The 144,179-nt window shown below is 37.3% G+C and overlaps 1 protein-coding gene across 1 annotated transcript; it reads right to left on the reverse strand.

Annotated features, from left to right (window-relative positions):
- Positions 1 to 3,014: 3,014 nt before the first annotated feature.
- Positions 3,015 to 87,213, reverse strand: ctdsp1 (CTD (carboxy-terminal domain, RNA polymerase II, polypeptide A) small phosphatase 1). The gene is made up of 7 exons (XM_028807563.2): positions 86,913 to 87,213; positions 16,132 to 16,283; positions 15,229 to 15,330; positions 13,525 to 13,581; positions 10,101 to 10,193; positions 8,857 to 9,042; positions 3,015 to 6,035 (listed from the first exon to the last, which is right to left on the reverse strand). The coding sequence occupies exons 1-7, from the start codon at positions 86,986 to 86,988 to the stop codon at positions 5,907 to 5,909; spliced, it is 795 nt and encodes a 264-aa protein (XP_028663396.1). The 5' UTR covers positions 86,989 to 87,213; the 3' UTR covers positions 3,015 to 5,906.
- Positions 87,214 to 144,179: the final 56,966 nt, after the last annotated feature.

Here is a 144,179-nt window from a genome sequence, read left to right on the forward strand (position 1 = left end):
GCCTTCAAGATGGATCATACAGTAGTGTACACAGTCAAGTCTGTAAGTATTTGGACACCGACACACTTTTCACAATTTTGGCTCTGTATGCAACCACAATAGATTTAAAATAAAGGAATCATTATGTGATTGAAGTGTAGACTTTCAGGTTTAATTTAAGGGGTTTACCAAAAATATATGAGCCGTTTAGGAATGACAGCCGTTTGTTTTTATACCTGATCTCCCTATTTTCAGGGGCTTAAAAGTATTTGGACAAACTAACAATCGTGAATATAATGATCACATTTGTTATTTGTTTGAAAACCCTTTACAGTCAATGACCATGGCCATCTGCAAGTGCTGGGTTTCCACCTTTGTGATACATTGCCAGGCCTCTACTGCAGCTGTCTTCAGGTGCTGCTTGTTCGTTGGACTTTCTGCCATCAGTTTTGTCTTCAGTAAGTGAAATGCATGTCCAGTTGGGTTGAGGTCATTTGATTGACTTGGCCTTTGAAGAATTTTCCAACACTTTGTGTTGAAAAGCACTTGGTTTGCTGTCACAGTATGTTTTGGCTCATTTTCCATCTGTACTGTGAACCGTTGTCTCATCAGGTTTTGCAGAATTTATCTGAATCTGAACAGACAGTAGAACACCCTATGCACTTCAGAAATCATCCTACTACTTCTGCCAGCAGTCATATCATCAATAAACACTAGTTTACTGACTTCCATTCGCAGCCGTGCATAATCATGTCATAAAACTGCCTCCACCATTTTCACAGTTGGTGTGGTATTCATCAGATCATGAGCCATTTCTTTTCTTCTCCTGCTCTTCTCTTTTCTTGTTCCAAAGAAAATTCTTCCAGAACTAGATAGGCTTTTAAAAAATGTTTTCTGGTAATCTGCCATACTTAATGCTTGAGGTTTACCAGTAGACTGCACTTTGTGGTAAACCCTCTGTCTTTACTTTTGAAGCTTTATCTTGATTGTAGACTTTGGCAGTGATAGTTCTACCTCCCAGAGATTGTTTTTGGTTTGGCTAAATGTTGTGAACTGGTTTTTCTTCACCAAGGAAAGAATTCTGCAAACATCCAGCACAGCCATCTTCCAGGATTATCCAGGCTTTCTGGAATTGTCGAGTTCACCAGTGCATTCCTTCTTTTAAGGAATGTACCAAATGGTTGATATGATCACTCCTTGGGTTTCTTCTATTTCTTGGATAGGTCTATTTTTTTCTCTGCCTAATGGACTGTTTTTACATACATGGATGGCTCTTTGGACCTCATATTGAGGGGTCAGTGTCAGCTTTCAAATGCAAATTCCAGACTTTTTACCTGCTTAATAGTTAATGAAATAATGAGGGGACACCTTCCACATGGCTATGGAGCAGCTTGCCAGTCAATTGTCCAAATACTTTTGAGCCTGTGAAAATAGGGGGACAAATACATATTCAATTTGAACAACCATGTACAATGTATCATATTAACCAGATCTGTACCACCACAAAAGAAGGAGCATTTACTCTGGATCAGAAGTGTTTTGCATCTTGAATAAATGCAGATCCGAATTTGTCTCCATGTAGTCTGAATGTGCTTCCACCTCTTATGTGAGTTTCAAGGTATAAGCTAACAGTATAAACACAGTAAAACAGGTCCACTTGGGTTGTAATTCCCTAAAACCTAGGTGTCCCTCACACTTTCAGCCCCTGACTCTCATTTCCTTTACATTCCACCATTATGTTTGTTTCTTCTTCCTCCTCCAATTATCAAAAGAACAGTAAGTAGGAATGCTTGCTAAACTAATAACTGCAGGTCAAGAATGATCCTAAATTTAATAGGTGCCTTAATGCCACCCCTCCCTAACCAATCAGCCATTGCTCCAGGTCTAAAGCAAGCAGTTTGTAGGTGCAATATTATCTTCCTTTTTTTTTTTTTTTTTATACATATAGCAAAGAGCCCAAAGGTGACTCATGAACTGAGCAGCAGATGACCTTAAATGCATACTTTTAAGGACAGTTGTCTGCATAATATAAAAGAACAAATATCAGCTTTTAACCATATTTTTCATTAAAGAAAGTCTGATGTGGCTCCCACGACTTTTTCCATATTTACAACATTGAATACAGTACATAATATGAAATTTACCATATATGCACGATGCATTCATTTATCATATTTTAGTTTACATTTTTAATTCATTTGCATTTATAATATTTATTTTTTTTTAACCAAAGCTTTGAAATATTTGGAATTACACATTTTGGGCTAAATTTGAGAAATTTATTAATAAATCAATTCACTTGTAACTACTTAAATTTTGCATTAATTCCTTTTCTTGTGATTTAAGATGTTAAAAATTAGTACAGGAGTAAAAACCCCACACCTTCTGTTAGACAGCTGGGTGGTCTTGGGGTTAGCACCCCAATTCATAAACTTCCAAGGTCAAAACTTTGGAAAAATTTTTTTTTAAAAATTGTCAAACATATACTCTAAATAACACGGTAACGTAATAAAGTCATAAAATGCTTCTTTGTTAAGAGTTTAGATGGTGTGACCACTCTTTTTAAAAACCTTTGAACTTTAAAAGCTTCTCAAGCATTGGACTGAACTCAAAATTTACAAACGTTTTGCTTTCAAAAGCTTAAAATTTGCATGTCCAATTTTGTGAGCCATTGAGAGTTAGGCTGGCTGTTAAAAAATGTGAACTTTAAAAGCACAAAGCTGAATGGTTGTAATTCACCCAAAACCTTATCAGGTGATAAGATCGAGGAGTGCAGCTCATACAGCAAATTTCACAAGAATCAGTCTATTCGTTCTCAAGTTACGATGTCACCAAATGTTTACCACAGACATGCAAACATGCAGACATCTGGACTCATGAGTTTCCAAAATTACTCAAAACATGTTCTAGGGCTATCAAAACATTTTTCCCCAGTGAAAAACAAAATTCACTCTTTGTTTCATTAAAAGTAATACTTTCTTCATATATGAAATATGGAGTAAGTAAATAATATGAACACAGTGATAAAGTCGAAGTTGTACATTAATGAATAAAATTTCTTAATTATGGAATTACACACTGAATACAATTATAAGGAAACATTATCACAACATACTTACAAGAGTTTAATTTAAACTCAGTGTTCCCAAATCACAAGTATAATAACCCATATATTAATGCCAATTTTGTCTGAATTCAAAAGTGAAAATACCAAAAATATAACTGCATTTAAATAAACAATTATTAAATACAGTAAATATCAGGACCATAAATACAATGTCAAAGAATGTACAAGCAAATTTCAATTTGAACAACCATGTACAATGGAAGCTCTTAAACTAAACTGGACAGACTGTAGTATTAATAGGTTTATACTGTATATCAACTGATGAAGAAGCGGAATATGAGAAACTGCATCTTTACTAGAATGTTCAGTAAAAATCTCTCTCACATTATCAAGGAAAGGTTCAGTTTAATCAATTAGGTCCACAAAAGTTAAACAGCTTAGTCACTCATAACAAAACACGATGGCATCTGTTATAAAACTTAAAAAAAAAAATTCCATAATTGACAAATTTAGAAAAATAAAAAGTTTGTGCAAACAGACATTTGAGGTAAAACACTTTTCACAGAAATCACTTGATCCAAACCTTAAAATCTGAACTTTAAGAAAATAAAACGGAATTAGCTTAAACTGGATATACCAGAATTTTCCTCAACAATACTGTTATTCAGAGACTATCCCTGGAACTTTCCAATTGTTTTTATTGAGAGACTGTACCCTGCCAATTAGGGAAACAGGCAACAAGAACCAAACTGGAATTCCAGTGAAAACTGAGCTTTAATTTACTGTCCAGCGTATAAATATGACATTTGTTATGATTAAGGTAACAGAAGACCTTAACTTTTCCACAGTATGTTGTGGCAAACATATTTCAAAAGTATGCATTTTTCTACATAAGTCTAAAGTAAACATGTGATGCCAATATCCATCCATCCATTTTCTAACCCGCTGAATCCGAACACAGGGTCACGGGAGTCTGCTGGAGCCAATCCCAGCCAACACAGGGCACAAGGCAGGAACCAATCCCAGGCAGGGTGCCAACCCACCGCAGGACACACACATACACACCAACACACCAAGCACACACTAGGGCCAATTTAGAATCGCCAATCTCATTAAATAATAATGGTTTAATAAATGACACAATTCGAGCCTATACAAATTGAATTTGAAGCAAATGGGTAAAAAGACTGCTTTAACAATATATGTGTCTATATGTTTAGTTACAGAGCGTTCCTTTGTACAAGATTCCTCTGCTATAACAATTAAAAAATGTAAGTGAAAAAACAGATTTTGATTGTTCTGGAAGGAAAAGGGCAAGTTAAATTCACATAGCAAGTCTGTAGCAAATCTCAGCACTAAAGATTTATTTTTATACATCTCCAATAAAATTAAAAGGAAAAAAAAATCCAGTGAAGGTAGATACCAAATACTTTTTTCTTAATCCAATGAGCACACATCTTTCTTCGCCATAATTTCTCTAACGAGTAATGAGTAAATGTGATAAGTCAGACGCAGCCATTGAAGACTAGAACAGAACAGATTTTCTCTATTTCCACTCGCTCAACAGCCAACAACAAAAAAAAAAAGCAAAAAAAAAACACATTTTTAATTTAACTTACCTTTTCTATTTTCAGAATTAAATTCTTACTTTTTACAGTGTAAATTTTTGACCCCAGCATAAACCATGAAAAACAGAGCAAAATTTACAAAGGCACTGCTTAGATGAAAACGTTTAAACTCAACAAATAAAAAAATCAAGTGTAAAATGAACATTTGCTTTTGCTGCCATATGCAGACTTTAAAAATATCCCTATATGTCTTATTGGCACTTACAGGGCTCCTTTGTGAACAGTTCAGTAATGGCTGCCAGACTTTCTGTTTATCACCCTCAACAGACAAGATTTCTTGTGAAAGGGTGAAACTGAGGCACAGTATAGAAACCACACACTTAATACATAGGATTTCCATCTTCTTGGTCGGTGGTCATTTTTGGACCCTTTTATAACTTGAGGCATCAAATTTAGAATGATACTGTGGAGGTGATACAGCCAAAAAAAGGAATTTAAAAGATCACCTAAAAAGAGGTTAAGGCAAATCGGTGAATCAGTATCAAAAACAATATGGAAATACTCCTGGTTCTAATACTTAACATATTAGGCTGCCAACAAATGTTATTTTCTCTTTGTAAAGGAACAATACAAGTTCAGCATAGTGGATTATTTATTCCACTATAAGCAATTACAGTCTAAACACTGTGTAAAGGAGTTTAGTCTAACGTTTCCAACTATAAAGTAGAATATCCTGTTCTGTTAATTTGTTGATTTGTTTCTAACTTTCCAACTACAGTTATTTTTTGCATAGTTTCCACATTGTAAGAAAGGAACGCTTGGCAAGGTCAAAACTATATAATAGTATTCTTGCAAACCAAGCCTCAATGCCTGCACAATAAAAATTTTACCTACAGAAACCATTGATCAATGGTTGCATTCCATAAACAAAGTTAGAGCTGTCCATATAAAAATTAATTTAGAAGATCACCAAGGTTATATTGTTCCTTTAATAGAATGAACCAACAACCCTCAACTTTCTTAAAAAAATAAAAAAAGATTAACACAGAAAAAAATAACACAAATTCAAGTGTTAAAAAAGTTCTGTACATCTGTCCATGAAGTGCTTGCTTCAGTATTCTACCCCCTTTTTCCAACTTTCATCCAATCTTCTTCCTTCTGACTTCCTTCCACCACTCTATCTTCCATGGAATTCAGGGTAGATTATGGAAAAGGCAGTTTTGACTCCTCACACTTATAGGAGTGACATTTAAAAATACCAGCCCATCCCTTTAGTTAAAAGTTCATATTTGCTAGCTTATAGTCCTTTGCTGTTTGAGTATTGTGTAGACATCGTCCACTTTACTGAGTTTCTCAAAGAAGGGGAGAAGGTCTAGCAGCTCTGTGTCAGACATATCATCAAACCAGGAGGCTACAGGCACCTTAAAAAAAAAAAAAAAAGAAAAGTTAAATAGGCAGAGAAGGTACAGTAAAATTCACCTCACCTAATTTAATTTTCAGCTTCATACTGGTTAAGTCCATGGTGGTAGCAGGCTAAACAGAGCAGACCAGAATTCAGCTTCTGTAAAAAAGTTGCCAGTCCCTCTGTGCCAAACCCTTCTCCCAATGAGCTACGGCAGTTACGCTTCATATGGCAGGCCCTAAAAGGGCTTCATCAGTAGTTAAAAAAAAAAAAAAAACCAATCGGCTCCTCTCGATCCAGAACAGCAGAGAATATATTGTGAAATTGTCTAAGTCCATCAGACTCTTCAGCTTATCATAAATGACCCATACTACACTGCTAACTCCATTCTCACTTCTCATTTTTTCTAGTTACTGAAGCTTGTTACCACAACTGAGACTGGGTGTGCACTGTGAAAATTAAATGAAAAGCTTTGTCCTGAACTTTAAAACCAACAGAACTACAAGAGCTTCACAAACATTTCAGTTAATCTCATAACCCTCCCAACCCCGACCAAAAATACACACATATTCTTACTTCTGTATAAAACCCCAAACTAGGTAAACCATTTATTTGTGGAAAACTTAAGTCAAAAGAGGCAAAGGGAACAAAACTATCTAGAAGTCTGTTCTAGACTGATGAAATGGTTTGCTGTTAAACAGCAATAATCAGCACTGCATCACATAAATCTGTGTTTCGGCTATTTACCACCTTCCAATGTTTCAGTGAACTGTCTTGGTAAATAGGAGAGCCTGCTGTACCACTTTCATTACCCAAGTTCTCAAATCAAGAAACAATATCTGTCACAATTCAATTATTCAGGATAGATCCTATCAGGATTATCAGGTCCTAAAAAATGTATTGCCCAAGGACAATGTAAAATAGCAAATTTCCACCCAAAAAATAACCAGAAAGCTGGGGGTAGTATCAAAGTGAGAGGGGTAGGTACATACCATCAAAGCCTGGGCTGGGGGGTGTCCCCTCTAAGATATGGAATGGGAGTTGGATGGGACCCCACAGATTTTACAATAGTAAAAAACATATACAAGTGCAAATAGCAGTGGAAGGGGTGACAGATGGTTGAAAAATAGCCCAAAACAATGAGTTGTTTTTAAGAAAGAACAGATATAGCCACAATTGAGGTATGGTCCTAATGAGACAGTTGCACTATCAGGTCTACTGTATTTTATCCTTGATTTTAAACCTTCTACTGTATTTATTAAAAAGCGTAACATAAGCAGCTTGACTGAAGTAAATGCATAACCTTGATGTTCTATTGTATTGTTTACAAAGCATGCCCTAGTGGTTACCATACATTTTATATATTCAATTGACACTTTACTAGTTGATTCTGCTTCTTAATAAAAATAACAAGTTCCTAGAAACAGCTAATCATGTGGCTACAACTCAATATACAGTATATAGAATGCAGTCTTTGTCAGCAGGTTTAGTTGTCAATCGACCAAACAGTAGAATGGGCTAAATGTGTGACCTATGTGACAATGCTATTATTGTTTCTAGAAATTGTGGTTTTATGATCTCAGAAACAGCTGTTCTCCTGGTGTTTTCATGCACTACAGTATCCTGACTTTACAGAGAATGATGCAATAAATAAAACATCCAGTTAAGAGACAGTTCTGAGTTACTTGTTAATGAGTGAGGGCAAAAGAGAACTGCCAGGTTCCTTCAAGCTACTAGAGAAACTATATATACATTGCAGAAATTACAGTTTTGTAACGGTGGTTTGCAAAAGACTACACATGCACATACACACATATACTGTATATTTTATATTAAATAAATACAAGAAAAACACATATACACACACAGTACCAGTGTCTGCTGGTTCTGGATTATTTGCCTGAATAAAGGAATGAGAAGAGTGACTCAACAGGATGGTCAAAGTTTTTAATAATGCAAGTTGTCTTTTTAAAAAGCCATGCACTATTCACGTTGTGAACAAGACCCAACTGTATGATGGTAATATTTTGTGGCAACTTTACTACCCTCTGCAGTGCTTTGTGGTCCTGTTGTGAGCATATATAATCTTCGGAAGATATGTGGCCAGGTGCAGAGGGTGGCATTAAATCCCAAGTCTTGGAGCTTGGTGATCAGCTTGAATAATACCACGTTAAATGGTGAGCTGTAATCTATAAACAGTTCTCTGGCATAACAGTTTCAATTATCTAGCTATGCTAGGATGGTATGAATAGCAAGGAATATGGTATCCTTTGTCTACTGATTTTGACATGTAAACTGGAATTGGTCCAATATTCCATTTAACATGTCCAAGCACCAGCCTCTCAAAGCTTTCCATCTGTGTGTTGCACCAGTCTGTAGTTAATGAGACAGTACACATTTTTTCCCCCCAGTCTGGACTTCTCAACACACCTAGAATGAAGCACAAAATGGACTGGAAAGGCAGCCTGTTCTTTTTACAATATTTAAACACGAGATATATTAAGTAAGCACTGTAGACAATTTCAAACAGATGTTTAAAACACTGGCTTTTTTATATCATAATTACTATTACTGCTCGTTTAAAAATGTCAAGACTAATACTGAAGTTCTTAATGTTTTTTCCTCTAAATTTGAAATACGGTGTAATCTTTACTAAAATAATCTATCCCTTATTTTAAGAACTGGCCTCTGTCCTAAAAAAATATGGTTACAGATTTCCAGGTAAGCATCAAAAAATACAATTAAGTAATAAATTAGTTAAAGGGGAAAAACAACAAGATACTACAAAAATACAACAGACTGTTTGAAAAAAGACATTTAAAACTGATATGATTACATACAGCATTATCTGGATGGAAAATATAGGATGCAGGAGAGTTGTCAATAATGATGATCTTGTTCAAGTCACGGCCAAGTCGACTCAGGTCTTTGACATAGTTGCCTCGATGAAAAACACAAGATTCCCTGAACAATCTGCAGTGGAATGCACCCCATTTATCCAATAAATCAGCAACAGGATCAGCATACTGGAAAGAGAAAAAAAGTTTGAAATGGTTTCTGATACCACAATATATTGTTATAATTCATTGCCTATAGCATATCTGAAGTTTAACGTTCAAACTTCATTTATTTTTCAACTCTGAAAGGTACTTTACACAGAACTATTTTTTTTTACTGATTTATGAATAGAATCAGTGTGGATGTTCTCTCTTAATATATGTATGCACAACGTTATCAAAGAAAAAAATCCTTTTCCCTATAATATTAAGCAAGCAATGCTATGATATTCTTAACTTGAAGTTTTGTGTAATTACATGTTTCTTATACATTTAAAGACAAGTGAAGATGACATTAATAATACTCACAACCTAACTCTAAATTCACAAACTCCAGTAGTCCCAAATCTTCTTCTTTCGGTTGCTCCCATTAGGGGTTACCACAACAGATAATCTTTTCCATATGTTCCTGTCCTCTGTATTTTGCTTTTTTACACCCTTCACCTGCAAGTCTTTTCTCACCATATCCATAAACCTTCTCTTAAGGCCTTCCTCTTTTCCTCTTCCCTGGCAGCCCTATCCTTAGCATCCTTTTCCCAATATACTCAGCATCTCTCCTCTGCACATGTCCAAACCAAAGCAATCTCACCTGTCTGGCTTTGTCTCAAAACTGTCCAACTTAAGTTGACCCTCTAATGTACTCATTTCTAATCCTCTCCATCCTTGTCACAACCAATACAAATCTTAACATCTTTAACTCTGCCACCTCCAGCTCTGTCTCCTGTTTTTTGGTCAGTGCCACAATCTCCAACTTATATAACATAGCTGGTCTCACTACCGTTCTGTAAACCTTCCCTTTCACTTTTGCTGTTACCCGTCTGTCACAAATTACACTAGACACTCTTCTCCACCCATTCCACCCTGTCTGTACTCTCTTCTTCATCTCTCTTCCACAATCCCCATTACTCTGTACTGTTTGATCCCAAGTATTTAAACTCATCCAACTTCACCAACTCTACTCCGTGCATCCTCACCATTTCACTGACCTCCCTCTCATAAAAAAAATGCATACATAATATCATGCTTACCTTTGCTAAACTAGCAGTGAAGAGCACACATTCAAAAAGTTCCCCCATGCGTTTTAGAAATTCATCAACATGTGGCCGCTTTAATACATAAACCTGTATTAAAAAGTACAAGCGAGAGAAAGTCAATGAAATATTCATATATGTATAAACATACGTATACTGTATGTGTGTGGATGTGTTGTATGGACTGTTAGCAACTGATACCTTAAATAATAAAGAGGATATTACATACATAAATGTGTACATAGCAAGGTTAATATCATAAATAAAACAAAGATGAGAAATAATAATAAAACAACACTTCATAAACTGAAACAGTGGGAGGAAACCAGTGCACCCGGAGGAAACCCATGCATACATCGGAAGAACTCTGCCAACTCCATGCAGGGAGGATCCAGGACACGTACTCTGGCCTCCTTATTGCGAGGCAGGAGCACTACCACTGCATCACCGTGCTGCCCTTATAAAAGTAGTCATTAGGGAAATCATAAGAAGTCTAAAGAAACTCAGGGGTGTTTATTATTGTTTATCTACTGCAAATGGTTTCTCCAGGGGACACAGTAGAACAGAGATTTTGAATAAATGTCTATTTTTTAAAATATCAAAATGTAAGCTTTCAAAACACCACTACAAAAAACAACAGAAAAGAACATTCCTCTTTTTAAAATTTACACATGAATGAAATCCCATTTACATACATCAATTTCTTTCCATTAGAAAAAATGCTGTTATTGGCCTACCTCCTGAACCAAGTCCTCCAGAACAGGCTTAATTTCATTGGAACAGCCTATCCTGGATTACTTGAAACAGGCAGTAGCCTTTAGTTAGAGTATATTTTCTAAAGTCTCTGTAAGCAATGATTCAAAAATAATAATAAAAAAAATATGTTACTAAATGAGCAGTAGATGAGATTTGTTATAGCTATAGTTAAGTACTTAAGCCATTTAAGACTACAAAGCATCACCGTGGATTATGACATCTATTATGTATATAGAGAAATGCAGCAGATATTTTCTTATTAATTAAATACCCAGTGTATTAACAATCATATCATCTAAGACAAGAGTGTAAAGCAAGGTCTCATTATTTGCCAATGGCAATTACCAATCAATTCCATTTCACATTTTCCTAAATATTTAATGATTTGATAGTTTATCTTCAGGTGTTCTGGAAAAAAAACACATTGCGTAGCATTCACAGCTTGCTTTTTCTCATTATTAACAGTTTAAGTCCAGTCAATTACCCAATTTACAGCACAGGAGTATTGCATAACACATTTTTAAATTTTTAAAAATATGATTTTTTTTTTTTTAGAAGATTGTCCATTATGAGTAATACAGGCTTCAGAAGAGAGAGGAGCAGAACGCTCTGATTACAGCAAGATGCTGCACCTACCACACGACAAACCACCCAGATTAAGTGCAGCCATGTAACAGGTGACACCTCTGCACCACACTTCAGATATAACTAGGAAATACGACAAATGTTCAAGAGTGAAGATTTTTATTTTGGAAGTCTGGAATTACATGTAGATGCCCACTCCCAACGATATCTGACTTAGGACTCATAAACACGACCTATATTGGATTTAGGCTTGAAAATGAATGGGTGGATGGATGCAACATTTTCAACAGCATCAGCTTTGAGCTACATTCTGAATAGTTATGATTAATAATATTTTCTAATGTTATAGTCATATAGATCCTTACTATCAGTGGGTTTTCTTACAAAAAAAATTGAGGCAAAAAAAATTAAGGAATATCAAAAAAGAAGTTACTCTAGTAAAAACAAGGTATTTAAATAAATGGCTTTTCAACAGCCAGCATTAAACAACTACAAATAACTAAAAAATGAATGTTAAACTTATGGTAACTAAAAAAGTTACCTTTATTAAAACATTTTCAAAACTTATTTTGACTTGAAGTTATGTAAAAGTTTACCATAGACAGTACTGAGGTACACTACCATATTCATTCACACAACTAACTATTCTGCTTATTTTGTTCACAGTACTACTACATACTAGTCATCATTAAAAGAATACTACATACAAAAAAAAAATACGTATTTATGTTACTTACCCCAAATAGTTTATAGTGACAGCTGAGAAAAATTTTTAATGTCATGTTTTTGTGGACGGCAGACATAACTTTTCTGATATAAGAGTAGCAAATGGGTACCAATGCTAGTCAACAGAAAATAATGCATATCAAAAAAGACCATGAAAAAAATGTTATTTGTGACATGTTTTTGAATTGAAGACAGGACTCTTGACCAAATGAATGAGGATGAAAGGCAGGTCTACAATTCAAAGCACTATCCCATTTGGAGAAACAACCTGTTTGTACATTTTTTTAAATTTTAACAATAATTTGGCAAAAATCACATTGCTTTGACAGGTTCGGAGCATATGACAAGATGACTTCATATGTGGATTAAGCAATGTGAGACTTTTTAAAGGATTTTTAAAAATATTTTCTCAGCCATCACTAGAAAGTATATGGGAAATGTAACATATTAAAAAATTATATAAAATTTCTGGGTTGAACATTTCTTTAAGATAAAGTCTTCCGCAATTACTTATATTAAATAAGTTTGTTTAAAATAAAACATTCAAATAAATCAGATAAACTTAACAGCTTTGCAAAATGTATACAGTACTACATCTTTTAACTTGATAAATGAAGATGGTTTAGAAGCTCTTTTTTTCCTCACAACATTAACAGAATAATATGTGGAACAATCTCATGTTTTCTATTGGGGATGGTTAACAACAACAAATCATAAAATATCAATTATAAATAAATAATCCGTAAGCCACCAGCTTCTGGGAAGAGACTCAGAACATAAACAGTCTGGATAAGAAGAGACTGTACAGCCATGACAATTCTTCCTTTCCTAATTATCTTATTGTGATCTGAACATTGACATGGTGTTACTTTATACTACACCACTCAACAACTTGCTCCAAGTATTCACAGTACTTTGTAAAGAAATAACCACAGACTGTGTTAACAAAACTACTTAAATTATTTTATTATATATATATATATATATATATATATATATATATATATATATATATATATATATATATATTATATATATATAAAAATAAATAAATAAATTGTTTTATATACATATAAAAGTCTTTCCAAGTGTTCTAGTGACAAATCATAGCACTGATTTTAATTTTTTATGGAAAAATCCCAATTTTCCTGATTTTTTTTTGACATAAATCTCCCAATTCTTAAAATAAATCAACTTTTTAATATAAAAAAACAAACAAACAGCAGCAAGACTTCTTTAGTAGTTTCATGCCCATGTATATATCCCAGTACTTAACAAAACTGGTAACATTACAAATATGAAAATTGTTTTTAAGTGAAGTATAATTGTAAAATATATGTATATTGGTATTTACCTGATGAACAATTCCATCAATTTCAACTGGAATGATGAAATCAGCATTGTTTACTGGCTAAATAAGCAAATACAAACAATATTAGTTAATTTAATTATCAAGAAATATTAACTGTAGTTTATATAATAATAATAATAATAAATTTTATTTATATTGCACTTTATATTATAGTAACATCTGTAATCTTATTTTTACTTGGTATGATGAAATCAATTTTGGCCATGACATTGGTTAATAATATAATGGCAATTCCTACACAACATTAAATTTAAATTAACCAATTCAACATTCAGGATTTGTGCTACATAATGCAAATACTTCAATAACTCCCAAGTTTTATTGTATGAAACAAGGAAGCTGTTTTGCCATTACAAAAAACTTTAGAAACATCTTAAAAATCACACCTAGCTTCTCTTTATTATTACTAATAATCCTCATCTAAGTCAGAAAGAATTACATGCATCAGTTAAACACATTTGCTCCATCACAACAAATATATCACATGAAATATAATGATCAGAAATCACAATTTTTTAACAACAGAATCCAAAGTTAAACGAATACAGTATTAAAGCTATTACTAAGCTACAGTACAGGTAACTCTTTAAAATATATTCTGTGCTGATGCTTTATGAAGTTTCATTACAAATTGTGACATTATTAATTGTCCTCAGGAAAAGAGAGCTGCTATTGCATGCATCTACTTAAATTCTAAACATGTGCTGACATACATAGATACAGAATTATAGATGGAAGTCTGGGGCACATCTACCTAGTGAGGAAGTACTGTATACATGTTTGAGTTTATAAAAGGTGTTTTTTTTTCTCCCACTGCAAGAACTTTGTTTTCAGGAGCCAGAGATCCTGTATGGTGTAGGCCCTGGGACACTTGTAATCCCTAGCCATTTTTGTGCATTGTGTTTCCACCATACAAAAGGAAATGTAACCTTTATTCAAAATATGTGACAGGCAGAGAAGAGTGATGTGGTGCGAAGTACGGTATATTTGGGAGATCAAAGAGGAGCCCCAGGACTTACTGTTTCGATGTGTGTAATGCTGAATACTAGGGAAGCAGCTATGGAGAGGGACGTGGTGCGGCGTAATTAGGAGTTCACAGTGGGGACCACCAAACCATATTGTTTTTAATTGTTTGGGACTTCAGGGAGGAGATTATTGCTTTGATACAGTGTATGGCATGGTGCACCAGGGAGGTGGTTTTGAAGTGTAGCACTATATCTTCACCAATAAATAACAGATTTGTAATATGGTGCCAATGCTTGTGGTCAACCAATTGGCACAATTCATTGGCTAAGCCAAACCCTACGATAAATCCTGGCTGATTAAAACGTACTGTACATACCCTGTAGTAAAAGCTTTATATATATTTGCAAATGGCCCAAATTCCTGCGGTCAGAAAGTGCTTATAGATAAACTTAACAAATATGCTCTGTTGCATTTTTTTCAAAATTTACCGTTTCCCTGTTTATCATGTAGAGTGGCTCAACCATGCTCTGTGTCATCAGTATCAGGCAGGCATAGACTGCTTAAATCCTTAATATATACCCTATTCCAAATATTTAAATACTAGACACTATGCCAGTTAACAGCAGGGAACCTTTTTGCAGTGAGGCAAGAATACAATTTAATTGTACATGGTACATTTAGAAATAATAGTAATAATAGGAAAGAAAAAACACAACTAACCTTAAAAGAGCTGTGGACTAATGTTTCATCTAGATCAATGACAACACAGATCTTGCCTGCATCTTTGGCTTTTACTTGTGGAAGAAGGGGCCTCAATGGAGTCTACAAATAAAAAAAATGTCAAAATTAAACAAAATCACACATACATATATACTAAACTTACAGTAAGTGCATTTTTGAACGTGTTGATGCAACCCATAATATTTTATATTTAAGTATATTTAAGTAGGTAAGCAAGTAATTAAAGTGGCAAAAAAGCTGGATCAGATATGTTAGGAACATTCATAAAGTAAAAAGAAATTACATTCACAACAAAGTGTAAAAGAAAAATTCTATTTATTCAGTTATATACACATTTTCATTCTCAAATAAGCATGTGCAGCAATAAACACTGCATGTTCCTAGTTAGATGTCAACCTTTGTATTTAATATCCATGATCATTTTTATTCTATTTTCATACAATTTCTGTTTTGTCTTTTGTCAAAATACAGTAGATTTTTCTAACCACAAGAGGACAGAGAGAAAACAATTAAAACTTGGTAACATTAGGCCCAAAATTTAGGATACTTTTCTAAATAAATAAAAAAAAACTACTGCTGCTCACACAGATGCAACAAAAAATGAAAAATCATAAACTGGAAAACATTACACAATCACACATGGCAAATACCCTGTACATCAACAAGCTATTGGTAAAGGAACTTCAAAAACAATTTTATTCTCTGAGCGCAAAATGGGCTTATACGTAAAATATGCTACAGGTAATACTTAATGTTGAAGGGTAGAATAGTAAACAATGAAAGATATTATAATAGTCAAGTGCCCAATTACAAAACTGATAAATCAATTTTTAAATCTATATGTGAAGACTCAAAAATTTAATTAATGAAATGTGTACTTACTTTAGCTACAGTTCCATTTTCTTCTATCACAGGGGAAGCATTATTCTTGCTGGGCACTGCCTCTGGTTCTTCCTGACAGAAACAGCAGAACAGACTGGACCAAATGCTTCGGTTCCTAGGCTTTGTTCTTGAAGTAGTAGTAGTCCGTGCACCTGTTAGTGAAGCCATATTTATTCTGTGTAGTACAATTAACAGCATACACTAGGCAATCTTTCATAAAGCAAGAAAGTTTCTTTAAAGTGCAGGCAAAATACCAATTCAGTTTCAAAATTAAACCGTGCCATCCATCATTTTCATCAAGGAGAGAGGACAGGTAAGAATTCGTGTTCACAAAAAATAAAACAAACAAAAAAAATTATATATTATAAAAGAAATCCTTAAGATGAGACTATTGCCAAGAGATTTTTTCAAGTCCCGCCCTCCTCTCAACCATTTTCAACAATGCCCATGATCTTCTCGCCTCTCATTCATGTGAATGCTTTTGTCAGACACAGTTCCTGTGCTCTCAGCTCTTACAAATTTTTACGTTTTCCTCACTTTAAGTTCCCAATAAAAGAAGACTTATGTCCAAATTTTACTGATGAATTTTATCCTGAAGAGTTATCAACAGAAGAAACGAGTACATGGGCAATCCTAGCACTGAGTAAGGATGAAGTCAAACAAATTCGTAATGTTGTAATGTATCGTAATGTTATTGTGTAATTTATGTCCGAGTGATGGGCTATGCCATAGGACAAAATTAGTTGTATTCAAAATTGGTCGAACAATTCTGACATGTAAAATTTTAACAGGCGACAAGAAAGGTAATGTAGTACATCTTCCACGAATAACATTAGACACCAAAGGAGATCTTGATATGCCATTTGTATTAAAACGTTTACAGTTTCCCATTAGAACAGCTTTTGCTATGACAATTAACAAATCACAGGGACAAACATTACAAAAAGTTGGGTTTATTTATTAGAGAGAAAGAAACGATATTCACTCATGGGGGCAGTTATACGTTGCACTGTCACAATGTAAGTCCAAACAAGGAATCAAAATTCAATGTGATATTGATGAAAAGTTAATTAGAAAAATACACTTTTACTGTAAAACTTCAGTAGAAGCTAAGTTTAAAAAGACTTTGTTTTTCAAAGCCGAACAGAATGAAAATGTATAACGCAACAAATACCTCTAACGCAACATGAAACAATTTTCTTTCAATTTATTACGTTTTACTCTTTTTTTACTATGGTTAATTACTCGCTGTAATGTAAAATATTTAGTTCTATTATGCATATGTAACAATTCCCACTAAAATAACAATCTGTTTAAATTGTACATCCTCAAATTTGCTAGCGTGTACCATCTGCCCAGCGGTTGGCGAGCAAAGTGAGCAGGAGGCAGAGTCCCCTAGTATGTATGTACTAGGGGTGTGATGAGACGCTTTTCCCACGAGACGAGACACGAGACTGGGTTCACGAGAACGAGACGAGACTTTTAGACATTTTTTTTTAAAGAAATCCTCAATGTTTAAATATACAGTATAGCAAAAATAGCCTTTTATTTAACTGAAAAACACAAAATGCAAAAAATGCATGTCCATTTTGAAATCAACTTTATGAAATAAAACTTCTATTTTGATGAATGATATGCAGTAATAACATGTAAACACTGCAAAATATTTTGCCACAAACTGACAGGCAATTAATTGCACAATAAAATTAAATAGTATAAATAAAAATAAATAATAACACAAATATCCCTTTACGTGCAATTAACCATAATTAGTGTAACTATCAAAGTAGTGCTGTCTTAAAACTCAGTGCAAAACAATGAACAAAATTTTCTTAAGCATGGAAAAAGAGCTAAGACCTAGGTAATGAGGTAATGACCTATACAGAACAGCCTAAGATATGGTCATGTTCTTTTTTAAGAATATAAGCATGTCTACATTTTTTCACAAGAAATTCGGCATTGACAATGTCGCAGGTATCCAGTGTGTCAATGTTTCGGGCATTTTGTCTTATTTCTGGGCTGGTGAGCGCTGCTGCTATATAGCAGCCTGCTGCTCCAGGTAACGAACCAGCATATCCAATGATGAATTCCATCGCGTGGTGACGTCCATTATTAATTTGTGCGGTGGCAGTTGTAGCAGCTTCTGCTTAGACGTCTGTACCGTGGCAGCTGTCGAACTCCGGTGAAAAAAAGCAGTTACACGTCTCACCCGCCCGAGCAAACGAGCGACACGCGCAACACCGAGACCAGCCTGTGTAGCGAGATTTATTGTGTGCGCGAAGCATTTGATGTGCGGCTCAAATCCTGCCTCGCGCACAGCCACATCCATATTACGCGCATTGTCTGTTACAATAGCGATGCAATGGTTTGGCTTTTTAAGACCCCACTGTGTGACAGCTTCTTGTAAAACTTCAGCGACGTTTGCCCGTGTGTGATTCAAAAAGTGGGCGCGTCTGAATACAAAATGTACCATTTCCCAATTACTGTTGATAATGTGGGCTGTAATTGTGATATAGCTCTGTGTACACCAAGAAGTCCAACCGTCAGTAGTTATGGCGATGGTTTCTGCCTCTTTCAGAGCCTGTACAACGTTTACCTTGAACTCCCTGTAGAGGGTTGGGACCACCGTGCGAGTAAAATGTGCGCGTGACGGGATGGCATACTTTGGTTCCAGTGTGTGGATGAGTCGCCGAAATCCCAGATTTTCCACCACAGAAAATGGTCTCAATTCGGCTGCAATGAAAACGCCGATGTCTCGTTATTGCCGTGGCTCTTGCATTGGATGGTGGAAGTTTAGCTGCAAAGGCATTTGTTATGGTTGTTTGCCCTTTCATGCGAACTGAATTGCTTTCCGTTTTCTTCACAGGCGCAGCTTTTAGTAACGAGCTGTGGTTGTTTTCTAAATGCTTTTGCATAGTGCTTGTGTTAGCAGAGGTGTACGGTATTAATTTCTTACAGTGTTTGCAAATTGTCTTTGTCTTGTCTGTCATTTTTTCGCCGTTTCTTATTTCCACAAGGAATCCAAAATGTTGCCACACCAACGATTTAAATGTCGCGGGCGCATCTTCTATCCTTACTTCTCCCTCACACTCCATCATGCCAATAACACAAGGATATCGTCACGTTCTCGCGAGACCAGACGCATCTCACAAGACAAATCTGATCTCGAGAGATCTCGTACCACGAGATCTCGTCACACTACTAGTATGTACTGTATGTATGTGTATTATTACAAATTTATATTATATTTATATTATATTAATATATAATATTAAGGACAGCTATGAAGAGGATGAAGAATGGAAAAGCCGTTGGTCCAGATGACATACCTGTGGAAGCATGGAGGTGTTTAGGAGAGATGGCAGTGGAGTTTTTAATCAGATTGTTTAATGGAATCTTCGTGGCAGGGGAAAGTGTAGCTAAGCAGCATAGGATGGTGGTCTGTATGATGACGTTGCAGATCAAGAAGAGGAAGAGAGTGAGGGCAGAGCCATGGATCAAATGGTGGAAGTTGAAAAAGGAAGACTGCAAGGTTGAGTTTAGTGAGGATGTGAGACAGGCACTGGGTGGCAGTGAAGAGTTACCAGACAGCTGGGAAACTACAGCAGATGTAGTAAGGGTGACAGCAAGAAGGGTGCTTGGCGTGACATCTGTACAGAGGAAGGAAGAAAAGGAAACCTGGTGGTGGAATGAGGAAGTACAGGAGAGTATACAGAGGAAGAGGAAGGCAAAGAAGAAGTGGGATAGTCAGAGAGATGCAGAAAGTAGACAAGAGTACAATGAGATAAGGCACAAGGTGAAGAGAGAGGTGGTGAAGGCTAAAGAAAAGGTGTATCATGAGTTGTATGAGAGGTTGGACACTAAGGAGGGAGAAAAGGACCTGTACCGATTGGCTAGACAGAGGGACCAAGCTGGGAAAGTTGTGCAGCAGGTTAGGGTGATAAAGGATAAAGATGGAAACATACTCGCAAGCGAGGAGAGTGTGTTGAGCAGATGGAAAGAATACTTTGAGAGGCTGATGAATGAAGAGAGCGAGAGAGAGAAGAGGTTGGATGATGTGGAGATAGTGAATCAGGAAGTGCAACAGATTAGCAAGGAGGAAGTAAGGACAGCTATGAAGAGGATGAAAAATGGAAAGGCAGTTGGTCCAGATGACATACCTATGGAAGCATGGAGGTGTTTAGGAGCGATGGAAGTGGAGTTTTTAACCAGATTGTTTAATGGAATCTTGGAAAGTGAGAGGATGCCTGAGGAGTGGAGAAGAAGTGTACTGGTGCAGATATTTAAGAATAAGGGGGATGTGCAGGACTGCAGTAACTACAGGGGAATAAAATTGATGAGCCACAGCATGAAGTTATGGGAAAGAGTAACCTTAAGCTAGGTTAAGAAGTGAGGTGATGATTAGTGAGCAGCAGTATGGTTTCATGCCAAGAAAGAGCACCACAGATGTGATGTTTGTTCTGAGGATGTTGATGCGAGAAGTTTAGAGAAGGCCAGAAGGAGTTGCATTGCGTCTTTGTGGACCTGGAGAAAGCATATGACAGGGTGCCTCGAGAGGAGTTATGGTATTGTATGAGGAAGTCGGGAGTGGCAGAGAAGTACACAAGAGTTGTACAGGATATGTACGAGGGAAGTTTGATTGTGGTGAGGTCTGCGGTAGGAGTGACGGATGCATTCAAGGTGGAGGTGGGATTACATCAAGGATCGGCTCTGAGCCCTTTATTATTTGCAATGGTGATGGACAGGCTGACAGATGAGATTAGACAGGACTATGATGTTTGCTGATGACATTGTGATCTGTAGCGATAGTAGGAAGCAGGTTGCCAAGATATGCTGGTGGAAGGTCAGTAGGAACAAGACAGAATACATGTGTGTAAATGAGAGGAAGGTCAGTGGAATGGTGAGGATGCAAGGAGTAGAGTTAGCGAAGGTGGATGAGTTTAAATACTTGGGATCAACAGTACAGAGTAATGGGGATTGTGGAAGAGAGTTGAAAAAGAGAGTGCAAGCAGGGTGGAGTGGGTGGAGAAGAGTGTCAGGAGTGATTTGTGACAGACGGATATCAGCAAGAGTGAAAGGGAAGGTCTACAGGATGGTAGTGAGACCAGCTATGTTACATGGGTTGGAGACAGTGGCACTGACCAGAAAGAAGGAGACACAGCTGGAGGTGGCAGAGTTAAAGATGCTAAGATTTGCTTTGGGTGTGACGAGGATGGACAGGATTAGAAATGAGTACATTAGAGGGTCAGCTCAAGTTGGACAGTTGGGACACAAAGTCAGAGAGGCGAAATTGCGTTGGTTTGGACATGTGCAGAGGACAGATGCTGAGCATATTGGGAGAAGGATGCTAAGGATAGAGCTGCCAGGCAAGAGAAAAAGAGGAAGGCCTAAGAGAAGGTTTATGGATGTGGTGAGAGAGGACATGCAGGTGATGGGTGTAACAGAACAAGATGCAGAGGACAGAAAGATATGGAAGAAGATGATGATTCGCTGTGGCAACAACTAAACGGGATCAGCCGAAATAAGTAGAAGAAGAAGATATATAGCTTTTAATCATTAATAAAAAAAGTATCACATACTCAAAGATACACTGTAGGTGTATGTGTGAAGCAAGCTCTGCTCCAGCGGATGTTTGTAACCTGATTTTGAATGCAATTTAGAACTTGCACTGAAGAGGTTTGTTGACGGAAAAAATGACAAAAATTCATGCTAAATTATTAAAAAAGAGTGAAGCAATACTACTATCTTTTAAATCTCAAAATGCAAATATTTAAACTGACTTAAACAAAACTGAACCAGGAGTATGAAAAATATGTTGACCTTATGCTTAAACATCCTATAGGTTTTGATAGTGATACAATACCTCAAAGAAGGTGGAAAAGACACAATTGTGGTATAAAAACCCACTATTAAATTGATGACTGACCAATTATGAGTACAGCTATTGTAAACAATCTAAAAAAAATATTTATTAACTACAAATTTTGTCAAAATAATTCAAACAGGCATATGAATGTTTGCTTTATTGGAACTTTTATTAATTTTACATATGGAACTTGAAAATAAAAAGACAAACTCATCCAAATGGCTTTTTTTCCATCTAAGGTATATTTAGAATATTACACGAAAGCTCAACAATAAATGTATGTTGTTTTTGCTTCGATATAAATCAATTTCAAAATATTATATATATATATATATAAAATCATATGAATATTTATGTATATGACTTCACTCTAATACTTATTACACATGTATTAAAAAATCTTAAATTGAGATGTACAGTACATAGATGCTTATTCACAGACATTATAAATAAAGCTGAAAGATATTTTTTTCTAAATCCAAGAGGGCTTGCTCGGCTATGTACCATGTACACCAGGTAAAGCCACTTAATAATACTTGTAAAGTATAAATAATACTGTGGTGGGTTGGCACCCTGCCCGGGATTGGTTCCTGCCTTGTGCCCTGTGTTGGCTGGGATTGGCTCCAGCAGACCCCCGTGACCCTGTGTTCGGATTCAGCGGGTTGGAAAATGGATGGATGGATGGAAGTATAAATAATACCTACTGAAAGAACATTTCAGGAGATGGCAATTCAAATCTCCTAAAGAGAAGACTAAGCTGAAACCAATATAGTACACTTTTGGAGCCACAATGAATTAAATAATTATAAATGTTAAACTTTTCCTTAACAGTTAACTTTATGACATGCCAATTCTCAATGCCCGTTATTGCCATCATCACATTTCTGTATTTATGCATTTATAATACTTATGCCAACTGATTAAGTGCATAATATATATATATGGTTTCTTTGCAAAGCTGTTCTCAACATGTGATTTGACAATTTCTTGTTAAATATTAAATATAAAAAGACCTGCAGTGCTAACAACAGATGTATAAATCATCATGATTGCCTTTAAATTCTTAATATTCATTAGTAAGGCTTCTATTCTTGGAAAGACATTTTACTAGATATGCTAAAGATGTCTTAATAGGCAGATTACCAATCAGTATGTATGTATATTATTAAAACATCAAAAATTCTGTTATTTGCTACTCCAGTAAACAGAGGTTCTGAACTAAACACAAATGACTACTCTCGTTTTAGTTTTACTGTTAATACATGCAAAAGAGGTGAAGGGGTGAAGTGGGAGAAACCTTTCCCACCACACAAAACTTGATTGATGGTATTCAATGTGACTTCACAAAGTGCTTTTCCACAGTGATCCTTTCTGGGAGGACAAGGGTGACAGGATGGTTGTCTGCACTGACCTAAGAAAGAGGGCCGAAAGAGCACAGAAACATTTCACTTAAGAAGTGTTGATTTTAAAACTTTTTCTTAACACAACAGACTGGAATACACTGAGCTGTGAAGGGTGTGGAGTTTATCCAGTATGAACTACTGTAGAAATTGAGTTCCATTTTTAAAAGCCAGCTTGCCAGTAGCAGCTCTTCTGTGGGTAGAGGGCCGTCTGATGCTCAACTGCAAAGTTTTTTGTGGTTTGGATCAGCTGCCTGCAACAAATACTTCCAGGTCAGCCTGAACATTTAGTAAATGTAATTTATTTACAATTTAATCACTGATGAAGATTCCTAAAAAAATTAAATTGTGCTCTCTTACGTTTATACAGGATTTTATCACAAATACGTAGTTCTCTTTTGGAGTTACAAGGTGGCAGTTAAAGAGTCATAAGTTGCTGTCCCTTGCACTATAAATGCAAGTTGCAGTTTTAGTATTTATGTATATAGCTTAGCTTGACGCAAGGTCCATATTAATGCAGTTTGCCTTAATGATGGTTCAGTTGGTAACAGATGTCATCACCAAGTTGCACTTGTTTTATTTTATTTTATTTTTATTTGGTGAATAATGCATAATAATAATATAAAAATATATTATAAGAATAATAGTGTAATGCACCTGGGCTTGAAGTCTTGGAAGTAATAGTGCAACTTCCAGTAATAATACTATTATTTATTTTATTGCTATATTTATTAGTTTAAATATGCAATTTAATGATGGTAAAGTTGTTTTAAAAGTCACTTTAATGTGTCAGTGGACAGAGATTGTTAACATTAACAAAGTGTAGTTAATTTACAAAAAATATTTACTACTTATTCCTTTTCTAAGATATGTTCAGTACAATCCAAATTTTGACAAGCACCTGTGGATATTTTACTAAGTCTAAATGCCTCTTTGGATGGTTGAAAATATGTTGTCAAAATTTTAGTTTAAGTTATTTGCAAACTTTATTCAATAAAAAGTCTCTATATTTTGACTGCATCTGTCATGCAGTGTGATTCCTTCTCTTCATTAGTGCCACCCCCTTGAAAACTGTCACTTTATGGGGCCATGCAAACCTGGATTAATACTTGTGTGCACATTACAATGTTTTTTTGTACAATGTACAATTCTCATGACAGTGGAATAGGTTATTCTTAGCCAGTAATTGCAGTGGAAAATGTGGTTAACATCCACTCATGCATGGGAAAAAAAATACTGTCCAATCAGTGAAACCGGTATAATTTTGAAAAATACTGTGATAGAGAATTTTGGTCATACCGCCCAGCACTAGCTACAACAAAAGCTTTTTACCCACTCCAGAAGTGACAAACATCAGGGAATTCATGTCTCTCTAGAGTTATGAATCTTGAGTGCTTTTGGTGATACGTAGAAGGTAGAGGAGGGTTGAGTCAGCCTGCATGACAGAGAGGGACATTGGTATAGAATATGTGGAAGTTGACCTTGGGTTTTACTTCATGATATTTTACTATGTTACTTTGTGTTTTGCCATTGTGTGGTTTTGAAAATATAAAAAGCACTGTTTCAGTATCTTCCTTCTCTCATAGTGGTTATAATAAAATATTCAAACTGGGTGCTGCTATTAGATAATGATCTAGTAAAATATCTACTGTTGTGTCTCTTATATAGATGGAACTAAGTGTGTATGAACAGCCGCTCAGTCCCAGGATTATTTTTGCAGAAAAGATGAACACATTTTAGAAGCACCTGGAGATTCAATATGTCAACTTCAGAATCATTAAGGTACTTATAACTGGAAAAATGTGATCCTAGGAAAATGCACAAAGGCAGAATGACAAATACTCATTTACAGGAAGCGATGTATCTAGAAGTGTCAAAATGAAGAGATTTATGAATATGTTTTTATGGAATAAACAGATAAATTGCCCCTGTCAAAACGAAAGATAAGCTGCTGTTGAACACTACTGACTGTGAGCTGACAGGCATATCTGTTTTCAGTTGCATTTTCTGCTTTTTGTACTTCCAGTCAGACACTGAACAGTTTTACAGTATATAAACACAGTATTTCCAAAACAAACTAACAATGCATATATGAAAAGCACAACCATAGATTTAATAAATTCTTGGCTATAAAAAAAATAATTTTAAGAAAAGAGCTACTATATTAGCAACAGCTTTAAAGACATCAAACTGTAATGCACATCAGTCAAAGGAAAATCGATAGAGTGCCATTAAAAATTCTTTTTTTGAAGCCCTTTTTTTTATCTGTCCAGAAACTTAGATAAAAGAAGAGTAGAAGATGGATTTTTTTAGCAATAACCAGGGTAGGCAAACTTTTCTTGACAGCAGACTGAATTTTCAATGATTAATACAGTGGGCTGTATAAAATCTAGGTGTACCTGTAAATTCTGGCACTATTACCGGTTAATGGTAGGCATTAATTTTAAAATAATTTTTGCCAAGAGGATGAGGAGCATGCACTGCACTGGTACACTGCATTGCCGCACTCACCACACAACAGTTTGGGATCCTGGTTAGCAACCACCCAGGAAGACAAGTGGTCTAGTCCCCACCTCCCCTCAGAAATGACCATCTATCTGCCACATCCAGCTGTTACATGGGAGTCTCTTTGGCCTGGTCCAGCCTCTTGGCTCCTTAACAATGAGGATCCTGTGAGCCTGATCACCCTCAGGGAATTGATTGTAGTACTGTAACTGACGCTCCCTCACAGTGCAGGTAATGTACTTCATTTTGGACTCCTTCAGCAACCAATCATTCGACATAAAGTCAAACCATCGCACCCCATGCTCTCCCTATCTGTCTAATGACTTCATAGGAAGAACCACCATAGATATGAATGTTGCTGCTGATGTAAATAAACCTCTCAACAAGGTTGACATTCTCTCTGCAGACAGATACACTGCTGATGGCTGTGCCTAAGAGGTCATTAAAGGTCTGGATCTTGGTCTTTTATTTAGGACAATCACAAGCCCAGACACTAAGACTCCTTGCTCAGTCTCTTGAGAGCCACGATCAGAGCCTCCATTGACTCTGCGAAGATCACAGCATCACCAGCAATGTTAAGATCAGTGAATCTTTCTTCACCAACAGATGCCCCATGGTCACTGGACCCCACAACCCTGTCCAACACCCAGTCATTGCAAGCACTGAACAGAGTAGGAGCAAGAAAACACCCCTGACAAACCCCAGAATCATTTGGAAAAAATGCAGCGGTTCTGTCTCCACTCTGCCCAGCACTCACAGCACCAGTTTACAGGCCATGACATTCAGCAACTTCGGAAGGATCCTGTGAAATTTCACTATGTCCCACAGAGCAGCTCAATCAACTGAGTCCAAGCTCTATGAAAATCGACAAAGGCTGCAAAGAAACTATGCCGATATTCGCCTTTGCGCTCCAAGAGAACCCTCAATGCCAGGATGCGGTAGATGATAGACTTCTTAGCTGTAAAACCAGACTGCTTCGGTCATTGGTAGGAGAGCAAGTGATCATGGATCCTATTGAGGATGACACTAGCAAGAAATGGTTTAATTATCCTTTTATTTTTTTTATTAATAGCTATTAAGAGCAATGTCCAAATATCAGTAAGAGTAATTTTAAAGCAAAGTGATTTCAATATGACATTGTTCTAGTTATGAACATTAAACTAATTGCTTCTGCACAAAACTGTTAATATTAAACGAGATGCTCTATGTCACAACAACTAATTCATTGCAAAGACTGTTAGTGATGCTCCAATTGATCAACCAGTAATCTACATCAGCCAATTTTCACAACAAAAGACTCCATCACAGGGTTCCAGATGGCGACTAAAATGGTCGTCAATGCGACTTGATTTTCTGTTTTGCGACTAGTTTTTTCATTCCAGTTGCTGGTGGCGACTCTCTCTCTCAATCTAAGAAAAGTTTTAAATTTAAAGCAGCAGAAACGGCTTTTAATTATGTACGAACACTCTCGGCCCGTGTCTGCCTTTCCTATTACACTATCACGTGATTAAAGCCAAACCGAAGCGAGGCATCATCTGACACGCCCACTTTGCTCCAAACATTATCTCGCTAACTGCTGCGGATTGGGATCTGAAATAGAAGAGAATAGGGCCACGACTACTCCTCGAATTCCGTCCTAACTTTCCACATAACATGCGAAATTTTCTAAATTTCCATGTAACACGCAAAATGGAAAAACAAAAAATTTCCGACTTTTTCTCAATGACCACTCGTTCAAATCCTGCCTTGTCTACTTCTGAACGAATTCAGTCAGTGGGTTATCTGAGGTACAGCCACCGGCATCCGGAAATGTACAGTTATTAAAGGATGACAACTCCGTCCCATTAGCAAAGTCTTCTGCGCCCGTAGCTCCGATGCATGGAAGACAGTTTAAAGCGGCTTGGTTACAGGAGTTCGCTTGGTTACGGTATGACAAGGGAAAGATGTATTGCAGCTTTTGTGCACAAGCTGGACAAGAAATTGCTGGTAAAACAGAATTCATTTGTGGTACGAGCCATTTTAAAAAGGAAACTGTGAAAAAGCATGATGAGAGTAAGAAACACAAGAATGCCAGAGACTGTGTGATCGCTAGGTCTGCTCCTCGTGACACCCCCATAGCAAAGGCAGTGCAACGTGCTTGTGAGAAAGTGACAGAAAATGAGATGAAAGAATTAAAAATAAAATTGAATGAAGCATATATGATTGCACTGGAAGAAATACCGTTCACAAAGTTTAAATCTCAAATTCTGCTGATGAAGAAGAATGGCATGGATGTGTCAAAAACATGATAATGATACAGCATGTGCGAAGTTTGTAGGTTGCATTGCCGATTAATTAAAAAGTAATGTGCTGGAAGAAGCTTTAAAGGTAAACTACATCTCTGTTATAACTGATTGTGGAACAGATGTCTCAGGGAAAGACAATGTCATCACATACTGTAGGTTATGTATCTGATGGAACACCCAAGACTCATCTTGTAGGTTTGGCTGAGATTGATTATGGTCATGCAGAAGGGATTCAAAACACCATTAAATCACTGCTTCAGAATGCTGACCCAACCAACCCAATTTGGTGGGTACATAAAATGAGTGCTTTTGGAGCAGATGGTGCAAGCGTGAACATGGGTGCAACTGGGGGAATAGGGGCACTTTTCAGAAAAGAGATAGGTGAACATGCTCTGTCTTTCCACTGTCTACCCCATCGGCTGGAACTGGCAATGCTAAACACACAAAGGTCAGTGCCAATGATTGAAAAAGTTTATGACCTTCTACAACTAGTGTGGAAAATGTATCATTTCAGTCCGAAAAGCAAGCAGGAGCTGAAGGCTATAGGAGCAGAGTTAGGATGCACAGTACGAAACCCATCAGCAGTAAAAACTCAGCGCTGGTTGCCACACATTTATCGGGCACTCTCAGTTTTTCTCCATTCAAACTATGCAACAGGTCAGAGGCAGTACACTGTTGTGCATCATCATATGGAGCACCTTGCAGTCATGTCCAAAAACATAGGCATAAAGGGAAGAGCCAAACACATTGTTCAGCAAATGGAAAGCCTGTCTTTTGTTGCCTTTCGTCACTTTTTACATGACCTTTTTTCACAGGTCTCAAAGCTGAGCCTTACACTTCAAAAAAAATTCTCATATACTTCCTCAGGCAGTTGCTGCAATTGTGGGCTGTGTGGTAACAATTAAAGGATTGAAGGAAAATGCTTTGAGAGAAGGGAAGCTGCAGGAATTCTTACAGCACATAGGTTCTCAGCCTGAAGGTTCAGTGCAACAGGAAGGGCCATCAACAAGCAGGAGTGAGAGGGCTGCAAGTAGCCACACAGTCATAACCTTCCAAAACGTTAAACTGAAAGGCCCCCAAAATCAGGCCACATTCAGAAGTCATCTAAAGGCCGCAATTGAAAAAACAGTTGACATTACTGTTAAAGAATTGGAGATTAGGTTTGCAAACATGATGTCAAGTGTTACACAGCACAGACATTCAAAGGGATCAGAAATTATCAAGTCATTTCAGTGTTTTGTCATGATACATGGCCAGAGGACATTGATAGCTATGGCAAGTGTGAGATAGACACACTTGTTAAATGGTACAGGGAGCTCTTATCAAACAATGGCTGTGATGTCACAGCTGTGCAGAAGGAATGGCTAATGTTGAAAATATTAGTGAAGGGTCAGTTTATGGATAAGACTTACGGTGACCTATGGACAGTGATGCTGAGCAATGAGCCATTCTGTACAGATTTTAAAAATCTGCTTCACTTAGTCGAAATAATGCTGGTGCTTCCGATATCTGCAGCATAGTGCAAGCGAGGATTTTCAGCACAAAACAGAATAAAATCAAAAGTGCGCAACTCCCTAAGTGTAGAAACACTGGAAGACTTGGTAAGGACCAGTACAGAGGGCCCCACACTTGAACTTTTTGACCCAGAGCCCAGTGTAAAGTGCTGCTTGTCAGCCAGCAAAAAAAAAAAAAAGCGCAGACCAAAGTATACTGGCTGGCCTAATGATGCTGACATTGTAATGGTTAGTGACAGTGAACTTGAAGAGTAATTAATTTCTTTATATTTGTACACTCATTGCGAAATGATTATTTCAGGAAATGATTGTTTATAATCTTTGTTATTGTGTTAATTCTTGTGTTATTATGTGTAAGACATTTTCAGTGTTTGGATTTGCAGTGTTCCTTACACATGTTGTGTATAAGACTCTGGACTTGAAGTATTGCTTATTAGTAAACATTTGCACTGTTCACATGAATGTGTCATTTATTCTTCTGTTATTATTATCTATAAGACCTTGCAGAGGACACTAGTAGGCAGATCAAATAGCTCAGATAGGAGAAAGTAAAGGCAGTGTGAGGTAGACCGAAGAAACAAATAAACAATACATGTAAATATTATTTGTTTACTTCACATTTGGCATGCGGTAGAGATTATGGCTCCCAAAAAAAGCATTTGGCTCCCAAATATTTTGGGTTAAGGAGCCAATGGCTGCCAAATTTTTTTTTTCTGTCTGGAGCCCTGCATCAGTGATTGGTAAATTGCCCAATAGCAAAAAAACAATGTTTTAGCATGTGCCTTTCTAAGCTTTAAGGTAATTTAGTTGTACTGCCCCTTTACACAAAGTATTCCGGTAGTCGAGCTACCTGCTTGTGTCTTTTTTTTTGCTGCAAACTTCCTCTAAACAAACAACAGCCAGGCAGACTTTACCATAGAGAGATTACCACAATGTTAGCCTTTACATTAAAGAAAGTGGAGAAATAAATTGAGTTTAAGGAATCTGAGGAATCGTCTTGTGGAATTAGACAAACAGCAAGAAAAGTTGGTTTAATTAATTTTTGGTTTGGTACGGCAGCTTACATTTTCAATCAGACAAAGATAAAGAAAAATCAGAAATTAGCTGTTTAGTAAACAATATAGGCTTGTCAGCATAAAAGCAAAATTTGTCTATTTTACCTGTAAACTTGTTAAGCATGTTAGCCTTGTATCTTCTTGATAAACATTTGATAGATTTCAGGCCTTTTTTAAGGGTTTTTACTATGTTTACTATTTCTTTGAGTGTGTGTCATACAATTTAAATTTTGTCAAATAAAAAGAACTGCATACAGTAATTAAAATAGTAATCTACTGTATATTTATAATTTTATCTTAAGAATTAGGAATGCGTAGCTGGTACAAAGTAAAACACAAACAAAAATAACCAGTATAAATATAGTAAATCTATATTTTAACAGCAAAAACGCTGCAGTGCAATTAATTATTAAAAATAACTCAAAGTTATGACTGTATGTATGTTTATATTAAAGCAGTGTTTAACTGGCAAACTCAATTAACTGAATCAATCTGTCAGAATATATTTTTGTTAGACAAATGGTGAAAACTGTTTAAAAAGATTTGTTTCAAATAAACTCATTACAGAAAAAATTAAATATTACAGCTTATAATTATGAGAAGCACTTCATTTTTCCTTATGTCAAATTTAATATGGATACATATTTTACGTACATAGTACATTAGTTAAATATTTTACCTTAAAATACATATGCGTTTATTTTAGCATTTTTATTGTCACTGAACAATAAGCCTGCAGAGTTTCATTTTATTAATAAATGAACAGGTAACACCCATTGTCTATTGTCTGATACCAAGGTTTGAAACCAAAGTTAACACTTTAATATAAAACATAAGATCTCCGCCACATTCCTTTTTAAAAAGGTATGAGAAGGAAGAAAATAAAATCAGAACTGGTATCGAAATCACCCAATTCAGTACTATGAAACTGGTGACTGGTTTCGGCCCAAAAAAAAAAAAATGATTGGAGCATCCTTATCTGAATGTATGTTTCTATATTTGCCTTCAGTACTCTACATGCACATGACTATACATGCCACCAAATAATAATGCCATGTGCAAAACAGGCTTGCAAGCCCTTGGATACTTCCCAAGTAATGTGCAGTACTGTATGTAGAAATCAAACTATGATAATTTGGTAAATTTATAAGTTCATTATTGCTTACTTCCAGTTGCAAGACTATTGGAACATTGTCTACAATAACAGCAAAAAGAGATAAAAGAACTGCAAAATTTGTCTCGCTGCACTTAAAGCCCTGATAGCAAAATTTAGATTCATGATAAACAATGGAAATCAGATGGTATAATCCAGTTAAGGCCACACTTCTTTCTTATCACTCCTCACTGGGAAAATAAACAGGTTATGCCTGTTGCAACTCAGATTATTACAGTTTGAATAATAAAGAAAAAATAAAATTAACAGTTCTGTACTAAAATTGAAATGCTCTCACTTGACTGTCTTTCGCTTATGATTTGGTGATAAACCATTTGAAAAAAAAAAAAAAACACATTTCATAAAGGCACCGTTGGGATGTCACTTCCGGTAAGTGCATTTCACGCATTGTCTCACCAAACAGACAGGTTGAAGCACAGGACTAATATATTTTGCCCAATGCACAACTAGGAAACCTTTCTCCATCTAACTTCTTTCTTTCACAATTGTAAACAGCACTCTTTATATTGATTTGTGCATGAAGCTGGAGTCACAAAGTTCAGCCATGCATTAATTCATATTCTTTAAACAAAAATCATGCTTGACAAATTAAAACAAGTAGTTAAAAACATACACACCCCTCTATGTAGCACTGCCAGACTATTAGGGGACAAAGAAATCATTTATTATCTGTTTTGCAGAAGACCTTTCCATGGTGACTTACAATCAGTAGGGTAAAAGGTAACTGCTTACCAAGGTGTTTTTTTTTTCTGAAAAATCATTGTGTCTGTAACATAAATATGGAAATCCTTGCTAGAAGAGTTTTTTCTTTTCAGCAAAATCAGAAATATAATGCAGAACTTGAAAAGTTGTGTTAATTTTAAAGCAATATATTGACAACATTCACGTCCACCATTACTGTGTCATGATAACATGAGACGTGAGGATATAAAGTTTGTTATAGACTTTTTGGAATTTGAAATAAAGTTTCTGTAGTTTTTCAAATATGACATGAATTTTTAAAAATGCTTCATCGCAGACTACTTGCCTGACTGAAATCGCTTATTAGTGCACTGCTTTGGGGATATCTTGCATTTGAACTTAATGCCTTTTAGTTCATGTTTTTTGGTTACTGTATTTGTAAATTTTTCAAATTCAAACCCCCTTTTCAATGTTTTCCTTTTTTCTTAAGTATTTTTTATGACATCAAGAAGTTTGCATGTAATTTGATGTATATAATCCAGACCGTTTCTAACCATGTCTAGGCTTTTATGTGGCTTGCTGTTTGTCTTCTTACACTGAGAACACAAGCTGTTCTGAATGCAAATAAAGGAATTACAGGTATATTTAAAATTGATTTTTGTGTGATTTCTCAGGATAGGTTAATTCAGTTCTTCAAAAAGTTATTAATCATACAGTAAAGATTTTTGTTTCAATTTAAATGTGAAGCACAAAAAAATATAAATTTAAATAACACTGATTTTTCTCTACTACCTTGCAAGGAGCTTTAGTTTAATATACTCATGCTTTAAAATTTGCAAAAATTAAGAGGATTACTTAAATATATATATATGTGTTTGTGCAATAAAAGTACTGCACATATACATATTTGTACATTTGCATATATTCTGTGGTACTTATTCTTTAACTAGATTTTTTTGTGTGTTTTCACTATATGAGAATGGTAGGGTGGTTCAAAAAAGCTAATGCTGATCCCTTACAGGTCCAGTTCCAATCCAATTCCGGTTGTCTGTCAGAAGTCTGCATATTCTCCCAATGTTTATATGGGGTATTACTGTGCATACATTGGTTTTCCACATACTGTATATACCAAACATTTAAATGTTCAGTTAAGTGGTTGCTCTTAATAGACCTAGTGTGAGTGAACATGATCCGAGACAGACTAGTACACTGTCCAGGCCTTTATATTTGAAAATGAACACAGCAGCCTGAGCTTATAAATGGAAGTGTATTAAATAAAAATAAAACACACTGAACAAAAACTCAGTAGACTCTTTATTAGGTATACTCTTCTAGAACTGGGCAGCAGCCTATTTTGTGTGCAGAGTAGTCTGAATTCTTTGAGCAAGGTGCTATTATACAGTTTATTTTTTTGGCCACACAATCATGCCTGATCTACTGCATTCAAATGTTTTTCCAGATTGTCTAGATTTGGTGAGAACATGGACACTATAGATCTAATACATTGGTATTTTGTTACCTAAAAAAATAAAAATGATTTTTTTTTCTATGTATCTTGCTTAATACTACTTTGTAAAATTTTTAACGTTATATTTTTGTTTACTATTGCCACCACTTTAACAGGTTTCAGAAACAGGCATTGACATTTTGTGATGTTTTGTTAACATTAAGCATCCGTTGCCAATAAGGAACTTCTGGATGATATCATTATGCTACTGTAAAAAAAAGATGGTGGCACCCTATAGTATGGTAGAAAGTAATAAATTTTTAACTTTGATTTTTGAGTTACAAATATGCCTCTGACATTTTGGTGCATTTAGATTTCTTAGTTTTTACTTTGGTTCTTAAAAATTAAGATTCTGTTTCTTCATTTAATCTCATTCAAAACAGTCCTTTTTTTGTCTGACAGTTAATGTATATACTTTAATCAGCGTAGGTGCACTGTGACACAGTGGTAGCACTGTTGTCTTATAGCACAGAGTATGGGGGCATGCCCCAGGTGATCCCTGTGGATTTACTCTGGTTTCCTCCCAAAGTCCAAAGACATCTAGAATCTGTAAACTGTGATGCTAAACCATCCCCTGATGTGTTTTCACCTTGCAATGGGCTGGTGTCTTGTCCAGGGATTGTTCCTGCCACACCTGTTACTTGCTGGGATAGGCTCCAGCTGCTGTCAGCCCTGGATAAGCGGAATTGTACCCAAATGTGAAGCTGTGCACACATTTTCTAACTTGTTGAAACGGGAAAGTGTTTATTTTGTCATATTTAAAGGACAGACAAAGAAACACAGGATTTGCGTCGTTCAAATATCAATATCTGTGTGTCTGCTTTTTCATGTTGGCAACATGGCATATAAGCGGCTTATAAGCCGATTTATGCTTCCTAGAGCCTTCCTCTTGGAGTTGTGTGCTGAATAGGACACTACATTACAGAGACCATTACATAGAAATCACATGATCTCTGCTCTGTTACATATTTTAGTTAACTATAAGGTATTTGGCGATGGGAGCTTCTCAGCATGAACTGGCTGACTGGTCAGGAATCCAACAGTCATCCCTGAGCTGTATTATACCATCTGTATGGGATGGTATAATTAAGAGGTTACACAGATGCAGTAAATCCAATTTTGTTAGAGTCAGGCTAAGCAAGCCAATATTAAAGAGACAATTTACATCTGCTGCGGTTTTTCCTAATGTAATCAGCATAACTGACTGCATAGATGTCCATCACAGAAAGACATTTTTTTTTTTTTAAAAACAAAATTAATATACAACTAATATGTGATGCTTATATGTGCCTGGCTAATGTTTTTAAGGGGTTTTCCCCCTGGCCCATGATTCCTTTATTTTATCAAATACAGTAGTTGTGTGGGAAGCAGACTTTTCAGGGTCATGCTCTGTGTGATAGTGGCTTCTTGGTAAAGCTGCCCTTGCCAGTTATGTCATAAAACACACAGCACATCCTTTTTATAGACAAAATATATAGGCTACATACTAAGGCAGTTGCCTAATGCATATGCTTAAAGTTGTTATTACAGTACACCCCCAAAATTCACAGGGGTTACGTTCCTACAGCACTTGTGAATTGTGAAAAACCGCAAATTTTGGATGTGATTAAAAGAATGCCTATTTTTATAGTTTTAACCCTAAATATGCCCCCAAAACACTTTCATTTAATTTCAAACTCAGCTTAATACATTACCTAAAAATAAAGAATGTAAAGGTAAACCTGTATACTTGTACTGCTACGTCTCCTGCAGTGCTAGAATGTAAAATGCAGATGTTACCGCTATATGTACTGTAATTCATGCAAGCGCGTTTTCATTGCCAGAAGCCTTAGAAGGTGCAGGACCTTTCAGCAGAATCTTGGGGCTTTAACCCTTAAACTGTCACATAAATAGGGGGTTAATGCATCCCTGGACGCCAAATACTTTTTTGCTGAACTTTAAATAAACATCACAATTCACAAAGAAAAGATGAAATTTTAATGGAACACATTTTTTTTTCATGCAAAGACCATCACAATTACTGCAACATTGATCATTTTACACACTGCTAATGAACTGTAAAAACTATTTAACACTAGAATTACCAGAGTCTACGAAAAAACTCGTAGATCCGGCCCACCTTAAAACCGTTCTCACCTCTCTTTTGTCTTCTAAGTGTGCCGATTAAGAGGAGCAGCGAGCAGCCGGCTATTCCACCCCCCACCGTCGCTGAACGTTCACTAAGTTTTCCCAGCTCATGGCTTGTTTGATTATCTGGGAGTGACTGAACTGCTGGAGTTTTAGAATGAAAATAATAGATCGCTATTTGGAATACATGCATTTCATGCGTGTTCCGTTTCTACAGTAATCTGTGTAAACACATTGCTAAAACAGAAACTTTTTCATATTTTAGTAATAAATGTTACAAAATGTAGGCATAAACTATAGAATCTGTGAAGCCTGAAGTCCAAACATCAAATAAACATTTTCACAAAAGGTTCAAGGATGATACAACGTTTGCTGACTTGGGGCACAACAGCCCTGTCGTGCTATAGAGACGTGAGTTCGATTCTCAGCTTTGAAGGAAGTGTTTTTTTTTCCTCAAATGGACATTGAATTTATAAATTGGTGTGCACTGTAAATCGTTATCTTTAAAATGTCAATCGCGGTTATTTCTGTTGATTAATTCATGCTTTTTTACTTAGAGTCAGAACAGGAGCTTTTTCTGCTTATTCAGCTTCTGATCTGACTCAAACAGCGCCAGTATAACTTCACACCCGATCTGACGCTGTTCGTTTTCAAATAATATTGCATTACTTCGACGATGCTTTCTGATTGGTACTATTCGCGTCATAAAATGATTTCTTCAAAACGTCACATATATTTGTCTCTTTCTTTTTTTAAAATGTGCGTTGTAGCACGCAGCAACGGGCCACCTGCATGTTCTTGCGCACACTGAAGAAGACAGCGCTATATGCAATCATCAGATTCAAATGTTAACAGTTATATAGCACAGAATGGAAATCAGCAGTTCTTAGCATTGCACCACGCAAGCTGTCATATCAACTGCCTACTGTAACTTGCTTTCTTTTTTCTTCGGTTATAGTCTTGAATAAAAGTGCAATTGTTTTGTTATACTTTTACATCAACATATGTTCCTGTGTTTGAGCTACATGGGCATGCTCAAAAAATACACGTATAATGCCACGAAAAGTGCATGCAGACACTTCAGTTCGCAAGCATTGGTACGACAATGCAGTCACAAGTACACTGCAGAGCTTTAGCGCGTCTTTATGTGAAAACAGCAGTATCAGATGGGGAGTGTCTGATGATTGCATATAGCGCTGAAGTTACTGCTCTTTACTATGCTTTCCTCTGCATGTCCGGGAGTACAAAAGTAACAGCATACAGCAACACGTGGGGACTGGCAATATTGGGGGAAAAAAAACACGTGGTCGTATGTATCGTGATACACTGCAGAACTATAGAGCGTCTTTATGTGAAAACAGCAGTGTCAGGTGGGGGGCGGTAGGGAAGTATCCTGAACGCGACTGAGACAATGAAACGTGAATTTAAAAAAAAAATAAAGCTAACCTTTACAAATATCATAAATTACACCGGCTGTTACAGACTGAAATCAAATGTATCTTTTTATTCTAAAATAGTGAAAATAAGAACACTTCTCAAAATGGAGTTGTGCAGGATCGAACTCACGACCTTTGGATTCCCAGTCAGCAACTGATACTGTTGCGCCACGGAAGCAGTGATAGCTAACGCGTGTCAAAGTCGCACACTAAGGCGGCTTTTTTTGGCGGTGGCTTTTTTTTTTTTGTACCTTTTGTGAAAGTGTTTCTTTGATATTTGGGCTTCAGGCTTCATACATTATATAGTTTATGCCTACATTTTGTCATTTGCTACTAGAATATTGTAAACCGTTTCTGTTTTAACAATGTGTTTACACAGATTACTGTAGAAATGCAACACATATGAAATGCGTGTGTTCCAAATAACAATCTTATTATTTCTACTCTAAAACTCCACTTCACTCCCAGATAATCAATCAAGGCATTAGCTGGGAAAAGCTTGTTTACGTTCTAAGTCGTTGGGGGGATGGAATAGCCGGCTGCTGGCAGCTTGTCTTTATCAGTACGTTTAGATGACAAAAGACGCTGGCGGAGAGGTGAGAAGGGTTTTAAGAAGCGATTTAAGGTGGGCTGGATCTACGAGTTTTTTCGTAGGCTCTGGTAATTCTAGTGTTAAAAAACTACTGGAACAATATGTACAAGGTGCAACTGACGCAATGGATGAAATTCAGGAAATCACCGAGCCAACTGCGCTTGAACTGGCTGCACTCAAGCACACAGAGGTAAGTGCTGATGCTTGCAGGCTAGTCTAGTGCAGCGGCTGAATCCCAGAGACAGTGAGGCTGCAGTGCTGCAGGGTGTCACACTTGGGTCACAGAATTGCACAGAAACACAGGAGATTGTAGAGACAGGAACTTTATTCAAACACTTCAAACAAACATGTCTCTTTCAGAAGTAAAACGAGCTCAGTATGCGGTTAATTCTCAATTAAAGAATAGACAAACATCATAGGGAGCACAACGGGAGCGGGACCCCCAACAGGAGCAGAGGATGTCTGGGGGAGGAGAGAGAAACAAAGAAATCAGCCAAAAAGGACAGGTGCTCTTCAGGATTTTAAGTATGTGTAGTGTCGCGCCAGAAGCATATCACGCGACAGAGCAGCCGCAAGTAAGCCCGGCAAGTAAGGGAGCAATGTGAAAGTAAAGTAGTGTATCAGTGTTTTTTAAGAGGGGTTTTTGGAGGAGCGTCTGTGTCTTCTAGGGGTGCGTTCAGCCCCCCTGCTCACAAGGGGCTGGCAGTGGTCATGAGCTGGCTGCTCAACGAATGTACAGCACTGACTGATCATCTCCTGCATGTTCGCAAAAGGCACTTGCAAACGACTATAGCCAGTTGTGGCGGTTTAAGGGTTAAGAGGAACAAAACAGAAAATACAAGAACACTCAGCTGGAGATGCATCACAATCAATCAGCAGCAAGGAGAAATGAATAACGCTGTAGCTGTCTGGTGCCGCTAAGATTTACTCTGTCGAGAAGACGGCGATTTATTTATTTTTATGGTGGAGATTCCAGGGACGCACCCAGCCTTGGCCCGACCCTCACGCACTCACAAACGGAGACAAAAACAAAGCAAACTGGTAATCAAACAGTAAATAAAGAATGCAATGAAAACAAATGAAATAAATGAAAACAACGATACCACCCCTGTTCCCTTTACGACGATTACACATTAAATACAACAAAGCACAAACAAAACACACACAATAAATCATGAAAAACATTCATGAAAAACGGCAACGGATGAAATGTAATGATGAAAATAGATAGTCCTTCCGCTAGTTCCTGAAATGGTGAAGACGGGTGGACGGGTGCGCTCCTTTCTTTGCAGGATGGCCATGAATCCACTTACAGTCCTCATGTACAAATGTAGACGGCAGACAATCCAGACGCCAACCATGAAACGATCCAAGATAAAACGAACAAGTACAGGTAACCCAACAGAAGGCAGACAGACAGGAACTTGAAACACAAATTACAAAAACATTTTTTTTTTGCTTTTGGTCACCGCGCTGACATCCTTTGACCTCAACAGCCCCAGCACCCTCAGCAGAAGACCAATCAGAGCCACTGCAAGGACTGCTGGGAGCTGCAGTTTCAAATTCTATTGGCTACTTTCACCATCCCAAGCCGCATTTTCCTCTACAGTTGCTTCCTGTTCTCTTTACAGTACAGTATTGCCACGAAAAAAGCCATAAAAATTGGGATGGTTATTTGTGGTTTCTGCTAACAATTATTAGATAGGTTATAAGGAAAAATCCATGAATGACTGAGGCCACAAACTCTGAACCGCGGGGGTCTACTGTACCAACATTAAAGAAAGCTTTATTGAGAGAACATGTCACTGTAATATGACCCTGCTCAAGATAAACAGGGATTAGAAAATGTGAGGATGGATGGAAATCAGTATGTGACTGACACATCACTGAAATGAAATGCATAATAAAACAAAATTTACTGTTCACTTCATTGTTCATATTTTATGAATCCCATCTTTTGTATAAAAAAATGGCTTACACACATTTCCGAGTGTAAGAAAGATTTTATAGATGAGGCTAGTGATGTGGTATGCATACTCACTGTTGAAAAGAGCTGTTATTGGAGTACTGGTTGTCGCCCTTTTACCCTGACAAAGTTTGGCTATTCTCTTCTGATCTCTTATTAACGATGAGTTTTCCTCTGCCAAACTACTGCTCCCTGTACAGGTATGTCTTTTTCTCATCATACCATTTTCTGTAAACTCTATAGAGAGACTACTATATATGTTCCAGTATACGAAAATCTCAGGAGGGCACCAACAATTATACACAGATCTAAACTTAGATCACCTGTTTATTGTGCATGGAATAACTGGTTGTATATGGTAATGTTTCATTGAACAGTAAGTGATCCTTCCGGCTATGCTTGTATACGATATATACACTGAATTGCAGCCACAGGTCTGACAGTTTGGAGAATGAGGCTATATGTGTTAATGAGCAATAGTGCCTAGCAAACTAGTCATTGAAGGTTTAAACATACATAAGCAAATTAACACAATGACACTAACATTAAAACAATTTATTAGAACCCATAAATAATATCAAAATTGATTAAAATAATCTGTCAAGGAGACATAAGCTCTGTATTACCGTTCCACAAATGGTCATCTTGTATAATGTTACATATTTTACCTGAATAAACAGTAATTGTTTATTATCATTTCATAATTTTTAAACACCACAGATGGCATGGTAGTGTAGTGGTTACTGATGTTATCTCACAATCCCAAGGACAAGAGCTCAAGTTCTAACTTGATCATTGCTTACAGTGGGTTTCACTTGTCTGAAGAAGGTACTCTCACACACAAAATATATAGTCCAGGTTAACGGATGTCTCCAAATTTAGCTTGTATGCGCAAATCTGCATGAGTGAGTACATAATGTGATTGCACTCTATGACAGAAACTTCTCACCCTGTCTGCAGTAAAGAGTACATTACAAGAATAAATTATGTTGAAACTGAATATTCCCTCCAGAATGTGTTACAGATTTGGGCTGCCAGGGAAGGTTGTTCTGGTAAAGCAGAAAATAATAAGGTTGTTAATATTTAAAACAGTGATATTCTAATTAGTTACAGATCAAAGAGTGCTTTCAATTTCTGCTCTGAAAATGAAGTACTTTAAACTTTACCCCATTACCATTTTAGACACTAGGTAGACACTATTGTGCACAGACCACAGGCCGCGGTTATCACTTCAGCATATAGTCTGCTGGCTAATTTTGCTCACGGAAGCACGTTTGCGTTCATTTGCCATTACATTACCCTTATGCCACCCGTCAGTTAAGTAGAGGGGAAAAAAAAAATCATACTGTACTTAACCTGGATTTTACCAGCTTTTTCTGATTTACAGTCACTTAATGGAAAAGCCATGCAGATTAAAGAATGTGGGTCATTTGTGCATTTATCTGCAAAAAAGTAACTTTTGTTATCATAAGATGAAGATATAGTTTTAAAAAATTGTAAAACACAGCTCAAATGAAAATTCTGAACTATATAAAGTGGATGATACAAAAGAGGCCTTTGAATGCTACTGTTCTTTATTATTTGTTTATATGAATAAATAGATTGTTTGAGCAACAGAATTCTCTGTTGAGAAAATTCCATGAAAATTTTGTTGGGACTATACTTTTATCTGAAAACTAGTTACCTTAAGGTATTCAAATCAAGACCCACAATCAGTTTAAAAATAAAAGAGAATTAAAAGGATTCTTTCCATGTCAGCAAGGATTTTCTCAAAGACCATGAGGGAAGAACCTATAATTAAAATGCATGAAAAGATTATCTTATATTATCAGTATGTCACAATACACAAGTCTACATGCTAGTGATGCCCAAATCAAACCACAAAAGTGCAACACAGCTTCTTCAGTATTGTAATGGCCTTTCTAAAAATAGTAATAAAGACAAACATTCTATTGCATTTTACACACCTACTCTATGTATTTCTGTCTAATTAAGTAATGGAACTGTTGGGACAGTATGTGGCAATAAATTAGTGCATATCTTTGCAATAAGAAGAGTTACCAAGCCCTAATTTAAACAGGAAGTTCAAGGCAGAACAGCAGATCAGTGTTGATAACGACAAAAATAATAGAACCACCCACATAAAGCCAAATGATAACTTAAAACATGTTGCAAAAAAGAACACTTGCAGATTTAACAGGACTTAGAAATTGTTTAGATTGTCAAAGAAATTGCCTATTCACAGTATCACACTAAAAAGCATTATTATTATAAGTCAGCATTATTAGTTAGACCACATCTGATGAAGACAAGGATATTGTAATAAAATGTTATTTGTCTGAAGGTCAGTTGTAGGTTACTTTCATTTTGCTCAGTGTTGTGTTTTATTTTATTAAACATAGGCCTGCAACTCTTGCATAAGCATTCCCTTTTTGTCAAATGATATAAAATGGCTCCTTTGGGCTCCCTTCTATTTAATTTCTTCTCCATCAGGTTAAAAAGTGTGTGTTACCCCTGCTTTGTAATAATCTTAGCCTTGCACAGAAAAGTAATTCCACTTTTTAAAATTACCATTTTACACAATAGGTGAAAATTAAAAATGCCCTTCTTATCTGATATCACATTTGAGAAAACATTAAAAAGTACCAAGACAGTAAGCAGATATGTTTCCTCAGACTCTCTTTAAAATTTTAGAAGTTATAGATTTTTATAAGAATAAAAAAAATCAGTGTAACAATTCACAAATGTATATATTGGTAACAAGGAGAAAATAATTGTTTAAAGTCTTGTTACACAATGGTTAGGCCAATTCATAGCTCCATAGCTGAGTATGTGGATTCAGAACCTCCTTCCTAAATATCAAAGAAAAACATTTTAGGTTTACTACTACTCTGTAGTGTAAAATGGAGGTTCAGAAAATAGATGAATGGATACACATTATTTATACATGGATGAAAACCAACTCAAAAGAGAAACTTAAAGCAGAAATTACCTGCATGAATTTATAAACTTTTTAAAGGAAAGAATGCTTTACAAACAGGAAGAGATTTCTTTTTTATTCATACAGAACAGAGAAGAAGTAAGAACAAAAATTTGTAAGAACAATAACAAAGCTGCATGAGGTACTCTTAAACTTTCCCTGAGTTCAAGGCACCATTTTCTCTCACAATAAGAAAGAATGGTCAAGCAACTCAAAGGCTTTCCCATATTTTGAAACTTACTTTCTATTGGCAGTGGGGAGAGACAATGATGTTAAACGCTAGTAAGACTAATTTTTTAAGATAACAACACAACAGTAGTTGTTATAAAACCCCTTTGTGTCTTATCTGTCACTAATGAGCTTGGTTCAGCATTGTGTCAAATACTGCTTAAAGAATAAGTTTGACATTTTTCATAGTCATAGTTTAGTCCTGCATAATTATTGTATATATTAGTAGTATGAGTGAAACATATTACATAAATTTTAAGAACAAAAAACCAAAAAACTAACCCACTCCTGTGCTTTATAGTAAACTACTATTATTAAGAAAAGCCTTTAGTACTAGGGTGTTGTACTGTGTTGCCATTATGAGTATAGTGAGAAGTTAAGCATCTTGCCTGGAGAAGTTAAGCATCTTGCCTGAAGAAGGGGCCCGAGTTACTTTGAAAGCTTGAATATTGGAATCTTTCTAGTTAACCAATAAAAAGGTGTCATTTTGCTTAACTTCTCACTACAAAGAAAAGCCTTAAAACTTACTGAATACATCAAGTATTGTTCTATATCATGAGGTTAGGTTGCACACATTTTGCAAAACAGTGTCAATGTTGAGCAAATCACTGTTGTAAGATTCAGTCATTTTAAAAAGGAGACCTGCTGGGCTGGGGGCATGGTTGGAGAGATGTTTATGGAATATTAGCTGTTCTACCCATGTACCACAGAAAGTGTCTACATGGGGTGGTGGGTTAATGGTTTGTAAGCATTTTAGCTTGGGACACATGAGTTAGTTTAATTGTCTCAGAGACTGCTGCAACTTGACACATGTAGAATATTCAGTAGATATTATAATGATTCCAAGGCGATTTGTTCCAAGTTCATTTAAAATTCCTTCAAATCATGATGCCGTATTGGCATGAAACTCTAAAATTAGATCTGCCTCATAAAATGGATTTGAATAAATTGTCTTCCAACAGGAAGTTACTAATTACTTTTACTCACTCAAACACTGCATCCTCAGTTGTTCTGTTTCTAGCACCTTCTGAGGGAAAAAAAAAACAAAACAAAAAAAAGAGCACGATTCACTTGATTATGGATTGGCTACAGCACATATTTTGCCACTTCTTATTTCTTTGCCATTTCTTTCATTCTTACTTTTACATGATGGGATATGGGCTCTCCCTTGGAATTGACACTGTGCATGTGTATAATAGTACAGTAATCCCCCGCTCTATCGCGGTTCAGTTATCGCGCCCCCGCTATATCATGGAAAAATTCAATAAGTACATCCTACCTGTAGTGTACTTTGCAGCCAATTCATAACAAAGAATACGGTTTTCAGCAGACAGAGAGCTTCGCGTTACAGCACCCAGATGATTTCTTACAAAGCCCATTATTGGCTGAAAGAGAAGACTCAGCCAATCAGAGCGGATTTTATTCTCTTGGGCTCTGATTAGCTGCTGCTAACGTGGTGCAATCTTGCAAGAACAGCAAGCGTGTGTCCCCGACGAATTGCGTATCGCGTACCTTGCTTGTGGTCTGACTTTTGTGAGCAAACTTTTGGGAGCTTTTCTTTTGTTTTAAGCTCTATGATGGCTCCCAAGTGTCCTGCATCTTGTAAGCCTTCTGGTAGCAGTGAGCCTGAGCTCCAGAGGAAGACCTTGACCATAGAGAAGGTAAAACTGATGATGATTATTATTATGTTACTCATATCTTTAGTCCGACATCCGTGTATCATATGTGTATCCAAAGTGTGTTTTAATAAGTTTACACGTATTTAAAGCATGTGGGAGGGTATTGTAAGGCTTAAACTATAATAAAAATGTGGTCTTTCTATATCGCGGATTTTCACCTATTGCGGGTGGGTCTGGAACGTAACTTCCGCGACAGGTGGGGGATCACTGTATATTAAATTGAGAGAAGGTTGGATCCCCACTAAGCATTAAGCACCACTGGCACTGGATCACTTCAAGCAATGTCCACAAGCCCAAACAAGCACCACCATGCAGCCAATTTCCTTGTCTGGAACCTGAATTGGTTAGGTAAAATATACCACCACAAGGATGGGCTCCAACTGCCCCGAGACGCTGCCCAGAATAAGCGTGTTAGGAAAACATATTGTAGATTAAAAATATTGAACTTCGCATTAGCCTGGAGAATCAGTCAACCACTACATGTGATGACATTTCATTATGCAAATGAAATAGCTTCAGGGGAACCTATAAAACAGGCTAACCATCCAAACTCTTAAAAGAATTTCAAACTGTACAGCCACAATTACATCCATCAATCTATTCATACATTTTTTTCCACCATAAACACAATAAATAATAATAATAATTAGATCCATCTTCCAGACCTGCTTATCCAGGGAAAGAAACCATACCCTTACCTAGAGAAAAAAGAACAAAGAATCTCAGATAAAATGCATTATTTCCAGCTTACTTTTGTTGTAATAAGAATGTATCAGAAATGTGGAAATCGCATTTTCTTAAATTAAAACCTTTGCTACCTAAAAATGGATATTATTAAACTGTCAAGAATTTAACCATATCCAACGTCTGGTCATTAGTAGTCTTTTGATCTGTCCCTAAAAGCACAACTTCATCTGCCCCACAGTCACAACAACTACTGCACCTTAATTTGTTTGAAGTCACTGCAGCCTCTGCAACTGTGGTTTTCTATGGTTGAAAACGTATTTTATTCTCAAGATTTACATACTATAAGCACTTTCAAACAAATAATTTGAGATGGATTAAAAAGATTGTGTCTAACTAGATATGAAGTATATTGTCCATCTTTACACGAATTTTACAATTTTGTAGACTAAAAGAAAAAAAAGTCAACCTGTTGACCATAATCTGTTTTTCTGGACAAACTAAAAAGACTAAACATTAAATTGAAATGAAATAACCATGTCTTCATATTTCACTAATGCCACTATGAACTTGTGTAGACATGTAAACTACCAAGGACTAGGGAAGAGATGTACACACACCGATTATCTACAAGGAAAAAGTTCATAAAAACCATTAGACAGAAGAAGTGAATTATTTAGAAAAACTGAAAAGAACACGTACAAAACTCTCTGGAAAGATACATTCGTCGAAAAAGTTACTTTATGCAGTTTTAGCATTTTAAATGACTAATAAATTGTTTTATGTGATAACAGATGAGGGGTGTTTCATGAAGTGTTATAGCTCTAGCCTGTTTCTTGTTATTTACTGGCATATGGACTGTTATTGGTACACTATACTAGAATTATGATATGGATCTGTGTAATACATTATAATTAAATCTTAGATTAAGTATTCTGTGAAAATATGAAGTTTCCATTGAGCTTAATTTGTGTGTTATTTTATCACAGCACAACACAGTTAATGAAGATGAGTGTTACATATCATTACATATTTTAAGAAAGCGTTGGGTGTCATGCCAGATGAGAAGCCATACAGGAAATAAATAATATGACCCATTTTAATTCTACACTGTTACTTCCACTTTAATTGTTTTAGCTTGTTACAAATAAAAGCAAAACATGTCGACTTAAAATATACATAAATATATATATTTATTGTTACACATCACTCCGTACTTTATTACATGTTTACCAGATATATTATGGTTTGATATCCGTTTACATGTTGTTGGGAAAAGTGAATCTGTATGAGAATAGTAAAGCAGTTTCAAATAACTCCATCAGAGAGTTAGCAAATTTTGACTGAAACCAGTTAAATTCTAGTTAAGGCTTGGCCTTTAAGAGGACTTGGACTTGATGTAGTCTCACTTTCATTTTGACTTAATCTTGACATGGTTTCAATCCCTTCTAGACTCAGTCTTGACATGATCTTGACCGATTGTTGTCTTGACTACAGGACTGAAGAGATATAACATCTTAAACGTTTGTAGATGTTCAAAACAGGATTGCAAGTAGTCAGACATCTGGCAAATACGCTAAAACCACAAAAATTTGTTTAACTTAAAGCATTTGAAGATAAAGAAGCATGATCAGTTAGCAGATTTATTAGTTCAGAATCTTACAGCGGGCGGCACGGTGGCGCAGTGGTAGCGCTGCTGCCTCGCAGTTAGGAGACCCGGGTTCGCTTCCCGGGTCCACCCTGCGTGGAGTTTGCATGTTCTCCCCGTGTCTGCGTGGGTTTCCTCCGGGCGCTCCGGTTTCCTCCCACAGTCCAAAGACATGCAGGTTAGGTGGATTGGTGTTTCTAAATTGGCCCTAGTGTGTGCTTGGTGTGTGGGTGTGTTTGTGTGTGTCCTGCGGTGGGTTGGCACCCTGCCCGGGATTGGTTCCCTGCCTTGTGCCCTGTGTTGGCTGGGATTGGCTCCAGCAGACCCCCGTGACCCTGTGTTCGGGTTCAGCGGGTTGGAAAATGGATGGATGGATGGATGGATGGAATCTTACAGCATCTTAGCTTTATTCAGGAATATTTTGGAAACTTTTTTACTTAAATAATTGTGTTATTTTAAACAAGTGTTATAAAAACCAAGTTTATAAATTAATACAAATGAAGTACTCTTAGATTTTACCACTAGAAATAGACATTAAAATTAATTCCAAGTACATAATAGAGAGGAACTTATTTCCCATTCATGAAATTTATATTTTTAAAAATCTAAAATATCTGACAAACAAAAAGTGCCTTCTTTAAGTATTTAGAGCAGAGTGGCAAAAACTCCCTCATAATAATTAATGTACACCACTACCCATCACCCTATCTGTTTCCAAGCTTGTATAATCCAGTTCAGGATCACTTGGAGTTTATTAGGCATCACTGAACACCACGAAGAATTCAGCCCGACTAAAGACTGGTCTATCAAAGAGCACATTAATGTACACACCCACAGGGCATGCTGGAACCCGCGGTCCCATTAAGCAGGACTGTTGGGTTCCGTGGGGGCCACTGGGGGAGCTAAAGGGATTAACAATCCCTACTTTGTGGGACTTGCGATCAACCCGGTATTACAAAGCTCGCTTGGGAGGTGTGGAAGAGATGAAAGAGAGAGAATAATTGTGTTGTATTCTATTTATGATATAAGTTTGAAGCATTTGTGTAAGGTATTTTGTAAAAATAAACGTATTATACTGGGACTTGTGTCTGTGAGGTTGTGTCTGGGGTGCTACAGCACCCCCTGGTGGTCACAATATGCGATCTGGTAATTGATTAAATACTGTGGAGTTTCTTTTGTTGCACATTTCAAATAAACTTCAAGAACAGAGATTTCCTAAAGTTTGCCGCCTGTATCAATTTAACTAGACAAACATAGTCCATTCTTTTCTCATAGAATGAAATTACAAAATGTACCAAATATTAAAAGAGACGCCTAGCTTTTACAATAGTGCCTATATTTATCAAGCGCCTCAGAGTTACTCAAAGGAAATGAGGTTGTTTTGCAGCTTTCTGATAATAATGCTAAGGCTTCACAACAGAAATAATAATAATAATATTTAAAACAGTAGTAGTAGTAGTAGGAGGAGAAGAATAAGATGAAGGAAAAACGTAATAAAGTAGGATATTGTGCTACGCTGCATGTAATTGACAACATCAAGAACAATACTGTAATGAGCACAGAGATGGAAACACCGAATGAAAGTAAAGCCAGATACCAGGCACATTTATTTAAACAATGAATAATCCCCAACCATACTTTCACAAGAATCACCTTCCCACTGTTATGGCCACAGTAAACGACTCGTAAAATTAAAGTTATTGAAACTAGCCACGGATACTCCTTTGCTTTTACACAAGCTGCGTTCACTCTTCCAGTGTTCCTGATCATCTTCTAGAATGGTGGGATATGCCTCTCTCCATGATTCTCCCTTACCTTTTGCAGGGCTCTACTTATCCAATGCCTTGGGTGTCTCCACTTGCCTTTTTGAACCTTCCAAGGCTAATAAAGTGTAATGCGAATGTTTTAGGGGTTCATGGAATGTAAAGCTCTACATACCTGTGTGACATTTCACTGTTAATCATCCGTCCAACCCCACTTATCTTCAGGTTAATATGCTGACTACTACAGTGCTGTTTGCATCCATGATCACCTGTGTGTAGATACTGCGACATCACTTGTGATTCACATAGGTGTGCTCATCAATATTAGTGACAGCAATCTTTATGTACATGCCATAAACCACAACTCCAACTCCAGGAAAACCAACAATTTTCATGAATGTAATTTGCTTTAACATTACCTCACGTGAGGTGGTGGGGATATGTCAGGAGTGGACAATTTGGTAGTTACCCAGGACTACCAGTTTTTACTTCTGGACAAGACTGGTGGACTACCAGATGTTTTGGATCTTTGGTCCATTCAATATTTTCCTAATCAAACACAATTTGATAAAAATAAAACACCCAATTCTTTATATACAAGCTTGAATTTGGCGTCACTTTTAAGGACCACTGCTTATAGTGTGCCAGACTGAACTAACCACCATCTAAAGACTTGTTTATGCTTGACACATCAACACTGATTGTAATGAGAGCACAGCAAATATGACAATGGATGCAGCAACATTTGGTCAGCTTTTATTATGTGCTATACTTGTCATTTTTTTCCTAACTATGCAGCAATGTGAGCATGGCACCATGTACCTTTAAATGGTGAATTTCAAGGAGAGGCTGGTTATGGTGGTGCCAGAATGATGAAGGGCTGAACATGGTGCAACAGGTCATTACTGCACAAGAAAGACATACAAAAACATACATCTCTCCATGCACATCACAAATTCATGAGAATATACTGGCTATCCCCCTTCGCCATATTTTGTTAATGGTGTGTATGCACACATACTAGTGAACAATATCATAAAATTGTGTTGCAAGTCTATAAAGCACGCAAGACAAGCAATAGCGTTTGCTGTAAAATAGTGAGGCTAGTAAGGGCAAGTGTGACAAATGCTAATCATACCCTCTTGTCATTTATTGTGATATAAATAAAATAATTAAAAAGAGAAGAGGATAAGGCAAACCATTCCACTATTGCTTTAATACCAGTTACAAATAATCATAACTAGAAGCAGCATTATGACAAGAATAAACTTTTCAAATACTAGAAGATCTTTTACAGTTAATAAATAAGGAGAATATTATGCAACTAGTAAGTAATGATAACTGCAGGGTGAGGAAAGCATCACAACCAAGTCAGAGAATGTACAGAGCTGAATGCAGAGTGCATCCAGAAATAACATATAAAATTATTTTTTTGTGTTGAAAAGGTGAGAAAGCACAGTAACATTAGACAATATACTATACTAGTCATTCTAGAATTCCAAACAAATGCTGATGCAGTGCTGTGCCATTTCATTAAATGTACAGTAATACAGCAGGTAGCTCTTTTCAAATGATGGGCCTTTTAAATACTAAGAAAATTACTCAAATTTTTCAACAGGTTGTTGATCACATGTGGCTTTAATGTTCCAACAATACTCCTGTCACAGATTATCAAGTGTTCAGTAACAGAAAATGGACATTACCTTTTCAAATCAGGGACCCACAGTATACTCCATTACAAACAGACCTTGCCTTATGAAGTCACAAAGTGTAATCTCATGAAAAATAAGATTCCCACAATTACCTGATATGTACTCTAGTCTCCTAATAGTTATGTTGAATCTGTAAAAATGATCCTTACTATTAACTCAAAAACTGCAGGGTGTAAATAAACTTTTTCATGCCTAAACCTAATCTTTATTAATATGAAGAAATACTTAATGGTCCAAATATGACAAATTTTAATGTAACTTTAAACAAAGATCAGATGGCTGTAGTCAACTAAAGTGTATAACACTGTAATGGATATACTATACCTCAAAATAACCCTAAAGGTCAAGCTGATGTTTTTAACAAAGACACTGATTGGTAGGATTTAAATTAGGTATGAAAACAAACTTTCAGAATATTAATGAGGCATTTCAGTTCATTATTGATTAAATGTTTTTGTGTACATTGGAAAAAGGCCACACATCAACATAATCTTTTAATCATCATCTATTTGGTAAAATATTCTCTTCCAAGATTCCAAATGTACTTGTATTATAATAGAAGAGTGATATGCACTCAGGTACAACAAAACTTTATAAACAAGCGTTAATGTAAAACGTTGCAAATAACCCTCTACCCCATATATAAAAACTGGGCTACCAGAAAGCATACCGGGACTATCAGGTTTGTAAAGCTGGTAGTCCGGCAGACTATCATATGCATTTACAATTTGTCTACCCTATATGTATAAATCTGTGTATTACCTTATGCGTTGTAAGAGTGTTCAAAGTTTGGTGCAAAATACGACAAATTGTTGATTGTGACATACTCAAATCATCACTATTGCAAATCTGCTCCAATGGCTTCTTCGTGTAGATGATCACGTAATGTATAAAATTTGCAATGAATATAATTTTCTCTCAGTCAAAACAATATATTTTTATGAGTTCACTGTTATCCAGTGTTTTTAAAACTTTCACCCTTTCCTGGGATGTGCATGCCAATCTCTGCCTGAACAACATCTTTGAGTTATTACAGCTCATGAGCTCTTGTAAATCCTAGTGAATCTAGAAGTTTCCTAAATTAGGAAAACTGATAAAATGCTATTACTCCTACACCTAACAGCAGGACCAAATTTGCAACAATCAGAGATTTTTGAGGCAGCAAGGACTGTTTGAACTCTGTCATCTGGAGTTGGTCAAACGGATAAAAGGGAGAGTGGCAGGTAAAAAAGGAGAAAAAGAAGTCGAGAGAAAATAAATCAAGAATCGAGCAAATGCTTGGGAAAGTTGGGATCCTAGATGGATAGCTAGAGCTCTATGCAGGTTTCCAGTAGAGGCAAGTGAGAGAGAGAGAGGTAGCTGTCATAGATTCTTCAGTTGTGTTTTTTTTTTACCAACATAATATTAATGAAATAATATTCACTTATACTAATAAATACTAAATAACTACTATTTATACATTATTTTAACATTCTATTATTTATGCATGATTTTATGTGATGTATAAACAATACTGAAAAAAATCTGCATTTTTTGGCTTACGCATTGTCTGCAAATTTCTATGATCTTTTGACAAGCTCCAAAAATATCCCCCATTTAATTTTCCACGATCGACTTGTGAATAACCAAAACCATGAAAGTCAAATTCAAAAACCTGGAGGAACAACTGCTTGCTTTGTGTCCGGAGACAGAAAATATACACCCCCACTTACAGACCAAAGGGTTATTTTCGATGAAAACTGTACAATGAAAGCATCCAAAATATTGTAAAGGCACTGATAAGTTCTATCAGCCTGGGGAGGAGTCAAACCCACTATAAGTTGCCATTCCATCATGTAAATGAGCAGCTCCAGAGGTAACTGTAGGGAAACCTATAATAACAGCAAGACTGCAAAGTTGCAAATGAATTCCATGAAGTTAGGCAACAATGAGGTCTTTTCACAATAGCAAGCTACCTAAAAGTAAACACAAGTCCACTGGCACTCGGCACAGGCACTATGTTGGTGTCATAAGCGGGATGAGGAGAAGACCTACTATCAGATTTAGGAAAGCAACAAGTATGGCAGGAACCTGAAATAGACCGTCTGGACTTTTCTAAAGAGTTGCTGAAGATTCTAGAGGCTGAGTTCTGGAATTTGGAATGCCACTTGCTGCACCTCTGCAGCTCTATCACTGACTTCATTGGCTAAGGTCAATTGGGCTGGGTGTGCAGTTGCCAGCAGAGCTTCTGACACATGGATCTGGGAAAATATGTGGCAGATCGAGCGGACAATCACCCTAAGTAAGCAGCATGAAGCAGGACTGGTGATAAAAGTGTGTGAGCAAAGGGTAAAAAGGTTCATAGAGGCATACAGAGCATCCATTGAGGAGGAGTCTAAAAGTGGAGGTCTGGATCTGGAATGCTGTCTGCAGTGTCAGTATAAAGAAAAACATACAATAGATACCTCTGCAGCTCCACACAGGGAGAGATCCCCGCACAGATGTACAGTACAGCATTAAAAGAATCTGTCGTACAGCATGACAGCACAGCACTCAACATCCTCGCTGCACCATCTGACAATGAAATGCTCAAGATCCCCACTGCAGAAAAATGAAGACAACACCCAAAACGTTTTGAAGAGTTTGTGTGCTGTTTCAAACAGTTGGAAGCAGTTGCCTTGGACAGTGACTTTGAAGGGAGGATATGTAACAGGGCTAACGAGTTGCATTAGCCTGTGGATAAGTCACCACCACTATAATCTGGCATTCAATCATGTAAATGAGCAACATCACAGTCAGCTACAGAAGAGTCCACAAAAAATGGCAAGCCTGCAAAGTCACAAAGTTGCAAATGAATTCCATCTATTTGAGCAACAAAAAGCAGCCCGTTCAAGAATAGCAAGCTACCCAAAAGAGCAAAGAAACCATTAACACTCGACACTGGTGCTACAATAAGTTTAAGATGGAGAGTAAAGAAAATATTTAGATTGTGTGTTGTAGAGGTGGTGGTGGTCAATACTGTACAGCAGTATAATATTTTCTTGGTGACAATTAGATGACGCTTATGCAATGAAATTTAAGGTTTTTAACAATAAGCCAACAAGTTGCTTAGTTTTTTAATGCTCCAATGTGTGGTTGAGGCCAGTGACAAATCCATGAGCACTCCCTAGTATCTTTCAAAATGTTTGTACTTTCCAGCTCCATAATCTACATTGTGTAATCATATCAGTGATAAGTTCGACTCTGGTTTTCATATTTTTGATTTAGTGATGCTGCCTGTAGGTAGTAAAATTTATAAACTTAATGTCAGGTAGTGACATTTATAAACTTAATGTCAGTACTTGTTGTAAAATGTATTTTATGCCACAGGTGTGGCCACTGAGTTTGTCACACACTGGTAATTGCAGTTTAAATAGTGAACAAAAAAACAAAAAAAAAAAACAAAACCTTTGCTAAACCTTTCAGGAGTATTTCTTGTTTTTTGAATTGATCTTTTGGATTCCTTACTCTTGCTCTATGGCTTCATTGTTTCTGCCAGTTTTGACCCTTTTTTGTTTTTTGTCTCAATTTTGGATTTCCCTTTAAAAACTTGTTGGCTTCCTGGCTTTACATGGGCATCCATTATCACACAAAACAAAGTACACATTTCTACTAACTATTTGACCTGCTCATGCAGTCTATATAAACACATATCCACTTATCTAAGTACTTCTGAGAAACAGAGAAGCAATAAGACAAGTTAAGATGAGTGACAAGTAACTCATGGCAGCACTGCCTTTTGCTTGCAGAAATAATCTATATAGTAATTTCTAATTAAAACAGGATAGCCTTAAAATTAAATGAACATATTGCAACAAATTCATGCAATCTGGCAAAAATTTACTGAGGTAAAATTGTCACCAAAGTGTTATATGGAAGACATCAATCCTTGAGGAACTCTCCAGACAATAAGACACATATGGACAAAATAGAGAGATCCCTTACATACCAGAGTGCTGTAACAGTTGCTGTTAGGTTGTCCCAGTCATGCATTTTGCCCCTGAAGTGTAACATTGTGCTAAATCATGACAATGTGTAGCAGTATTAGTAATTTACAGCAAGCATGGTTTCGATCTTGTGTTGTCTGTTGCTTCAAGTTCAATTCTCCTTATATTAGAATACCACAGATGACATAAAAGTTACTGGTGTGACCAGTAAGGGTGCTCTTGAGCTATCCCCAAACCAATACGGGAGACCCAAAGAAATACAATAGTAACAAAAAATAAAATGACACTATCAGGGAAGAATAAATGCAAGAAGAACTCAAAGTACTAAACAAACTGAATAAAACTATACAACTACTTCCTTCTTGTCTTTACTAACAGGTTTTAGACTGTTGTCCTCAACCTAGAGTGCCTAGTGAACTTAAACCACTACACAGTACTCACATCAATTACTCCCTTTTAACCTCTCATACTGTTTTGTTACAAACACTGATCTCTATTTCACCTTCCACCAGTTTAGCTCTTCCCAACACAAATCTTCTCCCCTCCAAGCTCAAAAGGCATAGCCAGCTTTAAACCACTCCTGGCACTTCCTTCTCTGCCTTACTCTCTTTCTGTAAGCAGAAGGTCTTACAACTCTGCCAGAGCTGGGTTACCTATTCACTAGCATCCTGGGACCTTTTACATGCCTTTGTCCAAACTACTGATTCTCTCCTTTTCTCCCTACCTCTCTCTCACTTATGCTGTTGCCTTTTCCTGCTGTCATTCCAGGCCATACAGCACACATACAAGTTATAGCTTTCCCAAGATCCCTGTGCTCTCACTGGCATGTTCAGAAATTTTACTGTTGCCAGTCTCTATCTCTCTCTGAAGCTACATATGAATCTTCTGCCTGCTGTCTCACTAGTGTTTGATTTGTTTTTGAATTTCCAATTCTGTGGTTGTTTAAAGGACAAGTTACCTAAAACGTTGCCACCTGATTACAATCTACATAGAGAATCGAGCATTTACCCAACATGGCATGTCCATTAGTTCTTTAATAGTCCATGTATGTATAGTTCCCAATTACCTTTCCTGTCAAAAGTTCTTGAGCGTGTTGTAGCTTCCCAACTCACCAATTACTTAACCTCTAATAACTTGATGGAACCCTTTCAGTCTGGTTTCAGGGCGCGGCACAGCTGTGAAACTGCTCTGCTTTGGGTAGCCAATGATTTGCTTATGGCAGCAGACTCTGGACAAACTAGCATATTAATTCTATTAGACCTCAGTGCAGCATTTGACACGGTCAGACATGACATTCTACTGTCCACAATGGAGAATATGCTGGGTATCTCTGGCACTGCCCTCCAGTGGTTCAAGTCCTATCTGACTGATAGGCAAGTTTGTTAGTCTTGGCAACAGCAGATCTAGCTCAGCGCCAGTCACACAAGGAGTCCCTCAGGGCTCTATCCTTGGTCCTCTGCTTTTCTGTATTTTCATGCTTCCCCTAGGCCATATTATCCGTAGCTATGGACTGGGTTATCATTTTTATGCAGATGATACTCAACTCTACTTCAATGTTAAAAGTGGAACTTCATCAGAGCTTTCTCAGCTCACAACCTGCCTTAGTGAAATTAAAACGTGGATGGAGCAGAACTCTTTAAAATTAAATTAAACTCCTGCAAATTGGGACTAAAATACAACTTAATAAAATGAGCTCCTTTCCAGTCCATCTTGGTGGTGATCTCATCAGACCTGCCTCTACTGTAAAAAATCTTGGTGCCATTTTTGATTCCTCCCTCTCTTATTCCACCCACATAAATCACATTAAGAAACTTTCTTACTTTCACCCTCTGTAACATATCCCGTGTTCGCTCCTTCCTCTCCTTCTCTAATGCTGAGAAACTTGTCCAAGCTTTTATCACATCCCGCATCGATTATTGTAATTCCCTACTGGCAGGTGCCCCTTCTAATCTTCTATCACAGCTCCAGCTTATTCAAAACTCAGCTGCAACAGTCCTTACTCGAACCAGCAGCAGTGAGCACATCACACCCATCCTGTTCCGTCTTCAACGGCTCTCTGTGTCTTACAGAATCGAATAATAAAATCATACTAATAAAATAACCTTGCGCCAAACTACATCAGTGACCTTCTCCATCACTATGTGCCTGCCCGCCCACTTAGGTCCTCTGATTCTGGCAATCTTGTTGTACCCCACACTAATCTACACTCCATGGGTGACAGAGCCTTCAGCTGTATAGCGCCCAGACTCTGGAATGACCTACCGAAATTAATCAGGTCAGCTGACTCCATGAATTCTTTAAAAAACAATTCAAAACTCATCTGTTCAGGAAGGCTTTTAGCTTTACTTGACTTTATTACCCTTCTCTCAGTTTACTTCTCTGTCAAGATGCTCATGTAACCTGTATGTGTGTGTGGGAGACCATCAATTATGTTGTCTGTTTATGTTTTCTCTGAATTCACTGTCGTAATCTTCTTTATTTATTTATCTGGTTTGTACAATGCTATATACTGTATACCCTGTCATTCTTTCTTATATTCTGTAAGTGCCTTGAGCATGGGAAAGGCGCTATATAAATAAAATGTATTATTATTATTATTATTATTATATGTCTTTCTTTCAGAGGTCAATCAAAAGGCTTTATCCTGCTCTGTACCACTGTGGTGGTTCCCAAACTCCTGTCAAACTCTAGCCAATTAGGCACCCTTTATTTTATATTCTCTTTATTGAAATAAGAAAAAATGTACCATATGTGTACCCACATATCATTTTATTAAATTCACTGGAGTGATTGTATTTAGAATCATCCTTGATTAGCAATTTCATATTAATTCACATTCTAAATGGCAGCCAAACCTTAAGATGGAACAATAGTAAACTCCCAATAATCTTGTTAAAAAATTCAAAACCAACTAGCGTATTCCCACAAATATAGGCAGCAGCTGATTCCCTTAAAAGATTCTGACTTTTGAAATAGAATCTTTTTGGGATGGTCTGTATGTGTGAAAGGAACTTTTTGAAACATTGATTTAGGTCATTACTACTTAGAAAAGTGATGATTATAAAAGATTACTGTAAAAATAGCAGACCTCCATGACCCTGTAGTTAGGATATAGTGGGTTGGATAATGGATGGATGTAAAAATGTACTGTAAAACAGGATATTATTATACAGTAGATATAAAAATCATACAGCAAGTTAAAACAGATTCCAGGTAACACATTGTAATGGGGCATCATTAGAAAATACTAAGTTGCAGATAGAGATTGGATGATTTTTAACCCAAATAAGTCAATGGGTGATTGGTAAATAAGCCGATCTCAAAAAAAGATTTTTTCAGAAACTTCTTTTCTAAGATTTAAAGTAAATTAGTTGTAGTGTGTTTTTATGTCAAGTATTATGGTACTAAAGTAATCGCAGAACTGTAAACAGAGTGGACAGGCAGGCTTTAGCCAAGAGTGAAGATAGGAACAACTGCTTTTACTTTAAAGAAAGCTGAGTAATAAACTGAAAAAGAGAGTTATGAGGAATCATGCTGTGCATGCAGAGCAGTGAAAAGAGGTGTAAAAAAGAGGTGTGTCTTCAGCAGAATTCAGAAGAGAATGTGTTTAGACCTTTTAATTTTTTCCTGTAATTAAAACAGATACTGGTCTAGGTGTGGACGGTGAGCAAGTATATGTTTAGTAAAGCAGCTTACATTTTTAATTACAAAAGAACAGATAAAGAAGAATTTGGTTAGTAAATAGGTTTGTTAGTTCCAGCCTCTCTTATGCTGTGTACCATGCTATCTCACCACACTATTCTCCTCTTCCCCCTTGAAGCTGTCAATTCCTGAATGTAGCTAAACAATAGGGTCGCTTTGAGGTCCCTGTGAAGTCCAGGTTGTGTTGAATCTATAATTGGGGTGCACCCCCCCCCCCCCCAATAAATTCCTAATCATGCTGAAGCCCTACTTTCATTTCTTTCACAACTGCAATAATGAGTGTCAAGGTAAAGGGGGAAAAGGTGGTAAATTGGGTAATTTGCATGAAAGCTGACATTAACTTCTGGTACAGAAAATCCCAAAATGCTGGTACCGTACGGTTTTAAAATTTTGTGTTTTTTTTTTTGTATTTTTTCCAGTGCTGTATTATTTGAAATTAGAAAAAAATCTAATTCTCGCTTTGAGAGTTCTAATAGTTCAGTACAAGTACCATCCTGCTGTATGAACGAAACCAAAAATGCTGACTGTCAAAAATCTAATTAAATTGTTTTTAAAATAAACTTCATATAGTGAAATATGTATCTATGTTTCTTTTATATTTCCTTGAACTGTTGAACATTTTTTGAACTGGGCCACTCCAAAACTTTTTCCCATTGTGATATATGAAAATATAATTTATATCATATCATTTACACCAATTGCAATACACTCGTATGACTCATTATGACCGTGACAATCAAGTCAGAAGAGCTTTTCCTTCTTTTTAAAATTTTCTTCCTTTTTAGTCATTTTAGTGTGTGTTCAAACCATAGTGTTTGTGTGTGTGTGTGTGTTTATATATATATATATATTAGTATTTATGTACTGATTTACTGTATGTATTTATTTAAAGAACGTTTGTAAAAAGCCAGATTACCCTGGGGAACCAATAAAGTTCTTTCTGTTTTCAAGATATAAACAATGAAAGCATTAAACAACTTTGTTTATGTAGGTCAGAGGACATTTAGCTCAACTCTGCATCACCTAATTTAAAATAAAAAAATTCTGAAATACAAAAAAAGAACTAAGGATGGGGGTGGGGGGTAGTATTAGTTTTGGGAAGGTTCGCTTAGACTTACAAGATTTTCATCAGAACCCCAAGTCTTTGGAACAAAACAGGATTGTACATAGTACATAGTTCATAGTACATGAAATCAGTGAGAGTTTAACTTTTTAAGGAACACTGACAAAAATCATGGTATTTTCTATTCAAATTCCAAAAGGGAAAGGAAGGAAACCAGAATGGGTAGTGTGCAGGATGCTTTAACAAACCCCAAAAGACAGGTAATACAAAGTCATTTTGGGTGAAAGCTTTGTAGGCTTCCAATATTCTGACTAAATTATTCATTATTTGCAAGGGATGCAGACCTTAAAGTTAAAGATAAACAGTAAATGGGCTGGGTGTAATATTTAATTTGTTAATAATGTTTGCAGGACTTTACTTTGAAATATAAAAGGAAACAGTGCATTACTACAAGAATTACCACTGGAATTTCAGACCGTTTCTGAGAGAGGTAGTTACGTGGTGCTTATGAATGGAAAGTTTACTTTTAAAATGTAATAGGGCTTGGTAAACAGAATTCCAGTGATGAGAAAGTGCCAATAAAATGTACAGCAACAAATACTGTACTTCTATAGTATAGGGAAATGCTTAAATAAATTTCTTTTACTTATATTTTACCTACTGTAGTTTCCATCACAAAAACGTGTTTTGTTGCATTTGTAACCAAGACAACGTTATGACTGGAGCAGAGTGTTTAGGCTACTTTTACTTTTTATGTTATACTTGATCTTTAAATATTTTCCATTTCTGTTCTCCACTTCATTTGTTCATTGCACAAAACACATGCACTTGCTCTTTAGCTTGCAAAGATCTGTTGCATGTAACTTTGCTTGGATAGAGTGGATGGCTGAAGATAGTAGGCCAGAGGAAAGAACTTAAATCCAATTTGTTGGCTACGGACTAAGAGCATTAAAATCAGTTGATATATATATATATATATATATATATATATATATAATTTTTTTTTTTACAGTAACCTCCTGTGTAACTAGTTTCACTAAACAGTCAGTTGTAAATATGGCTGTATATAGGCCACTATTCTTCCACTCTTGAGTTCAGCTAGACAACATATTTGTAACTTTGATCTCCATACACTGGATGACTTCTCAGATTCTTGGTTCTTAGCTTATTCCACCACTGTCTTTAATAAAAAAGCCAGTATTTTAGGTCTGTCTCCTTTATAGGCCAGCATCTGGAAGCAAAACTACATGTGAAGATCCTCAAACATAACAATACTTGGTCAACAGAAGCACTAAAATTACACATTACTGTAACACTTAGGAAAGCACAGCATAAAAAAATTAAATTGATTTCTGAAATTTGCTAATTTTAAGATTCCCAACGGTTTGGTATTTTTCAAGCTGAAGTCAATCAGTCAGTCATTTTCAAACCCACTTAGTTCTGAACAGGGTCACCGGGATCTGCTGGAGCCTATCCCAGCTAGCGCAGGTTGCATGGCTGGAACAAACCCTGGACAAGGTGCCAGTCCATTGAAGGGCGAACACACATACACCCCAGCCACACAACTACGGCAAATTTAGGTTCAACCACTTCACCTAACCTGCATGTCTTTGGACTGTGGGGGGAAACTGGAGCACACGAAGTAAACCCACACAGATACAGACAGAACATGCAAACTACACGCAAGAAGGACCTGGGACGTAAACCCTGGTCTTCTAACTGCGAAGCAGCAGTGCTACCACTATGCTACTGTGCCACCCTCTGAAGTTATTTCTTCAAAATATTGTGCAAAATTGTGTTCTAAGGTTAAGTGTTTTCTATAAATTAAATAAAAATAGCTTGCCTGACCCTCCATTTTATAATGGATGATATGGGGCACAAAGCACTACCAATAAAAAAAGCTTAAAAACATACTGAATATGTCCACTTTGAAGCAGCAAAAGTTTCAATATAAGACTCAAGAAAGTGCATTTTCTGCTTTGCACTGATGCCAACAGGACAGGTCATATAAACCAATATTTGAGTTAAGGGAGGGAATGTTTAAAAAATATACTGTACATATCTAAAATATTCTAATTAAAATGTATAGACTACTGAACTCTGTGAGCACAACTACATACTGAAAGATCATTATCAATTACTCTTATAATATCAAAAGTCCTCTTTTAAATTTATGTATATATGATGGAGTAAACTATAGCATCCAGACATTAATGCTTCCTGCAAATAGAAAATTTAATTGTAGGTAGGGGTGGGCGGTATGACCAAAATTCTATATCATGGTATTTTTCTAAATTATCCCGATTTCACGGTATTTGATGGTATTTTTTTCCCATGCATGAGTGGATGTTAAACACATTTTCCACTGCAATTACTGGCTAAGAATAACCTATTCCACTGTTAAGAGCATTGTACATTGTACAAAAAAAACATTTTAATGTGCACACAAGTATTAATACAGGTTTGCATTGCCCCATAAAGTGATACTTTTCAAGGGGGTGGCACTAATGAAGAGAAGGAAATCACATTGCATGACAGATGCAGTCAAAATATAGAACCTTTTTATTTAACAAATTTTGCAAAAACTTAAATTATAATTTTGACAACATATTTTCAACCATCCAAAGAGGTATTTAGACTCAAAATTTGTATTGCACTGAACATGTCTTAGAAAAGGAATAAATAAATATTTTTTGTAAAACAACTACACTTTCTGTTAATGTTAACAATCTCTGTCCACTGACACGTTAAAGTGACTTTTTAAACAACTTTACCATCATTAAACTGCATAATATTTAAACTAATAAATAATAACAATAAAATAAATAATTGTATTATTACTGATAGTTGCACTATTACTTCAAGGCTTCAAAAGCCCAGGTGCATTACACAGTATTCACCAAATTAAAATAAAATAAAACAAGTGCAATCTTGGTGATGACATCTTTACCAACTGAACTATCATTTAGGAAAACTGCATTAATATGGACCTTGCTTCAAGCTAAGCTATATACATAAATAATACAACTGCAACTTGCATTTATAATTGTATTTGTGGTATAGCCCTACGGAATCGTATTAGGGCCACGGTGAAGAAAAAAAAATACGGACACAGGGAAGAAAAAGAAAAACTATACGTCGAGAATAAAGTCGACATTTCCACTTTATTCTCATAGTTTACTTTATAATTAAAGTAGAATGTCGTAAACTAAACTTCATCCTAAAATCATTGTTTAATTTACTAGATTTTCTCAAACCCCGTCATAAGTTAATGTAGCACATTAAATGCTTTGTGTTGTGTTCCCCGACCCAGTTGTTAATCACTACACTTCTTAAACTGACTTCCTCCGCACTAAGAGGAGACAGCGATCACCATACAGAATCCATTCACTGTATGATATTCCTGCTCTCCGAAAATTTATTATTTATATCAAGTATTTATTTATATCAAGTATTTATCTTGGCATTCTAAATGTTCAGAGAGTATGAATATCATGTGAATGGATTCTGTGCGGCGATCGCTGCCGATGCCTCCTCTTAGTGCAGAGGAAGTCAGTTTAAGAAGCTTGGGGAACACTTAACACAAAGCATTTAATGTGCTATATAACTTATGATGGGGTTTGAGAAAATCTAGTAAATTAAATATTCATTTTACGTTGAAGTTTAGTTTACGATGTTCTACTTTAATGACAAAGTACGAGAATAAAGTCAACATGTCGTCACAATATTACACAGTACTCAGGTACATTACACTGTATTGAAAACAAATAAAACAAGTACAACTTGGCTTGCACTAATATCCAGTAGTATAGAAACAGTATTTACACATCTGACCTTTTAAAACTAAAGCATCTCCAGGCGACAGACGTGACTCATTTTTTTCAGCTCGCTGTCCATTTTCACAGCGCGGCATACCTATGCTACCGCCCACTATTTGGTAGTGTAGCAGTGAAAAAGAGCTCTAGTGCAATAAATCTGTGTTTAGCGGTGTAGCAGTGAAAAATGTCCCCACTTGAACAGTTTCCCGCTGCGCCACGTTCCGAATGTCGTTTAGGCAATTTAAACCGGTGTTGCGGTATAAGAAAAATCCATATCATAAAAAAAATTAAAAACGGTTTTCGGTATGAACCGGTATACCGCCCAGCACTAATTGTAGGCTAAAGCTGTTGCCACAAAATTCTAGAATAAATAAATAAAATTGCTAACCATTTCCCAGGCAGCACTTAAGTAAGGTCTGTCGACATTACTTTTTTAACTTTATATTGACTTGAACATATTTAAATGAAGTTATAGCTTTGAATTCAGACAGCGACACAAATAAAACTGTCATGGTATGTGGTTTTATGTAGTCTGTTCAGAAACTATGACTGTACAGTTTTAAATCATAAACAGCATATTTTATGCCCTACTTCCAATTGATAAATACTGTATGTTTGTTTTTAAACAGCATCCTGCTTAAATTTTAATAATGCTCCTACAATGCCCATTAAACCATCGGCTATGTATTTATTGTAAATGATGTATATTTGTAACAAGAAAGTGCCACTGCAACTTTTCACTATAGTGTGTTACTAAATTGGAAACTTAGAAAAGCTGGTGTGTAGTCAGCTAAGTGCTGAGCCGTGCCATGCCATTGGCAGACACACCCAGGTTTGTCCACAATACCCAGGCACCAAGTTTAAGTTTCATCGCAATAACAGTTTAAAAAGTAAAACCTGGGTTTGCAAACCTGCCCACCTATAAAGAATGTCTTTTGCATATCCAGATGTGTTTAAGTCTGTTACACAGTTTTTCTGCATCATTGTAGCTACAATTTTAAAGTGCTTTTGCCAGATAAAATTAAACAAGTCATGTAATACACCTTAGCAATTTCAAATTTGATTACCAAGCTGGGTAGACAACAAAACACTTTTTCTAAGTGATAATTTCAATTTGCAAGTTAGCATTTTCCATAAAATGGAAAAGTGTGCCAGTGTACTGTAATAACAGAATGGCTATTGGTATACCTCAAAAACAAGAATTAGACAGGTACTGTCAATTATATTTAATAGCCTGTATGGTTCATATACCAATTATTATTTCATCTTCATTCAGTGAAATGTTTGTTGTGAACTGAAAAAATAGTTTTTTTGTGTTTATTTATTAATATTTAACTTAATTTTATGTTTTTAATTATCCACATTAGCAGTATGGAAAATAGTAATAGACAACATAAATATTAAGCAACTGATTTTAATACAGTATATATGTATGAATTAACCCACAAAAGCTGTAATTATAAACATTAAAATATAATGGAAATTGTCATATGACCAAACTAATGACATTTTCCAAATGGGAACCCAAACACCCCCCATTATCATCCTCCCTCCCCCCAACCACCCCAACATATAAATCAATAAAATTTTATCAGTCTGTCAAAAAATGGGCAACATTCTTCTCTACAACCTACTGCCCAAGTTATAATCTCCCCCCATTTTTATGATGGCTCATGTGCTAATAAAAATATATTTTGGAAAACATAAAACACTTCATAAACCACACTCATATTACAACAAACCTTTAAGATTTTGAATATAAAGTGAAAATAAAATTGTCATCTTTGCCCATATAGTCCTTTTAATCTTCCAGCAATTTCAAAATGTAATACAATACTCGCCAGATATACATAGTTTTTGAAGCAAAAACAGTGTACCTTGCGCTATTCATCAGAATTAAAACAAATGTAAATTGTAAAGGTGTTGATTGAAGAGTGTAGTTCATGGCATGAAGAGAGAAAGATTGCCCATCTTTAATCTCCACACTAGCGTACGTGCATCTCCATGCTTGCAATGCATTTTTAATCTACAAGTTCAGGCTAAGTTCTCAGCATGCCATGGTTTGAAGCCTAGTTTTATTGTTCTTAGTTTTGTGATATGCTAAATTTTGCCCAGAACGGTCCAAGCATACTGAAATGGTCTAGTATATAGCTCTTGAACTGCTATTATCTGTGTGAAATCTGAAGTTTGTTTTCCTTCTTTGCTAAATCACATTTTATTCATTTCTTCAAATGAAAATGGACATGTGTTTCTTACATGGTCACATACAGTACGTGAAAGGATTAAATTAGGAAAATGTTTAAGAGACTCTGCCTTCTTGTAGTAACATTCAATGCCTTAAGCTTGAGTGCTAAAGAGACACGTTTACACATTCAGATCAGAAAGCACTTGGTGGGGGTACATTATGTTATGTGTTACACTAAACATTTAAAAGGAAGAAAAGCTGTTATGTTATTTTGCTATCATTATTATAGCAATCAAAAAAAACTCCTAGCCATGTAATATTTCACTTTACATTCCATATGGTTTTCTGGAAAAAAAAGTGAAAACAGCAATTATTAAATTGATGCAGAGCCCCCCATCCATAAATTAAGGTATTCACAACAACAGAAATGTAACAAACATGAATAAGGAAACCAGTGACACCATAGGCCTGCCTTTTAGAGTATTTGTTTAATTCCAAAAAAAGGGTTGCTGCCCAATTTCTGAACTACTATGTGAACACCTGTAAAAGAACAAATGCAAGGACTCTATCCAACTTTGTAATTAAACCTGTTTCTTTTCCTGCATCATTCTGCTCAATTGTACCAACCGTGATTACACACATTGCTTTTCCTTGAACCTGGTGTCCAGCCATTGCTCTCTTCTTTTTCTATTTGTTTCATTCTCTCACTTTTTCAAAAATGACCACTCGTATCCATTTCCAACCACTCTTTTCAAATGATTGGAAACATCACCACAGTGTACTAACCCCTTGAAAAAAGAACACTGCAGCAGGCTAATGCAGCTAATCCAGAAAAAAAGCTTAAAGAAAGTTTTCTCCAGAATTAAAAAAAAAAAAAGTCTTAATTTAAATTGGGTAAGCTAACAGGTTATTGATCCTGATATATGTGCATTTAGCAACAAAATGTGCTATATTGTTGGACAATTTTAAAATATACATCTTTCAGTAGGCTTAATTTTAGCCCCCTTCAATTATAAACCTGTCCATGACAACACACACAACCCACCCAAACAAAAGCAAAACATTATTGTTAACTCTTTAAAAATGTCATTATGGAAAGACTTCTGCATCAGTTGCTGGATGCAGTTGTAGAAGGAAAGACTGCTAAAAGTTATGCATGCATAAACGGATTTGACTTATAGCTCTCTATTTTCTTAAAAGTGAAGAATAAGTGACGAAAAAAAGAAAAAAAAAAATCGGTGACTACAACAGGTACTGCTACATTCTCATCCACAAATTTTTTAACTGCAGATACTGTATGTGTTTCTATCTTGACACTACTTTCAACAGATATTTATCATTCCACTTAGGATTTTAAAACATTTGCTGAAATGAACCAAAGTTTAGTATTTCTTTACATTTCTCACAATTTAGGAGTTTTTTTTATATAAATACAAACACTCTACAAGGTAATTAAACTAAACAAAAAAAAAACATATGGCTGGCTTCAATATATAGCCTCTAATTACATTTTCCAAACAACTGTATGCGATCAGGTGTTGGTTATCCTAGCCACCAAAAAAAAAAAAAATCAAGACTGAATTCAAACCTCAACACTTCTCACAGCCAGGAGACACATATGAAGCAAGTTATAGAAGCAGTAGATACATGACAGAATCACATTTACATACACAAGCATGTACAAAAAGACATGTTAAAAACTTCACTCAGGGAAATAGCATGCCATTTACCTCTGTATTAACTGAGAGTACAATAGAAACAAAATGGAGATAACTGAAGAGAGCATCTGCGGTGGGTTGGCACCCTGCCCGGGATTGGTTCCTGCCTTGTGCCCTGTGTTGGCTGGGATTGGCTCCAGCAGACCCCCGTGACCCTGTGTTCGGATTCAGCGGGTTGGACAATGGATGGATGGATGAAGAGAGCATCCAAGATCAACAAAAGACAATACCCTGGTCAAATAAAAGTGTAACAAAACTGGAGTGGGTACAAATCTGAAAATAAACACAGCTGTTTCTAGAAGGCCTTGCACAGCAATCCATTACTAATAGGATATTCTTAACTATTGCTTTTGCATACACTATATTTTAACCAGTATGTTCCACAATAGAAACATAAGATTACCATAGAAAATGACAGTAATTTAGTGCGGAACTCAAACAAAGCCATTCTAAAACAACACATCTAATACATTTTCAGAGATTCACAAATGCACCATTTGGTGGTAGACACACTAATTGATTACCTTGAAGAATGCTCTATTTGGTGTGTAGTTGCATGCCTGTGAGTTGCTTCTGACAGGTTACCATTCCTTTTTAATGTCAAAAAAAATTTACATTTAAGTTAAAATAGTTCCTACATGGAAACTGCAGTTTTAGTATGATGGTATGGAAAAAAGCAGCCATAAGAATATAGCAGTTAATGTTTCTTATATACTGTAAATAAGAAATAAAGTTTCAATTTTAAAGAAAAAGAGTATGTATCCTTCCTAGGAATTTCTGGGGTTAGTGTGTGCGTGTGAACAAAGCCATGTAAATTGCACGTTTAATCAGCTTAAACATCACATTGTCCTCATATATGACACATTAAGATTTGAGTAAAATAATCAAAAGAGATTAACAAAATACAACACAACATTCTCTTTCTTGGCAGAACTAGACAGAAGGCACTAAACAGCCCTGGACAAGCCATTATTCCGAAATAATGAACCTCCTACATAATCCAAACCAAGGAGAAAATGATTAAACCCCAATTAACACCAAGTGTCACCTTTTACCATTCACTCCTAATCTGGGGTCGTCATGTGGTGGGTGTGGCAATGCGCGGTTTCAGCGCGTACTCCTACTAACCTCCTCGTTCTCCTCCTCTAGGGTGACTATTTCACACAACTGAAGCTTATGCAGCTGTAAAGTAACAGTCAAGGAAGGAAACTTAAGGTCAAAACCAAGCTTTGCATACTATTTTAGAACAATAAAAATTAAATAGCAAATATTTTTATAACTACAAAGCTGTGTTTTGTTTGAGTTTTGACACAGCTCTATTACAACTTCGTATTTAATATACTTCAAATGTCTGATCTGCAATTTTGCAATTATACTTAATTTCTCAATATAACAATTACATAAATAAAACAGAATAAACATTGCTGTTCATCAAAAAAGTGCACATTCACTTGTCATGCACTCACACTAATACTGGGCTAGTTGAAAAAATAGCCTTATCTGCAACTCTTTGGATGTGGGAAGGAAACAGGAATACCTGGAAAAAAATCCTTACAAAAAACAGGAAGAACATGCAAACTCTACACAAGCAGTGCCCAGCCCTGGATCTAAATATAGGACTTGAACTCTGAGGCAGCAGAACTGGGAAATTCCTGTGGTGGCACTGGTTTATGCAAACGAGTTCCAATAAAATGGTTATCCCAGTTTATTATAAAAAGCAAAGGATTTGGCATGATATTTCTCTAATAGAGGTTCTCCAGTAAGGATTTGGGTAGAATGGATTTCATTTTCACTGACACACTCAGAAATGACACAAATACCTACTAGGTTTGCGTTGGTCATATGTTGAGTATTCCCACTTCAGTCAGTCTAACTGGAACCACTCTTCATTCTAAACCTACAAAAAGTGTACTTTTACTATAGAAAGTAGTGATGATTTGATAAATCAGCTGCCTATCTAATTCATCCAATTTTCACTACAAAAGAATTGATTGGTGATCTGTAAATTGGCCGATCATAAAAACAAAATTAGCATCTGCTTTTCTAAGCTTTACAGTAATTTAGTTGCAGTACTCCTTAATGCAAGGGATTGTGGTAGTTGAGCCAGTGCATGTGCCTCTTTTGCTGCAAAAGTCTTGTGAACAAACAGAAGACACCTTACTAGAGAGAGGAACTGGAATATTAACCTTTGTGTAAAGGAACTGGAATTATAAATTAAGAAAAAGGATTCAGAGGAGTCATCTTGTACAATCAGACAAATGGCAAGAAAAGCTACTTTAATTAATTTATACTTTGTCCTTTAATTAAAATTAATACAGTCTGGGTTTGGGAGGTAAGCAAGCTTATGTTCGACACAGCAATTCATATTTTCAATTGGAAAAAGAAATAAACAAGAATTTGAAATTGCTGAAGTCTTTTTTAGCTTAACAGCAAAATGAGTCTATTTTACTGGTAAACTTGCTAAGCATGTTAGCATTGTATCTTCTTGATAAATATCTTACGAACATTTGATAGATTTGGAGCTTTTTAAAAGTTTGATCTGTGTTTATTATTTGTTTGTGCATGTCATACAATATAAGTTTTGGTAAGAAACAAGTACTACATAATTAAAATGGTAATCCATATTTATAATTACACCCAAAAAAAACCTTTATAAATATAGTAAACTAGTTGATTACCCAGTGGCTTCACTCACTGAGTGCAAGAGAAAAAAATAAAATGTAGTCCATAAGTTATTAAACAGTAAAACATTACATTTAAGAAGTAAAGATATATTGAGCACTACTGGAGTGGTTTGGGGTAAACTACATTTTAAAGGCGCTATAACACAACAGGTAAGTAGTACTAACAGTAGCTAATGTTGCAGGGTTTTAGTGTCCCGAACTCACCTTAAGGGACAGTAAATAGTAGTGCAGGGTAATTTACAAACAGAGTCCTGCTTCGATGGCGCCGATTACACTCATTCGCAAAGATTTCCACTCTCCTTGGAGCCGACGGGTCACTTGAAATGTCACAAACAGTGCGAGAAGAGAGGACGCTGCCCGAAGCTGCGAAGCTCTCGACCCTGCGGAGCTGCCCGACATTCCGCGCCTCCCAGCGCCCACTTTGTTCTCACGCACATTGTTTACAGCTCGCCGCAGTTAAAAAGTAGAAAGACGCAAAGCTGTTTTCCTCATCTCTTCTACTATCAAGTACTGCCAACTAAAAAAAAGTTACAATGTGGCAGTTTCCGCGACAGTCACGTAGACGAATAAATAAAACTTCTCTGTCAGAACGCGCCTGGCGGCAGACGGGTCAGCACTGTAGTCCAGAGAGGAGGGCTGGGAGAGGGCGACGCGGGGCGCACTTCTATGGGATAGATCGGCGTGTTTACTTCTTTTCAATATCCGTAAAATAACTCTCACACAAATAATAACAATTCATAAAGACGATATAAAAATGGAGTCCACAAACGAAGTAATTAGTTCCTGTATTATAATATGTTCTGTGGTCATACGTAATTTCCATATCGTGTGGTCATACGTAATTTCCGTTTCAAACACAAAAAGAATTTTATATATAGAGATAGATGTTTATTTTAAAAACAAAAAAGATGCACTGCAATAAATGATTAAAAATTATTAAAGGTTGCAAATGCAAGTGTATTTACATTTAAGCAGTGTTTAACTGCCCATATTAATTAATTGAATCAAATGTGAAAATACATGTTTGTTATACAATTGGTGAACATCACATTTTTAAATTCAGCTTTTTTTTTTTTTTTTTTTTTTAGATAAGTACATTACAGAACAAATTAATATGACTGACAGCTTGTAATTATGAGAAGCATTTTCTTTTCTTTAATGCAATATGTACTAAGGATAAATATTTTTGCACAGTTAAAAAAATGTAGTTAAAATGTAACTATTTTAAGGAAATTGTGTTTATTTTAGTATTTTTATAGTCACTGAACAGTATGCCTACAGAAATTAAAAAAAAAACAACAACAAAAACACACACACACTCCTATGGTTTATAGTTCAATTATAAAAAATAGTAAAATTAAGACTTTAATATAGAACATAAGGCATCTACACATATGGCTATACCGGAGCTTATAGTTTTAAAGGGACTCAAAATTGGTATCGGCCAAATCAGTAACATGAAATCAATATCAGCCTTTAAAAAAACTGTACTATTTTCACAATCATCTTACAGTATACAGATAATAAGGCCAATATATAACAAAACTGAAAATTTCTTAAATAAAAACAAAGGACAGATGAACAGAGAGGGAGTACACAAATTAGCATAGTAAACCAAATCAAAACAGCAAAACAAGTGGTCTACTGGATTCTCCTTGTATAGGTCTGCATCTCTTCCTACCATACAGGATGACTTGTCCATTTTCCTGCCTTCAACTATCCATAAAACTTGCAAATGTCTCTTTTTTTTTGGATTTCTCTTAAGCTCTGGCACCCCCATGCCTTTCAACTCTAGACTTAGTCTGCATGCATGAAGAGGCTTTCTCCTCAAAATTGGGTTCAGCCAAACCCTATAAATCACTTCTAAAGTGATGGCCAACCCTATCTTTAGCCTGTCAGAATAACAGAGGGTCTTTTAGTGGCCATTGGTGTCCCTAAACCCCAACATATCTCTAAAGAAGTCTGCCTGCCAGATAACAGAGTTCTTTAAGGGACAGAAATTTTAGAATATGTTAGCATATTTTAAATGACTATTAAATGTGTATCCACCCAACTAAAATAAAAGCAGAACTTCTTACCAGCTATAGCCAGAAGATCAAATACAATTAACCAAACAAAAAGTAATTTCACAATATGACCCTTTATGCACAATATATTTTGGAAGACGGTAAACAATATACCACTCGATGCTCTCCATGCATGTGTTTATTTTTAGTTAAGCTCTTTAAAGAATGTTTCTGTTTCTATACTGCAGTATATCTCCTTGGGAAAATGTGTTTTATTAAAAATATATCACTCATATCAAGTAGCCAGTTATCTGAAGGCCCAGAAGGAGTCCACACTACATACAAAACAAAGTTTACCTAAAAATGCACTTTAAATGTAATAACCTGAAATACAAACTTGAAACAAAGCAAAACTCTAGAAGACTAGCATTTTACTTATTAGTTTCATGCTTAAGTGATTCATTTCCAAAATTTGTATGAAAGTGCTTGTAAAAGTATACTGCACATGTACACAACACAAGAGAAACGTTTCAACAAATGCTATACAATAAGCAAAATTCTGTGATAGATATGTATATTCAGTTTTTTTTTTTCTCTCCTCCTCTTTCTCTTTAAGCTAAGCGTCTTCGCACAAAACTATTTAACACACGACTGCCAACACAGCAGTCTTTTGGTTTTTTTGGCCCAAGGAGGGATCAAGGGGCCATGTAGGGGGAGAAAGTTTTCAGCACATTATGAAAACATTGCATGTTCCAACCAAGACTGCAGACTTGGACATGCCCTTTAGTTTCTTACACAGAGCCATCCGATTTGTATAGTTCTCTTTCTTATTTAATGTTACATTGATAAAGGAAGCACGAGACTCTTATTAAATTTTTATTAGTCTGTGAAAAGGTTCGAGGTCTCCAGTGACTTACCTTGTTTTTGCTTTTGCCTCATTTGTAGATCAATCAAAAAATGCTCATCATGTAACATGCTCCTAGCTAGAGCAATTCTATGACTTTGGAGCTGAAGAACTCATGTTGAAAGTCCTTCTGACATGTTACAAGAAACGTATGTGGTGTAAAGCAGATTTCTGGATTTCATCACAAAGTCATAACACATTTTGGATACAAAAAACTCTTCACGCTTCATTACATTTCTCAAGTTACAGAAAAACACATCATTGGAGAGGCTCTTGTTCTTACATGTTTTCATATTAGTGAGCTTCACCTGCCATTGGGCAAGCCAATCATAAGAGCAGGGATGCTCAACACGCCCACTTGGAAAAAGCATTAACCCCAGCAGCACAATTCTTGCTTGTGCTACTGAGGTGGAGTATCAAAAACATATATAAAGGAATACAACAACATGTATTCTTACATAGAACAAAAAAGACAACCAATTTATTAGAATAACATGCACTATTAAGAATGAAGGCCACAGTTTACACTTAACAATCATGTAAGCGCACTGTTTAATACTCACAAACAAATGCCCTGGGAAATGCAAAAGCATATGTAAAATGCATAACAAACTTTCATATATTTTTGTATTTTAATATAAGCATGTCACACTCAACAAACAGATCATTGCACTATTCTTCTTAATCTAAGCATGTTGCTCTAAGAATTGGCAATTAACATGTCAATGTTGAGATAGAATTCCCATTCTTCATTCCACAATGCACAAATATCTGGAATCTCAAGAAAGGGGCCAGTGTAAACCCTTTTATCACATATTAAAGGATAAATAAAATGCAAAAAAATTTATTTTGTGATATTTTCACATTAAAGGGAGAATTAAATATGAAAAACAGAACTCTAATTGCTATTTATGTGAAATGATTAAACATAGGTTTGTTCTTTTTCTTTTTTGTCCCCAAGACATATGAATGGCATTCATATTTGCTTTTGTCTAGTTGCAGATGTTCACCGTGGCAAGACAGGGACAAGCTAATAAAAAATGCAATAAACAGTTGCTTACTAATGTTTAATCATTAACTAAAAGAATTACATCTTTTTTAACTCCTGAAAAAAGATTATTTTCTATAGGCATACATTTAGTTAATTAGTCTTTTAGAAATTCCAAATATTAATGCCACATCTTGAAAAGCCTCAAATCTAACACAAGGGTCCTGATTTACTTAAACATTAGCACTGTCATTTATTTGCATCTACTGAATCTACAGTATGTAAACTATGAAGCAGGTAAATAATAATATATATTTCAACAATAAAAAAGTGCTAATGTGCTTTAGAGTAGTGTTTCTCAACCAGTGGATCGAAAGTGCCTATTTTGTTATTGGCAGAGGGTCACCGATTGACAATCACACTTGCTTCACCAAGGGCTGACCCTATTACTTCTTGTCTATCATGCTTGAATTACCAAGCAGGACCACAACAATAATACTCAATTTGCAAGAAAGGATCCCTCTCCCACCTTGGATGATTACGAAGCACTGATACAGAAAAAAAAAGTGGGTTGTGACACCAAAGTGGTTTAGAAACACTACATTAGAGTGTGAAGGTTTTGAGGATAAAGGTTTACTTGTATAGCGGTCATATGTGAAATGGCTTGTTTCTTTAGGATTCAGGGTTTTAGGAGCAAAAACCTTAAAAATGATACATCAACTGACATAGAATCTGTATTTACATGAGTGTTTTCAGCAGCATCCATTTATATGTTCTAGAAATACACATTACACCTAGCAGTCTTGGACCTCCTCTTTAAATGAATGTTGTTTTGTATATTTAGTGTGTATTTCTTGAAAGAACAAAAAGTATTTATTTTTGAAAATAATGTCCTTTGTAATGAAAAAGAAAATGGTAGCACCCACAGAAAACAATTATATATGTGAATTAATGGACATATCGAAAATGTAAATTCCCATGCTTACAAATACTTATACACCAATCAGCCATAACATTAAAACAACCTGCTTAACAATGTGTGCCACAACAGCTCTAACCCATGAATAGATGGACTCCATGAGACCTTTGAAGGTATCCTGTGGTATATGGCACCAAGATGTTAGCAGCAGATCTTTTAAGTCCTATAAGTTGCAAGGTGGGGCCTTCATGGATTGGGCTTGTTTTTCCAGCACATTCCATAGATGCTCAATCACATCTTGACCTCTTTGTCATGTTCCTTAAACAGTTCCAGAACAATTTTTGTAGTGTGGCAATGTGCATAATCCTGCTGAAAGAGGCCACTGCCATCAGAGATATATTACGGTCATGAAGGGGTGTAGGTGGTCTGCAACAGTCTTTATGTAAGTCTTTATGTAAGTTGAATGTGTCAAAGTAACATCCACATCACACTGCTGTAGGAACTTTCAGCTGTGAACAGTGTTCAACATGCGCACTCTGACCATTCTGCAGATACGCTGCCCAAAACACAAGATGCAATGCATCTGTGTGTTCTGACACCTTTCTCTCATGGCCAGCATTAAGTTATTAAGCAATTTGTGTTACAGTAGCTCTTCAGTGGGATCGGACATGACGGGCTAGCCTTCTCTCCCCATGTACATCAATAAGCCTTGGGTGCTAATGACCATGTCGCCAAATGTCTTTCCTTGGACCACTTTTGGTAGGTACTAACTACTGCATATCGGGAAAACCGCACAAGACCTGCCGTTTCTGAGATGCTCTGACCTAGTCATCTAACCATTACAATTTGGTCCTTGTCAATGTTGCTTAAATCTTTATGCTTCCCATTTTTCCTGCTTCCAACACCTCATCTTCAAAAACTGACTGTTCAAATGTTGCTTAATACATCCCCCCCCCCCCCCCCCCCCCACTATGAAAGATGCCATTGTAATGAGACAATCAATGTTATTGACTTCACCTGTCAGTGATTTTAATGTTGTGGCTTATTGGTGTATAATGTTTGTAAGTCACCTTAGGTAAAGCACTGCTAAATTAAGAGAGAAAGGAAAACTCATTGTTCTGATGTATATATAAAAGAACATTTAAATACAGGTAAAATTCCATTACAACGAATATCTTTACAACAAAATTTTCATTACAACGAAGTATTTTTATGGTCCTGACAGTTTCCCCATATGACACGAGTCTATAGAAATCTTTTTAGTATGAAATACATTCAGTGGCTTTGAAAATGAAAACACAGCATACACAGTCCTGGACTCGGAATGCTTCAGTGGCTACATGATTTAATTTAACCTGATACATTACAAAAAACAAATTACTGTTTTTTTGTTTTTTTTTTCTGTATGGTTAAATTACAATAAACTGCAAATATTGGTACCAAATATTACCAAGACGTAGAGCTTGCTAAATAAGCAACTCAAGGGCAAACCTGCTTAATGCAGTTCAGGGTCACAGGGTTTGGATTCCATACATTTACATTTACATCATTTAGCAGACGCTCTTATCCAGAGCGACTTACAACAGTGCTTAGTAGTCTACGACTGTTCTTCAGTCTTTAAGGCTAGGATTAAACTAGCAGCATAAGGTACAAGGTAGGAATGCAGACTGGATGGACCAATGATCCATCACAAATAAAGCAATGTACACATCATCAGGTATTATGAAACTGAACCCAGAAAGAGTTATGTAAGCAACTATATAAAAAAAATACTATTACACTCCAAGGTAACCAACGCATTCATTAAGATACTCTATCCATGCACCCATTTTCGAAAATCCTTAATCCATTTACAGAGTCATGGCGGGGGAAACCATACCCTTTTCTGACAACTGAGTTACTCAAGGTATGTCATCTTTAAATAATTCATATGTATACTAATTTAGAGTGCGAGGTTGCAATAATAATGACTAGTTTATGAGTAACAATGTAATCATTATGCAGAAGCAAATGTTGATAATTGACAAATTGTCTTTATTAGAAAAATTGTGTGTAAATCTCAGCAATATAAGTAATCTCATAATGTGTTCTGTGTGAATGAAATACATGCACAAAGCTTTTTTAGCATTGCTTATTCAGCGATACAAAATAAAACTTCCAGCCCATTGAGATCCAAGAAAGAAGACAGTGAATTTAAAGTGCTGGTTTCTGGAATGAAATGAAAGCAAAGGGTGATTTTGTTACATTAAGGGAGAGTTTTACTTGGCATTCTGGACTACATCTGCTCATCTCCAAACTGGCAATGGGCATTTCACTAGCGAGAGTCTGGATATCACTGTAGAAAGGTACAGTAGTACAAGAATTTATGAAACAGGACTGTGGAAAGCTGTGGCATGGAAACAGATGACTCCACCAAAAGATATAGTATAGCATGGTTTCTCCACTGTATGCTTTATTCTATGATAGGAGTATTAATTGGAAAAAAGGCAGTTTTGCAACAATTACCAAGCTCACACTAATGACTCAACTGTTTCTTTGTATTTATTTGTCCAAGTACAAATTTTAAATTTAAAGGATTCTGAGGTTAAAAGATGAGGGAAAAAAATTGCTAAATCATTTAAAGCAAATTTTTTTTTTCAAGAGTAATACCTATACAAGAACAAATTAAACATCTTCTGAAAGAACTTAAGATCCACTTTTAGAACCTGATTTAAACCCTAAGGCTTAATAAACATATTGTGGAATGTTAAGAGTATCTTTTTATGTGTTTTAACCAACTGTATTACTTTTTGTATCTCTTTGTATTTTTAAGTTTTTTTCTGGTTTCATTATGGCTAGGAGACGACATACCTAGTTAACTTTCATTTTGGGAACTACTATAAATTAAACAACATCCATCCATCCATTTTCAAACCCGCTGAATCCGAACACAGGGTCACGGGGGTCTGCTGGAGCCAATCCCAGCCAACACAGGGCACAAGGCAGGAACCAATCCCGGGCAGGGTGCCAACCCACTGCAGGACACACACAAACACACCAAGCAAACACTAGGGCCAATTTAGAATCGCCAATCCACCTAACCTGCATGTCTTTGGACTGTGGGAGGAAACCGGAGCGCCCGGAGGAAACCCACGCAGACACGGGGAGAACACGCAAACTCCACGCAGGGAGGACCCGGGAAGTGAACCCTGGTCCCCAGGTCTCCCAACTGCGAGGCAGCAGCGCTACCCACTGCGCCACCGTGCCGCCCATTAAACAACATATTAATTTTAATTAAAAAAGACAATAGAGCCTAAAAAAACACCTGTATATTGTCCCAATTCAAAAAGCATTTCCAAATTTGCTAGACCAACATGATAACATACGTACAAAAGAAGCAAGATTACTTATCAAAAATAATTATAAACCACAAAGGAGTCTAGGGGCATTGCAACCCCTAAAAAAAAGTTTTTAGAACTTTCAGCAATGCAGCAGAGAATAAACAGTGTGAAAAGACACCAATTAAATCATTAACCATATCCTGTTAGCTTAGCATGCAATGATCGGAGATGTTCTCAGTCTGCACAAGACCTCTTATACAGAAGTTAAGACACTTCCATGACTTGGTGGCCCTCCCACGAGCTGATGTAGCTTCTTTCTTAAAGTACAACTGCTCACTCATCCTTTAGTTTGCAAACTATCAGACAGAACATGTAATGTAATTAAAGCACAATAAAACTGTATTTTTTCAGCTAGTATCTTAATGAATCAGGCGTTTCTTCTACTGCATATGGAATATTCAGTGCCCTTGAGGAAATCTCTAAAATGCATGCCAACTGCATAAATGTAGTTGAACAGAACATGCCTAAAACACACTTTGTTGCTCTCGGAATGCAAATGCAAAAATCAAGAAGAAATTAATGCCATGCTGCTTTATGAGTTACTCTCATTATTACTGTCAGGCATTATATTTCCATTCTGTGCATGCAACAGAAATATTTTTCCCCAATTAAGTAATGATTGTGATCTTGAAAAATTTTTTAACCATTACTCACATATTCAAAAGGACACACAATTCAGTCATTTAGTGATTTAGCATGGACTGCCTTTTAAGGAGCATGTGTGAACACAAAGACATTTCTGATTTGCACTGTAAATGGGATAGACAGAAAATAAACTTGACTGAATCTGAGGAGAAAAAGGACCAGACTAAGAATTACAATGGTGTGCAAATTAGCACTTGTAAGGCTCACCTGTAAAACCATTGGCAACACCTGGTAACAAATCCAGACGAGATACATGACATAAATCATCCATCCATTATCCAACCCGCTATATCCTAACTATAGGGTCACGGGGTCTGCTGGAGCCAATCCCATCCAACACAGGGCACAAGGCAGGAAACAAACCCCGGGCAGGGTGCCAGCCCACCACAGGACATAAAGCATCACATAAAAAAGTTGTGAAATATAATGTTAATAAGCTGCTTATTAATCACCAGAACATCCTTTTAAGAGCAGATACTAGCTGGAGTAATGCAAATATGTTTTGCATAATTCTACGTAGTGAAAATGATGGTTTTGTACCCATCAGATGAGCTGTCAACATTGGCAGTGACAGGTAAGAAGTTTCATGTGCCAGAAATTACTGTAATGTGTTGAAGTCAAAATGACCGTGTGGAGACCTGCTGATAGATACAAGTTTACACTTTTTCAATCAAATTTAAATCACAGATATCTGTGCCACTAAAAAAAAAAACTACTGTAGGTCATTTAATGGGCACGGTCCTTAAAAATATATAAGCACTTGATAAATGACAGACAAATATGTGAACAAACTGGATTCAAAAGAGCTAAAGCAGCTGCAAGTTTTCTTTGTAGCCACTTGAGAACTGAGCCTAAATTGCACCTTATTTAAGCATTAAAAAAGTACAGTATGTAGTGTAATTTTCTTTTGGCCATACATGATGGCCAAAAGAATGATGATCCATGATAACATTACAGAATGTTGTTATTATTATTTTTTAGACAATTTGAATTCATTGCACTAGAAGGCTTTGTTTGATTTAGTTTAACAAAACCTATTGTATCTCTGAAAAAGATGCAAGAAAATTTAACTAGGATTAAACTACGAATGATACAGATAGTCCAGATGTCACTCCCATCTTCCATATACAGTGGAGCCTTGGTTCACGAACGTCTCTGAACACGTACACGAACACACACACACACACGCAAGAGAGAGAAACACACAAACACGCGCGCGCAAGAGAGAGAGAGAGAGAGAGAGAGAGAGACACACACACACACACACACGCGCGCGCGCAAGAGAGAGAGAGAGACACACACACACAAGAGAGAGGGCTGGCCGGGTTTGTTTTTAAAGAGACTGATTCGAGCATTGTTTTAACCTCATTGTATTTAATGAAGACTTTTTCCTATTGGATTTTAACCTCCACTTCACTACTGTTTACAGCGATCGGTTCATAGCGTGCATTGTTGCAATGTTACTTTTCTTGGTTGTTTATTAAATTACGGATTTTTCAAATGTTCATTTTTTTCCCTGTGCTTAAAACTCATTAAAAAAAGTTTTTTTAGCAAGCGGTTCGTAGCGCTATAGCGCAAACTCTTGCAATGTTAGTTTTCTCTGTTGTTCAAGGTTTTCTCAGTGTTATTCAATGTTTTTACATTTAGTTTACTATTATGCTGTGCATTCTATGGTATAATTAACTATTTTTTTACTTAAAAATCTTTAAAAAAAAATATTTACATATAGTTCGTACGGTCTGGAACAGATTAATTGTATTTACATACAATCGTATGGGGGAAATTACTTCAGGTCACGACCAAATCGGGTTACGACCAAAGTTTTGGAACGAATTACGGTTGTGACCCGAAGTTCCACTGTATAGGTCACTGTTCACAAACACTCTCCATGCAATACCTTCCAGGGCAATTCATTTCATAACAACCCATGCCTTGAAAATTAGCAAATTGTTTTAATAAATTTAAAGCCCCATTTCTGTAGTGCTGAAAATGCCCCATAATGTAAAATTTTTTCATCAATTTATTTTGCAAACTACTTACTGTTTAGGGCTGTGGAGAACTAGTATCTATCTTGGCAGCACAGACAGCAAGGTGGGAACAAGTCAATCCCATAGTATGCTCATACATAATGGATTGTTTGTTAAACAAATATATAAACTGATATGAAATCGTGTTCTCTTGTCCACCTCAAAGTATACTGTGCAAGCATTTCAGTGACATCACATTTGGCCAACTACTCCTAGCAAAGCAGTTTACATGCCAATGAATCTTGCTCACAAGCGTCTCTTAATGAAATGCAACAGACTGTGAGGTGAAGCAGAAGGCAAACCTCCAGATGAAGTTCTATGTCTTTCACTTTATCAATATATTTATTCTCTCTACTGTTTATAAACTGCAGCAGTAAGCAGGGGAACCAAATGTATAAGCAGTATAGATAAGATTTCCGAGTTTACCTTTCTGTGATATGGGGACAAGTTGGGCAATTACATCTCAAAACAGAGTTGTTGCTCCTTCCAACTTAAATACGCTAGTTTTGGATTATGAAAATGAACCTCTGGGTGTGTAAAAATGAATGTCTACTGAAAAATGATCCTGGACTCAGAACCATCTAGAGGGATTACACCTTTCATCATGAGTTAAGAACAAATGGAAATCCTTCTTCGCATGACAGAAAACTGTTATGGGAAGCAAGTGTGATCTATCTGTGCTCCAACACTCATCAGGGAAAGATACATTTTAAATATTGATCACTGGAAGACGTCCCAAGTTCTGCTATAATTATCACAAAGGAATAAAGGCTCATCTTGGATTTAATTTGCAATTGCAACCACTGCAATTACAAATATGATGCTTTGTTTTCATTCTTTTTGTTTTTCATTATACACAATGTTGAATAGCATTTTTGGAATATAATGGAAAGTCCCTATGAAGCCATCATGATTTGTCCTATAGACTGCTGCAGTTCCCTTTTCAATGGTGGTCATCCACCAAGTTCAAAATGCTGATGCCTGAATTTTGACTCGGATCAAACACAATAAAGACATAACCCATCAAATGGCTCAACTGTACTGTCTTACTGTCCTATGTCAAACTTTCTCTACTACCTAGTTACAAAGCTTTAAATTCTAACATTCTGCATTCCTTGCTGTGCATCAACTGGCCACACACTAGAAATTGTTTGCTTTTTCATGATTTCTAAACTCAATTATCTAACGGTAAGCAAACTTAACTTAGTGTGATTCTTAAGGTCTTTGAGGCTTCATTAATGTTAAGGTTTAAATCATATCTGAAAAGCCATTTTTCTCAACGATTCAGTTTATGTTAATTTTTGCAGTCATCATACTAATGCTTATTCCATCCGTTATTCAACCTCATTCTAGGAGCACTCAAACCATTTATTTTTTAAATATCAGATGATTAGTCATTGCTTATATTGACCGAATTCGGAATTTGTGTTGTGGGCTTACTTTATCCATTCTGACGCTGTGCCCTTTTAATAAGTAGCCCAACAGAATTTGGTGCAATGTATGAACAAGGCCAGGACATGGATCCTTTATAAGTGGATTTACAAAGCCTTTGATTTATCCTGAATTGTAGTTACTTATCTTGTTGCATTAAAGTGTATTACTTTTAAGTTTTGTAGTGTGCTTTGAGATGGAGAAAGATGGAAGGTGCTAACACCTGTTTTGGTTTCCTTGTTTTTGTCATTGTTTAATCTTTTGACACTGCCCTGGTAACATTGCTACATTTTTTCTTTGGCACAATACAAAACATTTATTACACTTCCTATATTTATATGCATTACATTCTGTAACTTTCTCAACAATAAATATATCAAAATAAATTTATTTAGATATAATTCATGAATAATAAATAATTATTGGTTGGAGATGGTGGCACTGACCAGAAAGCAGGAGACAGAGCAGGAGGTGGCAGAGTTAAAGATGTTAAGATTTTCATTGGGTGTAACGAGGATGGATAGGATTAGAAACGAGGACATTAGAGGGTCAGCTCAGGTTGGATGGTTTGGAGACAAAGTCAGAAAGGTGACATTGCGTTGGTTTGGACATGTGCAGAGGAGAGATGCCGAGTATATTGGGAGAAAGATGCTAAGGATAGAGCTGCCAGGTAAGAGGAAAAGAGGAAGGCCTAAGAGACGGTTTATGGATGTGGTGAGAGAGGACATGCAGGTAATGGGTGTAACAGAACAAGATGTAGAGGACAGAAAGATATGGAAGAAGATGATCCGCTGTGGCAACCCCTAACGGGAGCAGCCGAAAGAAGAAGAAGACAATTAATGAATAAATGGGACACTAACTAAAGACCATGTCACATTACGCAACTTTTTCAGCAATAGCCTTCATTCAAATAGTATTAGCACATCGGAGGCAGTCAGCAGTGCACTCCTGTGAAGGTCAGTCATGTAATGCAACATACCCAGCGACTTACTGCAACTAATTCAAGACTCATCCATTCACAGGGGTAAGCTCCGTGTGTGTGTGGGAGCTGACAGCCAATGAAAGCACATCTGGAAGTACAATGCATATAAATGCTGCTACAAGAAATAAGAAACACAGGTGTTTTGGAATTCACAATAGGAAGAGAAGTCTGTCTGTCTGATGTACAGTGGATCCTCGGTTCACGAACGTCTCGGTACACGTACAAATCAGTTTACGACCAAAAAGTTCGCCAAACTTTTGCTTCGGTTCACGACCACACACTCGGTATACGAACAAGCCAGTTTCCCTTTCGGTTTGTACATGTTCAGTCTCTCCCTGTGCATTTCCTGTGCAGTGAGCAAGAGAGAGAGCGCGACACACACACACACACACAGAGAGCGCGAGAGAGAGACGCACACACACAGGGAGCGCGAGAGAGAGGGCTGGACGCATAAGGTAGGAACGCAGTTAAAGAATGCACTGAGCTTGATTTTGTTTTCACTTCTGTTTACAGCAATCGGTTCACAGCGTGCATTGTTGCAATGTTACTTTTCTTGGTGGTTTATTAAATTACGGATTTTTTCAAATGTTCATTTTTTTCCCTGTGCTTAAAACTCATTAAAAAAAGTGTTTTTAGCCAGCGGTTGGTAGCGCTATAGCGCGAACTGTTGAAGTGTTAGTTTTGTCTGTTCTTCAAGGTTTTCTCAGTGTTATTCAATGTTTTTACATTTAGTTTACTATTACGCTGTGCATTCTATGGTTTAATTAACTATATTTGTGCTTAAAAACTTAAAAAAAATTTATATTTACATACAGTTCGTATGGTCTGGAACGGATTAATTGTATTTACATACAATCCTGTGGGGGAAATTGCTTCGGTTCACGACCAAATCAGTTTACGACCAGAGTTTTGGAATGAATTATGGTCGTGAACCGAGGTTTCACTGTATCATGGTTTATGTACCACAGCAGGATGACGGGGGGAAAAAAAGGCCAAGACTGTGGCTGAACTTGCCATAGCTGAGCTAAGTTTGGCATTGCAAGTAACTTTTCAGTCATAGAAACTGACATGGCCAAGCAAATTGATGAGCAACAGCCGTCAGCAAGTGTGACATAACCAACAACTGTAAGTCATGTAAAGTGACATTGGCTTAAAGATGCATATAGATTACCTACAATGCAGGAGGCCATTATTGCACAGTGAGGAGCACCGCTGCCTTACAGCTCTAGACAGAACTTATTTGCTCTCTCTGTAACTGGTAGAATTTTATTTTGGAAGGGTTACTTCCATATTCATGCATTAACTGGAAACTCTAAAGTGACGGTTTGAAAAGTGTAGGACAGGACAGACCCTCCCACTACTATGTCCCCCATTTCATTTGGATGGGTTAAAAAAATAAATAAATGGATGAACACTTCTAGGATTAATAAGAGATTTGTCACTGTTCAGTTTTAAATAATGTATCCTTAAAAATGTGAAGGTCGTCATCGAAAAAGACAGACCTCAGTATGTGCGTCTCGGGAACTGCTGGTCTGACATTGTGGTCAGCAACACAGGAGCACGGCAGGGGACTGTACTTTCTCCGGTCCTGTTCAGCCTATATACATCGGACTTCCAATACAACTCGGAGTCCTGCCACGTTCGCTGACGACACTGCTATCGTGGGCCGCATCAGGAGTGGGCAGGAGGAGTAGTATTGGAACCTCATCAAGGACTTTGTTAAACCACCTACACCTGAACACCAGCAAAACCAAGAACCTGGTGGTGGACTTTAGGAGGACCAGGCCCCTCATGGACCCCATGATCATCAAAGGTGACTGTCTGCAGAGGGTGCAGACCTATAAATACCCGGGAGTGCAGCTGGATGATAAATTGGACTGGACTGCCAATACTGATGCTCTGTGTAAGAAAGGACAGAGCCGACTATACATCCTTAGAAGGCTGGCGTCCTTCAACATCTGTAACAAGATGCTACAGATGTTCTATCAGATGGTTGTGGCGAGCACCCTCTTCTACGCGGTGGTGTGCTGGGGAGGCAGCATAAAGAACAGGGACGCCTCACGCCTGGACAAACTGGTGAGGAAGGTAGGCTCTATTGTAGGCATGGAGCTGGACAGTTTGACATCCGTGGCAGAGCGACTGGCACTGAGCAGGCTCCTGTCAATCATGGAGAATCCACTGCATCCACTAAACAGTGTCATTTCCAGACTGAGGAGTAGCTTCAGTGACAGACTGCTGTCACTTTCCTGCTCCACTGACAGACTGAGGAGATTGTTCCTCCCCCACACTATGCGACTCTTCAATACCACCCAGGGGGTAAAACGTTAACATTATACAAAGTTATTGTCTGTCTGTATACCTGCACTGTTATCACTCTTTAATATTTTACCAGTATGCTGCTGCTGGAGTATGTGAATTTCCCCTTGGGATTAATAAAGTATCTATCTATCTAGAAGCATGTACTTTTCAAAACGGTAATTTTAACAGAAAATTTCAATCTTGAGAACCTTTATATTTTTATCAAGTCCCTTAAAACGGGTACGATTAAGTACAGCATGAAATGTCGTAACAGATCAAATTAGTTTAAGCAGCAAGTAAAGGAAGCTGTGTGTTTATTTTAAAACAGACTCAACTAAAGTCGGGAACTGGTCTGAAATGATATGACAGCGGTCAGGACTAAAAACGTCAACGTCACAAGAGCGCGCACGCGGGGCGCCGTACGGAATGCGCTTATTTACGGAAATACGAGCAAACCGCTGCGTTTGAGTTGCAAGTCAGGAATTCGCTTGAATCAGATCGCTGGACTTTACACCGTACGCACCCGTGAACCCAACTTCCGATAAAATTTTCTTGTCAGCATATCCTGTTTACTGCGGGGCCCTAACTTCAGTCTCTTTTTTTGTTTTCCTTTTTCGAAGCCTCGATGCGTGCTTGCTTCCTTTTTTGATGTTGCTCCATTTTTGCAGTGTAACGCGCGCTTTGAACTGCTCCGCCGCTCTAAGGAAATGCGCGTGCATGTGTGTACGCGCACGCGAGGGAGCGGGGTCGGAGGTGGCGTTTGGCCCGAGGAATGAGAGAGCGGAGCACTGACGCCGGCCACATCTGGGAAACGGCGCGGAAAGTTTATTTTCGCTAGTCTCCTTACCTAGTGTTCGTATATTGGGCGTGCGTAGGAAAAAAAAATAACTATAAAGTTCTAAGTTGCTTCGCCCCGCCTCTTTATCAGAGTCCACAACAAAATGTCAAGAATGCCCCCACCCCCTTAATTAAAAATAAAATTTCTACATAGCTGCGTGGCTACAATACGACTGAAAATGATGAAAACTCGTAAACTTTGCAATTGCCGTTTTTAACATGTGAACGTGAGGATGCAAAAGCGAAGGAAATAAAACAAAAAAAGGCACTGCTTTATGGATATCCGCGAACGGAAAGTCTTTTCAAAACAACGCCCATCTAAAAAGTTGAGAGAAAAATAGCGAGAGAGTAAAAAAAAAGTACTTTTGACAGGTGCAAGGGAAAAGAAACATTTTTTGGCAGCTTGGAGAACTTTTAAAAAGCTTACCGTTCTCTTGTAAAGGGGTAGTCACCTCGTCATCTCTGCTAACCTGGGTGATTATAGACGTGGACGGATTGTCCATTAGATCCGAAATTCCTGCGTATCCTTTTTTTTGCCTTAAATAGTTTTCTGGTTTCTCTAAACCCCCCGTACCCTCTTGATTTACAGGTATGTTTGATGCATAAGTATGTCTTTTGAAAATGGCAAATAAAGAAAACAAATTAAAAGGGGAGTTTCTTGTTGATAACTTTGTTACAACATGGAGCTCGCTCCCTCTCTCGATCTGCTCACAATTTCAAGATACAAACATGAGACTTGGCGGTTTCAAGGCGCCCCTCCCTCTTAAAGCGGCGACGAACCAACTCGTTCTCTAACTTTTTAACTTCTGTGTCTGGGGCTGGGCAGTAAAGCAGCTTTTCTGATTTGTTGTTTTGGTTGGTGAAAACTTACGGCAGTTGTATATTCTTTTTCATAGTCACGATCACTTTGTGCAAGGTGGCTGTGTGCGTCACTGCGTCTGGTTTTATCTTTTCTGCTTCTATTGCGCACATTAACCTAACACGTTAACCTTTTTCGAAAAGAAGGATGGGGGTTTCAAAGTAGTAAGTATCTCATCCTACCTGAAACCCCGAATACTATATGGTAGCTGCTTCGTTTCACTACATTTCACTTCATTTTCGCCATCGGATGGTTCTGGAGAGCCTTGATTAATTGTGCAATTCATCTTTTGTGCAAAGCGATTTTCACACAGGAATAATGATTGCATCTCATCATGCAGTTTTTAAGCAAAAGATGATTTCTTTTACATAATCTTCCCACGAGTGCAAATTTGGTTCTTTGCTTGGAGATGATGATACCAGATTTGGCAGCGTTCTGAAGTGAACAGAGAATTCACAGAACATTTAAAATTAATTTTTACGGTTCTCATGTGGCATAATTACAGAAAAGGCATGGATGGGTTTAAACATGAATGAAGTTGTGTAATTATTGAGCAGTCGCTATCAATGTGGAGTTTGTACATTCTCTCAAAGCTCAATTTGGTATTGTTAAAATGATCTCTAGCCTTTCCCAAGTGCTCCAGTAACCATGAAAAGTCTGTTGGGGCCATACTGGAATTTTCCAATATGTGTGCAGACTTTTCTTTTGTAAACATGAACTCACCTAACTAATAATATCATACCCTGTTTTGTAAAGACTAGTGAAACATGCAAGTTCACACACCTTTCACATAAAAAATCAGTGAAACAATGGGCGGTGGATACCTGGTTTGTCCCGAATGGCATCAGATTGTTTTAGCCCCCTGACATCATCATCATCATTTGACAAAAACACAGCAATACTCTTAAGAAAATCTATTGACAATTGTTGTTTTGAAATAATCTGAGCACTTGTTTTAACTTCTAGTTTTTATGGGTGTTTCCCAAAATGTATTTTAATTTTGAGGTGCTACACTATATTTTTTTTTTGTTAATACTGTTTTTAGTTATTAAAACATAATTTGTACCATTTCTGCAGCCATTTTGTTTTTCTCAGTGTGGCGCTACTTTGAGTCTCCCTTGTCACAATGAATTGTCAGTTATTACAGAGCGTGTCTTTGAAAGTGATGCAATTAACATCATCAGTGGGACACTACAAAAAGTAGTAGCAGACGCATTGTCATCTGAGTTTGCAGATACGTTTGAAAAAAGAAGTCTTTCATGCCTGTGTTAATAGCTTTAGTTTCCTCAGATTTTTAACTTTTACTTTTGTTCTCCTTATCACAGTTATTTCATTAGCAATTTGATTGTCACAAACAATAGGACAGATCTCGGATTTCAATTTTGGCTTTGGTTAACACTTCTTCTCCTGCTCATTCCCATTTCTTGTCCTTTTCCTTCCATGAGCCATAGCAGCTATGAAGTTTAGTTTTGAACAGCATTGAGATGAAAGAAGACAAAGCCACAATAAAATGGTAAGAATACACAGAGAAAAAAACAAAGCATGACTCAGACTGCGATGGACGTCCATTATTAGTACTTACTACCATACAGCCAGGTGTCTGTTGATCAGGGCAAAGCCAGCAAACAAATGAGATAAACAATCTTCTACAATTGAAGAGCTCAGTTCCAAAATCAGCTTAGTACAAAAGATACATTTTGGAGATAAATAGAAAAATCTGGGTCCGTAAGCAGATTTTGAAACTAAATCCCTACAACTATAGCACTACACTGTTGCAATTAGCAGGTTTTGAAGCTCAAACATATTTTCGGCGTATGACCAACTGCATGAAAAGTCACAATCACTTGTTCACTAAATTTTACCAAAAGGTGTAATTAGCAGATTTTGGAACTCACATCTTCAATTATACTTGTTGATTCCACACCACAATTCTGCACTCCTTCGAGATAGGAGCATCACAATGGTGGTTTCTTTCCACAAAGTGGAAGAAGAAGTGGAAGGAGTAGGTTTCTTTGTCTTTTTCAAGATTAGCATTTCTCAGCTATGGGTAAGACTCAAGATATGATTTAATGCCTTTTGAACAAATACTGATATTGGTCAGATAGATTTTGTTTTTCTTCAGATCGCTGTGGCTACCTTTAAGGAGCAAATGGCAATGGACATTTTGTATCTCTTTGCTGGCATGTGCTGAGTGGCCTCAACTGGGAAAAGTCTAAATGCCCATTTAAAAAAGGAAGAAGAAAAATAATTGGCAGTTCTCATTTTAATTCAATGACCTTCAAGTCCCATTACTAAACTGGAAAGTTCTGGGTGGACATATACACATACACCCAATGGTATATTGAGCACTGCAGGTCCAATTGGTCCAGACCCTTAGATGGAAACAGGCTTGCAGCACCAGACACAAAAACAATTTCACATACAACAAGGAACAATAATTATCTAGGTAAGTAATTACATCGAGCATATTTTAAAAGTTGAAAAAAAAATGCTTAAGAAAACAAAGCTTAACATTATTTAAAACAATAATAAGATAAATTGCTAAGAGAAGCTTATTTCTTATTTTGCACATCTGGTGGGCTGTGCCCCACTGGCCCTTTAATGCAGAAATGCCACTTCACCAGTTTATTCCCACATTCCCAACACGTACATGACAACTTGCTACTGTAGTCTGACCGAGAGTGCCCCACAATGGACTGATGCTGTAGGCATAGAAGCTGACAGTGTGGCTACACTAGTGTAAATCCAGGCTGACATTTGGATTGTTGGACACAGGTAATTTGATATTTTTTCATGGATACTTTGATATTGTTTGCTATTGTTTAAATTGGCTCTCCTTTGAAACCCATTGTTATCAGGAATTTTGTGATCTCTGTTCACCACGAAAATATGAGATTAAATGTATTGCTCATTCATCACTACAGACGGCGTAGCATAAGTGACATATACATATACAAAAATTATAATTTTTGGTTGCATTGTTCCTTTAATGTTTTTTAGGATTTAATTCAAAATAGCAAATACTTTTCCCGCAGTTCTTGCAGATTCTGTTCCAATTTGAATCCATTTCTTAGAGAGTGGTACAGACTAGGATGTAAAAAGTAATACAAAATTAATAAATTAATAGATATGCCATATTATGGCTCATTGTATGGTACTGTGGCACATTATATATCATTGTTGCCATAGACACAGTAACTGTTTTTTGTGGAGTTTATACACTGTTTTGTGTTCAGATGGTTTCCTCCCAGATCCTGAAAAATTGCAAGTTAAAAATTGGCCTATTATGATTAAGCGTTCATATGTATGTGGGTGTGTGAAAGACTGGCATCTCATCAAAGGCTAATTTCTGCCTTGTTTCAAATGCTGCTAGAACAGGCTTCAACTCTCTCTGACTTTATGTTAAAGAGAATAAAAAATAATCTCCTTCAATCACTATCAATTAGTCTTGATTTAATGCTGTACTTTAGCTTACCTGTAATTATCATCAATCAAATACATAACAAAGCAAAAAGGAACTTTTCAAGGCCAATCAATCAACAAAATACAGTTAATGCAATTACAGGAGATATACTGTAGTCATCTCAACATGGATACGATGATAAAGAAAATAAATAAAATACAACATGCTAAATATATGAATGCTTATCTCTACATGGCTTAAAAAGAGAAGGTGGGTTTGAAAAACAGCTTTTAAACATTTGTGAAAAATGAGCCTCGTATGTTTTCTTCCTGTAGAGTTCTGAATGTTATTCAGTAGTGGCACATTAAGATTATGGCATGTTGAGAAGGCTTATGTTGTGTTATAGTGAGATGTTGTCATCAACCACCACTGGAAGTTCCCCTTTATGGCATTCTTATCCTTTGGTTATGCATTTAGAATTGGGTGAAAGCAGAAAACTCTAACCAGCAAGCTTAAATGAGAGATACTAAAATACACATTCAGATTTTAGTCAGAAGCGTTATATCTAGCAGCCAGAAGGCAAGAATAAAAGTTCGGGAAGTCAATAGAATAACAAGCGAATATCAAAAGGTGCAGAAGTTCAGATCACTGAAAAACTTGCATGGGCAGCCACGTTATACATCAATGGCTCTCTGAAAGCGTAGCAACACTCAGTTAAGGTAAGTGTGTCAAGGTTATCATATACCTCCCTTTAGTACCATATTTCTTAAGTGTTCAGCAGGAGCATCTAGACTAGATGGGCTATAAGTGGATATTGTGGTTTATTTATAACATGTAAAGATAAAAAATGGTAAATAAAGGACTCAAGTTCAGTCTGTTTCAAGTGACACATCAGGCACATTAATCTTAGGCCCTGTAGCCTCTTGGTCTAAAGAAATGTTGCCCTAACTGGACTAGATAAAAATGAAATAGGTCTTAGCGTCAGCCTTCTAAAAGCGACATAATAGCACTCAGTAACAAAACAAGTAATGCAGACTTAGATAAAGAAGCGTCTGTTATGTTGGACTGAAGCAGAGGTATCACTAGCTTTATTACAGCTTTAACAGAGTTTAGTATCAGTTGATCCCGGTTTCATGTAATTATACCAAGTACAGTGATCCCTCGCTATATCGCGCTTTGCCTTTCGCGGCTTCACTCCATCGCGGATTTTCTATGTAAGCATATTTAAATATATATCGCAGATTTTTTGCTGGTTCGCGGATTTCTGCGGACAATGGGTCTTTTAATTTCTGGTACATGCTTCCTCAGTTGGTTTGCCCAGTTGATTTCATACAAGGGACGCTATTGGCAGATGGTTGAGAAGCTAGATTGCTTACTTTTCTCTCTCTCTTGCGCTAACTATCTGTGATCCTGACGTATGGGGATTGAGCAGGGGGGCTGTTCGCACACCTAGACGATACGGACGCTCGTCTAAAAATGCTGAAAGATTATCTTCACATTGCTATCTTTTGCTTCCTGAAACGACATGCTGCACAGTGCTTCGCATACTTAAAAGCTCGAAGGGCACGTATTGATTTTTGACTGAAAAACAAACTCTCTCTCTCTCTCTCTCTATCTCTCTCTCTCTCCCTGCTCCTGACGGAGGGGGTGTGAGCTGCCGCCTTCAACAGCTTTGTGCCGCGGTGCTTCGCATACTTAAAAGCCAAACAGCACCATTGATTTGTTTGCTAGAGATTGTTTTCTCTATCTATGTGACATTCTGTGCTCCTGAAAAGGAAGATATGTTTGCATTCTTTTAATTGTGAGACAGAACTGTCATCTCTGTCTTGTCATGAAGCACAGTTTAAACTTTTGAAAAAGAGACAAATGTTTGTTTGCAGTGTTTGAATAATGTTCCTGTCTCTCTACAACCTCCTGTGTTTCTGCTCAAATCTGTGACCCAAGCATGACAATATAAAAAGAACCATATAAACATATGGTTTCTACTTCGCGGATTTTCTTATTTCGCGGGTGGCTCTGGAACGCAACCCCCGCGATGGAGGAGGGATTACAGTATATATATATATAATTCAGGCTACAGTGACCAGGGCTGGACCAAACCATAATGGAGCAACAGATTGATATACTGTATCAAAAAAAGAAAGTAACTACTTATTATTGATTCTATGGAAGAAAATCAGTACTTATTAGCATTTAAAAGTTTACTGGCATGCAATGATTTGTAAAAAAAAATAATAATTGTATTTATAATGGTTAACTTATTTGAGCCTTCTTAGAAAAAATATTGTCTGGTCCTGAAAATTAACTTGTTTCTAGCAACTTTCCATTTTCTATAATCTCAAAAATGTTTAATTTTTCATTTTTCTTGTAACTGCATAGGGTTCAATCTTTAAGTGTTCATTATGATTTAATGCATCTTAAGTCTCTTTCGGAAATGTTGTATTGATTGTATTTTTATCAGATGGTGTTTTATAAACTGTAATGTGATCTTAAAGCTCAATAAATTTTAATTAAAAAATCATCTTCACAGGTGAAAACCTCAAAAAAATATTAATTTACAGTATTTTATTCTGTATGCTTTATTTTACACTTGCAGTTCTAATTATGGATTACCCCTCTTTTATCTATCTATCTTTACATCCAGCTGCCCTTTCCATTTTTCATTTCTTTTTAGCTTTTTTTCTTTCGTATAAACCCAACAATCAGCAGCAGAGTTAGTTTTGATGAAGGCTTAATATGCCTGTCTTCATGGGAGCAGAACTTAAACTTGTGAGTATGGTGAGTATTTACCCTTGAATACTGACCTATAGTAGGTCAGGTTTAGTACTGATTCTGTTAGCTAAATGATTTAAGCAAAGCTGATACTGAGACCATTTTGGTTCAAATAGTGTCAGGAAATGAAATTGTATTTAGAACTAATGGAACTAATATGTAATGTTGTGTCACCAAAAATATTTTCCCATCTACATGTACAGTATACATTTTATATAGTGTAGCAGATATTCCCTTGATCCACCTCTCGGACCCTCAGGTACCACTCCAAACACGATGTAAAAGCACAAGACTTCTTTATTGTACTCTTGTACAGTACACCAAGCACCCTCCACTCCACACTATTCATATAATTACAACAATTCTCTCTCAATAACACTCCTCCTCGCCCAGACACTTCGCCCTCCTACCTCCCAGCTCAGCTCAGTGTCTGGGCTTTCCCATAATCCTTTATACACCCTGACCCGGAGGTGTTCCTGTCCAACAGTCCACAGTTCCTTATTCCTTCCGGGTCAGGGTAAACAGTCCTTTTCTTCAACCCGGGAGCACATCGTTTCTTCCTGTCACGTGACCATGACGTACTCCCGGGTTATAGGGCACATAAGAGCCCACGAGCCCCCCTACAGCGACGCCTGGTGGCCCCCAAGATATCCAGCAGTGCTGCGTATAAAAACTACATAGTCCATGAGGCCCTGCTGGAACTCGGGGCACATCTATGCTGTCCGGAGAGCTGTCCCTCTTGCCTAGGTATGAGGCAGGCATGCTCTCTGTCCGCTTCATGCAGACAGGCCTCTGCAAAACAAGAATAAAAAGTCTCCGGCGGTTCGAGTGCTTTCCCAGTACCTACCTCGAAACGTAGACGATCCCGTTCCAACTCCCTGTAATAGTCTTCGGGAGTCGCCATCCTGCAACGTTCCGGCTGCCGCCCCACTCGGATTTGCTCGGCCTTAAACTGCGCCCGGTCTTCCTCACCGCCTGTCAGGTAAGTCCACAGCGTCTCCAGCCCATCTGGGACCGAAGTCTTCTGGGTAGTTCCAGTCTTCTTCCCAGATTTCTTCCCAATCTTGATCTGCCGTATATTCAAGTTCATGGTTGCAGCGCTTTGTGTTGTGGGTGGTGTTTTCACCTTTGTGTATGGAAGCGGGACCTTCTTGGGATCGTCTGCATACACAATATTTGTTTGTAAATCAGGTCCCCTGCCAACAGACAGCCAGAGAATCCTGCCGACTATGCCAGTGTAGCAGATATGCCCTTGATCCACCTCTCGGACCCTCAGGTACCACTCCAAACACGATGTAAAAGCACAAGACTTCTTTATTGTACTCTTGTACAGTGCACCAAGCACCCTCCACTCCACACTATTCATATAATTACAACAATTCTCTCTCAATAACACTCCTCCTCGCCCAGACACTTCGCCCTCCTACCTCCCAGCTCAGCTCAGTGTCTGGGCTTTCCCATAATCCTTTTATACACCCTGATCCGGAGGTGTTCCTGTCCAACAGTCCACAGTTCCTTATTCCTTCCGGGTCAGGGTAAACAGTCCTTTTCTTAAACCCGGGAGCACGTCGTTTCTTCCTGTCTCTACTCCCGGGTTATAGGGCACATAAGAGCCCACGAGCCCCCCTACAGCGACGGCTGGTGGCCCCCAAGGTATCCAGCAGGGCTGCATATAAAAACTACATAGTCCATGAGACCCTGCTGGAACTCGGGGCACGTCTATGCTGTCCGGAGAGCTCCTCCTGGCGGCCTGGGGGTGAGGGCCGGAGTTAGAAGCCAGCAATCCACCACAATAGATTGTTTTTTATTGCATGTTTCTGTTACTGTTATGTATGCAAATTTGTACAGTGCTCTGACTTTTTCTGGCTAAAATACATTGACTTAAACATAGTCTGGTAACCTGGACTAAGCTTGTTGCTGATAAAATTAAAGTATTGCAGCAAAATATTTTTTCATATTAAATATAATGGTCAGATTTTACTTCTTGTTCATAAGATATCTGTTAAGCACTGAGATAAAATTAGGGAGACACAATGGTGCTGCTGGTTTACAGTAAGGAGATCAGGGTTTGCATCCCAGGTCCTCCCTGCTTGGAGTTTGCATATTCTTCCCGCATCTGCGTGGGTTTCCTCCAGGTGCTCTAGTTTCCTCCCACAGTCTCAAGACATGCAACATAGGAGGATTGGCAATACTAAATTGTCCCTAGTGTGTGGTTGTGTGTATTTTCGCCCTGCGATGGACTGGCGCCCTGTCCAGGGTTTGTTTCTGCCTTGTGCCCTATGCTGGCGGGGTTAGGCTTCAGCACCCCCCTATGACCCTGTTCAGGACTAAGAGGGCTTGAAAATGACTGACATAGATAACATTAATTAATTTTTCATTGAAAAAAATAATTTATGAATAAAAATGTTACATTTCTCAGAGACAGGTGATTCTGGAAAGAGTGGATGAGGAGAGGCAGAAAAGCATTTTATTTTGCAGGGATTTATTTATGTCAACAGTGAGCACAGCTTTTAAAAAAGGAAAACTATGTTTTAAGAAGTTGATGTCTCAATAATGTACATTGAATTACACGATTAGTTTTGCTTTTAGTTGCACATAGTGTTCATTATGAAATATTATAAAAAAATAACTGATTGCCGTGGAAAATCATGTAGACCATTCAGCAATGGGATAGCACGGCTTTTAAATCAAGCCATGAGACTTGTTAACAGTTTTTACCTCCAGGTCATTAAATATCACCGATGATCAAAACTTCATTATGTTAGTACCAAATCTGCAGTACAAGTTCATTGTTACTGACCATTCTGCAGCAACTTGTACAGTTTTGTTGTTACATGTTGTGTTCAGTATGTATTATATATTTATATTTGATATTTACTGTCTACTCTTCAATTAATTACCAGTGTGTATTTATCAATGTATATTAAGGCTGCTTTGTGTAAAGCTCTGTGTAAGCTGTAGTATGTTCTTGTGCTATGCACTGTATGCTTCTTGCATTGATGATATTTCTGTACCAGCCACACTATCAATAAATAATTTTTACGCTACTGCAAGGAATAATGCAGACAAATGAAGCTGAACTGAAGATAGTTTAATAATCTTTTATTAAATATAAATGGAGTGAAACAAAATATTGTTATCTGTAAACAAGAAAGAACATCTGTTTGAACTGATGTCTTCTCTGGTATTTTACTCAGAAAGATGTAATATAAAAATAAATTGAATGGAGACACAGTGGTTAGAACAAACTCCCTGATTCAGTAGATCCAGTGATGTCTGTTCCAATCACAACACTGTCTCAACGGTATTCTCGTTACATCTGCATGAGTGTTTTCAATATGCCTTAGTTGCAGCCTCAATTCAAAAGAAATTAATGTTAGACTAATTGACTTGATATGAAGGCATGTATGGTGTCCCTTTCATAACATTTTCCTTGCCTTAGACGAGTATTCCAAGGACAAGCTCTAATTTCACACAACTCTGCAATGGATAAATAAGAGTCAAGAAATAAATACTTGGAAGAATTAAAGTGAAAAAATAAATAATATCATGCCATTGGTTCTGGTAAAAGAGTTGAAATGCCAGTTTGACCACAGCAAATAGTCATGAACTGCTGGTATTGCATAGCATTTCAGTTGCAAGGAAAAAATATTTACACAAAACAGTTTTTATAAAGACATTTACTTCTAGTTTTAGTATTTTCCATAAACAAACCATAAAAGTAAACATGTGTGGTGAGTTAATGATTTTATTGAGCAATAAAATACTTTGGTGGCAAGCTAAGGGGTTTGTGGGCTGCTGAGGTTTATCTTATTTCCGTTTATCTAAATGGCTCTGATTAATGAAACTGCAAGTCAAACTTAAATTGAAGTTTTATGTTTTTTATCTTTATACTTGAACATTTTGAGTCAACATGCATGTTGGTTGAAATTTCACTTGGTTCTGTTAAGTTATTATTTATAAAGTTTTCTTCAATATCTCTCCAGATTTCAAGTTGAAAAAACATTTGGTGTTTTTGAGCATAGGCTAACAGTCTACTTTGCTTAAAGATTGAATTTATATTTTTGCATTTCAATGTTTATAATTGAAAGCATTCTAAAATGTTAAAATATGGAATCATTGGGGTTTGCTTTCCAAGATTGACACACATTTGTTCTTACCATCCTTAAAGATGACAGATCCTTTACAAATAGGTACAGTACTCTATAATGCTTTATTTAAAAGTAGGATCTTCATCCCCACTCCTGCTTCTTTTAGCAACACCAGTGGCTGGGACCTTCTAGCTGTAGGTGTGAGAATTCCACAAATTCTGATATATGTATTTATATACTGTATACTGTATATGAATGTGTCATGTGATATGTTTGAGAACAGTTATTGCAGAACAGGACGGAATGGTGGTGCGGTCATTAGCACTGAGGTTGTTGTCTGCAAAATTCTTCCCATGTATGTGTGAATTTTTCTCTGGATATTTCAGGTTTCCTTTACATACCATGCGAAGTGCACGTTTGTTTGATTGGCAATTGCAAATGAACTCTGTGGATAAGAGCGTGAATAGCCTCTGTGATACACTGGTGTTTTCTCCAGATTTGTTTGCTGCCTTGCACTGATGCTGCCAGTTTAGGCTTCTGTTCCATTTGACCCTGAATTGAATTAAAAAGGTTTGAAAAAATGTATGCCATGTTACAGAGCAAAATCTGAAGCCAACATCAAATGAATAAATACATATTACCATAAAAATACAGAAAGAGGCAATTGTAGAATTACTGAAAAAAGTATTTTATTAAACCCTTAATATGGCTTTCAGTCACTTGACTCTGGACATTTGGGAAATTCACTTTGGTTGCAAAAAACGCCTGGGGTTAGTGCCATTGCCTCACACTTGTAGGATGGCAGGTTCAAATTCCAAGCCAATCAGTGACTGTGTGGAAATGGTACATTGTGTGGGCTTTCCTCTGGGTAATTCAGTTGTCCCCAGAATCTCAAAGACATGGTTGCTAGGTTAGCTGGTGTTTCCAAAATATTTGCAGTAAGTTAGTGTGCCTATAATGGTTTGAGTTGGTTTCTCCCTTGCCCTCAATGTTGCCATGATAGACCTTTGCACTCATCACAGTTATTTAATATTGTAAAAGTGTTGAGAAAATAGGATGAGATGGTTGACAAAGATGCAAACAGAATGGCAAAGATATATTAAATAGATGCAATAGAATCTACAACCAAAACAAAGTGATGCCATGCAGTTCATTGTAGAACTGAATGTAAGCAAATGAGTGTAGTTAGAGTCCTTATTATGTCAGTGTTAAACTTGTTTCCAAATGTCTGCAAATGCCTGTGCTACTCCAGTTTGGCAACAGCTCATCCTATTACATTTGCATTGTCATTCTGACTGTGCTCAGCTTTACATCCTCATCTGTGAAAGAAATATAAATGATTTTTTTATGTGGGACCAAGGCCATGTCCTGCAGAATGGGAGTATTTTTGACAAATTTTTGTAATAAATTATTTAATCACTTAAAGGAACCCTCCACAGATCACAGAATTTGTAAACAAAATTAAATGATGTGGCAAACTATATGACCCAGCAGGCAGGGAGAGAAAGGACACAGTATGTGAAAGGTGAGCAGTATTTCTGCAGTATGCATAATCTTCTGTGAAATGAGAACCCCTGCCAGCAGCAGAAAATGCATACATAGTCTAATATCAACAGTGCATGCCAGCAAGATGTCTGCAGGCCGTTTAGTTGAACAATTACGTTGAAGCAGCAACTTTTGTTATAAATTAGAATGGGCAGTAAAGAAATGTGCAAGTAGGTCATTTATGTTTTTCCTTGAAATAAGAGCAATAATGTGAATGTGTGCATAAGCAAGCAGTGTCATGGACTGTCACCACAGTCCATTTATCTGGTTCATGCTTTATCCCTAAAATAGATTAATGTATATGGAAAATTAACAGATGGATTTTATATTATGCTTTGGATCAACTAACAATAAGCCTAACATCAAATCCAGGACTATTTTTATCATCTTTTGAGTGATCACATTTGATTAATTTGAAGACAATTTGGGCTTAACCTACAGATTTTGGGAAAAAACAGATGTATCACTTTCTTCTTCAAATACTACAGTAACTGGGAATACAAAATCTGGTGCTAGACCAGAAGTGAACTTCTTTCAATATCCAAAGATTACATACTTTTTCCTTTTATAAGTAAATGAAAAAAAATGAATCACTTTGCCCAGAAGTGCACTTTGAAATGAACCCAGCATCCCCCTTTTTAATGTAAACAGGAATAGGATCCCTGTTCTCTGGGTTATCCTACTGCACAGTGCAGCATGAAGAACCTCAAAAACAGCATCAATCCATCTGTCCATTTTCTGCCAGTTATCCAGGTCTGGGTCGCAAGAGCAGCAGTCTAAGCAAAGATGCCCAGATGGCCCTTTTCCCCACCAACTCCTCCGAGGGGATATCGAGGCATTCCCAGGCCAGCTGAGGTATATAATCTCACCAGCATGTCCTGCGTCTGTCTCAATTAGAAATGCCCAAAACAACTTTCCAGGGAGGCAGCCAGGGAGCATCCTAATCAGATGATCAAACCACGTCAAATGTCACCATTTAAAAAACAGCAGCACTGTTAATATCAACATAAAGTCACACATTCTCTCTCTCTGAACTGTACAAATTGCACTGTGAATGAACCATCCAAGTGATGCCACAGTGGCCCTCGTACACTGGAAACCAAACCCACAGCAGTAGTTTGTATCATCAAGCAAACCGCAACTCATTGTCCAAGTGGGCCATATGTACGGGTCCAGACCACAAAATGCTGTTACTTCATTTCATAGCAATGGTGAGTGTAGGGCCCTATGTGATGCTGACATAAAAATTTCTTGAATTTATTCAATGGTATTTTGTTAAGAGCAGAGACACTAAATATTTGTAGAAAAATACAGTAGTGAAGGCCTGTTTCACATTTCTAAACAAAAATCAGCTTTTCAGTCCTATAGGGACATGATTTTGTGTTCCAGAGACTATCTTGGCAAGATATATGGCATGACACAGAAGAATAAAGCAGGATTTGAACTTTTTCACATCACATCTAAACCTCTTGGTATGTGTTATCAAAGCCAAGCTGCTAAGGAATATCCGCATAAACAGTCTGCATGGCTTGCAGCTGGCTGGTGGTGTTTTTGTGATATAATGAAGTGAATATATGGAAGACATGTGGCCTGAAACATTCAGTTTTCGATTGTTTTCTGCACCCTGGCACCCATGGAGGCAACAGAGTCAATTGTGCCACAGTGAAACACAAGGTAGCCAAAAGACAATTCAGTTCCTCTTCTAGTATGGCATTAATAGGTAATCTGGCATAAGCTAGGTAAGGTTTTGTAACTAAACACCAAACTCAGAGCTATAATGGTATTTGGATGTGAGTGCTTAGTAGACACACATTATCTAGCTATTACAGTGTGCTAGAATGGGCAGAGTTCACCCAAATAATATACTGCTGAATGCACTTTCAGCAAACAGAAAACAAAAATCAAATTAAAATCTATTTACCCCTTTTTTCTAACCTACTTATCAACTTCAGGATAGCAGAAAGCTGCTAACCTTTCTGGCTGTACTGAGTACAAAGCAGAAATCACCATGGACAAAGTCCAGTGTGGACCACATTAATACACTTGAACACATTCACTCAAACTGGGTCAATTTAGAGTTACCAATTAACCTAAACTACTGTATGTTTGGGTCAGGGAAGAAAAATGTCACAAATTTCAGAAGAAAATATTTACCCATGTTTAGTGTAAATCCTTGTTCAAGTCTTTACAGAACACACAGCTTGCTAATATTGAATGCCTGAATTTTGGGAAATGGTTATTTTATTTGGAATTAATATATATACTAGCAGAAGTACTGTTTTTCCATATGTGAAACAAAACATATGAGACCGTAATGAGGGCCTTTTATATGCTTTTGTTCATCTAGTATAGACTCCCTTTGTAAATTACGAAGAAAGAAGATGCAAATTTTGCATGTCAGTGTTATTTCAATCATTTGTGTTATCACTTACACCAGGTGAAGGTGGTAAATGGTGTAGTTTACAATCCCACACATATCCACACGATTTTACAGCCGTCAGTTTTCTATATTTGCTTACTTTCTGGTAAGCAAGAAATAGAGTAGGATGATGATACCAATAATACACACTTAATTAGAGCAGTCACATTTCATTCCTTCTACATTCTACACGCATTTAGAGTTGCCATTTTCTAAACTCTCTTCAAGTATCTACTCATGATGTTGCTTTACTACAACATTCAGGTCCAGTCTGAAGGTGCACTTCTGTTCTAAAGCATGTTCAAAATTAGTTTTTCTTATTGTGTTTATCTGGAGCTAAACATTCTCAAAACTGTGGAGATGACAGTTGACTTTTGGAGAGGTCTCACGATATTATTCCCCCTCTCCATACTTAATATTGGGTTGACAGTTGTGGAAACCTTCACATTTCTGGGATCCATAATCTGCCAAGACTTGAAATGGGAGACTAAATTCAGTGTCCATCATAAAAAAGGCACAACAGCGAAAGTACTTCCTGTGACAGCCAAGGACGTTCAACCGTCCAATGGAGCTGCTGATTCAGTTCTACACAGCAGCCGTAGAATTTGTTCTCTGCTCATCTCTAATAGTGTGGTTCGGATCAGTGAGTAAACATGACAAAAACAGGCTACAATGAATAGTCAGGTTTGCCTAAAATATCATTGTTGCCAGCCAGCCCACCTTATAGGACCTGTACTATTCTAGAGTCATGAAAACGGGCAGGGAAAATCATCACCAATCCCTCACATCCAGGCCACAACCTTTTTGAACTTCTGCCATTGGCCAGGTGCTATAGATTAATATACGCCAAAACAAGCAGATATCAGAAACGTTTTTTTTTCCTAGAGGCCATCAAGCTCACAAATGGTTGATTCAACCTAATCAGCCTAGACACTGCATTCCCTAGGCCTCTCAGGGTCTTGCAATACTGTTTACATATTGTTAATACTAGTTTTTCAGTGTTTATTTCAGCATTTCCTGCACTGAGTTGCAGTCTGCACTTTGTATGCATATATATATTTACACTCCCTGTCTTGTTTTTTTTTTATCTCAGGTGTTTGATTAAAAGTTGTGTGTATGTCAATTATGTAACTTATACTTGGAGAGTCATCAAAACTGGAGTCAAATTCTTATATGTGTTCATACTTGGCCAATAAATGTGATTCTGATTCTGTACTATTACCCTGTTCAATGTACTGTCTATGTTTGATATTGTGCACCACAAGACACTTCCATCTTGTATGGTAGCAGGAATTCCTTTATAAAGGACCTTGTGATAGTGCTATATAATGTTCAGTTCTGAATACAAAATTAATACTGATTTAGGTAAAAAAAGTATGAATGATGAATGATGTATGATGTATGCGCCTTCAACACAATCCAACCTTTGCTCCTTAGGGACAAGCTGACAGAGATGGGAGTAGATTCATACCTGGTGGCATGGATCATGGACTATCTTAAAGACAGACCTCAGTATGTGCATCTTGGGAACTGCACGTCTGACATTGTGGTCAGCAACACAGGAGCGCCACAGGGGACTGTACTTTCTCCGGTCCTGTTCAGCCTATATACATTGGACTTCCAATACAACTTGGAGTCCTGCCACGTGCAAAAGTTTGCTGACGACACTGCTATCGTGGGCTGCATCAGGAGTGGGCAGGAGGAGGAGTATAGGGACTTAATCAATGACTTTGCTAAATGGTGCGACTCAAACCACCTACACCTGAAGACCAGAAAAACCAAGGAGCTGGTGGTGGATTTTAGGATGCCCAGACCCATCATGGACCCCGTGATCATCAGAGGTGACTGTGTGCAGATGGTGCAGACCTATAAATACCTGGGAGTGCAGCTGGATGATAAATTAGACTGGACTGCCAATACTGATGCTCTGTGTAAGAAAGGACAGAGCCGGTTATACTTCCTTAGAAGGCTGGCGTCCTTCAACATATGCAATAAGATGCTGCAGATGTTCTATCAGACGGTTGTGGTGAGCGCCCTCTTCTACGCGGTGGTGTGCTGGGGAGGCAACATTAAGAAGAAAGACGCCTCACGCCTGGACAAACTGGTGAGGAAGGCAGGCTCTATTGCTGGCATGGAGCTGGACAGTTTAACATCTGTGGCAGAGTGACGGGCGCTAAGCAGGGTCCTATCAGTTATGGAGAATCCACTGCATCCACTAAACAGTGTCATCTCCAGACAGAAGAGCAGCTTCAGCGACAGACTGCTGTCACTGTCCTGCTCCACTAACAGACTGAGTAGATTGTTCCTCCCCCAAACTATGCAACTCTTCAATTCCACCCGGGGGGGTAGGGGGGATTAAACGTTAACATTATACAAAGTTATTGTCTGTTTTTACCTGCATTATTATCAATCTTTAATTTAATTTTTTTTTTTTTGTATCAGTATGCTGCTGCTGGAGTATGTGAATTTTCCCTTGGGATTAATAAAGTATCTATCTATCTATCTATCTATCTATCTATCTATCTATCTATCTATCTATCTATCTATCTATCTATCTATCTATCTATCTATCTATCTATCTATCTATCTATCTATCTATCTATCTATCTATCTATCTATCTATCTATCTATCTATCATTACAATGCTATGGGGAATGATGCTGCAAGTCAGCTTCACCATTGTATGGCCTACATTTAGGAAGTCATCAGTCTGAAGAGCATTTGCAAAAGCACTACACCTTTAACATGTCTGTTTGCACCTATAAAATCCAGCACAAATTAATGAGACTTGTCTACCCACAGGTCATTTCTTGTCTCAAGATTACCAGTTTAAGATTCTCAAACTCTGATCAGAAACTTCAGTCAGTTTCATCTTGTTTAGGAGCTTCAATACTGAAATACCTTCTATAACTTGAGGGAGTGCAGAGCTACAGTCTCCCATGAAACATTCATCTTAGGCTAGCTTTGACTTCAGATTTTTGCATCAAACAAGAATAAAATTAAATGTTTGGTAGAGATAATCAAAAGGAGAATAGTAGAGACCAAACCAAAAAAAACAAAACAAACCCTCAAACTTAATGAAACACAGATGTACTGGTGAGCATCCAGCTTCAAACAGGATGGCCAAACAGTAACTTCAATTCAAAAAAGCTGAATGTCTGAAGATAATAAGGTTTGAGGACTTTATCAAGTATATCTTTGATTACAAAGTGGTGGCGCCATCAGGTCTTTAAACTCTAAAGCAAATAAACAAAAAACACACATCACAGGCAAGAAATAACATATGTCCTCCAATATTGTTCCCGGACAAACTTGCTCAGATAGTTTAGTTTAGTTGCTTTACAGGGCAACATCAAATAATAATTTATTCAGAACTCTACAAAATATCAAACAATAATGAAAGAATTACTTCATTACTTGCCATTTATTCAATTCATATTTTATCTGTCTACTAAAAAAAATACTGTTGTTTGGGGAAAATTTGCAATATCAAAAATATTTCATGTATTACAAAATCTAGTTTTCAAGCTAAACTTTAGTTTAATTAAATTCACCTAAATCATAGTAAAATTAAAGGTTTTTTGACTCACTAATACTTCTTTTGACCTGGAAAGGAAGGCTTTTTGCACAAGAAAATCTATTTGTTTGTTTCTTTTATTTTCTCAAATCCTCATATTTTTATATTTAGGAATACCATCTACAGTAGCTTGTTCAAGGAGCTGCAAAGTAGGATACAGCCATGAAGGACATGTCCAATGATTGAGCATTAAAGGTAGGAAATGTGGAGCATGGTATTTTCACTTGGGGATATGCCACATAAATGTATACATCCAAAAATGTAAGGCATTTGGAAGTTTGGAACTTAGAAGGAAATTCATCAGTAAGGCTGAAGCCAGTATTATTTATTTCACCTCTTTATTTTATCTATTTTCTATTGCAAATTCTATAGTGTTTTCCAAAAAACATCAAAATAATTTCTAAAAAGTATTTTTCATCTGTTGCTAGAATATCACTGCAGTATGTTGGCTATTGTACATATTGTGTCACACAACATGTTAATTACAGTTGTTAACTAAAAATAGTTCTCTGCTAAAGAACTTTAACTTGCTTTCTGCTTACAGGTTAACATGGAGAGACTTGGCCTCCAATTAAATTAGCAGCTTATTTTATATTATATTTTTCTAGGATGAATACTATAACAAGATTGTTTACAATACAGAAATGTTGTGTAACTGATTACATTTATCTTCTATATTCACAGCACAGGCATATTAAGTGACTTCTGTAGGTTGCAAGACCATTCAGTGGCAGGAACTGACCTGGCATTTTTGTGGTTTACAGTTCAATGTCACAACCTCTGTGTCAACACTGTTTTCCCAAGCAAGACAAGAAGTCCAGGTTGATTGATGCAGAATAAGGCTGTTATGGTTTACCAATCTTTTTAGTGAACGTCACTGCATTTATTCTCCTCTGCATGCACAATTCAAAATACACAAGGAGAAACAAGCATATGACATTTTGAAAATCTGGAGTACTTTATATTCTGAATTTCCTTATTGTACTTTGAAAATACCTTAAAATTCATTAATTAAAAAAAAAAAAAGCTTTGCTTGGTTAAAGTCACATTTTATGCTGAAAGCAGTAAGCTTCATACTGTATTGTAAAAACCTGGATGTGCAAAAGGCAGAGGAATGGGGTTAGCCATTTTTATGCCAGACTGCTAGTGAGCGACCTTAAAAAGGGCTTCTGCGGTGAAAGACACTCCCAGCTACTTTGTCCCTCATAAATACTGCCCGGCTCCATCTCACTCTGCTCACCCTGGGTTAGAGGCAATCCGCATGCCAGAGTATACCTTGTCTCTGTGAGCCGACCCCAGGCCAGGGTCCCTATCTGGGACTCATTAGTGGTTTAACATCCAGCCCAAAGGACTTCAACAGCCAGTAGGTGTGTCTAAAGTGCCCTATGGAAGTGCTTTGTCCACGACCCCTCATGTCTTCACTTTCAGAAGCTGCTTTATAGCTGGCTTCTCCAGGTATCCTCACCCTGCTCATAGTCCATAGATGCCTGAGGTGCATGTTTCTCTCATGTCTATAGCCAGAGGTGCTACAGTATACACCGACCTCTTTATTAGGTACAACCAACTCTAGGGTTTACAGAGAATGGTCTAAAAAAGGAAAAATATCCAGTGAGTGTCAGTGACTTTATTCTTAATCCAGGCCACAGGGGTGAAAAATGGTGAAAAATGTGAAGGTGATCCCAAGCGAAGGTTGTGTATCTCAACATCACTTGGCTTTAGATGATCTCTTGGTTGGTAGGCTCAACAGGAGTGGTGCTAAAATGGTAAAATCAGCAGCAGGTCCTGGAGCTGAATAGTTGACAAAGCTGCACAACATGATTGTGTGTGAAGGGAGGATTCCTAAAGATTGGAAAAGAACTGCGCTCATTCCGGTATACAAAGGAAAGCATGATCTATTAGAGTGTAAGTAATATCAAGCAATCAAGCTTTTTAAACAGGTAATGGAGGTGTTTGACATAGTGCATGGAAAAAATAAAGTTAAAACTGACGAGATGCTGTTTAATTTCATGCCTAATGTCACACACATGCTCATGGGAGACAGTTTATGAGCTCGGATAAATGTGTTTCTCCACTGCACCAGGGGTTGGTGCTTGCTCTAACTCTTTCTTCTCTTTCTCTGTGCAGACATCTGAAGTGCCCGCCTCCCAGAAACATCACTTCTGCTTCTGGTCTCTTTGAACTTGCCTCCTAAAGATGTCACTTCCATTTCCAGTCCCTTTCAGCCCTCCTCTTCCTGTCATCTATTCATATAATGGCCAAGTTTTTCATTTATACCTCAGTTCTGTTTTGGACTGACATCTGTAAAGACCTTTTGTGATCTGACTGCTCAATTTACCTCTACAGCTAAGCACATGGGGTGGCTATACCAAACCATTTTCTTTTTGTTGGCTCTATTTATTTTACACTAGAAAGTAAAGAACAAATGCAGTAGTTGTCTTCAGGTATATGCAGAAAAAGCCTCAGGCACTTTAATGTTCTAATGGAGAAATTTGGCAAGTAGGATTTGCTTGATTGTTGGGCTAAATGGCCTTTTCTTGTGTACATGGCATTTGTAGATCTGAGAAGTCATTTGATGGGGTGCCATGAAAGCTAAAAGGTTGATATTCAGAGAAAGATGTGGATAAATGTTTAGTGGTTGTAATGGTGGTCAGGACAACAGACAGGGATAATGAAAGTTTTAAAGTGAAGGTAGGGCTCTACCAGACATCTATCCTGAATTTGTTGCTTTTCCTGATAGTAATGGAGGCGGTGAACAGAAAAATGCTTAAAGTATTGCCATGGGAACTCTTGTATGCGGATAATCATAGATATCTATCTATAATAATAGATGATCATACTAATAATATAATAATAATAATCAAGATAATAGATAATCATAGATCTATACTAATAAAAGGCAAAGCCCTCACTGACTCACTGACTGACTGACTGACTGACTGACTGAACTACTGACTGACTCACTCATCACTAATTCTCCAACTTCCCGTGTAGGTAGAAGGCTGAAATTTGGCAGGCTCATTCCTTACAGCTTACTTACAAAAGTTAGGCAGGTTTCATTTCGAAATTCTACACGTAATGGTCATAACTGGAACCTGTTTTTTGTCCATATACTCTAATGGAGGAGGCGGAGTCACGTATCGCGTCATCACGTATTACGCCTCCTACGTAATCACGTGAAGTGAAAACAAGGAAGAGATTTACAGCACGAGTCAAACGCGGGAACGAAGGTAAATGACATTAATTGTTGAGTGTCTTTTAATACTGTGTAATTGTTGAGTGTCTTTTAATACTTTGTAAGCATACATATTAACAGATGTGCAATTAAACGTGTGCATTTACGGGGTGATTTCTGAGGCTTAAAGCTCGAAGTGATCATTCGAGTGAAGGCAGATTCACAAAAAAAAACAGATCCTTAACAAACTGTTATTGGTATATTTTACCTCAATTTTAAAAGGTTTTCTTCTTAATAAAAATTTAAAAGCAGAACTTCGCCGGTGCAAACCGCAGGGATTTGAGCGACTGACGCATACAGACATATTCATGAGTGAAGGTACTTAGGAAAGAAAGCACCGTGTAAACCTAAAGTTTAAATTAAGTTCATAGACCTACAAAAGGTTGCCATTGATTTCAGGCAAGATTGCTTTTATCCTGTACAACTATACGTTGCATTCTCAAGAGTGTGCTTGCACGGCTTGGTCATATTACAACCGGAGTGCTGAACTGACAACGTGATATACAAACAGAACAATCGTAAAAACAGGATTAAATAAAAAGGCTGCTTCCGTTGGCAAAGCAACGAAAAAGGAAGACCTTATATGACGTTCGTTTATAAAACAGCGGAGAGGCTGTGTGAAGTCAGCTTCACAAAAAAACAGATCCTTAACAAATTGTTATTGGTAGATTTTCACTCAATTTAAAAAGGTTTTCTTCTTAATAAAAATTTAAAAGCAGTACTTCGCCGCTGCAAAGCACGGGGATGTATATAGATAGATAGATAGATAGATAGATAGATAGATAGATAGATAGATAGATAGATAGATAGATAGATAGATAGATAGATAGATAGATAGATAGATAGATAGATAGATAGATAGATAGATAGATAGAGATATATATATATAGATAGATAGATAGAGATAGAGATATATATACATATATATATATATATATAGATATATATATATATAGATATAGATATATATATATATATATATATATATATATATATATATATATATATATATATATATATATATATAGATATAGATAGATATATAGATATATATATATATATATATGTATGTATATATATATATATATATATATATATATATATATATAGATAGATAGATAGATAGATAGATAGATATATATATATATATATATATATATATATAGATAGATAGATAGATAGATAGATAGATAGATAGATAGATAGATAGATAGATAGATAGAGATATATATATATAGATAGATAGATAGAGATAGAGATATATATACATATATATATATATATATAGATATATATATATATATAGATATAGATATATATATATATATATATATATATATATATATATATATATATATATAGATATAGATAGATATATAGATATATATATATATATATATGTATGTATATATATATATATATATATATATATATATATATATATATATATATATATATATATATATATATAGATAGATAGATAGATAGATATATATATATATATATATATATATATAGATAGATAGATAGATAGATAGATAGATAGATAGATAGATAGATAGATAGATAGATAGATAGATAGATAGATAGAGATACAGTAATCCCTCCTCCATCGCGGGGGTTGCGTTCCAGAGCCACCCGCGAAATAAGAAAATCCGTGAAGTAGAAACCATATGTTTATATGGTTATTTTTATATTGTCATGCTTGGGTCACAGATTTGCGCAGAAACACAGGAGGTTATAGAGAGACAGGAACGTTATTCAAACACTGCAAACAAACATTTGTTTCTTTTTCAAAAGTTTAAACTGTGCTCCATGACAAGACAGAGATGACAGTTCTGTCTCACAATTAAAAGAATGCAAACATATCTTCCTCTTCAAAGGAGTGCGCATCAGGAGCACAGACTGTCAGAAACAGAGAGGAAAGCAAACAAATCAATAGGGCTGTTTGGCTTTTAAGTATGCGAAGCTATGCCGGTACAAAGCTGTTGAAGGCTGCAGCTCACACCCCCTCCGTCAGGAGCAGGGAGAGAGAGAGAGAGAGAGAGAGAGAGAGAGAGAGAGAGAGAGAGAGACAGAGAAAAACAAACAGTGAAAAATCAATACGTGCCCTTTGAGCTTTTAAGTATGCGAAGCACCGTGCAGCATGTCGCTTCACGAAGCAGCTGCACACAGAAGGTAGCAACGTGAAGATAATCTTTCAGCATTTTTAGACGAGCGTCCGTATTGTCTAGGTGTGCGAACAGCCCCCCTGCTCACACCCCCTACGTCAGGATCAGAGAAAGTCAGCGCAAGAGAGAGAGAGAAAAGTAAGTTGGGTAGCTTCTCAGCCATCTGCCAATAGTGTCCCTTGTATGAAATCAACTGGGCAAACCAACTGAGGAAGCATATACCAGAAATTAAAAGACCCATTGTCCTCAGAAATCCACGAACCAGCAAAAAATCCGTGATATATATTTAAATATGCTTACATATAAAATCCGCGATAGAGTGAAGCCGCGAAAGGCGAAGCGCGATATAGCGAGGGATCAGTGTATATATAGATAGATAGATAGATAGATAGATAGATAGATAGATAGATAGATAGATAGATAGATAGATAGATAGATAGATAGATAGATAGATAGATAGATAGATAGAGATATATCTATATATATATATAGATATATGTGTATGTATGTAGATATGTATATATGTGTATATATATGTAGATATGTAAATATGTATATGTATATATATATGTGTCTGTATGTGTATATATATATATGTTTATATATATATGTGTGTGTGTATGTATGTATGTGTGTATATGTATGTGTATATATATGTTGATATATGTATATATATGTGGATGTGTATATGTATATATATATGTATATATGTAGATATGTGTATATGTAGATATGTATATATAAGTATATATGTTTATGTATATATATGTTTACATAACCTCTTTAACACACTACTTCTCCGCTGCGAAGCGCGGGTATTTTGCTAGTATCTATCTATAGATAGATAGATAGATAGATAGATAGATAGATAGATAGATAGATAGATAGATAGATAGATAGATAGATAGATAGATAGATAGAGTCCTTGGGTTACAACATCTCGACATACAACGTTTCGAGTTTACAACGCTCACTCCCATAAAAACTTAAAAAAATTGAGACATGAGTGTTTTGGCTAATGCCATTAGTGTCGTACTTACAGACTACGTGGGCAAACTAGTTTGGTGGCACATAGTGAAAAAATACGCAGTAAAGCAGCGTATGAGTGAAGGAGTTGGCAAACTAGTTTGGTTGCGCACAGAGGAAGTGTTCCGTTTGTGTGGCTTTGTTTAGCGACTTTGTGGCCCTTATCATGGCTCCTAAACGAAAGTCAGAGTCTTCAGATGGTAGTTCTTCGAGGAAGAGGAAAGCCATCATGATGGAAGTGATATTAGAGATTGTAAAGAGATCAGAAGGAATAAAGGAAAGGAATTTTTTTACACTCATTTTTTGTCATTTTTTTCTGTTACTACAGTACAGTGTACAGTACAGTATATTTATGTCCTTTTCCTTTTTCTGTGGCTTAGTTGTATTTTTATGTTCTAGATATGATTTTGCAAATGTGTTAGGATAGGAAAGTGACTTAGGCTAGGATGTGTTTTCGACTTACACCAAAATTCAGGTTACAGCACTGTTGTAGAAATGTAACCTGAGGACCACCTGTAGATAGATAGATAGATAGATAGATAGATAGATAGATAGATAGATAGATAGATAGATAGATAGATAGATAGATAGATAGATAGATAGATAGATAGATAGATAGATAGATAGATAGAACTTTGATGGCAAAAAGTGAAGAGCAATTCAAAGAAAAGACACTAAAATGGGAAGGTAGTTTGGAAGTTAGGGCTATGCAATCAATGCTGTGTTGAGTAGAAATTGACTTTGGTGGATGTTGAGGAAACGTAGAAGATTGGATGAGAAAGTACAGCAAGAGCTGGAGTTGGGGGTGAGGTCATTGACATTATGAGTCATTTTAGAATGTTCTTTGGCAAAATCAAAGGGCTGTATCACAAAAATAATTAAGGACTGATGAAGGAATTTTAACTTTGTTTCCGTTAATAAGCTACTAATGACAGAGGCATCCTGTAATTCAGATGTTGCTTTGTGTTTAATAGTGGGTTCACTGGTGGGAGAGACCTTTGTGACACAAATAGAAGTTTATTTGTGCCTGAGTTTGTATATATTCAGGAAAACAAATGTAATTGTTTACGTCTCCTACTGATCCACTTTTGTTTTGTATTAGTCTTGGACAGAGCTTCAAAAGCTGTTAATTTACTATATTGCAATGCCAGATCTTCTGCATGTATGTCCACTATGTATGTACACAAACAAATTACACCATCTTTTTCACTAGTGTCAGGAACCAGATAGGTATTCTTGGTTTCTACTTTAGTTCCTTTACCTTTTTTCCAAAACTTTTTGGAAAGACTCTTGAAATTTCACAACCCACTTTATTTTAGCTCCAAATTAAAAACCTGTGCTAACCTGGGATGGCAAGACTGTAGTAAAGGCATTGTTGCTCTGTGAACTGTATTTTGAATTTTGCTTTAGTTGTTAGTTTTATTTTGGGCTAAATTTTCTTTTTGTAAAAAAGTCATTCACTCATAAGTATACTGGACTGCTGGCTAACACTTATTGTATTTTGGGATGATTACAACAGTTGTATTTTGTAACATATAGACAAACATCAAAAAAAGCTGAGTGAAGCAGGTGTCCATTTTAGCATAAAATAGTGCAGTGAAAAAAATTAAAATGAACAAATGCCACCACTGTAATTTCCTGAATACTCTCTGGCATTATGATTAGTGAGTAGAACTACCTTACCTCAAAATGTCTGTCTTCCTTACCTTGAAAATCTCAGAACATGTTTTGCTATAGAAATAAATATTTTAATAATAAGGATAACATATGTGTGCATAAACAGGGTACATATATTTATTTGAAGTTGATTATGCATTCATGAATAGTCTGAATTTTCATTTCTGAATACACAGAATCTTGTTGGCTGCAAATATACAGAATATGCATGCTAATTGGATAGCCAATAATAACTTATGCAACAGTTTCAGGTTATGGACTTTTTTTCTAAAAGACACTGGATATATGGGTGTTATCTTCAACAACGGTAATCTATGCATAGCTCTAAATTCTGCTCTTAAAACAAGCTAAAAGCAAAATTCTGTACACACATAAATGGGGCAACTCTATTACAACTAATTGTCTTTATGTACATTGACAACATACTCTGTCTTGGGTATACAGTATAATTAAAGCATGTATATATAATAAGCTTTTTGAAACCACAGTATCAAAACTGCATCTCCTCACAGATACTATATGTTGTAGTTGAAAGGGGTAATAGTTTCCTCACACTGTTCAAAAATACATCATCAGATTTAATGGTGTCTTTAAAATAAGCTTGCCTGTGCTTAATTGTGTCTTTCACTAGACTGAAATAATCTCATTCAGAACTGGATTGTTCCTTGAATCCAAGACATCCAAGATCAGAACTCCCTGAAATTCTGATATGGTTAAGCAAGTGAAGAAAATAATGGATGATAGAATGAAAGGTTAGTATGATTTATATGTTGAGGACTTTGTTTTATATATTGAATAATTTAGAAGTGTACCCAGGCTTCAGAAACTCTTCTCAAGTTCCAGGTTTGGATAGGAATTTTCTCGTTAAGTCTGACTCTGTTTAGGAGTCTGTTAGGGTTAGGGTTAATATTGCTACAATATTCATGCAATTTAAAATAAAAAAAATTCCTTTGGAAATTTGACATAATGCAAAATACCTGACATTCGTAAAACACCACATCCAGCATCCAGATCACTTTAATCCATGGTCATTCAATACAATCACAGAGACAGGTCTCAGGATTGCCCAATGGGTAGACTGTTGACCAAAAACAAAGCATTGGTGCCCTGCCAACACACAGACATATCTAAGTATGTGTACTTTAGGCTACGCCTGTTTACCACAAAAATCAGTGTATGAAGACTATTGTTAAATTATTACGGAAAGTAGACTATTGAACTAGTTATCAGTTGAAAAAAAAAGACACAGCAAGTGCAGAAAGCAAGTGTGAATGGACTGCATAACTTTGCTTTATTTTATCAGACCATATGAATACTGAGCCAACTTATTTGCTATGCTCTCACATTGTACCCATCAGAATTTGAAATGCACCACAACCACCTCAGTGACAATCACCTGCAATATTAGAAAGTCACAAAAAAAAGACTGCAAATTTGACTGTAGCATACAATTATTTATTACCACCATCTATAAAACATGTGGACCAAGAGATTCTACCTGTTTTGTGAAACTAAGCAAACTCTAAAAAAAACTTTCACAGATGCTGAGTGGATAAAAACATTCACAAAAGATATAGCAGAGGAAGTTTTAAGTCGTGATAAAAAATAAAAAAACAAAGAAAATGGTCATGGAACTGCTGAGGTATTCACCTTTATCGGACAGTAGTGCAAGAGAGAAGAGTAGCAGTTTTTGTGGAGGACTACCTGTTCTCCCTGCTCTATCATATTTGGGCCTGGCCAGTTCATGGATGGGAGATCATCTAGGAAAACCTTGGGTTGCTACTGGAAGAGGTGTTGGTAAAGCCAGAAGCTAGTGGCTATACCATGGTCTGTGTGTGAAACTCAATGCCCCAGTGCAGTGATGGTGACACTGTATTGTAAATATGGTGCCTTCCTTTGATTGAGATATAAAATCGAGGTGCTGACTCCCTGTGGTCATTAAAGGGGCATCTTTCAGAAAGAGTAAGGGTTTATCCTGATGTCCTGGCTAAACTGTCAATCATAGCCCCGTCCATTCTGGCCCCCTAATCACCCAAAGTCTCTTACTGGCTATCTCTCTCACCCCTTCACCACCTAACGGCTAATGTGGGGTGAGTATACTGGCAAAATGATGGCTGCTGTAGCATTATCCTGGTGGGTGCTACACATTGATGGTGGTTGAGGTGGTTCCCTACTGTCTAAGCACTTTGTGTAGCGAAAAAAGAGCTGTATAAATGTAATTTATTATTATTATAGTACAGATGTCTGTATATCCATGACATTTTTTAAGGGTAGCACTTTACAGGAAGAGGTGTTTTAGTATCTCCTCATACATGGGTAAATGGCCAGCAAAATTATTTTTCAGGGCCCAGCTCTTTGACAAAAATGGCAAAATCACTTATAAAGCTCCAAGAAAGAAAGGTAATAAAGTACAGTATGGTCTATGATAATTATTGATATTAAATCTAGAAAAAATGCATAATACTGTATACATCTGTATGTTGGTCATGTTGGTTTGTATTATGTTATGATGTGGAAGGAATCTTTACACAAGCCACACACATCCGCTTTGTTTAAAACATGAAATAAAAATGGATACTGATTTGTGTCAGAAGTTAAAATTTAGTAAATACTGTCCTGTATAGTGCCCCTCCTACCTTATTGAGCCACTGCTACATGAAGGTCTGTCCATGTCACTTCTTCAGAAACGTGTTATTTTTCATCCTAATACAAAAGGTCAGACTGCACTTTCAATAAGTCAAAAAACAAAAAACAAAATCATGGCCAAAAACATTGCCAAAAAGTCATATGCTTGAGAAAAAAATGAAGAAGGAATCACACTAGTCTTTTAGGAAGTTATCCACTAACTCCAGGACATTTTCTCCAGGAAATAACACCATATATAACACCAGGTCACTTGCAGAGTTTCTACACTTATGGGGTGTGATGATAAAGGGGATTAGACAGAGAACAGGAGTCAGGTGGAGGTTTGTTTCTTGGTGCACAGAGAATTGTCTGTATCTTAACATCAGCAAAACCAAGGAACTGGTTATTGACTTTCAATACACAAAAAGGGCCACTATGTCTGGTCAATATTTAGAGAATAGATGGTGCACTGCTACAAATACTTGGGGGTCCACATTAATGAGAGGATGGACTGGTCATGGAACACAGAAGAACTATATAAGAAAGGGCAGAGCAGGCTCTTCTTCCTTTGGAGACTGCATTCCTTTAAAGGGGGAATTGATATCCTTCACATCTTCTATAACTCTGGGATGGGTAGGGTGATTTTCTATGCTGTGGTGTGCTGGGCTGGTAACATCACTTTATGAGAGGCCCACTGAATGTACAAGCTAATTAAAAGGACAAGCTCAGTAATGGGACACATTTTTAACCCCCTGGAGGTCGTAACAAAGGACAGAATTAAAACAAAACTGAGTGCCATTATGAACAATGCTGCACATCCCCTCTCTGACACACTAATACTAAGGACTTCCAGCCAAAAAAATTATTCAGCAGAAGTGTGTCAGGAAACACTATAGGGGCTCCTGTATACGAACAGCAATATGTCTGCATAATACCTCACTGTGACTGTGATAGTCAGAATGTTTTTTTTTCTTTTTCATTTTGTTACTTTATAATCATTCAGGTATGTGTATGTTTATTTATTAATGTATTTATTTATTTAAAGAGCTTCTGTAAAAAGCCAAATTTCCCCATGGGGACAAATAATTATCTATCTATCTATCTATCTATCTATCTATCTATCTATCTATCTATCTATCTATCTATCTATCTATCTATCTATCTATCTATCTATCTATATTGCTAAAAGTATTGGATTGCCTGCCTTTACACACACATGAACTTTAATGACATCCAATACATAATACATAGGCTTTATTATGGAGTTGGCCCACCCTTTACAACTATAACAGCTTCAGCTCTTCTGGGAAGGCTTTCCACAAGGTGTAGGAGTGTGTTTATGAGAATTTTTGACCATTCTTCCAGGAAAGCATTTGTGAGTTCAGGCGCTGATGTTGGACAAGAAGGCCGGGCCCTCAGTCTCCACTCTAATTCATCCCAAAGGTGTTCTATTGGGTTGAGGTCAGGGCTCTGTGCTGGCCAGTCAAGTTCCTCCACAGCAAAAGATGTAATTTCTCTTTTCCTCTCTAAAAAAAAAATATCAAAAAAACATAATATTAATCAATCATTACATTTTGTAAGATGAGATGTTATTGGTTTCAATGATGAACTCAAGAAAAAGTACTATCACATCTCACATCCTTGAAGGCAAACATTGTATTCTTGAAGGTGATTCATTTAAATGGTAAATATGAACCTATGCTGAAAGTTGATTGGGTTGGCCAGGACTTGGTAAGAACACTAGGAGTGGAAAGTTTGATTCACAAAGCAAGTTCCTTCTTAGTAGCTGAGATGATATTGTACCCTAAAAGGTGCTGTTTTTTGGAGATGGAGAAACTTAACTTTGATTAATGTATACAGTACAGGCACCTAATTGAGACATCATATTATTTACAATCAGTGTTCTCTCTTTAATGCCCAGTATGAATGCAATCTGTTGTATCCGCAGAGATTTCACCCTGATATTTAAGACAATATTCTTTTTTCTTGTCAATTACTCAAAAATTGACATTTTTTATTGATAATTACAACCATCTGAAAGATCTTGAAATGAAGACATAACTATTATTTCTGCACTTCTTATTCTCAAACTCAAAATCAGTGGCATTGTTTGGGGGCCTTCCGTGGTTTAAGCCCCTGATAGATGGAGTCAACGTCTGATCTTTCAGCCCCAAATACACATGATCAGTAATGTTAAAACCCTGATATTTTTGCTTGTCCTATACAACATAGTTCCTGATTAGTGTAAGAAGTGTTCGAAACTCAAAGGGGAAAGCCCTCTTATATTGTAAAAACATGTAAAACAATGCGTGACTATCAAACAGGGGGCTGAGACCCTGATCTCTGCAAATCCTAGAAATGCTCCAGCTCAAAATATTACTTTCTTGGTGAGTCTATTAATACTTAACACAAAATTTTATTAAATTCATTTCTACCCAAATCACATTTTCAAAGACACTGACATATCTCCAGAGATCTCTCTGGTAAACAAAGCATATTTGGAGGGTGAGGTAATTTTGCATCTCATGTAATTTTCTAACCTGCTTTATTTAGTCCAGGGTCACAGCTTGGCTAGAGCCTAACCCAGCAAGTATAGTGCTCAAGGCAGGAAGAAACTCTGGACAGGATGCCAGTCCATCACAGCGCAATCACACATCATCATCCACACACCAAGCACACCCTAGGGCCAATTTAGATTTGCCAATACACATCGCCTGCATGTCTTTCGACAGCTAGAAGAAACTTGAGCACCCCAAGGAAACCCATGTAGACACGGGAAGAACATGTAAACTCCACGCAGGGAGGACGCTGGATACGAACCCTGGTCTCCTTATTGTGCTATCACACAGTAGATGTACACACATAGATTGAATGCTTCAGGGGATTAACAAACTGGAAAGAAATTCTGCTAAGGTGCCCACAGAGTGCAAGATGAGGGCGGGGCGCCCCTGAGAAGCCAGTCATCAACGGAGGTGGTGAAGGGCGTGAAAGGGAGGGGGAGTTCTTCGTTACTAAAGTACACTCGCTTTGACGTGAGGGTCTCGAGAAGGAACCTGGTTTAGATGGGCTCGTGAAGTTGGGGGCGGGTGATGCAGAGTGCCTTGGGGCACATAAGTTCCAAATCGGCGTAGGCGGTAGACGTGGCATGGGAGAACGTAGCAGTTTGGGAGACGGGACCAGAGTCCCATGGGTGAAACACCGATGTTACAGAGGGAGGGCGCGGAGGTGTGGCCGAGGATGGAGACCCAGGTTCGTCCGCTGTATAACTATCGATCCTTTTAAGTGCCTTCTACGTCGATCAAAAACTTTTTAAAGTAAAATCCCTTTGTCACTTTAGTGCTGAACGTTTAATAACATAATACACGCAAATGCCGATAAAAGAGAACATGCAGGGTGCTATGTGAGGATCACATCGAAATGGAAGCAGCAATAAACAAATGTTCTACATATACATGTAAACTTCTTCATATGGTTAATTAACACGCAAATATATGCCAAATTGGCCCGTGCTGCACGCTGAACCCCGTCATAATACACACCGCATGTTTTTTTTTCAATCGGGCGCAATTTCCGAAAACATGCAGACCGTCCTGAGTATCGAAATGCGCAGGCGCGGCAGCTATTGGAGTAAGTTTTCTAAATTTCTACGCTTTGACGAGTAATTGACGACCTTCCCTTACCACAGAACCGCATTCATTCCTTTGATTCGTTTGTAACGGTGGGGCCCACCATTTTGCGGAGGAGGTGGACGTGAAGCGCAGCTCGGAGTCTTCCAGCTTAACTACTGTATTACAGACCGGTACTGCGAAAATGTGAACCTGAACATTCGGCAGCAGTGACCTGGGCGAACTTATTTGTTATCATTTGGTATTTTAATCTTTAAGCGTATTGCCTTTTTAAAGGGTAGAACTCGACGACCTACGCACGGACCTTTATAGCAGTCTGCCAGACCTTGCGGCTTTGTATTAAAAGACGAGTTGTCGTTTACCCGTCATTTTAGAATCTTTACTACACACTTTATGCGGTGTTTTTTTCTCTTACTGCTTTTCTCGTCTTTATGTACTTTTTAATATCTCAAGAAAAGTTTTTAAAAAGTTCCTTAAAGTTTTTTTGGCAGACAGTTCCCTTCTAGGGGGAAACTTGAAACTGTCCAGAGCCACAGAGGGTTAGGGAGCGTCTAACATGTTTGAGAAAGAAATAAAACAGCGAGAACTCCAAAGAATTCTTAGAAAACGTGAATTCGTGACGCGCCGAGGCATAATAACAAATCAGAGTTCTAATTTGCTTTGTTACGGTAGACTAATGTTGTAATTATAATCACTATATCTAAAAGGGTTATTTAATACTAGTAATCTTCGTACTGTCGGTGAGCTCTTAGACCGGGTAACCAAATTACTTTTAAACGAACTAAAATGCGGTGTTTCACTATTACAGAATGTAATGGATAGCCCCTTGGTTTAAAGTTCCAAAATTCTGTATTCAGACCCTCCTCCTCCTGTTCACTGTGTGGATTGTTCTCCAGACACTTAAGTTTTATTCCCATAATTAAAATACATGCAGTTTTTGTTAAAATGGTGACTCTAAATCGATTCTGTATTTATAGGGTGGATGTGTGGGTGTGTGCCCCGTAGTGGAGTGGAGTGTTGATTCCGGTCTTTTTCCACCATGCTGCAGGGCAAAAAAAAAAAAAATCAATGGTTTCAGGCAACAGATGGATGAATATTGCGGTCGTGCTCTGAAGAGAGTATTTCTCTTGCATTATTTGTTAATGGGGACAGGTATATTTGGTATTCGCCAATTGTCGTACTGTGTTCATAATAATTGCTTATGAATGCTTTGAATCACATCAGTTATTTTTTTGTCCCGCAACCACATGTGATATACCACTCGACCAGTGCTAGGTTATTTTGTGCCCTAGGCCAACCTTATTAGTGCGCCAACCGACTGTTTGGGAGCTAACCCGTGTGTGTGGCTGGGTTTTGCCCTCCCCTCATGATCTGTGCCCTGGGTGAATGCGTAATTCGCCTTAATGTTGGTTGACTCGCCTTGATGTCAAGTTATGCAAGATGTTGAGCATTTTGGGGGTCCTTCCCTCCCCATTTTTTGCTATCTAGACCTGAAAACCCCTAATTTCTGGACCTTATTTTGTACAGGAAATTACACCCTTATGACAAAGAGTAAACTTATAGGTGTCTTCAGCAAAAATTATCAGAAGGACTTGAGGTTGTGCATTCCACATCAACTGACCCAAAAGCTATTCCTTTTCACAAACCTTTGAAATAATGGGAATCGGTAGTATAAGTGTGTGGAGTGTTTTATTCTATTTCAAGGTTGTTGATCATGTATATAATATTTTTGCTAACTGAATTTTTACTTGTGGTCCAGCCCTCTAAGACCCACTCCCAGAAGGTTAAAAATGACAAATTACACACATAAGCATGTGGGGTATCGTTTTAGACTTTTTCAAAGTCAGTGATTTCGAATCTGATGTTATTTTTCTGTTACAGTACTAGAGATTTAGACTGCTGTTAATAGGGTTAAAATAATTCTAGCACAATAAAATATTTAGACCACATATTTTCACATTTAAAATATCTGGTGCAATTATTCTTGTTTATGATGTAAATCATTACATTTCTTGTGAACACTGCAAATTAGGGTAGCTTGTGCTAATTTGGTCTTTTTGGTGTTAACTGTTGTCATGAATGTTTCTGTTTTGTGTGTCTGAGGGGATTAAATCAGTCACAGGAGGGGTTTTGTGGAGGAGGCCAGGGAAATCCTGTTTGTCTGTTTTATCAACTGTTCAGAAGTTGCAGACCCTGAGGAAGGTCAGTGACCAAAAACTAGACTCGGTCTGCCTTCTGCCATTTGCGCCTAACCACCACTGTAAAATGTTCACTATTCATCTGCGTTTAGACATCATTGCCGTGGGCTTTGCCATTACACTACCTTGTCGGCCTTTTGGAACCCAAGCTCTTTGTGTGTGTTTTTTTTTTAAATTTTTTTTTTTTGAAGGGCATGTTAGAGGCAAATGCCTATTAATCTATCAGTTCTCTGACTATGCCCACGGAGGATGCTGTACAAAAATAACTTTAAACTGCATTTTACCCACATGTGCAGAAATTTCACTAAATGATTCTCAGCACTTAATGATTATCAAAATGTTGTGACTTCTATGTGCAAAATTAAAGTTATCTGTTATATGCTTAGTCTTCTAATTTTATCTAAAATCAAGAGGGCATTATTAAATGTGAGCAAATGTTGGAAATAGTCAGTGGTGGTCTTACATACCCTGATATGCAGAACAGCAGTAGACCAGGTTTTTCAAAAAATGTTTTTTTTGAGCCAACCTGTCTAATAAACATTTTATTAAACACCATTAATAACCCTAACCACCCCTCCTCTGGCCAAGTCTTGCCACCACTACCAGCTCCAAACTTCTGTTGAAAACTACACCGGAGCACTTGTGGCACATGTAAGCAGCAGCCCAGAAGCACTTCTGGGTCAAATAAAGCCTCCATGAAATAAGTCTGTTTCTCTCAGAGCTCCTCTTGGCAACCATAGAAGTCCATAACAGGGCTGCTCAACAAAACTACAATTCCCAGGCAACCCAGTGGGGAGCCATACTGGGACTGCTGAAGAAATGTGTTACCATTGTGTGGACACAGGGAATTCATCACCACTGTCGTTTTATTATTTTTGGCATCCCATACAGGTCACTACACACCTTGGTCTCCATTGCTAAATATAATTAAATATGACTATAAACACAGCAGTCATTTTGAAACGTTTTGTAGATGTATTTTTGGTTTAGCGATAATACTGTTTTGTTAGTATTAAGGCTGACACTTTTGTGCTAACTAAAGTTAAGGAAATTTTACTATGTACTTGAGCAGCTTTTTCTAGTTACTTATCTACAAGTGTTTACAATGAAGTGCATTATTCAGTTGCGTTCACATTTTGATTGTTATAGCACTAACCAATCAGATGAAACAGGGTTTTTTTCAATAATAAATATCATTTTTAATGTAAATATAATTTTTTTTTCTCCAATCATAGAAGTTATGTAATATAAATGATAAAATTGCAGAACTTGACATTTTAACAAAATCACTCAATTTGAACTGCTTCATTTAATAATTACAATTTAATTTTATTTTTATACTACATTTTATTAATATGGTGCCTTTTAAAGCACTTCTCAATAACACTTAATGGATTAAACATACACCATGGATTAGTTAGCCCATAATGTCAGTAACAGTATAGCATTTGGTCACAAGGGTTTAAAATATAAACAAAATTTTAATTTCTCAAAAAATTAAGAAATCAAGGTTACATTTTTAAAGTATATAAAATATAAAAATAAATTGAATCACCATGTAATATTATACAATAAATGATATTTAATTTATTTAAAATGGTAAAGCACTTTTTAAAATGTTACTAAAGTGCTTTAAAGCACCTTCAGCTAACCAAATGTTAGGAACTGTTGTTTTTATTCAACATGTTTCAGAACTGTTGCTATCATTGTTACAGCTGACACCTGGTGGTCATTCTTAAAATGCACAACCATTTTGAAGTAAATGCTCCAGAGTTAAAAGTGACACCACAAAGTGGTGAGTAGCACAGTGGCTGAGTGTTTAGCACTAGTGCTGCATTCTTTAGAGCCCAGGTGTCAAACTCCAGGCCTGGAGGGCTGCAGGTTTTCATTCTAACCCTTTTCCTAATCGGTGACCAGTTTTCACTGCTAATTAACTCCTTTCCCTTCATTTTAATAGCCCTGTTTTTAAGGATTCAGTCCTCTCAATTGATTATTTTCTTCATTAAATGGCAGCCCAACAGATGACCAGCTAAACTGGGCTTTCAAACTCCAACCATTTTCACTCCAACCAGTTTCTTAATGAGAAGCCAATTCTTGCTGTTAATTAAACCCGTTACTTAATTCCTCGGCTTGCTGCTGCTCTCTTTCTGCTACAGCAGACATTTCCCAAACTGTTGATTTTCTGTTTCTAATTATTGCACTGAGAGATCAACCTTACTGAGACCCTCATCTTTCTTTATGATTATTTTATTATTATTTATGATAATGTGGTTAACTGATCACCTGTTTGCTCATTTTGTGTCTCATTATTGTTTGGCTGCTATTTAAGGAAATAGAAGGAACTAAGGGGTCTGAATCGAGTTAATTAAAACTAAGGCAAAAAAAGTTAATTAGCAGCAAAAACAGGTCAATAATTAAGAAGGTGGTTAGAATGAAAACCTGCAGCCATTGCGGCCCTCCAGGACCGGAGTTTGACACCCCTGCTTTAGAGCCTGAATCTTGTACCAGGGCATCGTTGTTATCAAGTCTGCGTGTTTTTCTCAAGGTATCCCAATTTCCCTCCCACAGTCCGAAATACATGTGCGCTATAGTAATAAGTGGTACTAGGTAGGCTCCAGTGTGAGTGTGTTTGTCTGTGGGTGGGTGGCTGTGTGTGTGTGTACCCCTCAGTGATGGACTGGTGCCCCTCCCAGGGATGGTATCTTGCCTTGTATCTGACACTGGATAAGCTCCAATTCACTTCACTCTGTGACCCTGAATTGAATTAAGCAAGTATGCATATGTTATTATACTACCAGGGAAGTGGCTTTGAAAAACAGGTCCAAAAAGTACTAAGCTGCATCTGTAGCTCATGTTTTCTTCAGTAGCAAAATATAGTGTTTTTAATTTGTTAAAAAAAAATATTAATTTTAGATGATCTCAGACTACTGTTACTGCACTTGTACAGTCTTTATTTTACTGTTTAACTATCTCATGTCTTTAGAACTTGCATACAAAACTTTATTTTAATATGACATCATTATATCCTATATAAAACAGGCACATTTGTTTTAGGCACAATCTTTTAAAATGTGAAAGCATCTCTTGTCATCTCCATGTTGGCTCCTAGTGCACCAATTTTGTGGAAAGTTGACATACTTGTTCTCTAAGGAAATTTTTCAGGAAAGTTCAGTTTTCGTTGAGATATTTTGAATAGAGTTTTGCACACATTTTTGAAATTTCAAAAACTGCATTGTAAAAAATCACTGATGAAGTTTTGAAAATGTTTGTCTAAAAATACATGTAGTGCAGCATCAATTACTAATTAGTTCATTCTTTCAAGCTTAATTAGAGGGAGATTATTTCATCTTGAATATTTTCTCCTTCATCTGATAGCTGCTTGAAACACTGGCATAGTGGACTTTAACATAGATTTTAACTCTCCTTTGGGTATTTTTTTATAAATATTTAATGCAAAAAAAAACCCCTGCAATTATCCATAGACCATCCACATCCAACAACTAACAACCTAACCCTAATCGATGCAATTTTTACAACACTTCAGCTACAGTTCAGTGTCAATGAAAGGTATTTCTACCCAAGTCTATTTTGGCTTGGTTTTTAATTACATAATATTGTAAAATGCTATTAAATATGTATTTACTAATACATATAATTATTCCTTTACAACTGTTATTTTAAAAATGACTTATTGTTATAAAAATATATAATGAGCAAAAATATGAGGTCACTGTATTTGGTGAAGTAAACAAGCAAAAATTAAAAATGCACCTTCCTTTCAAAATATTTATTAGATTAGAAAAACTTTATTAATCCTATGGGGAAATTCAGATGCATACATCAGTAGAAACATAAAAAAATAAGGATATAAATTCACAGGACAAATGATACAGCCAATCAAGAAATCAATCGATAAAAACAAACAAATAAATGGATATTGTGCAGATATTTGAAAATGAGCTAAAAAGAGTACATTGGGAGGAAGCATTGAAGTGCTTGGTAGTAGCATTCTTAGCACACTATGGTGGAATGAGTCTGTGGTTAAAAGTGCCCCAAGAGAGGGCCTCCTGGAGGGGATTTGTTGTGGTGGCATTGTTTTGCCACCATCCTCTATTCCACAACAGCTTCCAGTGTGTCCAGGGTTTGCCCTGTGATAGTGCAGGCTTTCTTGATAAGTTTGTTCAGGCATTGTGCTTCTTTTGAGCTCAATTTTTTCCCCAGGAGACTGCACTATAGAACACCACACTTCCTACTACAGACTGAGAGAACATTTGCAGCAGCTTGCTGCATACATCAGAAGACCTGAGTCTTATATAAGTCCTTGTACACACCTACTGTATATAATACATTATGCATACATTTTCTAACTTTAAAAAGGCAAAATGTTTTTCTATGGCATCGGGATAAAGGTGGTAATAGCTAGATTAAAAAAATCTTTAATTCCAGACCAGCTGCTGTAAAATCAAGATGCATAAGTGCACAGAAACCTTTTTAACTTTCCTTTAGTCAGTTTGCTGAAAATTTCCAAAGCTCTAAAATACAATGGCAAGAAGTAATGTAATTCCCAAATGCTTGTATTGTGTGTAGTTTGCCTGTTAAGTCTGTCTGCTGTCATTCAGAAGGGCAATATTATTTTTAGTATTCATCCAAAACCTTAAAATAAAAGGAAATTTGCTATGCTTTGCCAAAAAACAAGTATGACAATGTCCATTTTAAATAGCATATGATATCAGAATAATTTCTGCTGCCAACTGTTTTTTATCCTGGACTTAGTTTTTAATATAGCTTTGTGCTTTAATAGTCTTAACACATAACCAGGAAAAGTCATTGTAGTAAACCATTAGAAGTCCATTTCCTGATTTTATACCACATGTAGAATTTTTATAACAATTTGTTCAATGTTTTTATGTGTAAGTACGTTAAAATCTAATGCTAATTCAAAGAATGTGTATTAATTGTTTAACAAAAGAAGCTGTTACATTTGTTCCCATGAGTCAGGTGCTATATTTAAAACTGTTACAGCCAATGCAAATTTGTGTAGTTTGCGTTTTGGAAATTGTGTTTTTAAAAGTACATGTTTCTTGTAAATTAGATCTTTTCTAATCAAATTAGTTTTTTGATAATCAAGTTCAGCACGTTGTTAAGGTGAACCATGAAAATGACTTATTTTCTAAAATTCTAGTTAACTTTAATAACGAATTCCCAGCTGCTCCCATGCCACCCAAGTATAGGCCCTTCGACACTGTCTGTTCCTGTTCATTCCCATGTCAGAACAGTACTGGGCTTTTACATTGCCACAGTACCCATTTTGTTGCGACCTGTACTTGTACCTTGGCCAGATTCTCATTTGAGACCAAAGCATTCTGTGGGTGGGCTTACACTCATGACTCTCGCCATCTGTTGAGAGACTGGTATGCAAAGTGAAAAAACACTGAATAGGTACTCCTAAGGAAAAATGTCTATTTTTATACTTGTAACACTAGCAAATGGAAAAAAATCCAGTAAAAATATTCTGAACAAAATAACATCAGCTGCTTTCAGATATTTAGCGCTCACATGAGCTGGGCTGTGTAAGCAGAGTTGGGCTGCTGGGTGAGCTTCTTGTCTACTGCATGAAAAGTTTCCATAATCAACTAATTCCTTTATCATAAATATGAGAAGACAGTGGTCATATCCTTGCAGTCACAAGTCAACAGCAAACCTACCATGCACTCGGCTTAGAATTCTAAGTGAGCAGTAACAAGAAGGCTTAACAAATGGGCAAAATCTGTCACCCTGACTTGTAATGGGTTGGTTGTCCTTGTTCCGAAATTGTGCAAGTACCACCAGACATACCCATTTATCTATCTTCTCTCTGCCTCTGGTTGCTCTTCCACCCATATTCCCCAACAATATCTGAGGCTACAGAGGTTCTGCTGTCTTTAGACACATAAAACCTTTTGTTAGAGTCACATGAGGTCACCATTTTACTGTTTTGCTAGCATTTGAGTTTGACTGCAACGTGCATGCATGGATTGTTACTGTACTCTAAACCAGATGTTTTGGTTAGTATAAATAAAATAATATTTGACTATTTAAGATTGGAATGTAGAATGAGATTGGGTGCCCATTATCTTTAGTACTTTTTTGCAACTCATGTTGAACCTCTAGCTGTTCATGCTTAGGTTCAATGCAATATAACAGGGATCATAATAAAAGATGCCTGAACAATAAATAATTCTTTATTCTGATGATATGGTACTATGTCTTTGATCTGATCCCATCACTTCCATTCATATATGCTTGGTGAATTTTTGAGATCTTGGGGCTTAAAATCAATTTGAACAAGAGCGATCTCTTTACAGTAATTGCTTCCACATACCAAATTAAACTCGAATCACTTTTTCTTGTGTCAGAATAGTTCAAAAGTTTTGCAGTAACTGTTACAAGAATTTTGAAAACCTGTTTAAATTTAATTTTGGCGATTTGATAGACTGTATTAAACAAAATGTTAGTAGATGATCATTTCTCCTTCTCACTTGAGCTGGGAGAATTAATATTGTCTTGTCAAAGTTGATATCCTAAAGCTTCAATATGCCTTTCAGCCTATCCTTATACATGTGGACAATTTTTTTTAAACTTTAGACTAAGCTTTAACTTATTTAGAATTTTAAAAATCAGCATATTAAAAAGGCTGATTTACAGAGATCTAGATAAGGTGGAGGACATGGTGCTGCCTAACTTTGGGCTGCAAATGTACAGACAACCCTGAAACATTAGAATGGGGCAGAAGTCAATGAAGCTGTTGTTTGGATAGTTTGGATGTAAAATTGTTTTCAAACTGTATGCTTTTGCTATGTGCTCCAGTTTATTCTAATTACCAGTAGTCTTGCAGCAATCATGTGGTCCACCATTCACTTAAGATCTAGTCCCACAGTGGAACATACATTATTTTAAGACCGGGTCTCTATTACCAGCTGTATACTAACCACATATTCCAACCTTCACCAGCCTATAAGTTTTCAAGTTAGGGAGTCACTACATATCCTGTCCTTTAGAGATCTTTATGTGTTGCTTCTGTCTAATATTACAGGAGTGTAAAAATCTGCATCAGAGACATGGAACACAGTATACTATGCATTGCATGCCCAGCGGTATATGTGGGACAAACATCTAAAACACTCACAACACGTATACAAGAACATTGTGGTGCTGTCAGAAGGAAGGACCCCCAGTTGGAGCACATGCCAATTCAATCAGACACACGTTTAACATGGTGCAAGTAAGATTCAGGGCAAATATTAAGAGTCCTGGGGAGCTGGCTGAATTGTGGCTATAAAATGAAAACTCCATTAATACAAATTTGGACATGAACCCAGCATATGCAGGCTTATAAAGATGAACTTCTAATTAATAAAAAAGACTTTACGACCAACACTTTCTGCACCCCACCTTACTAGCCACCCCCACCCCATCTACTGAATGTCTCCATTTCTTGTTTGATATATATTGCCTTCTGATTCCTGTATATCTAATCATTTTCCTCTGATAATGACACCTATCTATTTTAAGATACGTGATTCATTTTCTCCCTTTGTCTTCTTGCTATAAATATGCAAACCACATTACAGACCTTCACTTTTATATATATATATATATATATATATATATATATATATATATATATATATATATATATATATAATATAAAAGTGTGTATATATACAGTACGTATATCTGCATTTTGCAAGCCATTTTGCTTTTCTCATGGGATGGATAACAGTTACCTTGGTATATACAGGAACAAATAGATGTATAGAGTACTACTACTAATAATTGTAAAGTACTAATGAACTGGTGTGCTAAATACTTGTGTAGCAAGTCACTAAAAACAGAAAAGTTTCTGATTTCTTATGGGACATTAATAATCTAATCAGTTTCAGTTGCAGAATGTGGAAGGCAGAAATGGAAGTCTCAAAGGAGATGCTTTCAGACAATAAAATAATATAAAGTAAATGTACATTTTAATACATAAGAAATGGAGAGGTTTTTGTGGACATTATTTGAAATGTTATCTTTCAGTATTGTATAAAGAAAACAACTGCAAAAAGTGTGATATAATGTGAACTGAAAATGATACCACCATTTCCAGCTATTAAATGCATAGTATTTTCATGTTTTCTGTAATTGATTTTCACAAAGTAACTTTTGTATTTTTCGGGACCTCAAGGCCATAAAATTGATCCATTTAATAATAAAAAATGGTTATGTGCAAGTAATCAACAATTTCTTATGCATGCATTCATACTGTGTGTGTGTGTGTGTGTGTGTGTATGTATATATATATATATATATATATATGTATATATATATATATAATCACAGTGCATCCAGAAAGTATTCACAGCATTTTGTTATGTTACAGCCTTATTCCAAAATGGATTAAATTCATTTTTTCCCTCAGAATTCTGCACACAACACCCCATAATGACAATGTGAAAAAAGTTTACTTGAGGTTTTTGCAAATTTATTAAAAATAAAAAAACTGAGAAATCACATGTACATAAGTATTCACAGCCTTTGCTCAATACTTTGTCGATGCACCTTTGGCAGCAATTACAGCCTCAAGTCTTTTTGAATATGATGCCACAAGCTTGGCACACCTATCCTTGGCCAGTTTCGCCAATTCCTCTGTGCAGCACCTGTCAGGCTCCATCAGGTTGGATGGGAAGCTGCACAGCCATTTTAAGATCTCTCCAGAGATGTTCAATCGGATTCAAGTCTGGGCTCTGGCTGGGCCACTCAAGGACATTCACAGAGTTGTCCTGAAGCCACTCCTTTGATATCTTGGCTGTGTGCTTAGGGTCGTTGTCCTGCTGAAAGATGAACCGTCGCCCCAGTCTGAGGTCAAGAGCGCTCTGGAGCAGATTTTCATCCAGGATGTCTCTGTACATTGCTGCAGTCATCTTTCCCTTTATCCTGACTAGTCTCCCAGTTCCTGCCGCTGAAAAACATCCCCACAGCATTATGCTGCCACCACCATGCTTCACTGTAGGGATGGTGCCAGATTTCCTCCAAACGTGACGCCTGGCATTCACACCAAAGAGTTCAATCTTTGTCTCATCAGACCAGAGAATTTTCTTTCTCATGGTGTGAGAGTCTTTTAGGTGCCTTTTGGCAAACTCCAGGTGGGCTGCCATGTGCCTTTTACTAAGGAGGAGTGGCTTCTGTCTGGCCACTCTACCATACAGGCCTGATTGGTGGATTGCTGCAGAGATGGTTGTCCTTCTGGAAGGTTCTCCTCTCTCCACAGAGGACCTCTTGAGCTCTGACAGAGTGACCATCGGGTTCTTGGTCACCTCCCTGACTAAGGCCCTTCTCCCCCGATCGCTCAGTTTAGATGGCCGGCCAGCTCTAGGAAGAGTCCTGGTGGTTTCGAACTTCTTCCACTTACGGATGATGGAGGCCACTGTGATCATTGGGACCTTCAAAGCATCAGAAATTTTTCTGTAACCTTCCCCAGATTTGTGCCTTGAGACAATCTTGTCTCGGAGGTCTACAGACAATTCCTTTGACTTCATGCTTGGTTTGTGCTCTGACATGAACTGTCAACTGTGGGACCTTATATAGACAGGTGTGTGCCTTTCCAAATCATGTCCAACCAACTGAATTTACCATAGGTGGACTCCAATTAAGCTGCAGAAACCTCTCAAGGATGATCAGGGGAAACAGGATGCACCTGAGCTCAATTTTGAGCTTCACAGCAAAGGCTGTGAATACTTAGGAACATGTGCTTTCTCAATTTTTTTATTTTTAATAAATTTGCAAAAATCTCAAGTAAACTTTTTTTCACGTTGTCATTATGGGGTGTTGTGTGTAGAATTCTGAGGAAAAAAATGAATTTAATCCATTTTGGAATAAGGCTGTAACATAACAAAATGTGGAAAAAGTGATGCTCTGTGAATACTTTCCGGATGCACTGTATATAAAATATATAATGTATATATTTTTACATAGAATTGTGTTCACAGACTGTAGTGTTCTATTAATTACTAATTGCCATGTTGTCACATTCAAGTTTTACAAACCATACTTGTGCAGAACGAATGTAAAAACTGGTTATGGCTATTATACTTGGAACTCATAATTACAAAATATTATGGGTAAGAGGAAGGACCTGCCCCTTCCTGGTCATCCTCATTAATAAGTTGCTGTAAGCATGGGACACCACTTGAAATTCTACACCCAGATCCAGGACCTTAGTCCTCAGAGTAAATCACTAATACTTAGTGGGATCTGATTAAAGATACTCCCACAGTCCAAAGACATGCAGGTTAGGTGGATTGGCAATTCTAAATTGGCCCTAGTGTGTGCTTGGTGTGTGGATGTGTTTGTGTGTGTCCTGCGGTGGGTTGGCACCCTGCCCAGGATTGGTTCCTGCCTTGTGCCCTGTGTTGGCTGGGATTGGCTCCAGCAGACCCCCGTGACCCTGTGTTTGGATTCAGCGGGTTGGAAAATGGATGGATGATTAAAGATACCTGTACATGGTGTGCTTGTCTTGTTCGTATTTCACACCTTTAAAGGGATGTTTTACCTATCTTTGGCAGAATTGTGGTAAATTTCAGGTTCTGAATCTTGCTCACATTTGGAAGATTTCACATTTTTATTGCAACTACTAGGTAGTCTGAACCATCATTAGTTTTTCTTTGAGAGCCTATATATGGATTCTGCTCTGAGTTTTGCTTCTTTCGATTTTCTAGGCATTCATCAATTGCGATTCTGGAGCTTTGGAGTGAACTGATGACCATCTTTTCATCATTTCATTGTACATACCTGTTTATCCTGTCTAGGGTCACACAGAGTCTGGGCCTATTTTGGGCAACATTTGATGCAAGACAGGGAGCAAGTCTGGACGAGACACAGATAACAGAACAATTTACAGCAACCAATCAGTTTTCCTCACTTATTTTAAGAGATGTGAAATAAAAACTCATGTAGACATGGGGAGAATGTGCCAACTTCACACTAACTGTGATTGTACTGAGATTCAGGGCCAGCCTTCTGGAGCTGTGGACAGATGTCATGTGTTTTAAGTCCTGTATATGTTCTGTGTTTATTCCAATGTACACACACACACACCCACACATATATATAAAATTTGTTATTTTTTAAAAATCTCCCGTAGCTAATACTGAACTCGGGGTGTTGTCTCTCTGCTCACACAGGCCTAGTTTATCTTCTGGTGTGGCCACCTACTGTGTGGAATTGGCATTTTTTCTCCCCAATTCCACATCAATATCCGGGTTTTAAAATTTTCATTAATAGTAAAAGTATATATTTTGCAGAAGTCCTTGCACAAGAACATTTCAATAGTATTAGAGTACAGGCCCGTTAAGTGACTTACATAAGACTCTTATGTTATTGGCTCTATATAAATGAAAGTATCCTGAGACAGTTTCTTTGTGATTTGCACTTGGTAATTGAAGCACTGACTTTAATAAAACAAGTAGTTTCTGGAAGTAGAAAAATGCATACATTTGACTGACAGCATTAAAGATAACTGGCTGTCCATCTAAACTACATTTGTGGACTGCAATTTTATGAAGAATGTTCATATGTTGTAATGTGACAAACTGCTTGTTCTGTGCAGCATCAAAATAAGAATATCATAATCTTTTCAAAATTGTGTCCATGTTCAGCAGGGTAAAGCACAAACCCTCTAGAGCAGGGGTAGGCAACGTCGGTCCTGGAGTGCCACAGTATGTGCAGGTTTTTGTTCCAACCCAGTTCCTTAACGAGAACTCAATTATTGCTGATGAAGCACATATTGCTTAAGTGACATTTTAATGCTTCATTTTAGTGGTCTCGCTTGTTAAGGTTCTCCAACCTTAATTGCTTATTTCAATCTTAAACTGCTGCATTCAGTGTTTTAATTGCTCCTTATTAGCAATAAGATGTAAAACAAGGGTAGGCAATGTCGGTCCTGGTGAGCCGCAGTGGCTACAGGTTTTCATTCCAACCCAATTGCTTAATTAGAAACCAATCATTGCCAATCTCAGACCTTATTTAATTTTATGGCTTGTTAGTCTGTGCAATGTAAGGCTTTTATATCGTAGATTTTTTTCCTTTCCAAGGATATCATCCAAATGATTTGAAGCCTAAAACAGATCATTTTCAGTCTGTCACATTTTTCTATTAAGTGTTTTATTAAATCAAACCGTGCATGATGAACACACACAGATGTAATTGGAAAAAAGCTAGCTGGAGAACTGCTGGCTGCTTTGTCTTTTACATCTTATTGCTAATAAGGAGCAATTAAAACACTGAATGCAGCAGTTTAAGATTGAAATAAGCAATTAAGGTTGGAGAACCTTAACAAGCGAGACCACTAAAATGAAGCATTAAAATGTCACTTAAGCAATATGTGCTTCATCAGCAATAATTGAGTTCTCGTTAAGGAACTGGGTTGGAACAAAAACCTGCACATACTGTGGCACTCCAGGACCGACGTTGCCTACCCCCTGCTCTAGAGCACTTTGTGAACCCCGGTTCTCAGAGTAACTTTCATTCTGTAGTCCTGAAATATCACCTTTATTTTTAGGTAGTTAAAATGGCTGTCTTGCTTAGACCCTCTGTGTCCAGTAGATGGCAGCTCACCCATGTTTCTGAAGCATTTCCTTCAGTTTCTAAAGCTCTGTAAGCTTAGACAAAATTGCATGTATGGGCAATTTACATTTGATTCACATTATTCATACATACCAAATACAATGTGATCAAGAAACGATTGAAAGGAACATTCTATGATCACAGGAAAAAAATGATTTTGTATGGAATAAAGACTACACTATTTGCTATAAGGTTCTTAATTAATGAAATGAAAAGTGCAGGTTAAAATAATATTTTAATATGACATATTTCTCATTCAGCCTTATTGCTGACTTTACTGAGTATGTTTTCCCGTTTGTGTGTTTATTCTCCAGGTACTCGGTTTTCGTTCCAAACCTTTATTTTCTCCTTCTTGGCGCTCTCGCTCTCTCCCTCTCTCCCAGCTCTGGCTTCCGGAATGAAGGCAGGCAGCTCTTTTCCAGCTGCACCTAGGAGTGCTCCATGTGGCTCATTAGTGAGGTCTGGAATCAATCCCAGGTGTGGTGAAAGCCCAAAGTAGGGCTCTGCAGCTTATGCAGCTCCCCCTGGTGGCATCCATGGAACTCAATAGGGCTGCAGCAAACTCCAACTACCAGTGCCCTATGGGAATCCATGGTGCCAGAGCAACCAGGGGGGCTGCTGTCTAGCACTAAAGGGGAGACAGTACCATGTGTACATCTGTTCCACCGGCCCTTCTATAATGATGGTCTCCCAGCCATCTGTCACATGGGTCTGGTAATGGATGTATGTTTCTTTTTTTTCTATTGCTGATATCTTGTACTTCAACTGTGCTCAGACACATGAGGTAGTAGATAGAGACATCTCAGCTCATTTTTGTGACCATGGGTATCTTCTTGGCCTTTGCTCCTTATGTCAAAAAGTATGCATCATAAAATGCTTCAGGAAACTTCCTGATCATAATAGTTAGGTAATACATGCTACAAAGCAAAAGTGAGATCATGCATATACCGTTGTTGTGTTCAGTCAGTAATAATTAATCTAGCGTACTGTTTTGTAATGAAAAAATTAATTGTACTCTTGGCAAATTGAGCAAGGGTACAAACTGACATAAGGCAGAAAATGTAAGTTAATCATAAATGCTATTACTCTGTGTCATAAATAACCATCCTTGCATGTGTTAATTGTAAAGTACAGTCAGAATTGCAGGGATCCAGTCTCAGAACACCGATAGCATACTTTAGATTGTCAAAGTAAAACAGACAAATAACTTGAAAGAACATTCAAAGTTAGCTCAGAAATGCACCATTGTGCCACTATTTTGTATTTATAACACAGTAACATTCTAAAACCTGCTTCATCCAACCCTGAGTTCATGGGGGACAGAATTTTGGTATGTTGCAAGTGGTGGATCAGAGAGATCTTAGTGCATTTTTCCTGAAATCTCAAAATCTCATCTTCTTATTATTTACCGTAGCATTCAACTACACAGTAATATCCCTTGGAATCTTGCTTGGCATTTGATTCCATGGTTTCCATTTTTATTTTTTAGACTGGTGCCTGTTTCTACTTCACTTGTAACCTTTTAAATGCAATAGAACACCCCCCTGAACTTTAGATGCTATTTTCTGAGCATACCCAGTGTAGCAGGGTGCTGGAACCTCTTCTGGCAGTGTTGGGTGCATAGCATGAACACTGGTGGTTGCCAATTCATAAGTGATAAAGCGCCTATCAAGTGTATTCACCCCCTTGGAAGTTTTCACATTTTATTATTATACAACATTGAATCACAGTAGGTTTAAATTGACATTTGTGACACTGATCAACAGAAAAAAGAGTCTTTAATGTCAAAGTGAAAGCAGATCTCTGTAAAGTGATATAGAGAGAGGTTGGGGATATGTACTGATACAGCGTGTTCCTGCACCTACCAAATGACAAATCACCTCAGGATCCCAGATTAGGACGTGAGCACAGCCATGCAACGGATGACACCTCAGCACCCCACTAGTTCAGATGGAGTGGAACATTGTGAGGATTTTTGTGCCAATCCTGCCACCAACCCTTAGGTTTTCCCTGCAAGTTGGAGGGTCATACCCAGTACACAGCAATTGCAGGTTAAGGGCTCAAAGGCCCAACAGAGTGGAATCACTTCTGGCATTTATGCTTTTCGAACTGGCAACCTTCCGATTACCATCACCAATCCCTAGCCTCAGAGCCATAGCTCTGGTGTATATCTATAATAATAAAAGGCAAAGTCCTCACTGACTGACTGACTCATCACTAATTCTCCAACTTCCCGTGTAGGTGGAAGGCTGAAATTTGGCAGGCTCATTCCTTACAGCTTACTTACAAAAGTTAGGCAGGTTTCATTTCGAAATTCAGCGCGTAATGGTCATAACTGGAACCTCTTTTTTGACAATATACTGTAATGGACGGCAGCTCGATGGCCGTGGAAGGCGGAGTTGAGTGTCACGTCATCACGCCTCCCACGTAATCACGTGAAAAGACTGTGAACGCAGTAGGGAGAAATGAAGTAAGAGCCGCAAACAGCGAAGAACAAAACATTCATTAAACAATTGAGAAGGGAGCGAAACAATAAGAAGCGAGCGACTGAAGCATACAAGCATCTTCATAAGGGAAACAAAGCACGGTGTAAAACGTAAGTTTAAATTAAGTTTATAGAAACGCTCCCGCTGTGGATTGCAATAACATATTCGCGAGATAAAAGTTTAATGAGAAGACACGAGGTATAAACGAACCACACGCCGTAGCGCAACGTTAGGGGCTTCACCTCTGGCGCTGACGTTCGAGATTCGATTCCCGAGAGGGGATGCAATGAGTGTGTATGCATGAAGAGCACAGAATTAGGGTGAAACACGTGTCGCGTACTCTGCATAATTTGAAAGTAAACAATTTCAACCATTCTATGATCTGCTTCTCGCAACTGAAAGACGGCACATGGCGGATGTTAGCCGACTTGCTGACCGCAACGTTAGGGGTTTCAACTCTGGCGCTGACGATAGAGATTCGATTCCCGAGAGGGGATGCAGTGAGTGTGTACGCCTGATCAGCCCAGAATTAGGGAGAAACACGTGTCGCGTTCTCTTTGCATTATTTGAAAGTAAACTATTATGATCTGCTTCTGGGAACAGAAAGAGGGCACGTGGTGGACGTAAGGAGACTTCCTGACCAACCACAAGCGTAACCTGGCAGGTAACCACCCATACAATCAGATTGTGATTCAGAAAACGAATGCCATGAATGTAATTACCACAATCTACATACTGTCAAATAAACGAAACACACGCCGTAGCGCGACAGCTGTGAAAAGGGAGGTTCACAAAAAAACAGATCCTTAACAAATTGTTATTGGTATATTTTCGATCCGTTTAAAAAGGTTTTCTTTTCTTCTTAATAAAAAATTAAAAGCAGTACTTCACCGCAACGAAGCGCGAGAATTTGGCTATATATATCTGCTTCTCGTAATTAAAAGAGGGCACGTGGCGGATGTTAGACGACCTGATCACCAAGCATAAGCGTTACCTGCCAGGTAACCACCCATACAATCAGATTGTGATTCAGACTAGGAATGCAATGAATGTAATTACCCCGATCTACATACAAGGCGAAAGTCTTGCAACATTCAAAGATGATGGTTTAGGATAAGTACATGTGAAAACATAAAAAGATGTAATTGAACAAAATGTATGTGTGTACAGAAAATAGGACAGAATGATGAAACTTGTTTGTGTTTTGCGTACGTGACAAGAAGCATGTATACTTTCTGGAAGTTTTCTTTTGATGATGTGTGTGATAAGAAAATATACCTTTAGGGTAATGACTTTACAAAATTGGAAAAGTACAATGAGTCAGGACGCTATTTTTTGCTTACGTGGTCAACGATCAGGAGATTAGAAAGGTATAAAAGAACAAGGACATCTGCGCTCGAGGCAGATGAAGCGCGGTGTCCTAGGACTGTGTTTCTCTGACATTTTACCCTTGTCTGGTATGTATTAATAAAAGGTTTTGACTAATTTTAATTTTCTTCTCTGTCTTCAGTCACAAAAAGTGTCCACAGTTTTTGGCGCCCGGACGTGGGGCAAGAGACGGCCGGTCGACTCCTCCAGCGAGACCATTTCAGTGATCCGTCTTACCAGCGGACTGCCGTCAACTTGAGCGCTCCGGCAGCAGAGCATGCAGCTCCGGCAAAAGTTAGGACTGCCCTGTCCTGAAACAGTTCTTGCGTGAGGAGTCCCTGGTCTCCTCTTTGCTACATCCACGGTGACTGAACGGATTTCCAGACAGAGCTTGCACACTTCCAGGCTGGGGTAAGCACCGGGGGATTTCCGAACATTTTTTATTTTCTAAAGAACGGGAGGGCGAGTTTCCTGTTGACCGTCTAGTCATACTCATATCTCAACGGGTTGCTTAAGGTGATGGAGACTTGACCCAAGCAGTTTGACGCATACGAAAGGTCTGACGAAAGGATACTGGCCTCACCCATATCCTAGACTCGGCTGGACGTATTGATGTAGTATTCTGCTGAACCGAATCGGACACGAAGTCACCTGAGCTGGAATCCGGGGATGTGAGCGGACAGGCTAACGGGACGAGTAACGGGGTGGTATGGAAATATAAACCGAAAAGAGCATAGATTGCAGGATTGCTGTTAGGAACGGAATAAATAAATCTACATACGGAATAAGCAACAAAACCGTGTTCTCCTGGGAACTGGATCAGTACCGATAGTTAGGTGTCTTCCCTTGGGAAAAAGAAGGGAACAGTTAGGTTTAGTGAGTGGCACACTTAATGCCTCGCTGATTCATACGTACAAGGGATTAGGCGAATCAGTATATAGTTGGAAAATTAAATACAGAACCCGGGAGGGCAAGGGAGCATAATGGGAACTTATAACAGTAAGCCTGTTAATCGCCGCACAGGGGGATCAAAATCATTAGTGCTGGAAGAATTATTTTCGGAGGATCAACAGACGCCCCGTAAAAATGGGTCTCCTAGAAAATTTATAGAAAAGAAGACAGGTTTAGATTTATCCTATTATTTTTTTCCCCTCCTCAGAACCAACCTCAGGCACCTCTATTATCCCCTCCTCTATTCCCCATTCCGACTGCCCCCCCCTGCACTACAACTAGCAGAAGTTTCCCCTGATGATTCCCCAGGCACAGATCACTATGACCCCTCAACCCATCGTGATGACCCACCCTGTACTAGACAAACCCCCGTCTCCAAATGCACTCGAAGTCAAACCTCCACTCACAAACCAGCTCCAACTTTTTTCTCTTCTGATCCTTCACCTTCACTTACTTGCCCTTTAATAGAAGTTCCCAATCCCCATTATAACCCTGCCCATCCAGCTGGACCCCAAAATCCCACAACAGTTATGATAAATCGGAATTGGGACATCCAAGAACTAAAAGATGTCATGAATGCACTTCCAGATCCAAAGGAAGTAGGAGGACTAAAATTTGTTGAACAACTTGATCAGTTAGATAGCATGTATAAGCCTAATGCTGCTGAATGGACCCAGGTACTTCGTCGAAAGCTTGGGACCACATGGGCCACTGTTAGCAGGGGTGTCCGCAATGACGTTCCATGGGTATGGAACCCAGCTTTAACTCGAGGACAGGGGATAAGTGGAGAAGGCGAATTTAACCCACAATGGGAGGCGTTGAGACAAAATATTGCAGAAAAATATAAAAAAGGAACGGACTGGTCCCTTATTTCTGCTGCAAAACAAAAGAGACACGAAACGGTTGATGAATGGGCACATAGGATTCAAGACCTTATGGCTAATCACTCGGGCTTGGGAAATGCTGATGACCGCACCCGAGCTGCAGTTCCACCTTTTGTTTCCGGTTTGCGCCTTGATATACAAAACAAGGTCCGCACTTCCTGTATTGAGTGGGAAAGTGCCACGTTTGATGAAGTCAAACGACATGCTGAACATGCCGAATCGGACTCTCATGCCAAATTATTGGCAGCACAGATGAACTATTATACCAGGAATGCTCCTGACCAAGGTCGAGGATATGGCTTAAGAGCAAGGGGACGAGGACGAGGAAGAGGACGAGGTGGTTTTAGAGCTCCTCCTGTTGACCACACTAAGAATCCTTTTATTCCCTCTCCCTTTAATCCCAATGTTAATTCCTACTCTTGCTACGCTTGTGGTGAAACTGGACATTTTCGTCGGGAGTGCCCTCACAGACAGCAACAGCCCCCACCTCCCCTTTTTCCACCTGTTTTCTCTGACACCCCTGACTAACAATACTGGCCATAGGAAAACGCTGGGACCTCCAGCCACTCTTTTCAACTACCTTTGCTCACTCATAATTCAGAGACTGATCCTTTACTGACATTGTTCGTTGATGGCACTGAGACTGTTTTCTTAATCGACACTGGTGCCACTCGCTCGCTGGCAAAGGTCCCTACTTCGAACGAAACTGTTACTGTGCTTACTGCTTCTGGACAACCTCACCTTCTTCAAGTATCAAAACCTCTTCAAGTCCAGTCACGTCCTGGCGGACATACCTTGTTCAACCCCCAAGTTGTTGTGTCAAATTACCCCTTACCCCAAACCCTCTTTTGCAGCATGGACTTTAGATATTTCCCCACACACCATTCTCCTCAAAGCCCTACACTCTTTTTCCCCTTGTCTCTTTCCCAATTTACAGGCCCCTGACATTTTACACTGTACTGCCCAATACTTCCCTATAGAAGTAGACACCACCTGGCTACAATCTTTCCTTATTTCTGGTATTTGCCCCGAAACCCTTCACATCTCCTGTGTTTTTATTTCATCCACAAAGGCAGCTGCTTCTGTTCATCTTACATGCTCACAGCACATATATTATCTTGGCGGCACAGTCCCTCATATTTTTCCTTAGCTAAATCACGCACTGTTAAATGGGAGAAAATAGGACCATGGGTGGAAAAATGCCTTGAAAGAACAGACTGGTTACAAGTTACTCCAGGTATTTTTGATACTCCTGACCGTTTAAGGATAGCCCATTGTGAGCCTCTGGTGATCCACCCGAAATCCTCCTTCCGCCCGCACCGTGCCCAATATCCTTTGTCTCCCGAAGCAGAGGCTGGCATCTCCGCCGTACATCCCGATCTCGTCAAACGCGGTACCGCCGTTAGACATAGACCGTCATGCCTCAGGGATACAGAGAAGCCCCTTGTGTATATGGACAAGCTCTTGCCCAAAATTTAGACGGCGTTTGGCCGGAAAGAAGTAATTTAGACGGCGTTTGGCCGGAAAGAGGTAGTATATTGATACAGTATGTAGATGGAAATGATATGTAGCGCTATGGAAGAAGATTGTACAAAAGACACCCAGAAATTGTTGCTGTTTCTGAGGGAAAAATGGCCATAAAGTTTCTAAAGTTAGGCTGCAGCTAATCAAAACAACTGTAAAATATCTAGGTCATGACATTATGTATGGAACAAGAGCTCTCTCTAGCGATCGCATTACAGCCATCCAAAATCTTCCTAGACCGGTCACAAAACAACAGGTTATGTCTGTTTTAGGTATTCTGGGCTACTGCAGACAGTGGGTTCTAAATTTTACTGAAAGAGCACAGCCGTTGCAACAATTGGCTGAGAAGGCTCTCTGTAACCTCAAAGCTGCTCTTCTATCTGCGCCCGCGCTAGGTTTGCCTGATCATTCTCGTCCATTCACTTTGTTCGTGGACGAAAAGCAGGGATTTATGAATGCAGTACTGACGCAACAACATGGAGATAAACAAAGACCGGTGACTTATTTTTTCTAAAAAACTGGATCCAGTGGCCGCAGCACTTCCTCCGTGTCTTCGTGCTGTGGCTGCAACAACAGAAGCTGTATTAGCAAGCACGGATGTAGTTCTCATGAAATTTCTTCTGTCCTTTTCTTTTTTCTTGTGACGTGTGTATTTAAAGTTGTGCATTGAGTTAATATTCTCTGTGACTGTAGCCTTTTTCTGGGAATGCGGTCTTGCTGTGGTATCGTACCGTGTGGTTTCTCGATAGTTGGATTTGTCCTTGTTGTCGCAGGATTGGATCGCCACGGAAGTTTTTTCCTTGTTGTCGCTGACTCAGTTCGCCAACGGAGTCTCCTTGATCTGGAAACCGGCGCCGTTTAGCTGAGCAGGATTGTGTTAACACCAGCTAACATCATGAGAGGCTGTTTTATGTTTGTTTGTCCTGAAGAGTGGAACTTGCTTTTCTTCAGAGTCCATTTGTTTCTGTTTCCTTTGCTGCATTGTTTCCAAATATAGTGTAAATATAGAATAATACTGGGGTGAAGTGTGTTGAAAATGGTTTGGGTGATTTTGTGTGTTATAGAGTGTATTAAAGGGATCCCTATGAGTATCAGAATGTACTCTGTACTTTGTCAAATGTTACAATTGAAAGATGCTCCACTTTAAATCCAGCCACTCTTCTCCCAATTAATAACGAAGGAGAACCACATAATTGCCATGATGAAATAGCAAAGGTTGTAAAACCTAGAGTAGATCTACAGGAAACACCTTTAGAAACTGGAGAAATGATTTTTGTGGATGGATGTTCCTTGCGATTGAAAAATGGAGCACCCTCGGCCAGTTACGCAGTGGTCCGAGGGGACCGCCTGCTGGAAGCAAATCGAATTTCATCAAGCTTAAGTGCACAAACAGCTGAACTCGTAGCACTCACTCGAGCGTGTCAGCTGTCCGAAGGGAAGATCGTAACAATTTATACAGATTCCAGGTATGCTTTTGGAGTCTGCCATGATCATGGAGCACTATGGAAACTAAGGGGATTTAAGACCAGTACTGGCAAACCTATCCAACATCAGAAATTGATCGAATCCCTTTTAGAAGCTATAACCAAACCATCGAAGCTAGCGATTGTTAAATGATAGCTCACACAGGATCCTGTTAGCAAAGGGAATGAATTAGCTGACCACTTTGCTAAAGAGGCTGCATATAATAACACACCAATTTCTTTATTCCAACAGAGAAATGACCAGGACCCTGATAATCAAATTATTTCTTTACAGAGTGCAGCCACGGATATCGAAAGGAGAAAATGGTCCAAAGAAGGGTCCCTCTCTGATGGAGTCTGGACTCATAAACACACTAACAAACCTTTTCTCCCAAAAGCCTCTTTCCCAGGAATGGCAAAAATCGCCCATGGCCTCGATCACGCAGGAAGAGATGCCATGGTTCAAGATGTTGAAAAACATTGGGAAGCTGTAGGTTTCTCTACATATGCAGAGCAATTTTGCAGATGCTGTGCAATATGTCAAAAGTTTAATGTGGGAAAGGGTACCCAGGTAAGTCCCGCCGTTACCCCTAATCCAATGGGTCCGTTTGAACACCTTCAAATGGATTCCATTGAACTAACCCCGTCTAAAGGGTACCGATATTGTCTTGTGATTGTCGATGTGTTCTCCCGATAAATAGAGGCTTTCCCTTCAAAACACAGCGATGCCAAAACAGTAGCTAAAGCACTAATTAAAGAGATTATTCCAAGATGGGGTATCCCTCAAAAGTTACAAACAGATAATGGCACTCATTTTGTGAACTCCATTATAAATGAATTAACCACCTGGCTATTGTGAATACCATCCCCAAAGCGGAGGCATCGTAGAACGATGCAATGGCACTTTAAAAGCTAAACTCGCAAAAATTTGTGAACAAACTAATTTATCATGGCCGGATGCACTACCCTTAGCTTTAATGGGACTAAGGGGACGGACACACCGACAACTGGGACTATCGCCGTTTAAGATTCTGACCGGACGTCCCATGCCCGTTGGCATGGTTGTAGGAAATGTGAATTTGCATACTGTGGACAATGATCTTCTCTCTAGTCTTGCAGGTTTGCGAACCTCGTTGAAGGAAATCCACCAGC

Source organism: Erpetoichthys calabaricus, chromosome 8, assembly GCF_900747795.2.
Source record: "Erpetoichthys calabaricus chromosome 8, fErpCal1.3, whole genome shotgun sequence".
Taxonomy (NCBI): Eukaryota; Metazoa; Chordata; class Cladistia; order Polypteriformes; family Polypteridae; genus Erpetoichthys; species Erpetoichthys calabaricus.

What these genes read in the sequence shown, in the direction of transcription:
- ctdsp1 (XM_028807563.2), bottom strand. Translation starts at nt 86,988, where the DNA reads ATGGACAATCCGTCCACGTCTATAATCACCCAGGTTAGCAGAGATGAC. An exon ending in TACCCCTTTACAAGAGAACG is followed by an intron (nt 16,284 to 86,912) that starts GTAAGCTTTTTA and finishes CTTCACTAACAG; the next exon opens with GTGCACGGACTACTACTACT. An exon ending in TTGATGGAATTGTTCATCAG is followed by an intron (nt 10,194 to 13,524) that starts GTAAATACCAAT and finishes TTTTTAATACAG; the next exon opens with GTTTATGTATTAAAGCGGCC.